The sequence below is a fragment of the Salmo trutta genome, chromosome 13, assembly GCF_901001165.1.
Source record: "Salmo trutta chromosome 13, fSalTru1.1, whole genome shotgun sequence".
NCBI lineage: Eukaryota > Metazoa > Chordata > Actinopteri > Salmoniformes > Salmonidae > Salmo > Salmo trutta.
Window position 1 is genome coordinate 52853793 of NC_042969.1, and position 118335 is coordinate 52972127.

General features: G+C 43.9%; 6 protein-coding genes across 14 annotated transcripts; 2 read left to right on the forward strand and 4 right to left on the reverse strand.

The window, feature by feature from the left end:
* Positions 1-2929: 2929 nt before the first annotated feature.
* On the reverse strand, positions 2930-12420 carry shkbp1 (SH3KBP1 binding protein 1). The gene is made up of 17 exons (XM_029772479.1): positions 12208-12420; positions 11798-11851; positions 11580-11625; positions 11380-11453; positions 11216-11274; positions 11030-11110; positions 10781-10951; positions 7700-7790; positions 7406-7596; positions 7101-7216; positions 6778-6865; positions 6495-6611; positions 5853-6023; positions 5413-5568; positions 5014-5295; positions 4777-4909; positions 2930-3896 (listed from the first exon to the last, which is right to left on the reverse strand). Exons 1-17 carry the CDS (start codon positions 12285-12287, stop codon positions 3242-3244), a joined length of 2565 nt encoding a protein of 854 aa, XP_029628339.1. The 5' UTR covers positions 12288-12420; the 3' UTR covers positions 2930-3241.
* Positions 12421-14323: 1903 nt separating this feature from the next.
* LOC115205993 (spectrin beta chain, non-erythrocytic 4) lies at positions 14324-82558 on the reverse strand. Of its 8 annotated transcripts, none has more exons than XM_029772488.1 (37): positions 82291-82558; positions 72304-72477; positions 71524-71675; positions 70401-70574; positions 66541-66632; positions 66268-66348; positions 66053-66168; positions 65708-65820; positions 64747-64934; positions 63298-63415; positions 62929-63087; positions 62337-62639; positions 61936-62086; positions 60546-61416; positions 60180-60317; positions 57794-58550; positions 54244-54446; positions 51850-51940; positions 48000-48146; positions 29673-29936; positions 27069-27293; positions 26703-26792; positions 26309-26587; positions 25761-25891; positions 24835-25039; positions 24027-24272; positions 23800-23934; positions 23364-23608; positions 22895-23033; positions 22698-22782; positions 22315-22511; positions 20992-22115; positions 20324-20393; positions 19913-20196; positions 18544-18711; positions 18415-18457; positions 14324-18220 (listed from the first exon to the last, which is right to left on the reverse strand). In XM_029772488.1, the coding sequence occupies exons 2-37, from the start codon at positions 72452-72454 to the stop codon at positions 17954-17956; spliced, it is 8202 nt and encodes a 2733-aa protein (XP_029628348.1). In that variant the 5' UTR covers positions 72455-72477; positions 82291-82558; the 3' UTR covers positions 14324-17953. The 8 variants fall into 8 exon arrangements, with proteins under 8 accessions (XP_029628348.1, XP_029628345.1, XP_029628344.1 ...); XM_029772485.1 differs by having other exon boundaries at positions 14324-18226; positions 18544-18714; XM_029772484.1 differs by having other exon boundaries at positions 22895-23081.
* A 2364-nt stretch (positions 82559-84922) lies between these two features.
* On the forward strand, positions 84923-87955 carry LOC115205994 (flavin reductase (NADPH)). The gene is made up of 5 exons (XM_029772489.1): positions 84923-85126; positions 85940-86101; positions 86487-86576; positions 86681-86812; positions 87319-87955. Exons 1-5 carry the CDS (start codon positions 85042-85044, stop codon positions 87471-87473), a joined length of 624 nt encoding a protein of 207 aa, XP_029628349.1. The 5' UTR covers positions 84923-85041; the 3' UTR covers positions 87474-87955.
* A 1095-nt stretch (positions 87956-89050) lies between these two features.
* Positions 89051-90645, forward strand: LOC115205996 (cell division cycle-associated protein 4-like). Its single transcript, XM_029772491.1, has 2 exons — positions 89051-89448; positions 89705-90645. The coding sequence occupies exon 2, from the start codon at positions 89734-89736 to the stop codon at positions 90544-90546; it is 813 nt and encodes a 270-aa protein (XP_029628351.1). The 5' UTR covers positions 89051-89448; positions 89705-89733; the 3' UTR covers positions 90547-90645.
* A 7360-nt stretch (positions 90646-98005) lies between these two features.
* LOC115205998 (potassium channel subfamily K member 6) lies at positions 98006-105638 on the reverse strand. Of its 2 annotated transcripts, none has more exons than XM_029772493.1 (3): positions 105059-105631; positions 100944-101339; positions 98006-99171 (listed from the first exon to the last, which is right to left on the reverse strand). In XM_029772493.1, the coding sequence occupies exons 1-3, from the start codon at positions 105372-105374 to the stop codon at positions 98936-98938; spliced, it is 948 nt and encodes a 315-aa protein (XP_029628353.1). In that variant the 5' UTR covers positions 105375-105631; the 3' UTR covers positions 98006-98935. The 2 variants fall into 2 exon arrangements, with proteins under 2 accessions (XP_029628353.1, XP_029628354.1); XM_029772494.1 differs by having other exon boundaries at positions 99047-99305; positions 105059-105638.
* Positions 105639-108246: 2608 nt separating this feature from the next.
* LOC115205997 (uncharacterized) lies at positions 108247-114670 on the reverse strand. The gene is made up of 6 exons (XM_029772492.1): positions 114309-114670; positions 111221-113664; positions 109960-110111; positions 109672-109796; positions 109097-109211; positions 108247-108764 (listed from the first exon to the last, which is right to left on the reverse strand). The coding sequence occupies exons 2-6, from the start codon at positions 113409-113411 to the stop codon at positions 108639-108641; spliced, it is 2709 nt and encodes a 902-aa protein (XP_029628352.1). The 5' UTR covers positions 113412-113664; positions 114309-114670; the 3' UTR covers positions 108247-108638.
* Positions 114671-118335: the final 3665 nt, after the last annotated feature.

Here is a 118335-nt window from a genome sequence, read left to right on the forward strand (position 1 = left end):
GCACAGTCAATTTAGTGTATGTAAACTTCTGACCCACTGGAATTGTGATACAGTGGATTATAAGTGAAATAATCTGTAAACAATTGTTGGAAAAATGACTTGTGTCATGCACAAAGTAGATGTCCTAACCGACTTGCCAAAACTATAGTTTGTTAACAAGAAATTTGTGGAGTGGTTGAAAAATGAGTTTTAATGACTCCAACCTAAGTGTATGTAATCTTCTGACTTCAACAGTACACACACACACACACACACAGTACCAGTCAAAGGTTGACACACCTACACATTCCATTTTTTACATTGTTGAATAATAGTGAAGACATCAAAACTGTGAAATAACACATAGGGAATCACGTAGTAACCAAAAACATGTTAATCAAATTATATTTTATATTTGAGATTCTTCAAAGTAGCCACCCTTTGCCTTGATGACAGCTTTGCATACTCTTGGCATTCTCTCAAACAGCTTCATGAGGTAGTCACCTGGAATGCAGTTCAATTAACAGGTATGCCTTGTTAAAAGTTCATTTGTGGAACTTCTTTCCTTCTTAAAGTGTGTGTTGGGTCATTGTCCTGTTGAAAAACAAATGATAGTGGGATTAAGTGTCAACCAGATGGGATGGCGTCTCACTGTAGAATGCTGTACTAGCCATGCTAGTTAAGTGTCCCTTGAATTCTATATAAATCACAGACAGCGTCACCAGCAAAGTTCTTTAAATTTTCCCTATTGACTGATCTTCATGTCAAAGTAATGATGGACTGTCATTTCTCTTTGCTTATTTGACCTGTTCTTCACATAATATGGACTTGGTCTTTAACCAAATAGGGCTATCTTCTGTATACCACCCTTACCTTGTAACACAACGCATTAAGAAGGAAAGAAATTAATCAAATGAACGTTTAACAAGGCACACCTATTAATTGAAATGCATTCCAGGTGAATACCTCATGAAGCTGGTTGAGAAAATGCCAAGCGTGATCAAAGCTGTCATCAAGCCAAAGGGTGGCTACTTTGAAAAATCTCACATAAAATATATATTACTTTTTTGGTTACTACATGATTCCAGGTGTTATTTCATAGTTTTAATGTCTTCACTATTATTCTACAATGTAGAAAATAGTAAAAATAAAGAAAAACCCTTGAATGAGTTGGTGTGTCCAAACTTTTGACTCTGTGTGTGTGTGTGTGTGTGTGTGTGTGTGTGTGTGTGTGTATGTATGTATGTATATATATATATATATATATATAAAAAAAAAGTAAATGGCATTTAAAACAACATAGGATAATGGGTTAAAAGCCTACCTTTGGGTTTCTTACAATTCCTCAAAACATTCAAGGTGGTGCCAGTTTAACCAATGACACAAACATACACATAAATGGAAGAGTTTGATTAATAGTATGACTTTCTGCTTCATTTATGTGACAACATGGAATTGCAGAGGAAAAACAAATGCTACCAAAGTGAAAGACAAAAAAAAAAGTGTGACAAGTATTAGACAAGACAGTAAACAGAGACAAATTTGAACACGCCTCTTCATCTGAGCTATTGGTGCAACAGAAAATACTGCTGAACTACGTTGTTGTCAGTGACATATCAATTAACCCAGTTAACATTGCAACAGAAACTAAACACTAAACACACAAACATGTGAAAACAGGTTAATATTTACAAAATATAAAACATAAGTAATCAAATGGTTCAGAAAAAGCACAAAAGAGATAGACCTCTACCTACATTTGGTAGAATCCCTCCACAATCAAGTTGCTTGTCCTTGCAACAAAGTTTGGGTAAAATGGTCATAACCCATTAAGAAAAAGATAAAACACAGGTACGTGAGGCACTGGGTTGTGATCTGGAGGAAGACTTGAAAAAGAATGATCCAAAATGGCAGTAAGTTAGTCAGATGTAACTAAACATATGAATGATAAAATGTCTATCATTTATCTACAGATTGGCCATCGGATTCTTCTTCAACAATCATCACTTCATTTGATACTGCGTGTGCAGTAGGCTTATTGATTCATTTAAGGTACAGAAAGCCAACCGTAGTGCAAAGCAGGAAGACTGAAAGAGAAATCTGTAGAGGATATCAGAAACGTTTCGAGGCCAGCCACCTGGACAGCTGATGAAACTGTGGTTTTGCACAACCAAATAATACAATTTCTGCAGAAACTAATCGGAAAATGTCTCAGGGAAGCTCATCTGCGTGCTCATCCTAACCAGGGTGAACGACAATGGAGGCTGGTGGGAGTAGCTATAGGAGGACAGACTCATTGGAATGGCTGGAATGGAAGACATGGAACTGAGTCAAACATGTGGTTTTCATATATTTGATTTGTTATATACAGTTCCATTTATTCCATTCCAGCCATTACAATGAGTCCACCAGCCTCCACGGATGCACAGAGATACCGTGATGAGATCCTGAGGCCCATTGTCGTGCCATTCATCCGCCGCCATCACCTCATGTTTCAGTATGATAACGCACAGCCCCATGTCGCAAGGATCTGTACACAAAATGTCCCAGTTCTTCCATGGCTTCCATTCTCAGACATGTCACTCATTGAGCATGTATCGGATGCTCTGGATCGATTTTGTACAACAGCGTGTTCCAGTTCCTGCCAATATCCAGCGACTTCGCACAGCCATTGAAGCGGAGCGGGACAACATTCCACAGGCCACAATCAACAGCCTGATCAACTCTACGCGAAGGAGATGTGTCGTGCTGCATAAGGCAAATGGTGGTCACACCAGATACACACTGGTTTTCTGACCACACTACAAACGTTAAGGTATCTGTGACCAACAGATGCATATCTGTATTCCCAGCCATGTGAAATACATAGGCCCTAATCTAATAATTTTGTCTCAATTGACTGATTTCCTTATATGAACTGTAACGCAGTAAAATCTTTGAAATGGTTGCATTTATATTTTTGTTCGGTGTAATTTAATGAAATGGACTGCTCTACCAAATGCAACCGAAAACCTGTATACATGGTTAGATTTACAACGTGTATCGTCAACACATTGACAGTTTGGATATGTTGTATATGAATCTTGCCTACGTCACAGCTGGCCCTTTTGAAAACAGAGGAATGACATTTGATATGTATCCCTGATGCTAAACAAGAAAATGTCCATAAATGTGACAATAGGTGCCGTCACTAAACCACACATGCTCAGAAACACCAAAAGCGTCCATTGTTAGTCCACTCACTCATACGTCACCGAGCCAGTCAGAAACTGGTCTCATTCATAGGGGGTTTAGGACTGGTGGGGGGCACAGGGGAGGAGCTCTCTGGAGTGGCTGCTGCAGCCTCAGGGGGCGGGACTTCTGTAGTAGGGGAGGTGTCAGCTCGACGAGGCGACACGGGGGTCTGGGAGCAGGTTGGACTGACGATTGTAGCAGGGGCAGGGCTGGGTGAGGTGGGCTGCGGCCGGCGCAGCGATGAAGATGGGGAGGCTGCAGGGGGGCTGGAGAAAGAAGCGGGGGTCCGTAGGCCCAGTCTAGCCTCCAACTCCGAGCATACGGCCAGGCTGCGCCGCGCACCCCCCTCCGCCCCTCCTGCAGAGTCCGAGACCTTGGCAAGCTCCTGACAACGCTCAACAAAACTACCCCTGCGCAGAGACCCCATGCCACCGTCCCGGTCTCTGTCCTGGGGGACGGTGCGGCCAGGCCGGGGGCTGCCACTGCTGCTGAGGGAGGCCTGGCTCAGACCCAGGTGGTGGGGCTGGATGCCCAACCCCGCCATGGAGAGAGCCATGTCCCGGGGCTTGGTGAGGGGCACCGGAGGGGCCTGGCGGGGCAGGCTACCAGAGAAGGGACCCGAGCTGCTCACACCTCCTCTGGTCCCACGCTCTCTGGAGCTCTCACTCAGCTGGGACTGCAAACTGCAGAGACAAGAAACAGAGAAAATATGATCAGGGCCTAAAATGAACTTTTTGTTCCACCAGCCACTGTGGCAGGTAGATTTTTTTTTTAAATGTACCAGTGACTCAGATTTTTTTTACCAGCCCAAAAACGTTTGCCATAATTACATGCTCTGGAATTTTTCTAAAACAAAAAATGTATTAGTAAGAAGTAATGTGGTATATTGCTTAATTACATTTTTTCTTTTAACCAAAATATCAGATGAGACAATGTTCAGCTGCCCCTTTAAGGGCGGAAGGTTACCGTGGTAACGAGGCTACTCGAGTCATGTCATGTGTCTGTAAGATTTGGGATGTGACTAGTAGTAGACATCGTCTACAGCGTCTCTTCACTATCAATTGAAGCAGCAGATTCAAACAAAGATTGAAAAACATCCGCGCTTGCGAACAAAAACAATGTAAATAGCCAATGAGGACAAAGTCTCACTTTGCTGACTTGAGTAAATTAGACCAACTTTTATGCCTGTGCCAGCGCCTCCAAAAAAGGTGCTTTTACATTGCGCAAAGCTGTTGCTGCGTGAGGTGGGATTTGTATTCCTTTGTGCAATTAGAAACAATATACTTTGAAGACACCTCTACTTCAGCATTTTTTGCACATATTCTCATACTTTACTTTTGATTCTATTTTTATACACATGCGAATGCAATGCTCACACTGTAGAGCCCTGCAAATTGACCACACCCCAAACTAAAGCTACCCGCATTTTGTGGGTGTTAATTTTATGCCCTGAATATGTACACTTGCAAAAAGGATAGCATCAGTGTGTTAATATACGCAGCTGTATGGGTCATGTAGCAGGTGCTTGATTGCATGGACAGTTGGGATTGGTGGATGGTGTACCTGGAGGTAGAGGCTCGGGGGGTGGAGGAGTGGGTGACGGAGGCAGCGGGACTCATGTCAGGTGTACGGGTCAGAGCCAGGTCACACTGGTCTAACAGCTCCAGGAGCTCCTCTTCTGTAGGGCCACCCAGCGCTGAGGGACAACCAGACAGAGACCCAACTCAATGTCTAGGACACATCACTTAAGAAAACCAGTCGACACAAAAAGCCACGTGTGTAGAGCGGAGGTTGTCTTACCCCTGATGTCCACTTTCCCTGCGATCTCCATGGCCGTGGTCAGGTCCCACATCTGGATGCTACCGTTGGCGTGGCCACCGAAGAGGTAGCGGCGGGGACGTGAGCCGATGCGGCTGGACCCCTCGCACTCGTGCACCATGAAGGAGGTGATGGAGGTGCCGTCCACAGAGCGCACCTCGCACACCCTCTTCCCGTTGGACGAGAGGCGCACGTAGAGTTTGTCTGTGTCAGGGACGACCCTCTGGATAAATACCTGCTGGTCGTCTCGCTCACCATAGGGACCTGTTAGAGGGGAACACGTACCCTTACAGTACGTACCCTTACAGTCCTTTCCCATTGCATCTCTAAAATGTTAACAAACTAGTGTCCACTTTTGACCCCTGACCTCTGTCTGCTTACCTATCTCAGTGCCGGCAGCACAGCCCCCGTGGCCGTCGATGTCCTCCAAAGAGAGGATCTTGAAGGAGGTGAGGGGGGTGGAGCCTGGCTGGGTAGAGATCATGCCCCTGAAGCGAGTCACCGTCCAGGTCCGCACGTGGTTGTTGTCTGCACACACTGACGACACAACAGGGTTAGCTCAAAGACATCTGCATGATGGGCCCAGTCTTCTGCACTAAACTTGGAGGACCAACGATTCTCTGTCAGCAACATCAATGTTTAACGTATCGCTGTGTCAGCTGACATCCGAAAAGACAAAAATCAAATCAACCCCAATGAGAAATGTAGCTAAATTAATTCATTAGCATAATATCCAAAAGCTTACAAGCGGAGACGGTAGAATACACAGCGAAGTAACGATCATCCCTAAAACGTGGAGGCTCCTGGCCAACCCTTCTCACCTGATATGAGGTGCTTCTCAGAGAGCATGATCTTGGTGACGGGGCTGCGGTGGACTGAGAAGGTCTGGAAGAGCTGGGGCCCAGAGCCCACGGTCTCCGGGTGCTGCACTATGACCCGCACCGTGCCCGAGCTGGTCCCGTAGGCGATCTCGATCCAGTTGCCGCTGTCGCCTGACGACACATTGGGGACTTTTATCCCATACACTATTTTAGCCACAACGCATGCTGTGTTATGTACCGTTGCATATCAAGAAATGGAAGTGGATAGTCAGCCGGTAGACCCAAAAAGGTTAAGGTTGAGGTATTAGGATCGAAATTGGTTCAAGTTAAATGTTCATGTTAGGGACGTGAGGTTAGGGTAAAGGTCAAGATTAGTTTAAAGGTTAACGTTAGGTAAAGAGTTAGTGAAACACCACCGGGAACCATTCAAAATCTGCCAGCTGCCCAGAAAATCACCATTGCTGACCATAAATAAAGTAATACGGCAAACAAGTTTTTCAGAAAATTATTGTTTTGCACCATGTATTTATTAAGTTTGTATTTCCAATAACCACGATTGACCAATTGATACTAATCCTTAAAAACATGCAGAAAAAAGCAATTCATTTTAGTGAAGGTAAAAATCTAAACGGGCAGACATACTTGTTTTGGGCGTGAGGTAAACACTGAGAGCAGTGACGGCATCCTCCGTGGGGTCGCGGTACAACTCTGTCACTAGGAGGTCATTGTCCTTCATCCTCAATGGAAACTTCTGAACATCTGTTGACAAGAACACATCCATGAGAGGTCTATATTTTGCAAGTGTATTCATATACTGAATGATGTAATACAAAAACACCTTGTGACTGCATTCTTCCAAACAGAAACAAATATTTCAATAGTTTTCCATTATTGCGTCATAGGTAGGAAAGATGACTTCCCTTACCTATATAATATATGGACCCATTGTTACAGCCTAGAATGAGGAAGGAACCGGCAGTATCATAGCTATTAATGGGAACCACATCTTGATTCTGAGAAGGGAAAGACAAAAGGAAAACATGAAGTGGTGTACAACACATATAATATATGCCATTTAGCCAACACAACTTACAGTCCTGTGTGCATACATTTTACATATGGGTGACCCCGGGAATCGAACCCACAATCCTGGCGTTGCAACTGAGCCACACAGGACCACATATATTATTAATACACATATGTTCTTTTGACGTGACATTCTTACAGAATGTACGGACACAACTTTACCTGCCAATGTTTGGTCACTGCATTCCATACTCCCACTTTCCCTGTGTGGCTGGTGGCAATAAGCTGGTTCCCCACAAAGAAGAGAGCCTCCACGGGGACATTCAGACTGAACACACCTGGAGGGAAGCAGGGACAATGGAGACCTATTAGCACAGCCTTTACAATAAGCACCCACAACTACCTATGAAGTGGTCTCTTAAAATGCTAAACGACAAGTCAACAAATAAACATTTTCAGTGATAAAAACTATATCGTAGCCGTAATATTTGTTTTAACACTGTGCGTTCATTCGTTTGCAGACTGACCTATCTCATTGCCGTTGCCGTCGGGACAGATAGTCCAGAGGATGATCTCTGTGCCCGAGGCCACGGCCACCATTTTGTCGTTGTCTCCCAGGGAGCCGCCCATCACCTTGGCGTTGAGCGCCACCCTGTCAATCACCCAGTCCAGACGGGGACTGGTGAACACCTGCTGCCAGCCGGTAGACTCTTTCACTCTGATGGAAGAGGACAGCACAGTTAACACCCCTCTATGGTCCTTACCAAAAGACTGATTCATATGACACTGTAATATCGTACATGGAAGTCCTGTGTTCTTACCTGTAACAAACAACAAACTGGGCATAAGCCACAGCGATCCAGTTGTGGTGGCCACAGATGATGCGGACCATGCCTGGGTCTGCAAGCTGAGCTGTGTAGGAAGGGAAAGATAAACAGGTGGGGGTGAAGGTGAACCCTCAGGTTGATAATATTCCCTTAACAAATAAAAATGGCTCCAGGTTAGAGCTTTTACTTTCAATACATTGCAACCAGACAAGACATATTGATTGAAGCTAAATATAATAAATATATTGAAGCTAAATATAATGTAAAAATACTGTCCCGAAAGATCGTCAAGGTCTCGAATCACACGAGCCACAGACGGTTCATTCTAACCCTAGCGGTCTCCTTACACAGACCTGCACCTTGAGAATATCTGCACCTTAGAGACTGTTTGCACCGACTCCCCACACATCCAACCCCTTACACATAGACACAGTCCCGCACGGGTCAGTTTTTTGGAGGCACACTCACCCCGCGCCAGCCATATCAATTCTGAGCCCCACCCAATATCCAACAACAGGACAGATTTTTCTCTGTAACCCCACCCACATATAATTATTACGAGAGCTGATCCGTGACCCGCCAAATAACATCAATTTAGTTCATTGTTTTTATGACTCCAGAGTAGTAGGCTATTAGGCCATTCCCCTTCCCTGCATTAATGAATTTGACTGCATCTCTATTCAACAATAGGATAAAAGGAAACCATGCCATGAATTAAGAACGATAGGCCTATCTTCTTAGTTACACAATGCAACACATTGACAACACAAATTGCTTTGAAAAAGAGCCTTCTAATGACCTAATGAAAGCCTATTGCCAACATAACAAAATACCCTTATATTAAATATTGTTTAGATAACCAAATAGTTTAATTGAAACTTAGATAAACAATTCCCAAAATCTAAATGAATACAGGCTATTGTCTACTCAAACTTTTACCAGCCGCACAGGTTTAAACTTTATATAGCCTGCATACGGTCGAAATGAATGAAAGCCTGAATTAATTTAGCCTAATTCTGAATGTTAGGAGTAGATTCCTAGAGGAAGAAGTATTTTCTATCTACTAAATGTCTTGTAAGTCACGGTATTTAAAAAACACTTTAAAGTACTTTTTTAGGAGAGTGGTCTGTGCGATTATTTGATTGACAGTTCTGGTCGCCTAGCGATGGACGTTAGTCCTGCTTCAAGAAGCGGCATTCCTTTACAGACCAGTAAAATGCCCATTCATTGGCGCTTCGAAACTATTTCCATGTAAACATTCACAGTGCAGGGTGGAAAAAAGTATGTGAACCCTTGGATTCAATAACTGGTTGACCCTTCTTTGGCAGCAATAACCTCAACCAAATGTTTTCTGTAGTTGCGGATCAGATCTGCAAAACGGTCAGGAGGAATTTTGGACCATTTCTCTTTACAAAACTGTTTCAGCTCAGCAATATTCTTGGGATGTCTGGTGTGAACCGCTCTCGAGGTCATGCCACATCATCTCAAATCGGGTTTAGGTCAGGACTGACTGGGCCACTCCAGAAGGCTTATTTTCTTCTGTTGAAGCTATTCTGTTGTTGATTTACTGCTGTGTTTTGGGTCGTTGTCCTGTTACATCACCTAACTTCTATTGAGCTTCAATTGACAGACAGATAGCCTTACATTCTCCTGCAAAATGTCTTGATAAACTTGGGAATTCATTTTTCTGTTGATAAAAGCAAGCTGTCCAGGCCCTGAAGCAGGAAAACAGCTCCAAACCATGGTGCTCCCTCCACCATACTTTACAGTTGGGATGAGGTTTTGATGTTGGTGTGATGTGCCTTTTTTCCTCCACACGTAATGTTGTGTGTTCCTTCCAAACAACTCAACTGTAGTTTCATCTGTCCACAGAATATTTAGCCAGTAGCGCTGTGGAACATCCAGGTGTACTTTTACAAACTTCAGACTTGCAGCAATGTTTTTTTTGGACATCAGTGGCTTCTTGTTCAGTGTCTTACATATCGTAGACTTGTCAACAGAGATGTTAGCATGTTCCAGACATTTCTGTAAGTCTTTAACTGACACTAAAGGATTCTTCTTAAACCTCATTGAGCATTCTGTGCCTAGCTCTTGCAGTCATCTTTGCAGGATGACCACTCCGAGGGAAAGTAGCAACAGTGCTGAACTTTCTCAATTTATAGACATTTTGTCTTACTGTGGACTGATGAACATCAAGGCTTTTAGAGATACTTTTGTAACCCTTTTCAACTTTAAGTCAATAATTCTAAATCTTAGGTCTTCTGAGATCTCTTTGTTCGAGGCATGGCTCACATAAGGCAATGCTTCTTGTGAACAGCAAACACAAATGTTGTGGGTGTTTTCTATAGGGCAGGGCAGCTCTAACCAACATCTCCAATCTCGTCTCATTGATTAGACTCCAGCTTAGCTGACTCCTGACTGCAATTAGCTTTTGGAGAAGTCATTAACCTAGGGGTTCACATACTTTTTCCAACCTACACTGAATGTTTAAATGATGTATTCAATACAGACAAGAAAAATACAATAATTTCTGTGTTATTAGTTTAAGCACACTATGTTTGTCTATTGTTGTGACTTAGATGAAGATCAGATCAAATTTGATGACCAATTTATGCAGAAATCCAGGTAATTTCAAAGGGTTCACCTAATTTTCTTGCCACTGTATATGACTGCGGGAGATGAAACTTCATTGACCAGCCCTAGCGGTCATACATACATAATAGGAACATTATTTTGCACTGTAAATTGACGTGGAATTTTGTGATTTAAAAAAAATAAAATAATCAACAGTAACCCCCCCCCCCCCACCAAAAGGCATGTTGAAAAGTTTGTCACATCCCTAATGCATACTACCTCTTCAATTAGTTATTTTTTTACTTGACTCTTTCATTGTTATTACTGATGTTGATTGTACTGCACTATTGAAGAATACCACATAAGCATTTTGCTGCACCTTTTCAAATGACATTTTATTGGTCACATACACATATTTAGCAGATAATATTGCAGGTGTAGCGAAATGCTTGTAAAATGTGTATGCGTATGTTAAATGTGTATGTGATTCTGAGGCCTTACCACCACTTATCCTCTCCTCAATTGTTGCTTTACCCAGTATGCCCGCGTTGCCCAGGTTGGGTGGCATGGTGTTGCTGCGTCTCACTGGAGCCCTCTCCATGGGCAAGGCACAGCCACCCATATACTGAGGCCCCGCCACACTGTGACGGTTTCTCCGCTTCGCCGGGTACACTGGTGAACAAGAGAAGACGATCAGGAAATACAACTTAACACACACTTTGCCTGTCCTTGAAGTGAAGTCAAATCTACCTGGAGGTGGCAGATAGCCATTGAAGAGCACGTTTCCACAGGAGGATCGGTCCAGTTCGTCACAAAGCTGCAGCTTGCGCACTGAGGAAGAGAAAAAAGTAACCATGGTGCAGACACTAATACATAGAAAGAAAGACAGCCTCTCATTCACAGCTGTATTTGACTAGCTACTGGTTACTTTCTTACCCAACGGAGTGATTCCATAGAACTCCGCTTCATGCATGAGCAGGTGCACATTTATAGACCTAAAAAGAAAGGTTAAGAAATCTAATTTGGAAGACAACCTGCCATCAAGGCTGAATAGATATATATATATTTTACTCTTTAATTGTAAACAAAGGAATCAGCACCTGGGAAACAACTCTTTGGTACGCAGGAAGTTCAGTATGGGAGTAAAGAGAGATGGGTCCCGATCTATGAAGATCTGTGGGAGATTAAGGTCAGCAGCACATTACAAATATGTTATAAGTAGGCCTAAGTGGTTGCCAATATCAAATAGGCTTATACACACACATAGCCTAAGTTTTTCCATCGATTTCAGACAACTTACCGCTCCAGTTTCATCCTTCAAGGTTGAGATCCTCCCACTTAGAAGACTGGCAGAGACAACACAACTCACTCGTTAGCATCACTAAGTAAGGTCTACAGCAAATGACCATATGCCATCACTATGGTCGGGTAATTAATGAGTCGGAGTGAGTCATTATGAAGACACTTGTGAATTTAATAAAGGCATTGGCCTAGGTCGCAAAATAAAAAGTTACCTACCTTGAAAAAAAGGAGTCTGGGACCCATGTCAATGTCTGTCTGGAGGTGCTGAACCTGAAACAACATGATCACTCAAATGAGTGTACACACTGACTCAAGTTTGATCGAGTTCAAAACCATTGAAAAGCTAGCAAGCTAACATTACCTAGCTAGCTAGCACCTTCCGGCTGCACTGTGAAATCAGTAGTTGCTAACGTTACTGTCAGAGACATATAGTTTAGCTGGAAAAAATCTAACTTACAGTAGTTAGTTTGCTAACTTAAGACAATGTTACTAATGTTATTTGATTACTAAAAATAGCTGGTATCTAGTTAGCTAGCCAGCCAGCAACTTTTACATAGCTAGCTAGCATCCACCCAACAACAATAGCTAGCAGCTGGTAGCTTATTCAAAGTAATGCCAGTCCTCACCTTTTTCCTCCAACGTTTAAATGGATAATGTCTCCGGTCCTTGCTATATTAGCCATACTGTAAGCTGTGTGAATGTTCATGCATTGCCCACAAAGTAAACGTTTGAATTAATCATCACAAAAAGTATTTAGACAACGTTAGCCACATAATTATTCCTGTTACAACTTCCTGAAACAGAGCCTTCTTCTTCTTCTTCTTCTTCTTCTTCTTCTTCTTCTGTGGTGTCTGACAGTCAACAACAACCACATTTTCATCGTCGCGGCGCCACAAGGTGTTCTGGAGTGCGGAGTACAGGCGCGGTTTACCCAATTATTGTTTTTACTGTAGGCTACAAGCAACGTCTGACATAATGCATATGATCTGGCAAGTAAACACACTAAATGACCAAAGGTATGTGGACACCTGCTCGTTGAACATCCCATTCCAAAATTATAGATTAATATGGAGTTGCTATAACAGCCTACACTCTCTGGGAAGGCTTTCCACTAGATGTTGGAACATTGCTGCAGGGACTTGCTTCCAGTCAGCCACAAGAGCATTAGTGAGGTCGGGCACTGATGTTGGGCGATTAGGCCTGGATCCCAGTCGGCGTTCCAATTCATCCCAAAGGAGTTCGATTGGTTTGAGGTCAGGTCTCTGTGCAGGCCAGTCAAGTTCTTCCACACCGATCTCGACAAACCATTTCTGTATGGATCTCGCTTTGTGCACGGGGGCATTGTCATGCTGAAACAGGAAAGGGCCTTCCCCAAACTGTTGCCACAAAAGTTTGAAGCACAGAATCATCTAGAATGTCATTGTATGCTGTGGCGTTAAGATTTCCCTTCACTGGAACTGAGGGGCCTTGCCAGAACCATGAAAAACAACCCCAGACCATTATTCCTCCTCCAGAAAACTTTACAGTTGGCACTATGCATTGGGGCAGGTAGCGTTATCCTGGCATCCACCAAACCCAGATTTGTCCGTCGGACTGCCAGATGGTGGAGCGTAAAACATCACTCCAGAGAACGCGTTTCCACTGCTCCAGAGTCCAATTGCAGAGAGCTTTACATCACTCCAGCCGACGCTTGGCATTGCAAATAGTGATCTTAGGCTTGTGTGCAGCTGCACGGCCATAGAAACTTGTTTCCTGAAGCTCCCGACGAACAGTTATTGTGCTGACATTGCTTCCAGAGGCAGTTTGGAACTTGGTCGTGAGTGTTGCAACCGAGGACAGACCATTTTTACACGCTACACACTTCAGCATGCGGTGGTCCCGTTCTGTGAGCTTGTGTGGCCTACCACTTTGCGGCTAAGCCATTGTTGCTCCTAGATGGTGCACTTCACAATAACAGCACTTACAGTTGGCAGGGGCAGCTCTAGCAGGGCAGCAATTTGACAACCTGACTTGTTGGAAAGGTGGTATCCTATGACGGTGCCACGTTGAAAGTCACTGAGCTCTTAGGTAAGGCCATTCTACTGCCAATGTTTGTCTATGGAGATTGCATGGCTGTGTGCTCATTTTATACACCTGTCAGCAACGGGTGTGGCTGAAATTGCCGAATACACTAATTTGAAGGGGTGTCCACATATTTTTGTATATATATAGTGTATCTACTCAGGGTGTAGATGACAGTGACATAACAGACAGAAAGTAGAAACAGAAAGTTGGGGCTCCAAGTTGCTAGGTACATTGTTCAGCATGTCTGTAAACCATTATCACAATTAATCAAAGCACTATTCATTCAATACATGTAAAACTGTGTGAACAGATAAGATGTTTGAAGGTCTGTAGTTGTTAGCTTCAATAATGTTATGAGAACTTGCTGCTATTTTGTCCCTAACTGTAGTAGCAGGGATACATTCATGTATGGTTTTATGCATGAGCAGTGTTAATACTAAAACATGTTGTATCAAATACAGTAAATACTTTACATCTTTTTCTAATTTTGCAAAGAAGAGTGAATGTAACTAGAATTATTATTGGTCCAACATGGCCCTTTGGCCTGCAAATATTTGAAGAGCCAACTGACATGACATTGGCATTGAACTTCACATGCAATCAAAATGAACAACACAGTGTTTTTTTCAATATCACAATTTGTATTTATCAATTCAAAGAAACGACTGTACAGAGTCAATGATTTTAAGTTGGATCTGTTTTATACATTATTATTCATTCATTCATCTTTTCCATGTAAGCAAGTGTGTCACCCCATTATTGTACAGTGATTGGCGGAATGAGACTTCAAAACATGCAGAGCAGTATCATAATAGGGACTATGTAATTCATGCAACTTCTTTGTCCTGATATTGTGATGTTTTCTGTTGATGTTGTACCAATGAACCATTTTCACCATGAATATTTAAATTTATTGAACAACCCCGCCCCCCCCCCAAAAAAATCTTCCTTTCACAGCAGAACAGAAAAAACGTAATTCTTTCTTTACAGAAAATACTTTAAGCAATTACATTTTGTACAGGTCATCAAGCTGTTGAACTTTGTAATAACATCCATTCAGTAGTTCCCTAAAAACAGTGGTGCTCTAGGGTCAAAGGTGAGGAAATGAATGGTAGGTGTTGAGCATTGACTTGTCAACAAATAGCAGTGGAACATCTTGGATGAAAACGGCAATGTAATTATTATTCCCTGAAATGAAACGTATTCTAGAAAATATGGATTTGAGTTTATAATGGCGTTAGACTATTGATTTGTAACGGTTGAGGTGTGAATGCTTTCATGAAGGAAGCACTCCAGGACTTAACGCACATCGCACACACCTGAAAAATCATGACTGCACGGCTAATACAGAGGCATTGTATCAACAATGGGATTCCTCTCACAAGTCTCCCTATGACAACTTAATGATTGTGTGTATATCAACTGTAGGTTATAAAATTGTGCTTTCTAGGTATTGACAACATTCCGCTGGTTTGTAACTTGAAAGTCTAAAAACTCAAATGACCCTCTGTGAGACAGAAACCATAACATGGATCGGGCCTTGGCCATGACAACAGACTTGCTGGCCTACATTTGGGAAATGACTACTGGTCATTTATACAGATAGCTACTGAATGAAACCTAAGCATGACTAAATGGATGAAATAGGCATGTTTGGTTTTAGGATGTGATAGATTTGTGAAACTCGTACTTCATGCACTGTAGCTGGAATACCGGCTGTTTGTAATGTGTGACAAGCAAGACAAGCATGAAAAACGGCAATGTGAAATATCTCATATCATGGTTGAACATGATACTCTCATACTTTTCAGGCTTGTGTACTTAATGTTCATTCGTGAAGATAATTCAAACCTCATTCTCCAGTAAGCAAATAAACACATTTCCCTCTCGGACCCTTAAGCTCCACTGCTCCTCAATAGCACTGCGCAATGGGGGAATGTTTAAGTGCAAAGGATAAGTTGCATAAATTCTCTATTCGCATTCCTGTCAACCTCCCTAAGCCACCATAATACTTTGACTGCATACAATCTGTTTAGAGTGAGACTATGGCATACAAATATAGGATATCTGTGACATCTGTACACAGAGAGAGTACAATGGTAAGCAGCATTTCCAAACAAAGTTACCATTCAGAGACATCCAAATTAGTGTTAAATCAGAACTAACACAATTACGTACATCAATTTGAAACCAACTCGTTTTTATTGAGCATATTGTTTTTGGAATGAGGCATCCTCCATATGAGCAGCCGAGGAAAGATAAGTCTACTCAAAACAATAGATAGTAGTGAATGCACAGTGAAACTCCTGAATGCAAGAATTCAGCAAACTAGCACTTTATTGCTAGTATCCTCCAACTACACTATGATCATTTTACTGTATGCCACTCGGTAAAGTGTGTCATATGAATCTAAGAATTCACCATAGATGTCCACAGTGCCCTATCTGGCTTTGTCCTGTGTCATATATTGTACTGTATTTCACATTCCATGTGATAGTTATGTTCATTCAAAAATAAGTTCTGCTGATCCTTGCCTTGTTGTGTCCAACATGCATTATTGGTTGCATTGTTTTGGCATTCACGCCTATATAGATGCATAAAATGTGCTTAAAAAACAATGTAGAAAAAGCTACTCAGGAAAGATTTCATGATATTTGCACTGCGCTAGCTCGTCGTCGTCGCTCCTCACTTCTGTACAAATCTCTGATGTAATGAACAGGCAAAGGATTTGTCCACTAGCTTCCATAATGTAAGACTTCCTGTTACCAGATATGGCTTTGCAGTGCTAAGACAAACAGATCATTTTATTGTATGATGCATGGAGAGGAACAAACGTGGACATCGTCGCTGATAGCTACATACTGTGAGAGGAACATATGATCAGACTGCTATGCAAAGCCTATCAACAAGAGATTTATCTCAAGCAAGACATGCATGTGTTTCATTCATCCAGAAGCTAGGAAGCTTTTGTTTACATCCATCTGACATCGACTTGCACTCCTGAGGCCTTGGAGTGACCAATCGGCACCGTGTCAATTCTGTGTGGCCCCTGATTCTTGCTGTGTCCTCATCAACTCCTGTGGTTAGTTGAGCTGTTAAGAAGCCTGGCCTGTGGAATGGCAGTGCCTGGAAGACTGAGGGAGAACTGAGGACGCAGATGTGAACAAAAAAACCTGAGCTATGAAAACCCTGGGAGTGGTGAGAAGCTGAACAGACACACACATCCACACACACATGCTCAGACACACACACAACTTAATTTCTCTTTTTTGACAGTCTATAAAAAGCATTGTGATATTTCCTGAATGGACAAAAATAATGTTGACTGGATATGTGGAGTGCGGTTACCACCATCTGATGGTCTTTGAGAAGGAAGGAGGCTTGAGGTCTTGCTAGATGGCTTCCAGTCCTGTCCCTCTGATGCTGGGTGGCTATGGCTGCTGGGTCCCTGGGGGCCTCTCGGGGGCCCCAGATGAAGGCATAGATGAGTATGGCCGTGGGGGCCAGCCTCCGGGTAAAGGTTCCAGCTCATCCATCCAAAAGCCAGAACAAGCTCTGTGAAGGCTGATGTTCTCTGCCTCTTCTTTTTGTCCTCTGGCTCAATGTTGAATTGTACAAATTCAGTTTGGATGAGTTTGATGACATTACAGTTTTGTACTGAAGAAAATCCAAAAAGTGAGAAAAGCGAGCCCAGAAAAGAATGAAGGCAAAGTGAATGAGCAGAAATACAAAAAGGAAACAACATAAAATAATTGTTCTCCAAAAAGAGGCCAGTTCTGAAAAACATTTAGGCATATTTCATTCTCTTTTGTTTGGGAGTATAAGATTGGATGTTCTAGACATACAATACATAAATAGACAGACAAGAGTTACATACAGATACAGCTCATCTCTTACAAAAAAATAAACTTAAAACGTTATGAGCTACTTTTTCATACCACCAGTGATAACAACCCTCTTGTTACATGTGTCCATCTCTCTCACACTGCTGCCCTGACTAGGAGCATCTGCTTTCTGCAGTGCACCAATGCCACCACCAGAGGGCAGAGGTGGAACAAGCCGGGCAATAAGTGTTAGTGCTCAGGTCTGACACCCTCAGAGCAACAGAGATAAAGAGAGAGGGCAACGATGAGGGGCACACTGATATTCGAGCTTCAAATCCCTCATGTCAGTTCACCAGGGTGATTTTCCTGTCTTTTTCGACACTAAACAGAACTGAAGCAGGTGGATGAGGTGAAAAGGATGGGTCTTGACTGGGAGTCTTTTAAACCTCTCTCCCTTTCCCCCACCCAGAGCACAACATCAAACTCATTTCTTCTTGCTGGACTTTTCTGAACGCTTGGTGTCCGATTTGGTCTCACCCTTATCCGACCTCTCAGAGCGCTCGACCCTCTCCGGCCTTTCCCCCCGGTCTGACTTTTCTCCCCGCTCTGACTTGTTATCGGCCTTGCTGCCGTCGCGGCGCGTGCCCTCGTCCGTGGATGAGGTAGTAGGCTGGGGCTGACCCCATTTGGCAATCTCCACATGCTCTGCGATGCTCTTGTTGATGTTGGTGGTCCAGCCCTTTAGATCATCCTGTGACTCGGAGAGAGAAAGGGAGATGAGAGAGAGCATGGGACAGGACGAATGATAAAGAACGAGAAAGGGAAAGAGAGAGGGCGAGAGACAGAAAGAAAGTTATTTGGCACATGGACAAACATTGCAGAATCACATCGCTATTATACGACTGTATTTCCATGAAAGAGCAGTCAACTTCGAACGCCTTTTACCTCATCCTTTGCATGGAACAGAAATTCACTTCCGTCTTTCGTTCTGAAACAGAAGAACAGAGAAGTTGAGGGTAACACACAAAATGGTAATCTATACAACATGTCCCCGATTGAAGGCAGAGTACTAACTTAAGTGTAAAGACGTTTTTCTTCTTCTTGTATCCAAGGGTGACGTCGCAGTGGCAGTGGCCGAGGTTGAGCATGGGCTCATTGTTGTAAGGTGTGGTGGTGTTCTTAGCGTCCTTATAGAAGCCTATCTCTCCTTTGTTCAGCACACAGTACAGGTTGACCCAGGATCTGCTGTAGTGGGGGGGAAACGGGGAGCGTTCAGCCAAAACCAACCACAGGCTTAATGCCACCTAACCTCACTCACCTGGGGCGTTCAAGATGACTGGCCGCAGTGGGCCGAGGGAGAACACACTGCCGAACAAACAAATGAACCGCCGACCGTAGCGTGCATAGGTGCATTCACGTAGCTTACCTTTGTGGAGAGGTAGGAAGAACAGCCAGCAGCAAGGAGCAACAGGAGAGAGAAAAAAAACAGAGACTTTGGTTAAATGACAGTATTGGTATTCGTGAACTTTCATCTATCCTCTTAAGACGATTGAGTGTAACACATAAAAAGCTAGGCTTTACCTTGGCATGTACATAGCATTACATGTACATCAGAAACATTCATCCAATTGGTGAGTGAGCAGTGGGACTCATTTGTGGGATAAGTCTGTTGCGTTGCGTGTCAGCCATGGCCTCCAGGGGGCAGTGCAGCAGCGAGAGGCGGACGGTTCAGTCTCCGGGGCCAAAGACCCATGGTAGGCCACCAAGCATGGCCGACTGAACGAAACGTCTCTCGGGAGGAAGCGGAGTGATGTGTGGCCACTGCAGGGACCTGTGCGGGTAGCCTGGCTATGGCTGCATATCGTACTGGCTATGGGCCAGGCCAGAACCAGCACCAGGTTCGACCTAAGGCTCAGCAACAACATCCATCAACCAGACTGCTCTCCGTCAGGGCCAGTGTTGGTTAGGCACCATGCATGTTGCAAGCAGTGGAATGGCTGGTGGCTATCTCTTGGTTGAACTCTCATTCTGACACACTTCTGATCAGAGGCTAAATAGAGATCTGAAGTTTCAATAAAATGCTAGAAGAGCATATGTTAAAGCAAATAGCTATTTTCAAATAGGATGCTAGAACATATGTCAACTCAGAATTCTATTTTCAATAGGTTACAAGAACATATGTCAACTCAGGTCGTAAGCTCCAATAGGAATGTCTGAACATACAGTGTCAGACCAGCGCTAAAGCTCCAATAGGATGCTGGAGTATATGTCGACCGAGACCTATGGCACCAATCAGATGCTGGAACATATGTTAATGTCAGTGACATGCACCAATTGAACATTTCGTAGGTAAAGTCAGTTGTTCTGTTAGCTTAGCATGCTCATAAGATCATGCCTGTTTGTAATATCATCATACTCCTCCGTTAGGAACCTGGATGCCCACCTGTTAGAGCTCTTCCTCATGGTCTCGATGTCCAGCTTGCGGAAGAGGAAGCCCTCGTGGTGGGCTGTATGGCTGGGCGGCTGGGGGACTGAGGGGCTCACGCTCTGGGCCATCCCTGGCTCTGGCGCCGAGCGTGACCGCCGGGTGGTGGCCTCTCCTGCAGATGGGTCCTTGGGCCTGGGTCTCCGCCGGGGCTTGGGGCGGTCCCGTGCTCGCGGCCGATCTGGACGTCCGGAAGACTTCTCTGGCACGCCGTTTGGCACTTTAGGAACCTCCCCTCGGGCCTGAGGAGAGAGAGGGCAGAGCTTAGACTGTAAATACAAGCCGTTAAACACCCTCATTAATAGCATTTATGTATAGATAACTCTATCGTGTAATAAAGGCGGCATAACTGGTGAACGGAAGACTCACCGTTGCTGCCTCTCTCTCTTTTAGCTGCTCCACTATGTCAAACAGGGTCTGGCCGCCTGACCTTTTCTCCCTGTAATCAACCAAGATAAAAAGTGATACACCTTTCTGCAAACAGTGTCGTGGAAATTCTAGCCAAAAGTAGAGAGACTGTAGATTCTTCAAACAACTTTATTATAAGATTTGCAAATCTGGAGCAGTTAGCAATCCTCTCAACAGTGCAGAGTTAATAGCCCAACGAACAGAGTTGGCTCTCCGCTTTTATAGAAAGTACAACCTCTGTCTTCGTGGCAGTTTAGCAGGTGTGTGAGATCTTGGTGGGACATAGTTTACAAACACGTGATAATGCCAGTTTTGTTACTATCTAGCTGCTGCTGCTCAAGCTAGCTTTTGTTCTCTTCATATCTCCACACAGCTGTGCCCTTGAAAGATACCAAAAGAACAGGATGGACTCAAACTGTGGTCACTCTCATATGGCCCTTTGTCTTCGGCCGCATGACCAAGTTACACAAAGACAAGAATGGAAGAACACCAACTTCTTCTTAAAAGAGAGAAATAGACCGTGTAAAAATACAGGTTTAAGACGTATTCAGCACATATGCATAACAGAGTTTGTTATTTTCCCACCATAACAGCACTTAACGACTCCAAAGGCACAATGTAGTACTCACGTAGAACGTCTGTCTGACTGCTCCTTGGCTGTGTCGTGTTCACTGGACTCTTGTCTCTCCGTCCGGTGGCGGTCTTTCCTCCGGCCTTCGTGTCCGTGGCCCTCCTGCTCGCTGGACGTCTGCCTCTCCAGCTTCTTCTCTTTGCGCTCGGCCCGTTCCCGCCACACCTCCTGGGGCAGCTCATCCCGCCGCGCCTGGATCATCAGCACCTCACTAGAGTGCTGGCGCTCCAGCCTGGCTTCCCTGTGACTGTCCCTACTGTCCCTACTGTCTCTGTCCCTGTCTCTCTGCTGGGGCTCTGACCGGCTGCTCCCCGCCCGGTGGTCTCTGCTGCTGGGCTCGCTATTCAGCCTCTCCCTGCCCATCCCCTCCCTCCCCATCTCCTGGAGTACCACCTCGGCCATCACCGGCATCACCGGCGCTGGCTCCATTAACACAATATCTCTCTCCCTCTCTCTCTGCTCCCTCTCTCTCGCCTCCTTCTCCCTCACCTCCTTCTCTCTCACCTTCTCCAGCCTACAGGCCACCAGCATGGGCGTCACCATGTCGTCCATGTGTTTGATCTTAGGCTGCCGGAGGTACTGTGAGGCTTTCACCTCCACTGCCGTGGCTGCACCAGTCACCAAGCTTGCAGCTATCCCTTTGGCCTCGACCGCGGGGGTGACCAATCCTACTGCCAACCCTCTGGCTTCTGAGGCGGCAGTCCCCAACCCTGCTGCCACCCCTCGGACCTCCATGGCGGTTGTGGTCCCTAAATTTGTTGCTACCCCTCTGGCCTCCATGGCGGTTGTTCCCAGGCCGGCTGCCACCCCCACTACACCTCCAGCCACTCCCCCCATCACGGGGATGGCCCAGGCCTCCAGGCTGCTGCGGTAGCCACTGGAGCCGTTCATGATGGGGGTGTAGTTGGCCACGGTGGATCCCAAGCGGCGGGCCACAGAGGAGGGCAAGGGTTCCTGGGAGGGCCTTTCAGCTCTGTGCTCGGTCTGCTCGTAAATGATCCGTCTCATCAGGGGGGAGCCCTGGCTCCGGGCAGGGGACGTCTCCTGGGGGTCCAGGAACACCTTTCGACCCAGCAGGGGGGTGGGAGGGAGCTTACTCTGCTCTGCTTTCATCTTCTCCACCTGGAACGAAATCGAGGTTAACTAAACATCAGCACTTCATAATTGAATCTCCTCCACAACAAAATTAAGCATACCGTAAACATGAAGCCAATTGACAAGTCACTTCAAACAAGCTGTGCTCTACAACCTCTTGTAAGCAACCAGAAGAAAGACAGCATCAGCTAAGGGGAGTGTTAGTTAGCTAGGGATAGTGACGGACCGTGGTGAGGCGTCGTAGTGAGCTGAAGCGCTCCTCCCAGGTGGCGGCAGCCTTGCGGAAGGCCTCGTGGCGGCGAATGAGCTGCTCCACCTCGTCCACACTGGCACCCAGCTCCTTGCTGTTGATGAAGGGCTCCTGGGCCGTGAGCCATGCCTCGGCCACCACCGCTTCCTGGGCAAACTGGTGCACCTCCAGCACTGAGGCAGAGGAGAAAGAGGAACTCAGTGTCTGAGAACAATTGGAATCACATCCCTCACACTGTTGCTCAGTTGTAGCTTACTGTGGTTCCAAATTATGGAATGGCTTGGGATAATATCAAACAGAGACTTGAGGTGCCAGGTACTAGAGTAAGTTACATTCAGGTAAAGTCAGGGGGGACTCACTGTGCTGCAGGACCTCCCAGTGTTTGTCCCATTTCTCAGACAGCTCGTACTGCTTGGCCACCACTTTATCCAGCTTCTCCTTGATCTAAAAATACATTTCCATTGAGTTTAATCTAAACTAGTGACTGTAAATGTAATCTAAACTACAGTACCATCCTCTATGTTCTATGGCAGAACCCTGTCAACAGTGCTGTTACCTCCTCAGCAGCAGGGTTGCGAGCGGCCAGCAGCGTCTTGCCCATCTCGATGCACTGCAGCACACTCTTACTGCGTGCCTCCACCTCGCTCTTCAAGCTCTGGTGGTAGTTCATCAGTACCTCCACTGAGGACACATCCCTGAAAGGACCAGAGAGTCCAGAGCCCGTTATATCGCTGTGGGGAATGCTGACAGTGAGGGAGAAGAGCACAGGGTTACACACCCCGGAAGACAAGGGCCAGATCAGCACCATATACACCACCAGGCAGCCATTTTGAAAATAACACTGTTTATTGCTATTTTAAAACATGTTTACAGTGCATTGCTTGAAATGTTTTCATTATAATTGTTGCTAGGCCTATAGTATTTTAACAAAAAATATAACCTTTTTCTCTTGCTCACCTCACTTTCATTGAAGGTGTATGGCCTAAACCATAAAAATACAATTGTAACCATGTCCACTCATATACCTTGGATTGTCCCCTGTGCCGATCTGAGAGATGATGCTGTCCATCCACATGATCTGGTCTCGCACCACCCCGAAGAACCGCAGCTTGTCTGTTGCCGTGGTGATCTGCACTCGGCACTCCTCACAGGACGTCAAGAGCTCCTTCCAGCAATGCATCACTTCCTGTTCCCGGCCGGCGATGGCCTCAGCCTTCTGCCCGGCGTAGATGGTCCGGAGCTGACCCGCACTCTCCTGGAGCTGCCTCACCTGGACACAGATAGACAGCGACGGGTGGTAAATTACATAGGAATAACTAAAAGTACTGTGGAAAAGTACTTACTGAACAAGTATGAGAGAATCTTCACGTGAAGTGTTATCACATTGACCTCTTGTTTTGTTCTGTCTTCCTTTTTAGTCTCGTGCTAATAAAATAAAGTGATAGTGGGGGGGGGCCTCACCTGAGTGACGAGCAGCTGGATGTCGTGTTCGAAGCTGTGCATGAGCCTCTGCAGGGTACTGGTGTTGGCAGTGCCACCCTGGCGTGCCCGCACCTCGGGCAGCCTCCGCTGCTTATCATCAATTTGGGCCAAGATCTGCAACACAAGGCGATAACAGACAATCAGAGACACATCAAAACACGACACAGACCTATATCCCGTAGCACTTCTTATGGTAGAAACGCTACCTCGCGGCAGTCGGTGAAAAACTTGTGGAGTTGGTGCGAGGCGGCCAGCATCTGTGCCCGGGTCTCCATGAGCTCCAGGAGGTCGGCCCAGGCCTCGTTCACGCCGTCCTTCCACTCGGCGATGGTGGAGGCCTCGGCGTGGCCGTAGTCGATCAGCTCATCCACCATCTGGTTAACCGCCGTCACACGCTCCTGACCCAGACTGCCCGTCTCCGACGCAAACTCTGTGAACTTCTCCTGCAGGATCTGAAGGGAGGAGAGAGGAGGAGAGAAATGAAGGGATGATCAATATCTATTTAGCCAAGCTAAGCACTGTTGCTAAAGCAGTAATAGGCTACTTATCAAAACAAATTGCGTTGAAATACATACTACTTCCTTACTAAGCAATAATACACAGTACTGTATGCCCTTCTTTGAGCCATACATGTAGACATATTAACCCCTTCCCAACAGGTTTCAGACAAACACTATATGCCATTTAACAGACGCTTTTATCCAAAGCGAAGTGCTACGAGATATAGGTCTGTGTCGTGTTTTGATGTGTCTCTGATTGTCTGTTATCGCCTTGTGTTGCAGATCTTGGCCCAAATCGATGATAAGCAGCGGAGGCTGCCCGAGATGCGGGCACGCCAGGGTGGCACAGGGTGGCATGATCAAATACATTTACGTATGGGTGGTCCCAGGAATCGAACCCACTATCCTGGCATCGTAAGCGCCATGCTCTGCCAACTGAGCTAAAGAGGACCACCAGCCCTATCATATTGTTGAAGCCTTTGTCCATTCAGGCTCTGAGAGGGGTCCCACTGACCGTGACGTGTTCAAAGTCCTGTCCCAGTTCTGGCGAGCTGGCCACCACCTCCCTCTCAGCGATCCACTGCTCCAGTTCGTCCACCTCATGGTTGAGCTGGTAGAGCCAGTACTGCTGCTCCAGACGAGACTTCCTCTCCTCCACCAGGTCCTTCAGTGACACGTACAGCCGGTCCATCTGAGACTGACACTTACTGATCTGCTCACTGATACACATACACACACGCAGGCAGGTAGGCACGCAGACACACATACACATAAGCACACACACACACACACACACACCAGAGACAGGGTGAAATTGAGGGGGAATGTGTGGGAGCTGAGTGAAACACATTTTGACATGAAAAACCATGAGCTGGTTTTACAGGGTTGAGTTCGCAGGAGGAGTAAATGTGAGGAGAGGGCTTACAAAGCAAACTTAACAACATGAGACAAACATGGGCAACCCATAAAAACATCCATACCCTACTAGTGCAGAGACGCCGGCATTGGCTAACAGCTAAGATGATAGAGTCGTTAGCGTTAGCTCTGACACCAGAGACAGAGTAGTATTACGGACCCACTGCTGACCCTGCTGTCACCATGATTCACTCTGCTGCCATAACAGAGCAACAGGAGTCCATGACTGGCCAACTTTACTGGACTACCTTCTCTACAGGGATAATGTCGTTCAAGCCGTTTACTACCGGAATACTAACTCAGCACCTGGTAGACAAAGACTGTAGAGGCCCTTGATCCTCTTCAATCAAGTCACAAACTGAGATCCTTGGTTCTCATATAGGGGATTTGTTTTGAGCTTTTAAGGCAGTATATTAAATGGGTATTTCATGGCACACTCACTTTAGAGCTGCTATAACCAACTTTCGATCCCACGAAAGCCTTGGTAATAGTGTGGTGACAGGTTTGTGGGGCACCAACACTGACCTGTCTGGATGTCCCATCTCCAGTAGCTGTCTGCACTGCTGGGAGAGAAGGCCTATCGTCTCAGCGTAGTCCTCTATCGTCTGCTCCAGTACCAGGTGCTTCTTCAGTAGCTGCAGGGTGCTGGGCTCATCCTGAGGGGGAGGCCACAACACACTTACAGTCCATTCTCACAAACCTTGACATGCTAACGATTCAAGTGCGTGCAGTGTTCCTCACAGGACGTTGGTGGCACCTTAATTGGGGAGGACGGGCTCGTGGTAATGGCTGGAGCGGAATCGGTGGAATGGTATCAAACACATGGTTTCCATGTCTTTGATGCCATTCCATTTGCAGTGTTCCGGCCATTATTATGAGCCGTCCTCCCCTCACCAGCCTCCACTTGTGTTCATATACAGTTGCTGATGTCTGGAGGGACACAATCACATTGCATTACACCTATGCAGATACAACTTTTTCCTCTTCCAAAAAGCCAATCGTCTCTTACTGTAAAATGGTAACTGGGCAGATTAAGTACATCAGCGCCTGGTGATTGGCTCCTAGCCTCCTACCTTGCCCTTTTCCTCGTTCATCATGTGCAGCTCCTGTTCGCTGAGCCAGGCCTCCACCTCGGCCGTGTCAAAGTAGTACTGCTGGGCCTGGTACATGGAATCCAGCACCAGCTGTCTTCTCTCTGTCTCGGCCCACAGCAGATTCCACAGCCCGCTGAGCTGCTCCAGGCCCGCCCGCACACAGTCAGCCTCGGGGCTGCGGATGGAGGCGATGACATTAGCTCGTTCCAGGACATCCTCCACCCTCGCCCGATGGCCCTGCAGCTCCCTCTGCAGAGTCTGGGGGGGGGGGGGGGGGGGGGGGGGGCAGAAAGACGATGTCCAGTTAGATATGTTACAGTATGATAGACATGTACTGTAATGATGTGGTTAGCCTCAGCTAGCTGCCACTCACCTGGTTTTTCTTCATGAGGTGCTGCACAGCCTGTAGACTGGAGCCGTGCTCCTGAGACGCGGCGGCAGGCAGCCGCTCCTGCACCCACAGCTGCAAACACATCACAAGTGAAACTAGCAAAGGAGCACTTGGGAACACTGGTAACTTTTCGATGGTTATCACCAGCATGGTATTGCATCAGCTTAGTGTTACATACATCTTTTATCAAGATAACGTCTTTCACAAACAAAAAAGGGGGTTAGTCGCCAACTTAAGCAACACTTTTACCCTTGCCGATGACACTTGTAAGTCACATGTCTCTAAGTGTCTGTAGGTGTGCGTGGTGTGTGTGGGTATAATCGGAGGAGGATCAGGACGGCCACTCACTATCTCGTCCTCCAGGTCCCGGCCCACTTGGTGAACCTCCTTGGAGGCCAGAAGGATGCGCCGGCGCTCCTTGAGCGGCTCGATGAGGCGGACGATGCGCGTCTCCACGGCGGCCTGGCGCTCGCCGACCGTGTCCATGACCTGGCCCTGCTGGGGGATGGAGGCCGCCGCCACCTGCAGCTCCCCCACCTCCGCATACCACTCCTCCATCTGACGCTCCATCGTCTGGAGAGAGGGAGCGGGGGAATGGACAGGGAGTGACAGATGAGATAGAATGGAAGCAAAGGGGATGGAATCGAAGCGTTTGAGGAGGGGCGAGTGAAGGAAGGAGGGAAGACGGACGGTTAGGAACTAAAGAGAGGGAGGAAGTCCATGGGACAGCGAGAGGCCTGGTGAGTATGGAGAGGATACATTGGTCCCTGTATCAATCACCTCTCACCAAAATATCCTGGCAACATCCAACTCAGGAGAAAGCCATGGCTTTCCTAGGTGTACATGATAAGTTGCTCTATCTGTCAGTCTGTCATAACAATGTATGAGAAGTGTTTGGATGATAGCTGTTAGATCTACTGCAATTGACTACAAGGCAATTACTCCTCCAGAGTGGCCATATAGCTGTCAGGTAGTAATTCAGAGGGGGATGGTGATTCTCACTAAGGCAGTGACACTCATTTTAAGACAGAAACATCAGGTTAAGATCACCAGGGAGGTGGAGTAGTGTCACTGAGGCTAACTAGTTTAAAAAGTGGGCCAGATGCAAAGAGCTGTTGTATGAGTGCCATGGTAAAGTGAATTAGAGTAGGGGGCAGAATGAGGCCGATCAATCCCTTACGAATTCACATGATGATTTGACTTTGGGAATTCTAAGGAATTGTGAGGAAAAGAGCCTTCGGGATGGCTGCCTCAGTACCTCCATCTGGTTTAATGAATCCCCTGACATTCTCAGAGACGCATATCAGAGACTAGCACGAGAATAAGCACACTCTCTATTGGCTTATACACAAATGTTACCCCTAAGCATATGCATTGAATCACCACTTTAGAGAAATAAAATAAAACATGGGAATTGAACATTATTTCTAACTTTGACAGAAATGGTCCTTGAATTAATAGACAGGACAATTTCTTAGCCTCACACAGACAAAGACACGCACAGTCGAGTGGAGATTTTCATACATTTCCATATGAAGCGAAAGGTTAGAGTTTCAAGGATGAGACAGTGATTCTGCTCACACCATAGATCACAGAATGATCAGCAGGACAGGATGAGGTAGTGGATGGAAGGAAGCGGAAAGAAAGAAAAAAAGATCAAAACTGGAGTACGAAAGGGATAAAGAAAGAAATTAAGAGAGAAAGAAGGAAAGGACAGGTAGGTTAAAGAAAGGAAAGAAAGGACATTAAAAGAAAGAAAAGATAGGAAAGGAAAATAAATCAAAGGAAATTAAAGGAAATTAAAGGAAAGGAACAAAGGAAAGGAAAGGAGAAGATCAGAGTACCCATGAGAGAATGAACTTAAGTGAAAAGGTTACTGTACCCATGAATGGAGGTTGGGTGATGGAGCGTACTGTACACAAAGCACAATGGCAGGCTGAAAAGGAACTGTAAGCAGCCCTTAGCGGCAGCATGCTGTTGGAGAGGAGAATGAGAGATGTATGATGAAATGATAAGCTGTGGGTTGGACCCAGTAGTGGTGACAGAACAGGGGTAGAGCATCCTGGACAGGAAAAAACATGAACCTCCTCCTACTGTATCGGTTGTTGGCTAGCATTAACATTAGTGTTTATTAACATAGGCTACATTTTGTCTAAAAGTAATTGTCCAGTGAAAATCTCACTTTTAACAGTTCATACTCTGTTAACTCATACCCGGATAATGTTGTTGACTCATCCTATACTCATATTTGTGGCCAAAGAATAAAATAACATTTTTAAAATACATTAAAAAAAGAAACACTTCAAACTTGTATCTCAAAAAGACCGTTTATAAAATGCTTGCTATTTCCTGAGGAGGATGAGCTGGCCAATCAGCGGTCTACTAGCATGAATATTTTTTAGGACCGGTATACACCCACACACTTCTGTTGTTGGGGTACACCCACACTATTCCAACACAGAAAATCTGCTTTTTAACATACACAATTATTTAACTCATATTGTAATTAATTATAGGTCATATTTCATAGAAGTCTGGTAACACTGGACAGTTACTTTAACCCAATATGTATTGTAGAGCCATGCTTTGGGTGGAATGGTCTGACTCTCCAATGACAGCCCATTGGAGTGCAGGCCAAGCTTACTGGTGACGCGTTGAGTGCCAATTGCTCTTGTTAAACAAAAGCCTATGGCAGCCTGGCTCATTTAAGGCACGTAAATGAAGAGAAAACAGCAAGGCATTCAGAGAAAATGGATGATAAAGGATTAGTAATTCACACAGCACAACCCTAGGTTTTTATATATAGAGATAGACTGCGATATTCAACAGCTTTAACCTAACTAAGATACCATAGCAACACCATACCCAACGATATTCCCAACTATTCTAAACTGATCACAAAAAAACAAAAACTGTAACAGTAGTTGGACCATATAACAAAGAGGAAGAGACCTGGAGCTTCTTGAGCTGCTTGTTGACGCTAGTCAGGTCCTGACCCTGGTCCACGTAGCCCAGTTGTCCCTCCAGCTGGTGCAGCCGATGGTCCAGGCTGGTGTAGCTCTGCACCAGCAGGTCGGCCCGGTTGGCTTCAAACAGCTGGCGGGCCTTGGCCTGGGTGGTGCTCTCTAGGTCCTGCCAACACTCCCGGATCTCCCCCAGCTTCCTCCGCACCACCGGGCTCAGCTCGGGCTTCTCCTGGATCAACTGCTGGCCCTCCTGGAGGATGGAGAGGGAGGGTGGTGGGGGGTGGAGGGGGCAGGTGGAGGATAGGAAGAAGACGTTGAGAGAGAGAGAGATGTAGGATGGGGGGTTGAAGGTTAGGGTAAGGTTGAGGGAACATGAGGAGGGGAGCATGAGGAGGGGAGCAGAGAGATAAAGGGAGAGGGTGATTAGACATTGATGAGTGGAAATTATAATAACATGAATAAAGTCATATTTATATCACTTATGGAACATGGGGTCATAAACAATCTACTGCCACAAATATTGGATTTTTTCCATTGAAATTATTCTGTAAATAGTTCATAGACAGCAACAATTTGTGATTACCACATTGGCAGTTTACCATATCGGAACATACATTTAAGCACTTTGGGACACCTGCTGATGTAAATTTGATTGATATGGAGTTGGCTATGGTTTCCATATATCCTTAATCTGGCAGGTAAATAAAATGGATTCTAAGCAACCACATTAAATGACAAAGAAAATGTTATATTTGCTAGCTTGTAAGCATGAGCTGTGTTTCAGTGGTACACCTTTAAGAGTGCTACAGCCTGGGCTCCAGATCAGCTGCTCCTGACTCTGGCCTATCAGTGCACATCAAATTGGGTTAAAGGGCTGGCTCGGCCCTGGCAGCCCAGAAAACCACTTCAACTTTAGAGGTCAGGGCTCACAGATAAAATACGCTTCTTTTATCATCATTTTACATCCTGATAGAATAATCTGCTACGGATCTCTCCTTTGTCTGTCTTCATCGGTTTGGTTTGGAGGATTTCAGGTTTGACTCTTCTATTGTTGATTTCATTCATTACACTCTCAGGTGTTTTCAGAATAGATACAGATTCTGTCCAGTAAGCCCAACGTAATCGCATAACAACCGCAACCCCAGAGACTAAGCCAGCAAATGAGAGGAGAGCACACTGAGTTGCTGCCTGCCGTGACACACCATCACAGACTCAGAGAGGGGAGAGGCAGACAGACATACACTTGCTCACTTTCTCTGCAGCACTCTGTCCCCCCCTACACTCTCTCTCTCTTTCTCTTTCCGAACATATGTGCTTTATTCCCTCCTCTATCTTCCCATCCCTCCACCTCTTTCCAGCTCTGTCTTGTGCGCCTGAGTGCACGCAAGTCTTCCCGAGCACTGGGGGTTGTAAACTACGCAATCATATTCGCCGCCATGGAGACACATCAGCCAATGACGACCGAAGAGGAGATTTAACCTACCCATGATCAACCCCCCCCCCCCACCCACCCACCCACATTGTAATTCACTCTCTGTCACCGTTTCCCCAAGGCACCATAAAGAGTCTATAGAACCGGTCAAAAAAAACAAATCTATTTGCATTTTAAGCCCCTTTAATGTAATTCACTGATATTAGATAAGTGTGCATTTCATGTGGAATGAAACGCTAGTTAGTTAATTCACCTTGTGCTCAGTTAAAAACATCAGCGTCTCATTCCTCTGAAACACATAACTGTTTCTGCTTACGGCTCAGAACAAGAAAGCATTGAAATATCTCTATTCCATATTCCAGTTGGGAGGACATTTGCTTTGCTACTGTGCTTAACGGCCGCACCATCCGTGGAGCATCCTCTTCCCTCTGATCCCTCTCTGTCGCCCTTCTCATGATCTGCCCACACAAAGGATGTCCTCATTTGGAGACCACACTACAGCTGCACTGTGAAGGGACACACTCCCAACAGTGCCAAAATAGCTCAGCATGCATATGTTGCTTTTTTGATCTCCAGATGAGTGAGGCAGCAAGGGTACTCTACCCAACTCGTAGATGTTGGCAGTATAATGTTCAAAACAAGTTATTTGTAACCAAAGGACAGGGGAAAAGGAGAATTGCCATAATGACCACCAAAATATCAGATGGCAACGAAAAAAAGAATCCTCACTCCGAGATCACGTTCGCAATACCAATCTGTTATTGAATGATAATTACATAAAGTGTGGCCATTGCATTTGGCTGGTTGTGTCCATGGAAGCTATTGTGTCAATATTACTCCATGTGTGAAGGCCTGGAGGCATAATTCTGCCTGGGAGGGCCAGACACAGTCACGTGATTCGGCTGGGGGGTGCAATGGCCAGCAGGCACCAAGAGGAGCCAACATGTATCAATGAGTGTTTTGAAGGAAACGTCAAGCTTTGTGAAGATTGTCCTACGTCCTTCATCACTTGATCTAAAGCCATGCCTTGTAATGAAGCCAGACATTGTCTATGAAACTGATTCTGGGAAGCACATTTATTCATGGAATATTTATGTGTGGATAGTGATGTCCTTTTGATGGTTGATCACCTGGGGAAGTAAAGAAACATGTTAGAGATTGTGGTCGCTCGCCGACAATTGGTTGAGCGTGCAAACCTGTCGTTGTGCGTCGCCCAGGCCAGCATATAACTCTTTGGGCTCGATATTCGGGTGGCGTTAAGGGTGTCACTAGTGTCAAGCGCACGCTCTTTGGCAATATCGACTTGTAAAAGCCTGCGCTCTTCTATTTTCCAACCCTGGCGGCAGAGTTGGTCATTTACCTGTCTTATATCAGCTTGCTTGCGCTGAGGTGGGAGGGGTGGAAATATTTCAGGCGTGACCCTAAAAACGTGTGCCAATGTACCAATTTCAAGCAGCGCTCCTGGTGATACTTAAGACTCACCAAAAGCTGGTCTGAGCAGTACCGCAATTGGTTTTGACATCGATTTTGCCAGCGGAGGCGCACAGTAGCGTAATCAGTAGCCTATAACCAATGTATTATGAATATATAAAGAGCAGCAAAACAGTGCTAGCATCCTTCTGCCTAAGAGCCCTTAGGCCTACTGTACGTGTGCACATATTGCCTTATGCTCACGGAACGAGAGATGCGATTCATGATGTCTTCACCGTCCATGGGTTAATGGTGAGAACGTACATGGCTCAAATGCAATGCAATTTTGTCTGCTATTTCTGGAGATGTGCAAAAACGATCTGTAAGATAGTTCCATGATGTTTATAAAACATGACATTTGCGAGCAATATAACGGTGTGTGGATATTCCACCTTTTCTCTTTATATTGGATCTTTATCCAGCTCCTGTCAAACGTTTGGGTGTCTGTAAAACCCTCCATAGTCTAAGTTGGCTTGTCTGTATTATACAACCGCGGGGAGAAATTATAGTGACTGTAACTATATTTAGAGATAGCCTATTTAAAATAAGTTGTTTCATTTAATTAGAATTTGATAAGAATTATACACTGTCTTTTTAGGCCTAGTGAATTTAATCTTACTTACTGCCTACGTAGCCCCTATATCAGTGCAAATGCTATAGCCTATTAAAAAACAAAAAATATGTTTTATGTGAGAAGTAGGCATTGGTCTGACGCCGAACAATAAATTAAATTCACATGAGCACCACGATGCTATAACAAGGTTTTCCAGCACACAGCTTTAACCTACTACAGAAACTACAGTGCATTCAGAAAGTATTCATACCGTTTGACCTAGTACACATTTTGTTGTGTTACAGCCAGAATTCAAAACTGTTTCATTTGAGTATTTTGGGGGGAATTTCTTTGCAAATGTATTGAAAATGAAATACAGAAATATCGAAATTACAGTGCATTCGGAAAGTATTCAGACGCCTTGACTTTTTGCACATTTTGTTACAGCCTAACTGAAAAATGTATTAAATAGTTTTTTTCCCTCATCAATCAACACACAATACCCCATAATGACAAACTAAATACAGGTTTTTATACATTTTTGCAAATGTATAAAAAAAACAACAACTGAAATATCACATTTATATAAGTATTCAGACTCTTTACTCAGTACTTTGTTGAAGCACCATTGGCAGCAATTACAGCCTGAAGTCTTCTTGGGTATGACGCTACCAGCTTGGCACACCTGTATTTGGGGAGTTTATCCCATTCTTCTCTGCAGATCCTCTTAAGCTCTGTCAGGTTGGATAGGGAGCGTCGCTGCACAGCTATTTTGAGGTCTCACCAGAGATGTTTATCGGGTTCAAGTTTGGAATCTGTCTGGGCCACTGAAGGACATTCAGAGACTTGTCCCGAAACCATTCCTGCATTGTCTTGGCAGCGTGCTTAGGGTCATTGTCCTGTTGGAAGGTGAACCTTGGCCCCAGTCTGAGGTCTTGAGCGCTCCGGAGCAGGTTTTCATCAAGGATCTCTGTACTTTTCTCCATTCATCTTTCCCTCGATTCTGACTAGTCTCCCAGTCCCTGCCGCTGAAAAACATCCCCACAGCTGCCACCACCATGCTTCACCGTAGGGATGGTGCCAGGTTTCATCCAGACCTGACGCTTAGCATTCAGGCCAAAGAGTTCAACCTTGGTTTCATCAGACCAGAGAATCTTGTTTCTCATGGTCTGAGAGTCCTTTAGGTGCCTTTTGGCAAACTCCAAAAGGGCTGTAGTGTATTTTACTGAGGAGTGGCTTCCGTCTGGCCACTCTACCATAAGGTCTTGAATGGTGGAGTGCTGCAGAGAAGGTTGTCCTTCTGGATGGCTCTCCCATCTCCGCAGAGGAACTCTGGAGCTCTGTCAGCGTGACAATCGAGTTCTTGGTCACCTCCCTGACCAAGGCCCTTCTCCCCCAATTGCTCAGTTTGGCCGAGCGGCCAGCTCTAGGAAGAGTCTTGGTGGTTCCAAGCTTCTCCATTTAAGAATGATGGAAGCCACTGTGTTCTTAGGGACTTTCAATGCTGCAGAATGTTTTTAGTACCCCCCTCAACACAATCCTGTCTCAGAGCTCTACGGGCAATTCCTTCAACCTCATGGCTTGGTTTTTTTCTCTGACATGCACTGTCAACTGTGGGACCTTATATTGACAGGTGTGTGCCTTTCCAAATCATGTCCAATCAATTGAATTTACCACAAGTGGACTCCAATCAAGTTGTAGAAACATCGCAAGGATGATCAATGGAAACAAGATGCACCTGAGCTCAATTTCGAGTCTCATAGCAAAGGGTCTGAATACTTATGTAAATAAGGTATTTCTGTTTTTTATTTTTAATACATTGCAGAAAATTATAAAACAATTGTTTGCTTTGACATTATGGGGTATTGTGTGTAGATTGATGAGGGGGAAATTTAAAAAAACAAAATTGCAGAAAAGGATATAACGTAACAGAATTTGGAAAAAGGGAAGGGGTCTGAATACTTTCTGAATGAACTGTACTGTACATACAGTAAGTATTCACACCCCTGAGTCAATACATATTAGAATCACCTTTGGCAACAATTACAGATGTGAGTCTTTGTGGGTAAGTCTTTGCACACCTAGATTTCGCAATATTTGCACATTATTCTTTTTAATATTCTTCAAGTTCTGTCAAGTTGGTTGTTAATCATTTCTAGACAGCAAGTCTTGTCTTAGATTTCTATTCCGATTTAAGTCAAAACTGTAACTATAGGTCACTCAATGTCATCTTGGTAAGCAACTCCAGTGTATATTTGGCCTTGGGTTTTAGGTTATTGTCCTGCTAAAAGGTGAATTTGTCTCCCAGTGTCTGATGGAAAACAGACTGAACAAGGTTTTCCTCTAGGATTTTACCTGTGCTTAGCTATTCTATTCTGTTTATTTTAAAGATCTCCCTAGTCCTAGCCGATGACAAGAATACCCATAACACGATGCAGCCACCACCATACTTGAAAATATGAAGAGTGGTACTCAGTGATGGATTGTGTTGGATTTGTCTCAAACATAACACTTTGCATTCAGAACGTAAAGTTCATTCCTTTGCCACATTTTTGGCAGTTGTACTTTTTTTTATTGCAAACAGGATGCATGTTTTGGAATATTCCTTCCTCTTCGGCAACTGAGTTAGGAAGGAAGCCTGTATCTTTGTAGTGATTGGGTGTATTGATACACCATCCAAAGTATAATTAATAACTTCACCATGCTCAAAGAGATATTCCGGTGCCCCCGCACATTGACTCTGTACCGGTGTCCCCTGTATATAGCCTCATTACTGTTATTTTACTGCTGCACTTTAACAATTTGTTATTTTATAATTTACATAATACTAATTTTTCTTAAAACGGCATTGTTCGTTAAAGGCTTGTAAGTAAGCATTTCACTGTTGTATTTGGCACATGTGACAAATAACATTTGATTTGATTTGATATTCAATGCCTGCTTCTTTTTACCTAATCAATCCAATAGGTGCCTTCCTTTCCTAGACAGTGGAAAAGCTCCCTTGTCTTTGTGGTTGAATCTCTTTTGAAATGCATTGCTTCACTGAGGGACCTTACAGATAATTGTACAGTATGTGGGGGGTAAAGAGATGAGGTAGTCATTTAAAAATCATGTTAACGTAACGGTCGTCGTATGGAGTAGACCAAGGCGCAGCGGGTTGAGTGCTCTTATTTACTTTTATTAGAACACTTAACAAAACAAGAAAACGAACGAACGAACGAACGAACGAACGAACGAACGAACGACAAACAGTCTTGCAGGCTACACAAAGCAATGCAAAAACAACTTCCCACAAACGACAGGTGGAAAAAGGGCTACCTAAGTATGACTCCTAATCAGCAACAACGAAGTACAGCTGTTCCTGATTGAGAGCCATACCAGGCCAACACAAAGAAATATACAACATTGAAAAACCATAGAAATACAAAACATAGAACAATACCCCAAAACCCCGACAACACAAAACAAACACACCCCTCCCACGCCCTGACCAAACTACAATGACAAATAACCCATTATACTGCTCAGGACGTGACAGTTAAACATGATCATTGCAAGCATAGAGTCCATGCAACTTAGTATGAGACTTGTTAAGCGCATTTTTACTCCTGAACTTATTTAGACTTGTCATAAAAAAAGGGGTTGAACACTTATTGACCCAAGACATTTTAGCTTTTCATTTTTAATTCATGTTTAAAAATGTCTTAAAACATAATTCCACTTTGACATTATGGGGTATTGTGTCTAGAGCCAGCGACACAAAATTTCCATTTAATCCATTTTAAATTCAGGCTGTAACACAACAAAATTTGGAAAAAGTCAAGGGGTGTGAATACTTTCTGAATACACTGTATGTTGGTCTGTTGTACTTCCAACAATGTGTAGGCAGGTTGTTCCAACCTTCTCAAGCAGCCTAATTCATACTATTAGAGGAGGTGCTCCCACAATAATGTGATTGTTTTTGTTCATTCACTCAGTACCGTGTGAATGTTAATTTCTCTTGCTTGTAAAAAAAAAAAAAAAAACCTGTCTATAACAGTTCCATTTAATCACATAGCTAACTAAGTTAGCAAGCATGGCGTTTTCTTTTGACTACGCACAGGTCGCGCAAGCAAGCAATGATCATCATGATTACCTGGATGCTTCATGTGCAACCCCTGCTACTTTTTACTTGTGGATGGCAACTTCAGGTTTTCGGGAACACATTGAAATGTAACTTGACACTGTGTTTATCAGCCAGTGCAAATGTGGATCATAATGACAAAAAGAAAATTGCATTGACATTAATGCATAAGGTCGAATTTGCTCTGGGTCTTCAAACAACGACACGTCTGTTCTGGCGTGCGCATGTACTATGAATTAGCAGCGTGGCAGATTTCCCAAAGTTCCCAAAGTCTGGTGTGTCTAACTGGCTACAATAGCAGCTAAGGACATTCGCTAGCTTATTTGTTGATGTCCGGGTCAGCAGTTTAAACATTTTTCTACACCCACAATAACATCTGCTAAATATGTGTATGTGAACATTTTATTTGATTTTATTTGGATTTCAGCCATATGAAAAATCTCCCATAGCACAATATACCTTGCTTGCTAACTATCTTCCTTTTGCTTCTCATCTAACCGGTGTTAGATAGCTAGCTACAGCTGCTAGCCTTATACCAGCTAGCTGCTACTGTTTCGCAGCAACCAAGTTGCACCCGGTTTTAGAACTCTGAGATTCAGCTGAAAAGATAGTCAGAAATGCTACAAAAAGGTAGCACATCATTGGTTTATATTGGGCAGAAATGTGCACGTGAGAGCGGTAAATTGTGAATTGAATCAAAACTGTTACACCTAAAAACGTATTCAGTCAAATGGATCTAAGTCTAATGGTCATCTTATGGACGATGTATTGGCGTACACATGATGGTTGGGAGATTTGAATTTAACCTTGAGATTCAAAAATGTTAGCGCAACTATAATGTTTTACAATGTATTTCCATATTGAAGCAATGCAATTAGAATAATGTAGACTGCAAACATGTTAAAAATATTTAGCAAATATGGGGCAGGGTATTTAACGGAATAGGCTATAACGGACTAATATTCAAATTGGAGATGATGACAACGCTCTGATTGGCCAGTGAAGGGCCAAGCTTCGACAAACCCACAACTTGATTATTCATTAAAACCCAACCCTTTCGCGCCACCGCCAGCTACTGCGCCCATAATTCTGGTTGTGAAAATGGCACAAATATTTCTGACACACCCCCGAACCTATAACGCTACCGCCAGCGCTAAGATTTACCATTGCTTTAGGTTTGTCAAAATAGAGCCCTTTATGTTCACATATTTATCGATCATAAAGCAGAACTACAATGTGAGCATGTTTGACAAATTAAACGTTAAGGTTAATCTAAATGTAAATGATGACCTTGATTTTTCTTGTTGATTGAAGAGGGTTCTGTTCATTTCCTCTGAGAATTGATGGGCAAATGGGCGTGTTCCAGCGCATGGTTAAAGGTACGGTTAATGCAGTAGTAGCTTATTCCGGGGGGACGTACATGTTTACATCCCAGATTGTGTTTCTGCTCTAAAGCATGGAATAGTACATGTATTGAAGTGTGTGCTAGGAAAATACTTACACGTTTGTTAACTGAACATGTTTGGTATTTCATGCCAACCGGTAATTGATCATGATATCAATTGGGTTGTTCTCATTAGTCAAATGCATTATGGGTAGTGTTATTTAAAGCCTTTCATTTCCTTGTTAGAGAGAGAGAAAGGGTAAAGTCGGCATACTTCTGGGTTTGCAGGTATTATTGAAATCTGGGTTATTCATTTGTGCTCTATTTGATTTAGTTCATGTTCCATGTGTTGCAACATCCAGTTTATTATTTTTGTATGTGTTGTACAGTCGCTGGCTAAGTCTTGCAAATAAAAAGCCTAAATCTGGCAAGAAAAATCTAATCTGTATTACTGTCTCCTTACTGTTAAAATCCTACCACTTGTTCAACTTCACAAGCCTACATATTGTAACACAGTATCCTGTATTAAGAAAAGCAAAAATGTAGCCAATATATTGTGAATTGGTGCTACAGCGTTACAGCAATGTTCCACTAACCGTTATGAGAACACTGTGATAGCTGGGTATTAGCAATGTCCTGACAGTGCTGGAACATGGAACTGTATGACATAATTGTATGCCACCCTCTACCTCACTGCTATGTGCTGTAGTCGAGGAGGCTCTGACTGTTCTCCCTCTCTGCCTGCTCTCTTCTCACTCTCCATCTCGGCTCACACGCCCCTTATATTGCAGCGCCGGCAAAAACACATGGGTCAAACTCTACTCCCAAAGGGGTTAAGAAAAGAGGGTGTGTGTGTGTAGGATGCTAGTTGTGGGATGCCAGGGACCTAAACAGATGGAGTTGCAATTATAAAATGCAGTGCTTATGTTGTTGTTATGGCATCACTAATGATGTGGTGTCAGGGTAGCTACTGGTAATGATGACTGCTTTCCATCATACATAATCCCGAACACACACAAGCATTGCACGCATGCTCAATGCACACACCACACACGCACCAAAACAAAAGAGAGAGAGTCACTTTTGCAACTTGTCCCGGAGGTCCCTTGTAAAATAGTAAGGGGCCAATGAATTAACTGAGAAACGAGGGGAAAGGGGGGAAAGGGAAGAGGATATTGTTAGAATAATTTGTATGTGTTAAAATAATGACTAAATTGTTCCACTCTGTTATTATAGAATATGGAGATAGGTTTAAGAATAATGGGATGATAAAATTAGGATATGGGGAGATCGGTTAGGATTGTAACATTTTGAGATTATATTCCTTAGTGGGGATGTAAACTGAGTGAAGTTGTAGATTAGGTAAAAGAAAAACATTGGATAGGTGTCAAACCAAGAGGGTCATAAAGGGGGAGGGAAGGTGAAAGCCTTGAAGAATGTGGCCAGTTTTTATGGTTCTTTGTGGTGAGTGGAAAAGTACTGGTTGTTGGAGAAGACTGGTCTAAAGATAAGAATGTGTTTGTATTATAAAAGGACTGAGTCTTGATTTTTGACTTGAGAACGTTCTCTGAATAAACTGTACAGACCTTCTGCAGAAAGCTGAGTCCTTGCCTAATTATTCTTAACCAAGTGTCTTACAAACCTTGGGGATTAGTCAAGGGTTATTGATTGTTAATTTTTATCATTGGGATTTGAAAATTCCCTTAACAATTGGTCCTTCGAGCCGGATTTGAACCAGCGACCTAAGGATAAAGGAGTACTATGAAAACGTAATATAGAAGGCGACATATTAATAACGATTGAAAATATGAGGGTAACCTAAAAATAGAGCGTGTGAAATGAGATATTAACTGAGTCAAAAGTCATAAGAAATGTTAAATCGTATGTGTGTAAGACCGAATACTCTATTGTCTATAAGTAGTGATATAAATATTAATCAGCCAGACACATAAACGTTAATTCGCTCACGTGTGAGACTAATATTCGAAAAAGATCACCTCTATAGATAGGTTTAAACTAGGTCAGAGACGTAATGGTATGAATATAGATCGCCTATCGAAATACGTTACAGAGGGATAGTCTGACTATTCCGAGAGGGAGGAATTAATGGTTAATGATTTGAGTAGGTCAGAGAGGTAAGACCTAATATTCTATCAAAAAGTCATAAAAATAATTCATCTGAATTCCTAGAAGGGTAACAACGGGAAGAGTTAACTAATAATAGGTAGTAAAACCTCCAAAGAGGTCCCGGAATTAAGCGGGGAGGAGAGATATGAAAGGAAGGGAAAGAAAGTAGCCAAGAGTATCGAATGGCCACTCTAGGAGAGATAGCCGAGAAGGGTGGAGATGAGAAAAGACAAAGGACCCGTAAGAGAGATATAGTAAGTGCGGTAGGGGGAATAGTACACCCAAAGACAGAAATAGAGGGGTTTAGGGAGGACATGGAAGGATTGACCGAAAGTTTTAAACTAAATACTGGGGAGCTGGAATGAGCAGTTAGACAGATAGTGGGAAAAGATTGGGCAGCCGTGAGGGGAGACTGGACCCCAGGACAGGGGGACAGATTTGTTCTGCAGTGGACTGCAGAGGGAAATTATCAGGATAAACTCAATCAGTTGTGTAATAATCTTAGGGATCATTATCACAGGCATGCAGATTTTTCAAAAATTCAGGAATGTAGACAGGGAGACAGTGAGACAGTTAGTCAATATTTGGAAAGATTGAGGGACGTGTTTAATACAAATAGTGGACTGATCCAACCTGGCCCTGGGAGAGGAGGAGATGGGCCATATCACCAACAGCTAAAAATAGCTTTCTTGAGTGGTATGAGACCTGAAATTTGCCAAGCAATAAAAAAGGCTCTGGTTGGGTGGGGAACAGCTACATTGGCCAAAGTAAAGAGGTATGCGATTCACCATGAACAGAATGAAAGGGAGAAGAAAAGTAAGAGAGACCTGAAAGGAGCAGAATACCTAATAGATACTCTTGGGGAAGTTATAGGTCAGAATAAGGGAGGCTTTAAGGGAAGTGGACTAGACAGAGAAGATCAAAAATGGACATGGTCTGATAATAGGAAATGTTATAATTGCGATTAAACAGGACATTTTGCGAGGGAGTGTAAGGGGCCGTGTTCAAGATGTAATAAAAAGGGACATATCTCACGGGACTGTAAGGCACCTCCGAGAGAAGGAAGGCAAGAACAGAAAGAAGGAGAGCATCTGATAGTAACTCTCAAGATAATTGTAGATAAACATAAAGGAGGCTTCAAGGAAAAGAAAAGTATGAAAGAACAGACAGGAGCGAAATATTTGATCGCCACTCTTGGGGAAATTGCAGGAAAGATTTTAAAGAGAAAGGGGGAAACAGGGAGAGTAGAAAATGGATAGAACCAGATGATAGAAAGTGTTTCAATTGCAATAAGACAGGACATTTCGCCCGGGAGTGTAAGGCACCCTATAAACATTGTGACCGAGTAGGAAAAAAAATTGCAACTCTAAACATTAGCATTGGTGGTTCAGAGGTAGAATCTTTACCTGCCATGCGGGAGGCCCAGGTTCGTTTCCCAGCCTATGCACCAGTGGATTAAAATTTGAGTTACTAACTATCATTCAATTATTGGTATGTTTTGCCTGGAAAGATAAGGTTGTTATAGTGTTTGTTTAAGATATAAACCGAACATTTTGATAGCTTGTTTAGTTTAAATTGAAAGACGAATGCATTCAAAATAATAGCGAGGCGAATTCGATAAAGTACGTTGACTGTTGTCTAAATAGCCTGCTGAGAGGACATATAGAGAATGGGAGTTGTATTTAAATAACTGAATCAAGGAAGAGACAGTTACCTAAATTTAATGAATTATAATGAACATATGTTTTAAGCTTACGATAGAGGTAAGGTAGAATGTTGTTTGAGTAGAGGTTATATTTTTGTCAACTGGAAAGAATAGGTGAGCTAGTTGCGCTCGCTGGGATATATATTGGCTGTAAAGCGATTCAGGTCTGGATAGTTGAATCGTAAAAGTTGTGTGATAGTTTCTGGTTAATGATTCTTGGTTTGATTGTTTAGTTAACACCAGTGAATTTAGACAGGAAGTTAATGAATTCTAACATTATAAATCTGTTTCCACTACATGGAACAATGTTAGGTCAGTGAAGTGAATTGCAGGTTGAGTTAATTTTATTTTACAGGGACAGTGCACATTAATCACAGTAGTGTGTGTCTAATGGCAGGGTATTCCTATCAAACACTTTGAGAGCCTGTTTGAAGACAGACTGAAGGGGTTTTAAGGTTGTAAAGCAAGCTTGGGCTAAACTAGTCAAGGAGTAGGTTAAGTAGGGAAATTTCATAGATTTGAAGTAAAATATTGTAGTAGGGATGTAAACTGAGTGAAGTTGTAGATTAGGTAAAAGAAAAACATTGGATAGGTGTCAAACCAAGAGGGTCATAAAGGGGGAGGGGAGGTGAAAGCCTTGAAGAATGTGGCCAGTTTTTATGGTTCTTTGTGGTGAGTGGAAAAGTACTGGTTGTTGGAAAGGGGAGTGGTCTAAAGATAAGAAAGTGTTTGTATTATAAAAGGACTGAGTCTTGATTTTTGACTTTAGAACGTTCTCTGAATAAACTGTACAGACCTTTTGCAGAAAGCTGAGTCCTTGCCTAATTATTCTTAACCCAGTGTCTTACAAACCTTGGGGATTAGTCAAGGGTTATTGATTGTTAATTTTTATCATTGGGATTCGAAAATTCCCTTAACAGATATAAGAGCCCATTGGGCTTTGGGTAGCAATAGCTTTGAGAGAAACAGCAGCAGGCCCCATTTATAAAACGTTCTACACTGCAGGGACAAGCACTAGATCCAATGATTACAATCCCCCCCCCCCTTTAAGCATCTTCAATTCTGCACTTCCAAAATTAGGTTAGACACCCACAGACACCGGTAGTTCTCACACCCAGTCTTCTCACCTGCATCAGATCCGTGTAATTAACACCTCTATTTATATTACATTTTCTCACATTTTAGTCATTTAGCAGATGATCTTTCCAGAACATTTTCATACTTTATCTGTACAGTCATACATTTTCTGATACTCTTCATGGCAGCCCTTTAATATGTCACTTCCTGCTGGTTTCACTTCCTGGTTTCAGAGATATGGGAGAGAAGCAGGACAAATGACCTTCAAACATGAGGCACGCTGGGAGGGGACAGGCCTGGCAACCACTGCAAGCGCGGGCACATGTCCGTCCACTTGGCAAAGTTGCACCTTCCAACAGCTGCCAGGCATGTGACGTCGGAGAGAAAATCCACCACGTAAAAATGTAAATCACCTGACAGTTACAGGGTAAGAGGGTAACCTGCATCAAAAGGCTGGGGCGTTCAGTAACACCAGAGATTCTCCCTGCTCTAAAGACCTATACTTTAGCTACTCAAAACCTTGGAGACAGTCCTAGACCCTTTCATACAGTTGAAGTCAGAAGTTTACATACACTTAGGTGGGAGTCATTAAAACTTGTTTTCAACCACTCCACACATTTCTTCTTAACAAACTATAGTTTTGGCAAGTCGGTTAGGACATCTACTTTGTGCATGACACAAGTAATTTTTCAAGCAATTGTTTACAGACAGATTATTTCACTTATTATTTCACTGTATCACAATTCCAGTGGGTCAGAAGTTTACATACACTAAGTTGACTGTGCCTTTAAACAGCTTGGAAAATTCCAGAAAATGATGTCATGGCTTTAGAAGCTTCTGATAGGCTAATTGACATCATTTCAGTCAATTGGAGGTGTACCTGTGGATGCATTTCAAGGCCTACCTTCACACTCAGTGCCTCTTAGCTTGACATCATAGGAAAATCAAAAGAAATCAGCCAAGACCTCAGAAAAAAATTGTAGACCACCATAAGTCTGGTTCATCCTTGGGAGCAATTTCCAAATGCCTGAAGGTATCACGTTCATCTGTACAAACAATAGTACGCAAGCATAAACACCATGGGACCACACAGCCGTCATACTGCTCAGGAAGGAGACGCGTTCTGTCACCTAGAGATGAACATACTTTGGTGCGAAAAGTGCAAATCAATCCCAGAACTACAGCAAAGTACCTTGTGAAGATGCTGGAGGAAGCAGGCGCAAAAGTATCTATATCCACAGTAAAACGAGCCCTATATCGACATAATCTGAAAGGTCGCTCAGCAAGGAAGAAGCCACTGCTCCAAAACCGCCATAAAAAAAGCCAGACTGCTATTTGCAACTGCACATGGGGACAAAGATCATACTTTTGTAGAAATGTCCTCTGGTCTGATGAAGGAAAAATAGAACTGTTTGGCCATAATGACCATCGTTATGTTTGGAGGAAAAAGGGGGAGGCTTGCAAGCCGAAGAACACCATCCCAACCGTGAAACACGGGGGTGGCAGCATCATGTTGTGGGGGTGCTTTGCTGCAGGAGGGACTGGTGCACTTAACAAAATAGATGGATATATTTTAGCAACATCTCAAGACATCGGTCAGGAAGTTAAAGCTTGGTCGCAAATGGGTCTTCCAAATGGACAATGACCCCAAGCATACTTCCAAACATGTGGTAAAATGACTTAAGGACAACAAAGTCAAGGTATTGGAGTGGCCATCACAAAGCCCTGACCTCAATCCTATGGAAAATGTATGGGCAGAACTGAAAAAGCGTGTGTGAGCAAGGAGGCCTACAAACCTGACTCAGTTACACCAGCTCTGTCAGGAGGAATGGGCCAACATTCACCCAACTTATTGTGGGAAGCTTGTGGAAGGCTACCCAAAACGTTTGCCCGAAGTTAAACAATTTAAAGGCAATGCTACCAAATACTAATTGAGTGTATGTAAACCTCTGACCCACTGGGAATGTGATGAAAGAAATAAAAGCTGAAATAAATAATTCTCTCTACTATTATTCTGACATTTCACATTCTTAAAATAAAGTGGTGTTCCTAACTGACCTAAAACAGGGAATTTTTACTAGGATTAAATGTCAAGAATTGTGAAAAACTGAGTTTAAATGTATTTGGCTAAGGTGTATGTAAACTTCCGACTTCAACTGTATTTAACCGATTTGCTTTGGGTAAATTGTTCGATAGAGAACACAGCTCTTAAAAATCCAGGAGGGGGAAAATAATGTTTCTTAGGACCACCCTAACTCAAACCAATATGGTTCTAACACTAGTGCCGACCAACAGATTTATCACAGCTACAGCCTGCTAGGGCTGTCCCCTCAGGAAATTCTTGGATAGTCTTATCTATACATTGGCTCTATGATATAGTCTTGAACTCACATAAGAACACCAACTTTCCCTTTACAGAGGGCTATGTTCGCCTACGGCGATCTCAGAGTGTTGCCGTTACTGAGAGAAATCTATAGGCAGGTCAGAGTGTACCAACACAGATGAGAAAATATATGAGACAGAATACCGGCGAAAACAGCCAGTATTACAAACTATTCTGATTTCATAGAAAAATGTAAGCTGTTTATGTACAATAGATCGTTTTCATCCATGAAAAAATCATGAATGCCAAATGCGAAACCTCTCCACTGTTATTCAATATTATTGTATAGCCTACAGTATTAATATAAGTCATGCAGTGTAGATTTAAATATTCAGAACAAAGGCTACTCCGATATTAATTTCTCAATCTGAGAACAAAACCATGGTCATTATCCTGAATCGTTGGTCTGAGTTTGAAATTGTCAAGTAAAGATAGTGTATATTCATGAACCACTATGGTTCAAAACATGAATGGATTCCGACCTAGATTCATCTCTAATATAATATTAGATTTTTAATTAGATTTTTCAGATATCAGGCATTTCCAACCCCCAGACTCTCTCACACACAGAGCAGGTCACCAGTTGGCATGGCTTCAAATGAGACACACACACACACACACACACACACACACACACACACACACACACACACAGTGCAGCTGTGTTACGGTGCATTTAGGGTGCCTGTCGCTCCGCGTTTCATTTGTTTTCCCACCAACGCTATGACGGAGCCCCGGGGGAGCACACTGTGTTTCTGTTTGGGTACACAGCATCGCTGGGAGACGTGGCTAATCATACTGTACCTAGAAATACTTTACTGTAAGAGGAGCTATATACAGATAACATGCTTCCAATTATTCTACTGAGATCATAGGCATGCCAATGGGTGTGCCTCCAAGCGATCGTTCCCTTGTACAGCAGCTGCAGTAAGCACCTTCCAATAACACTCCAGTATCGATCTATGCAGATGACCTGAATTTTAATCCAAAATGGATCGTACCACTTAGACTCAGCCTCGATGACGTCACTGCATTACAGCGGAGGCTGCTGAGGGGCTTATAATAACGGCTGGAATGGAGTCAATGGAATGACATCAAACACAATGATGTGGTTTCCATGTGGTTGATACCATTCCATTGACTTCCTTCCAGCCATTATTATGAGCCGTCCTCCCCTCAGCAGCCTCCACTGCTACATTACACTTCTGGATATACTTAGGCCTAATGGCAACCATGTTCCCAAATCCATTTGCACAGTGTACAAATGCACAGTGTACGAACAGTCGGTGAAAACGTTCGCTTTTCCACGTCATGTGCCTCTAGTGCAGCCCTGTCCCGATTAGGGGGAATAGGATTGACATCACAGGGTATAATGAGCCACGTCCGAGCCAGTGGGTGTACTTGTACTACATGCCTAAAGCAATTATCCCACTGATGTTACAGTTTGTATCAGTCTGATGGGGCGGGCAGGGCCCACAGATATGATGTGGTGATGTGACCAGTGGAGATTTCAGGCAAAACTGTTCATGCTCATAGGCACATCAGGGCATCTCTGGGTTCATCAGAGCTCTTAGAGACTATTCCCTGACATTCAACCATCAACTCTCTGTGATTGTCCGTTAATTCAACTAATGGTGAACCAAATGGCAATTCTCGTCAAGTTTATGCTCGTTTGCTGTGTCACTCTCGAAACAGGCTTAGAAATAATCGTTTAAGCAAAATAAATCATTTAAGAGCATATCAAATCATTACGAACCACAAATATTGCAGATAATATTGTTATTTGATTATATACAGTATAAACGCTGGTCTGATCACATTGTAACTAGGAACTTTGTACTTTTTCATCCTACAAACAAAACAAATGACATAGCAACAATTAGTTGACACTAACTTGCCCCCCCCCCATTCCCAACCAGCACACACCCAAAACTCTGCCACCACCAACAGAGCAGCCAGCTCAGTCTCCCCTTCCCCATTCCTGAGCATCAGCCCATGGTAGATACCCACCCCCACCTCTGTGTAGAGCCACAGCAGTACTGTACTCTAATCTACTCACCCTCTCGATCTTCTCCAGCCACTCTTTGTTCTGGACCAGCTCGGCCATGAAGGCCTGGTGCTTCAGCCACTTCTTGTGCAGCTTCTGCGTCTCATCGCGGGACGTGTCACGAGCCATGAGCATCTTCTCTGCCACCCAGTCTCCAAGCTGAGGGACAAGGGAGCTGTCAGTACAGGATGGTCATGCCACTCAATGCATTTGTACTGTCATCTAGGTGGACAATATAGGCTACTAACAGATGCATGCAGAGTAGCATAGATGCCCACATACATAGAGACACACACACACACACATGCAGGCACGTGTCTGTACACACGCACACACACAATACCTGTACAAGCACACACAGAGATGTATTCAGGCTGAACATATGACCATAGTCATGTGAAAAACTAAAAGATCAATGCAAACAATGGGTCAAAAATAAACACACAGAGAAAGAATAGAAAAGCAATCATCCAAACACATGAACACAGAGACATACACAAGGTCAAGCACATGCATGTTAAACACATACAGCAGACACATGTATGCAGACACGTGTGTAGTACCACACAAGCATACACATGGTAACAGGAATTCCTTCACATGTACACAGAACACGCAAAAGCACACTACACAAGCACATAATCCATTGGCACATTTTGGTACAAAAGCAAGCTGACCATTACATTCAAGACCAAACATACAAAATAACTTGAAAATATCCCTGCCCATTCAACATCATCAGTACAAGCAATATAAAAATAACAATATCTCTCTATCTCCTGCCTGCCTCCCACATATTTCCACCCCCATCTTCTGGACTAGGCTCTCCCGTCCTTGACTGCTACTCCCCTGACATCTAACGGGAAATCTGTTTAATTTACCGGCAGGCAGCGTTTAACAGGAACGGCCCCTAGGGTTGTGACGGGTGGGCGTACGTATCCACATCCTCGACCTGCCCGTCCAGGTAGGAATAAAGCACAAATCCTCCACAGTCAGAGAGGGAGATGCTGGAGGAATCAAAACAATCAAGCAGCAAAGTAAAGCTGCTCCTAAAAAAAAAAACGGAGATAGGATGATGCAGAGGCTACACTAGCCTCTCTGCTGCTGCGTTGCCGTGTTGCCGTGGCACGTTGCCGTGTTGCCGTGGCTGGCATGTTTAATCCAGAGAAAGGGATAAAGACGAGGAGGAGGCGGACCAGCGACGAGAGCGAGAGAATGAGAAATGGAGAAATGAAAAATCTCCCCAAAACAATAAAATGGCAGGCTCCAGAAGCAGGTTTGCCCCTCCCCATGAACCCTCTCCTCTCCTCCTCATTCAGCCCCCACCTACAGCGAGCAGGCTGGTGGAGGACGGGCTGGGATTCGGAAGCATCAGCGATGGCCTGGAGGCTCAGTGGTTGTGGTTAGTGATGCTGTGAGGAGAGGGAGGGAGGGATGGGATATGGGAGGAGGGGGCTGGCGTTTGATAGTGTCGAGGAGGGAGGATGGTGGAGAGATTCTGCTCCTCTGGCTCCAAATAAATCCAGACATGCTCATCGCTCTTCAGAGCACCTCACGACTCCTCTATCACATTCGTATTGTCTTTCTTCTCCACCCCCAATCCCAACCCCTTTTCCCTTTGCCTGCCTGCCTCTCTCTCTCTCTCTTGGTTTGTCCCTCTGCTGCAGTCCTTGCCTCTTCCAGCTGCACAGGGCTGTATTCCGGGCTGTAACAAGCCCCAGTTTCCCCGACCCTGCTGCTGCTGCAGTGGCTGAGCACAGTGAGGTGATAGCGAGGTGATAGAAAGCTTGCACTGGATCGAGCCAGCGAGCGAGAGCCAGCGAGCGAGAGCCAGCGAGCGAGAGCCAGCGAGCGAGAGCCAGAGAGGGAGAGCCAGAGAGGGAGAGCCAGAGAGGGAGAGCCAGCAAGGGAGAGAGGAGGGGCGAAAGGAAGGGAGGGGGAGTGGGTGACCAGCATAGAGAGAGTGAGAAAGATCGAGAGAGAGAGAGAGAGAGAGAGAGAAAGAGAGAGAAAGAGAGAGAGAGATCCTACACTGCTGTGAGGCATCACCAGGGGGGGGGGATAAGGGGGGGGGGGGTAAGGGGACAGAGAATTACATGGGGGGGGGGGGGGGGGGGGTAAGGGGACAGAGAAAGATGGAGGTATGGATGATATATTTGTGGTTTGATAGATTTACTGCTCTGCTTTCATGTAAAGGGTCCATGGCATATTCCTCTCCAACGCCCCCCGACTTTTCTCCTCAACCTCTCACCCCTGGGTGCTGCCCTCCTGACCAGAGGAGCTCAGTGAGGATCACAGGCAGAAAGCCCCTCTGAGACTCCAAATGAATTGGGCCCATGTGCAGACTGGAAGGCAGCAGCTTAAGGAAATATAGGAATGGCGCTCATCAAATGGACTCCAGTGGTACCACTGCTATTAGAGATGATGAGCCTCTGCCTCCAGTCCACAGTCAGGTCAACGTGATGTCCCTACATGGGGGTCATCACCAGGGTGACCAGGCCTCCTCCTACTCCTACTCCTCCTCCTCATGGCTCCATCTTACCATCTCACTCAAAGAACAGGACAGATAGAGCTAAACAGGGCCATCTCATATCTATAGGGAAACTATTCCCTTTAAAGTGTATATTGCACTACGTTTTTGGGACACTACCAATAGACAAGTGAACTAGCAAAGTCTAGAATTCTGCTAGAATTGTGGTTCAGAATGGAGCATGGTAAAAACCAGCCGCTGGACGTGCATCAACCCTTTCTTCTCAAGCCAGTACAGCCGTATAGAAAGAGTGAAAGTTAAGAACACACTACTGACTTGGTTCTGCACGTTCTTACAAACTGTCGCAGTGTGTGTCCCTCTCATACAGTAGGCCACACACGGGCAGGGAAGCCTTCTCACACAGATACACTCCCTTTCCCCTGAACAAATGATGAAGAGAGGTGGTGGTGAATTATTCAATGCAGGGCAGGCAGAGAGAAAGTTGCAGAAACGGAATAAAGCTCTGGGTTAGGTAGGGTAGCTCTGGGGCACACTGTGAGACCCTTTCATTTAACATTTTTTATTAAACTAAGCAAGTCAGTTAAGAACAAATTCTTATTAACTACCCCGGCCAAACCCTAACCCGGACGACGCTGTGCGCCGCCCTATGGGATTCCAAATCACGGCCGCTTGCGATACAGCCTGGAATTGAACCAGGGTCTGTAGCGACGGTGCGCCACTCGGGAACCCCTGATACAGCTGATGCATCCAGGTTGGGCACTGGACACTGAATATGGCTGTCCTGACTCACAGACACACAGCACAGCTTAAACATGGCAGTCAAAGTCATGTCACAGCAAAGCATCATCTTCCTTTGCAACCAAATGACAACCGTATGACAAGTACCCACCGACTATCAACTAGGTCAGCCTCTCTCAAGGGGTTCGCCAGAAGTTGACTGTCCTGTCAGAAAGATCCAGCAACATCCAATCACGTCTAAGCTTCAGATGAGTCAAGTTTGTCTGTCACTCACATCCCCAAGTTAAGCATCTAACACAGCAGCCGGCTGGCTCAAATCCTTCAACTTACAATGAAAAAAATTTACCTTTTTGTCACCCCTGATATAAAGATTGAGGAAGGACAAGAACCCACCCCAGGTCTTTCCGATTTCATTCAATTTCAGCTAAGCAGAGTTTCAGTATTTCACTGAAGGATCCCGCAATATGATATTCACCTGGAGGTTTAAGTCTTACCCCTGTGGTCCCAGGCAGAGACATGAACAGTACAGTATAGCTCTGAACCCAAGCCCTTTTTTGAACCCCTACTACCTCCCATTGGTTATTCCATTGATATGCCAGTGTTGGTTATGACACTATTCGTGTTTTGTCCTACCTCGTGGCAGTCCTGTAGTAACCTCTGGAGCCCCCACTGGCCGTTGAGCCTCTCCAGCCACTGTTGGGCCAATTCCCGGTTCTGGTTTCCTCTGTGGAGGAGAGAAACATAAAGCCACTCATTCACACACTGCTCGATTCATTCACACACTGCATCAATCACTCTACTGGTATCTGCAACTGTAACTCTATGATGTAGATGGCTTTGGTGCAGCACACCGAGCAACAATGAACAACAGTCCATTGTAAAGACATGAGTCGGCCAACGGGCTCATCTAAATATCTCCCTAACATGTGGTCGCACCATGCTATTGTTGGGGTGGAGAATTGAATACGGGGTAACTAGGCCCCTCCTTGCCTCACCCATCAGTATGAATGTCATGCTCTGCTGTTAAAGAAAGTATCAACAAGGGGGGGGTTTCTTTTCGGTCGCTTATGTTTTGTCTCCTCTGTGTACCATTGTGTTTGTGAAGCCCACCTGCTACTAAGACTACTTCGTTATCACTATAGTTTAACTAACTCATATTTGAACAGCATTTTATATTTCAATATCCATAGTGCATTCATATAATGTACCAGTCAAAAGTTTGGACACACCCACTCATTCAAGGGTTTTTCTTTATTTTCACTATTTTCTACATTGTAGAATAATAGTGAAGACATCAAAACTATTAAACTATGAATCATGTAGTAACCAACAAAAAGTGTTTAACAAATCAAAATATGTTTTCTAATTTAGATTCTTCAAAGTAGACAACCTTTGCCTTGATGACAGCTTTGCATACTCTTGGCGTTCTCTCAACCAGCTTCATCAGGAATGCTTTCCCAAAAGTCTTGAAGGAGTTCTCGCATATGCTGGGCACTTGTTGGCTGCTTTTCCTTCACTCTGCAGTCCAACTCATCTCAATTGGGTTGAGGTCGGGTGATTGTGGAGGCCAGGTCATCCGATGCAACACTCCATCACTCTCCTTGGTCAAATAGCCCTTACACAACCTGGAGGTGTGTTTTGGGTCATTGTCCTGTTGAAATCAAATTATAGTCCCACTAAGCACAAACCAGATGGGATGGCGTATCGCTGCAGAATGCTGCGGTAGCCATGCTGGTTAAGTGTGCCTTGAATTCTAAATAAATCACTGACAGTGTCACTAGCAAAGCACCCCCACACCATCACAACACCTCCGCCGTGCCTCACAGTGGGAACCACATATGCGGAGATCATTCGTTCCACTGCGCTGCGTCTCACAACGACACGGCGGTTAGAACCAAAAATCTCAAATTTGGACTCATCAGACCAAAGGACAGATTTCCACCAGTCTAATGTCCATTGCTCGTGTATCTTGGCCCAAGCAAGTCTCTTCTTATTATTGGTGTCCTTTAGTACTGGTTTCTTTGCAGCAATTCAACCATGAAGGCCTGATTCACACAGTCTCCTCTGAACAGTTGATGTTGAGATGTGTCTGTTACTTGAACTCTGTGAAGCATTTATTTGGGCTGCAATCTGAGGTGCAGTTAACTCTAATGAATTTATTTGCAGCAGCAGAGGTAACTCTGGGTCTTCCTTTCCTGTGGTGGTCCTCATGAGAGCCAGTTTCATCACAGAGCTTGATGGTTTTTGCGACTACACTTAAAGAAACTTTAAAAGTTCTTGAAATGTTCTGTATTGACTGACCTTCATGTCTTAAAGTAATGATGGACTGTCATTTCTCTTTTCTTATTTGAGCTGTTCTTGCCATAATATGGACTTGGTAATTTACCAAATAGGGCTATCTTCTGTATACCACCCCTACCTTGTCACAACACAACTGATTGGCTCAAACGCATTAAGGAAAGAAATTCCACAAATTAACTTTTAACAAGGCACACCTGTTAATTGAAAGGAATTTCAGGTGACTTCCTCATGAAGCTGGTTGAGAGAACAGCAGAGCTGTCATCAAGGCAAAGGGTGGCTACTTTGAAGAATCTAAAATATAAAAAATATTTCAATTTTTTTAAACACTTTTTTGGTTACTACATACTACAGTTATGTCATAGTTTTGATGTCTTCATTATTATTCTACAATGTAGAAAATAGTCAAAAATAAGGAAAAACCCTGGAAAGAGAAGGTGAGTCCAAACTTTCAACTGGTACTGTATGGTATTGTGCCTCTGCTAAGTGACAAGTGATACATCTACCTTTACCTCATGCATTTCAGACTTTACCACAGCACCCTCCCCTGTATAAATAAGGACAGGTGAATATTCAGTCATGCTGCTATATGGGTCGGACTAAGCTCACATTTCAGTTTCATGCCTCCGTGCTCTTCTATGTACAGTCAAAGATGTTTAAGAAAGATTGTACATGGCTTTGACATACAATAGCATGGTCAGACAAGAACAATCCTACGTCGCCACCCACCTGTTAGCGAGGGTGTCTACACGTTCCTTGATGCGGTCCGAGTAGATGTTGCTCTGGCTAATGAGGCTCTCTCCGGCCTCGATGACAGCCTTGATGCGATGAAGGTTGAGCTCCATGGTGGTGGTAAAGTCCTTGTGTTTCTTGATGGCAGCCTCCACCGTCTCCACAGTGGTGGGGAGCTCAACATGGGCCAAGGCTGACTCCTGGGGGGGGACAGGGAGAATGGACAGAGTCAGAAACCCCACGTCAGTGAAGAGTTTATAAATGTACAAGAGAGTAGAGGGAATAGAAGTAAAACTGAGAGAGAAAATGGGAATATTACTGTAGTAAGCTCTTATGTAGTATGTGGGGGAAAACCTTGCTCATAGACATGGGTATCATCTCATGGCATTTTATCAATAACTACATTAGCATGTTTAGTACATGCAAAAGGTGCAGATTCTATTTTGCTGAATGACAAATAAACTGATCTCTAAGGACTATAATGAGGTCAGGTTTCAGTCATTATTGGCAAGGAACCCGACAATGTTTTCCTGATCAATGAATGGCATGAAAATAGCAACCCTCTCAGGCTCTGTTTCATACTACAAATCTCTGCCAAGATGTCTGAATTGTGAATGCTGAATTGTTGTGTTCAACACAATTGGTAAAACTAAATGCATGCTATTCAATCGATCACTGCCCGCACCTGCTCGCCCGTCCAGCATCACTACTCTGTACGGCTCTGACTTAGAATACGTGGACAACTAAAAATACCTGGGTGTCTGGTTAGACTGTAAACTCTCCTTCCAGACTCACATTAAGCATCTCCAATCCAAAATGAAATCTAGAATCGGCTTCCTATATCGCAACAAAGCATCCTTCCCTCATGCTGCCAAACATACCCTCGTAAAACTGACCATCCTACCGATCCTCGACTTCGGTGATGTCATCTATAAAATAGCCTCCAACACTCTACTCAACAAACTGGATGCAGTCTATCACAGTGCCATCTGTTTTGTCACCAAAGCCCCATACACTACCCACCATTGCGACCTGTACGCTCTCGTTGGTTGGCCCTCGCATCATACTCGTCGCCAAACCCACTGGCTACAGGTCATCTACAAGTCTCTGCTAGGTAAAGCCCCGCCTTATCTCAGCTCACTGGTCACCATAGCAGCACACACCTGTAGCACGCGCTCCAGCAGGTATATCTCACTGGTCACCCCCAAAGCCAACACCTCTTTGGCCACCTTTCCTTCCAGTTCTCTGCTGCCAATGACTGGAACGAACTGCAAAAATCACTGAAGCTGGAGACTCATATCTCCCTCCCCAGCTTTAAGCACCAGCTGTCAGAGCAGCTCACAGATCACTGCACCTGTACATAGCCCATCTGTAAACAGCCCATCTATCTACCTATCTCATCCCCATACTGTATTTATTTATTTATCTTGCTCCTTTGCACCCCAGTATCTCTACTTGCACATTCATCTTCTGCACATCTACCATTCCAGTGTTTAATTGCTATATTGTAATTACTTCGCCACCATGGCCTATTTATTGCCTTAACTTACCTCATTTGCACTCACTGTATATAGACTTTTTGTTTTCTTTTGTTCTACCGTATTATTGACTGTATGTTTTGTTTATTCCATGTGTAACTCTGTGTTGTTGTATGTGTCGAATTGCTACGCTTTATCTTGGCCAGGTCGCAGTTGCAAATGAGAACTTGTTCTCAACTAGCCTACCTGGTTAAATAAAGGTGAAATATTTTTTATTTTTTTTATTACATGTAAAGTAAAGCGATAGCGTAAGGACATTCCTACATGTACGGTACACAGGTTGAGATAAACATGGGCGAAAGACCAAAAACAAGTCCACGGCACCCTGTTTGACCATTTTTCAAAAAGAAATCCGTTGGCCTGTAGTTCTGTGCCTGTGGGGTCTAAAGGGAGAACTGGGTCTGTGGTAAAGGTCTGTTAGCAAACCAGAACAGACATGCTCTGACACACGGACAGAGGAGTCAGGGGAAATGCATGCCTTTTGACATTTCAACTGGAATCTTCTGCATGCAAAGACCCTGCAATGGAGTGCACTGTATAAAGTATGTATATAGTCCAGCATGCAGATCATAGCCTATAGATTATACTGTGCATAGTCGCACACATGACACAATAAAGGAAGAGATACTGTGCATGAATATAAATGCAAAACAATGTACCAAAAATGTTAAATTAACATTTACATTTTAACATGATCAATTGTACTGTATAAACACCCACATACAGACACTCAAGCCTGTGAACCCTTAATAGGCACAGTGAAGACCAAATTGCTAAAGCTTTCCCTCACAATAGTGTGCAAGAAGATAGTTAGTAGTTTTGCTGCAGGTCTGCAATGTTGCAGGTCTACGACTGGTCGTTGGTTGTGCTGTCATATCCAATAGCACATCTTGCTGTGATTTCCTGCTATAGAGCCACCTATGAATTCTACATCTAGGCAGGGATCACAGGCATACTGTATACTGTGCTGTGTGTAACTGTAAAAATATCCCTCTGATCATTTCAACAATGCCCTTTCCACACCCTTTTTGGTTCCAGTTAGAACTCTGTTGTGTTCCATGTAGAACCCTCTGTGTAAAGGGTTCTAAATGGAACTCAAAAGGGATCTACTTGAAACAAAAAATAATTATTCAAAGGGTTCTCCTATGGGGACAGCCGAAGAACTCATTTAGGTTCTAGATAGCACCTTGTTTTCTAAGATTGCATTCATGGGGTTTTCCCTGCCAGCATAACATCTATAGAACGCTGGCCACTCACTGTAATAGCACTGACCCTCACTGCAATAGCACTGACCCTCACTGCAATAGCACTGACCCTCACTGCAATAGCACTGACCCTCACTGTAATAGCACTGACCCTCAGTGTAATAGCACTGACCCTCAGTGCAATAGCACTGACCCTCACTGCAATAGCACTGACCCTCACTGCAATAGCACTGACCCTCACTGCAATAGCACTGACCCTCACTGCAATAGCACTGACCCTCACTGCAATAGCACTGACCCTCACTGTAATAGCACTGACCCTCACTGTAATAGCACTGACCCTCACTGTAATAGCACTGACCCTCACTGCAATAGCACTGACCCTCACTGCAATAGCACTGACCCTCACTGCAATAGCACTGACCCTCACTGCAATAGCACTGACCCTCACTGTAATAGCACTGACCCTCACTGTAATAGCACTGACCCTCACTGTAATAGCACTGACCCTCACTGTAATAGCACTGACCCTCACTGCAATAGCACTGACCCTCACTGCAATAGCACTGACCCTCACTGCAATAGCACTGCGCTTCCATAGCATCCATATCTAGTACAGTCAGAAGTCATATTGTTCCGTTTTAGCTATTCATGTTTAATATGAATTACTGACTAATAACACAGATTAGCTAAAGATGATTTGGGATGAATTGACTCTGTGTTTTCTCAGCACATAAGGCCTAACTACTAGATATTGCTGATAGATATATTGGTGTTGGGATGTCCAACAAGAGGTTAACTGACCTGGTTGTTGAGGAAGGCCTCGGCCTGCTTGACGTCCCTCAGGAAGAGGTGGAAGATGTGCGCCTGCACCAGCACCTCCCTCCGGCTCTCCCACATCTCCAGCAGCTTGTTCCAGCCCACATCCAGCTTCTGGAGCCATTGCTGCAGCGCCGCATATGGCAGCGGAGCCTCCTCGGTCTCCAGCAGCTCGTTGACCGCCTGCAGACGCTCATAGTCCTCCTCGTACCTCCCGATCTCCTCCTTCAGCGCCGCGTGGCGGTTGATCAGCCTCTCGGCCTCCTCCAGCGCGTTGGGCAGCTCGTCGCTAGCTGCCGCCGTCTGCGTCTGCACCAGCCACGTCAGGAAGGAGTCCAGGTCCTGGATGAACTGCTGCAGCCGCCCCGCCACCATCAGAGAGTCCTCGCAGCCCTGCAGCGTGCGCTTCAGCTCCTCCCACTCCACACTGATGCCCTCGAAGTGCTCCAGGACCTCCATGGCCTTGGCCGGGTGCGAGATGGCCAGCTCCTCTGCCTCCTGCTGCAGGTGAAGCAGCTTGGGCTCCAGCACAGCCAGGGCCCCCTCCATGGTGGAGAGTCGGCGCTGCAGGGCCAGCACCCCGCCCAGGTCACTGCCCACGTACTGAGTGGCGTCGATGGCCTTGCGCTTCTCCTGGATCTGGGACTTGATCTCAGCACACTCCAGCAGGTAGTTCTGGAGACGGAGGACAGAGTCCAGGTGATCCTTTTTCTGCTCCACCATCTCCACGATGCGGTTCCATCTAGAGGGGACAGACAGGGGGCACAGGGGTGGGGAGGTCAGACAGGGGCACAGGGGTGGGGAGGTCAGACAGGGGCACAGGGGTGGGGAGGTCAGACAGGGGCACATGGGTGGGGGGGGGGGGAAGACAAGTCCACAGGGGTGGGGGACGTAACAGACAGGGGCACAGTGGTGGGGAGTGGGCAGACAGGGGCCCATGGGTGGGGGTGGGGGGTTAATAGGAAGGGGCACAGTGGTGGGGAAGGGGGCTGGGTCAGTCTGCATCTGTTTTAAGCTTTTAATTCACATATAATTCAGTCAGTATACTAAAACATACACTAAGTATTAACTATTGTTACATTTATCACAATTCATGTTTGAAAAATATATAGACTATTAAAATCTATATTATTTTAATTTACCAACAGAGCCCAAGAGGAGGGAATCAATAGCGCAATTGATCGAATGCATTAATAAGGGACATTGGTTTCGTTTGTTAGTTGTCATTTGCATCTCAAAGGGTTTTGTCTTTGTCTTGACACAGTCTGTGTCTAGCTTGTTTCCACGCCAATTAATATGGTCCCTATGCAAAAGAACAGGCATGAATTATACTCATTCAGCGAAGCATATCCAACATGACGTAAAGCCAGAACCCCCAAGCCAGAGGCTTCAAAAGGTAGCAATATTATATAGGACCATTGACCAAATATGGTCAAAACATGAAGCAAACCTGAACAAGAGAGGACAAAGTCTACCGAAACTATGTCAGAGATGTACAATATCCATGAGTGCTATACTTAGTCATAACTAAAACCATAACAGTTTGAGACTGAGGGAGAATATAGTAAAGCCAAAGAGAACACATTTTGGGCATGTTGGTCTTGCACCCGGTGTGGTAGGCAGTCGACACAGATGGTCACCCTGAGATAGGCTCTGTATGCCAAGGTCAGGAGGAACTGGGCCACTGTAGCATTTCACCAAAACCATCATCCACTACCCTGGCCCTGGCCTTAGACCTGTCTGTGTCACCATGGTGTCACTACGGTCTCTGGTCCCCTTCCAGTTCTATCAGCAGGAAGCATGTGATCATCATGGCTTCTGTTGCTCCCGATCTGTACTCCCCCCCCCCCCCCCTTATTTGGCAGGAAATTAGCTAAGAATGAGGTAACTGAGACACTTTGAAAAAAAAATCATCAATGCACTACTCACCATGTGCTGTACATGGATTGGCAGATGTGTTTCTATGGCTGCGTTTACACAGGCATCCCAATTCTGATCTTGAATTTTTTTTTTACTAATTGGTCTTTTGACCAATCAGTTCAGCTATTTTCAGAATTGGGCTGCCTGTATAAACACAGCCTATGTAGTGTTTAGTTTTGTAATAAATTACCTGTGTTGATGAATCTCTATCCAACTAAACATAATTCCCATGTTATTTCGAAACGCAGATAAGTCACATTTTCATCACATATTGTCTTGTTGTGGAGTAGACCTGGGGTGCATTCATTGCTGCACACCATAGCAAACTGTAACAAAACATTCTTGTTGGTAAAGTTCAGGTTAGTCCTTCCCCGTTTTGACCTTTTGCTTCTGTTTCGTTCCAAGTGAATACACCCCAGAGTTGGTCAGTCAGAGAACAGTGGTGGGTTACCTGCTGTTGAGGTGGTCCTGACAGCCTCTGACCTCTGTAGAGCTGGGGTGGTCACTATCCAGGAGTTGCTGCACTATCTGGTTAACGTCCAGGATCCTTCCCATCAGGCTGTTCATCTCCTGGTCCAGGCTCTCAAACCTACAGAGAGTGTTACATGAGAGGAGGGAGAATGTGTGTTTTAAATGCAATAGAGCCATCAGCTAGTTATGACTGATTATGACATTGCTATGACAGTGTTATGTCGCCCTTATGAGGGGAGGGTTCAAGCAACGGATTCCCGAAAAACGCATGACTAACTTTAGAACTAAAAGCATGACTTAAATCTAACATTCTCCCTATGATCTCCACCCCAGACGGGAGCTGTACCTGTGGGCTATGACCTCCACATCCTCCAGCCTCTCTGGAACCTCCATCTTGTTGAGCCACTGCTCCTTCTCGTCGATCCACACCTCGCAGGCGTTGACCTCACTGAACATGAGGTAGACGGCCAGCGCATCGTGCAGCCACTGCTGTCTCAGGACGGCCACCTCGGCCACCTCGGCGTACAGCTGCTCCGCCTCGCCCATCCTCGACTGCACCTCGTCCAGCTCCCGGTAGTGCAGTGGCAACGCCACCATGTGTTTGCGCAGAGTTACCACGTGCATCCGGTGCTTGTCCACAGCCTCGCACACACCCCGGTGCTTCTTGAGCAGTGACTGGGTGGAGTACTCATCGTGGCCAAAGTCCTCGCTGGAAACCAGGCGGTAGGCGTCCTGCAGCCAGGCCAGCAGATCGTCCGTCTCTGTGCTGAACTGGAAGAAATTGAGTGCCTCCTGCAGGTGGCCCAGTCTCTGCGCCGCCTGGTCCTCCAGCCTCTTCCACTCCCCTTTCACCTCCATGATGCGCTCCTGGATGCCCCCTGTGCCAAAACTCTTCTCCATCAGGATCTGCTTGCCCTTCTTCATGGTCTGCTGGAGGAGGGAGCGGTGGGCCAGCAGCTCCCCAGCCAGGGTCTTGTGTTTCTGGAGCAGCCGCAGCACGCTGCTCAGGTCCTTGCCGCAGGTCTGGGTGACCAGGATGGAGCTCTTCTCGCGGATCCAGGCCTCAGACTCCTCCACCTCCTGGAAGAAGGCCCAGAGGTGCTGAGACTCCTCCAGCTCCGAGCGCCGCTTAGCCGCCAGCTGCTTGAGCTCCTCCAGGCAGGTGCTGACATGGTTGACCCGGTTGCAGATCACCTGGGGGTCACAGGGCTGGTAGCCTGGGAAGGAGAGAGAATAGGGGACAGGGGACAGGGGACAGCACTCAATATACATGTCTGTATTAGAGATGTATATGGGGGACTGTATCTAAACACTCAATGAACTTTGCATGTAAACAAAACCCTATTACTGATATAAAATGAGCATTACGTTTTCCAAAATAACTATGTAATATCCACAAAATTGAAATAACCTTCACTTTTGTATTGTAAATGGATCTTCAGAAAATATGTTGTGGAAAGTCATGCTTGCCCTCTTGTGGGTCTCTCTGGAAGTGCCATGGCCAACTTCACCACTCAACATACAGTAAACTATACTCCTACACACTCTTAATACAAAACATTCTTTTTTTTTAACTGTGCATTTTTCCAGGACCAAGGGAGACATAACAGCACAGTCAGTATTTCTAATCCTATTAAATCCAAATATTTCATCCCTCAAAATCACCAAGTTGTTATCAAAGCACATTCCACTTCTCACTAAAGCTGATCTGTGAACATAGCCATCTGATGTCTTACCTTCGATGGTGGTGAATATGAGAGCGGCTGAGTTAAGGGTCTGCACCCTATCTGCCTGCGCTGTGATGTCAGCTTCCTGGAGGCTGTGTTTCTGCAGCAGGTCGTCCACCTGCAGCAGATGCTTGCCGAAGTCTTTGGACAGGAGCTGGACCTGTGGTGAGAGGGACCTTGGTCACCTTCCTGACACTCAGCAGTGCTTCCACTGACCAGCCTGCCTGTACTAAAACTTAAAAGTCAATGTCTCAAGGATTTCTCACTGTTTTTTCATGTACTGTATCTCCACATTATAATTTCATGTGCACACAAATGTCAACCCACAGTCTATGCTGTTGAGTCGACACAATTTAGAGACAGTATAGTGTTCATATAACGTAAAATGCATGACAAAATACTTGTCTCACCTGCATGTCCTCCATCCAGTCGATCATATAGACCATGTCCTGGAAGGTCTTCTGCAGAGCCAGGTTCTTCTCCAACCGGGCCTTCCTCCCCACCACCAGCTCCTTCAGCAGGCTCCACTGGCCCAGGATGTTCTCCTTGCGGGCCGAGATGCGCCGGATGTCGTAGTAGCCCTCCGTCTCCATCTCCCCAGCCAGCTCCACCACCACCCCGATGCGCTCCTCGTACGACGAGATGTCCGCCTCAATGGCCTCGTGCTTCTTCATGGCGGCCTCCACCGCTGGCAGGTCATAGCCAAAGTTATCCTGGTGGGACGGGACATTCAGTCAGGCAGAGGATCACTTAACTACAGGCAGGTGATTGTGGAAGGGTTTACTCAGTCAGGGCAATGCAGTCATATGAAAAATCTTAATATACCATTTAAAAGTCATTCATGTTATACAATACTTTGCCATTGGTTCTTAAAACACATTCTAAAGACATTTCATTCTCAATCCACAGCTACATTATAAGACTATTGCTATAAGACTGTTAGGATATGGCCCCTTTCTGATATGTTAGAGACACTAGTCACTGTGGCCCTGTGGTCCCTACCTGAGACACGAGGCGCTGGTTCTCGTTGAGCCACGCCTGTCTCATGGTGGTTTTGTGGTCAAACCGCTGGGCCAGCAGCTCCAGCTTCTCCTGGCGAATCAGCTCCTGACGTAGGGCCACGCCTCTCTCATGCTCCGCCTTCTCCAGCCTCTCCCACGCCTAGCCAAATGAAAAACAGAGGAAAATGTACCCATAATGCTGCATGATAACAAACATAAAGAGGAGTAATTTGCACTGATTTGCTACATTTTAAAGAACCTGATACTGATAAAGAAGGATTTTATATTTGCCAAGACATGTCCAGCTATTGCATTATCTGTTCAGGCATTTGAGACACTCCTTATTCCCACTTATACCAGTATTCATTACCTTATTGATATCAGAGATGAGTTTCCCTTCATGAGGCACGTATGGTTTCTGGTTGTTAGCTCTGAGCTTGCTTTGGATAGTAAAGAGGAGCACCTCCAGGTTCCCCTTCTCCTGGAACCTAGCACAAGACAGAAAGTATGTTTCACAAATATCCTGATATACAGTACTTTGCTCAAGGTGGGATCCGTTTGAAATGTAAAATCGCAGGTGTCATATCCTAGATCCTGTACCTTAAAATAACCATCTGCTCAAAAATGGATAATTATTATTACGTTACTAGGGTTGTGACGGTCATGGAATTTTGGATGACGGTTATTGGTCAGCCAAATGACCGCGGTCACTGTTATAATCGTTTGAATAGCAAAAACGTTCTCCTTTCCTCCTGTCCTGACTGTGTGCTGCTGCAGGGAGGGGCCGTTCCCTAGGCAACCAAAGACTTGTTTGCTACAACACTTTGCTTGTTTCAGCAAGGAGCACCAAAGTTACATCACGTTGTAAAGAGTCCACGTTACCGTGGAAACAGACACAACTGCACGAATGCCCGGCCGCCCCGTCTTCGGTCAGCTGTTCGTTCCACACCAAAAAAACGGTTATGACGGTTATTTCCTTTTCATGACGGTCTTCATCCATAATCGTCGGTTACACAATCATACAGTCATTGTGCCAGCCCTGTAAGTTACCCTACTCATCAATATATTCTCTGTGACACTGCCTGCAGGCTTGATCTTCACCGCAAAGGCATTCATTATTACATGTGGCCTAGCTCCACACACTGTATAATTGTAACCTAATTCTAAATAATAAGTGTCATCACTGAGCAGATTTCAGAGTCATATGATGACCACCTCTGGCCATCGAGGGCTGCCAGGGCAACTAGGCTGGGTGAGAAGCCAGGTAAGGCCTCAGAGTTACTAGTCACCAGAGGAGATGTCTATCCTCTAGCCACAGAGAGAAAGGGTCTGGTGACACATTGGGGTGTCACATCACTTAGATCCAGTCCCTTTTGGTCAAATAGGGCATGAGTCACATGGCACGGCTAACTGGGTGCTTAATTACGCCAGACATGCCAACTTGGGGCCTCATGATGGGCCTCATGCTAGTACTACTGTGCCCACACCTATCAAGGTGTAGGTTTTAGTTGAATACTGCAACAGTTATGGTATATACCACACATCAAATGGGAATCAGACAAATCAAAAGCATTTGTCTGGGGGCATTCTCTGAGAAAATAACATCAAACTATAAGCTATAAGAACTATAAAATGATGAAACTATTGATTCAAGCTAAATCCTGTCCTAAAACTAAAGCAATCAAAATTATTTAGTGATAATTTGTATAAAATAAAAGTTTAAAACCCTCTGGTGTATGAATAGGACCACTATAGATTGAAAAAGAATTGATGCAATATAATTAATGCTTTTATGTTTCATTGCACAGCGTTGACTTACTTGATGGGCTTCTCGATGGTGCAGTAGGTGGTGAAGGCTTGAAGCTGTTGCTGGACACCCGTTAAGGAGTTGGCAAACTTCTGGTTGCTGATGATGCCTATGGTCTTCTCGATCCACTCCAGGAGCTCTGAGGCCAGAGCCTCATATCGATCGATCATCTTCTGACCATCAATGGCATTGTCCAACACCTGTATAACACGTAAACATTTAGCATTGATGGATATTACATAGGAGTGACTTAATTCATAACTTTTGTTTATTAGCATTTGATAATGGATTGAATCGTTATCGGTTTGTTTTCACCTACACAACTATACTCATGTGTGCAAAACATACAGTATGATATACACTACCGTTCAAAGGTTTGGGGTCACTTAGAAATGTCCTTGTTTTTGAAAGAAAACCACATTTTTTTGTCCTTCAAAATAACATCAAATTGATCAGAAATGCAGTGTAGACATTCTTAATGTTGTAAATGGCTATTGTAGCTGGAAACAGCTGATTTTTTATGGAATATCTACATAGGCGTACAGAGGTCCATTATCAGCAACCATCACTCCTGTGTTCCAACGGCACGTTGTGTTAGCTAATCCAAGTTTATCATTTTAAAAGGCTGTTGTCCTGATTAAAGAAGCAATAAAACCTTCTTTTGACTAGTTGAGTATCTGGAGCATCAGCATTTGTGGGTCCGATTACAGGCTCAAAATGGCCAGAAACAAATAACTTTCTTCTGAAACTCGTCAGTCTATTCTTGTTCTGAGAAATGAAGGCTATTCCATGCGAAAAATTACCAAGAAACTGAAGATCTCGTACAACGCTGTGTACTACTCCCTTCACAGAACAGCGTAAACTGGCCCTAACCAGAATAGAAAGAGGAGTGGGAGGCCCCGGTGCACAACTGAGCAAGAGGACAAGCACATTAGAGTGTCTAGTTTGTGAAAGTGTGTCAGCATTCTCCTACCTTTCCCACTCTCTTGCCCTCTACTCGAAGGGCTTTCATCTTGGAGAAGTAATGGTAGTAGGACACAACATAGGTTATTATCGACTTCTCATCTGGGTTCTCCGTATTCACGTCTGCAGAGTCACACAGGAAGGACAACAATCCACAAACACTTACAGCACACATATACAATATAACATAATCACACCTTGACATGAAATCCTTTCAGTAGTGTAAAATATAAACTATGGTCACTGTCGTTGAAAGTCTGTGAAGGTTTGCAAGTTTGAGATATATGTTACCAAATGTCCATGAACTGTTGAGGAGGTTGTCTAGTCGCTATTTCAATTCTCTGTGCGGTCTTACCTTCAGGGTCCAGGAGTTTGGTGAGCCCCAGGTTCTGCTCAGCAATGTTGAAGGCTTGCTGGAGGTTGTGTGTGGCATTTGACCGGATCAGCTTATGGAATTCAATCAAATCAGGCCTGTAGTAATGCAACGTAGGTCATTTAGTTCACTTTCTATATGGTCACATAAATACATGTTTTAAAACGTAAAGACTTGATTGTTTAGCCAATGCTGACCTGTGTCGGTGAATGAGAGCGTTGAAGGCGAGACCATCTCTCCAGCAGGTGGTGAAGTTCTGGATGTGGACCTCAGAGTACCTGTGGGACAGTTGACACAGAACACACTCACAACTATTGGTCCAACACATATATGCTAACCAACTAAAGACAGTGCATGTAATAACAGTAGTAAAACAACTGTCAACATCCTTAAAGACATGTATGGAAAGTGGAAACTGTTCACAAAGGTTGACGTTCAATTTTGGCTTTTGGTTAAATGAAGACATTCACCCAGCAGTTTTCATCTGGCACCAGAGTAGCAGGGCATCCTTTGCCGACCGCGTCTCCCTGTTGTCGTCACACTCAATCTTAATCACCTGGATCTGTATGCACAGGGAGTGAGACCAGGCGACAAACAACCACGGTCAAGGAAACCAGCCTCAAAACTGTCCTCAGTTCAGTAAGATCACCAGATTACTATGAGGTTGAGAAGAAAACAGTTAGGAAACACACCCATGTTGCTGATCAGTTTCAAACACACTGAACACAAAACCCGGTTCCTTTCAACAGCCACACCAGGAGTGTATTCATTACACCGATTCTGTTGCAAACAGTTTGGGCTGTTTCAAAATGCTTTGCAACAGAAGCCTTTACTCTAAACGGAAAACGTTTTGCAACGAAAACAAGAGTTTCTAATGGACATATTCAAGTAGGTTCCTCCCTCCCCATTTCGTTCCATTTGCTCTGTTTGGTTCTTAAATAGTAAACGGTTTCTGTTGCAAGACGTAATGAATACACCCAAATAGTCACACAACTGCATTGCATGTCTCGTCACTAACTCGCACACAGACATGTGCCTGTCATGTTGGGAGAAAGGCCACAGAATCATGACAACATCACAGTGCGCACACATCTATGACAGCCATTGGCCCAATCATGTCACGGTGACATGATACATATTAATGGGAGGGTTGACACCCTAGTATCTGCTAGACCACCCATGTCAACAAATCGCACCTCATCCACACACATACACGCTCACTCACACTGGAATGCAACTGGAGGCTTATAGGATTCTACTGCATGTATACACGGTTTAGTCTCCACCTACAGCGAACGGTTATTTGTGATTTAATTATGGTAGGATAAACACTACTAATTACAAGGAGAACGACTAGTCATTGTCTAACTGAACAACTACAGTTCAAATGAACTGCTGCCTAAAACCAAACAGACTTTTCACAAGAGCCAATGAGGACATTCCATCTCTAAAAATGTACCTTATCTGCTCATACTTCAGATCAGTCAGATTTGAAATAGCCTTGATCGCAGTGCATATCATCCAACAGTAAACAAGATGCTTGAGAGAAACAAACCGTCTGGCAGTGACATAGAGGCATACATCACGCAGGTCACAATTAGGTAGCATGAACACAACGACACTGAGCGAAGCAACTAGAAAGGATAGTGAAGTTACTAACTGTAATGGAGGTGTCAAGTGTTTATTAGAGTCTTAAAATCGGCTCCTGGAGATCATATACCTCCTGGAGGCCTCTATTCCTCCTTTCCTTTCCTCTCTTTCCCCCCTTTCTCTCGCTGTGTCTGCTGCCTGCTGCAGTGGCTAGGCCTTACCTGCTGACTGGGCAAAGTCACCTGAAACAGTCCAAGGGTAGGGGATGGGTGGAAGAGAAGGAGAGAGAAATGAATAGAGAGAAAGAAAGAGAGAGGGAAACAGAAAGGGAGGAGAGATGTAGTAAACTAAAAGAGTGTGAGGAGAGAGGGATGAGACAACCACAAACGGTTGACAGAGAAGGAAGGAGGAGTGGCAGAGAGAGAAGGGGGGGAGGTGGGGGAGGAGAATAGGTGCTGACTGCATCTTGCCCTGCCCGGAGCCCCACCCCTTGCTCCCTAAAGCACAAATCAGTTTCCAATAACGCGCTCCTCCTCTTTCACTGCATGCAAAATTTAAGAGGCCATCGACTCACTGGCTCCACAGTCGGTGCAGTAGAATGGGATGCCGGCCAAAAGCGCCCCAGCCAACCTGTAATCACTGTTAGAAGGCACAGCGATAAGCTATGCCATGCTAACCTCTCCTCCTGACTCCATAGGCACCACTAGCCTACGTCCCTGAATCATATTTACAGAGTGACGCTGATTTGAATAATGCAAGACATGCGTTAATGCTGAGACCACCACTGTCCTGAAGCGACAACAAAAGCCAAACGATTTTGTGCTACTTACATGCCTGTCACTTGTCTGTGGTATCGCGTCCTGTAAGGCCTTCTCTGAGGCGGATGTCAGACAGTATGTCCCTGTTTGAGATCCAACTACGATCAGGACCAGAGTGACATTCAAGCTTTGCTAGTAACGTCACACAGTGATGATGCGGCATGTTTCAGGGCTTCTCCATACAGTCTTTTGGCCAGTCTATAATTCAGTCTGATTTCTGCCCTTTCTCTCCTAAATTAAGACAGTGCTGAAACCAGCATGCCTGTCAAAATCATGACAATAATATACACCGAATGTTGGCCTAATTCTGTTTACCGCTGGGACACAAGAAGTGGATACCTTTATCCAACAGTGCTAAATCTGTCTTAGCTCAAAGACTGATGAAAAAGAGTGACAAAAAGTAGGATATGACTTTGTTTTTGTGTTTCAAGGTGTATTACAACCTCATATCAACGATTCAAAGTTGGCGTTAGTGCAGCGTTTCCCAAATTAGGGGTCGCACCTGATTTTAAAATGGGTTCGCGAGAGAAACTCTTGTTTTTTTATGCGCTTGGTTCATAGAACCGGGGTTACGTCAGTAACCTCTGATAGCTGATAGCTGCTAGATGCGGTTGTAGTAAACAAAGCGGTTTCTGTTATCTTCGTACAAATGTGGCTCTATGTTTTGAACCGTTTAAGGCCACAAGTCAAGCAGGACTTATTAGAACAGAGTGGACAAGACCAGGCACTAATTCAATGATGATGTTCTTCTCTACACAGAAAATCATACACAATTATTGCCTGATGATCTTCTGAACTTCCCAATACCTTTCTGAGGGTTTTCAGTCACTTTAAACCATACTTCCTTCAGAAATACTATCAAAAGTACTGTCAGACTGATTTGTAATAGACTGTCATAGCCCCAATTAAAAAAGTAAACATTGGCCTTGATTACATAAAAAAAAATAAAAAATGATTTAACCTTTATTTAACTAGGCAAGTCAGTTAAGAACAAATTCTTATTTACAATGACGGCCTACCCCGGCCAAACCCAGAGGACGCTGGGCCAATTGTGTGCCGTCCTAAAGGGACTCCCAATCACGGCCAGATGTGATGCAGCCTGGATTCGATCCAGGGACTGCAGTGACGCCTCTTGCACTGAGATGCAGTGCCTTAGAGAGCTGCCCCACTTGGAGCCCCCACATGGTGGGGTCGCACATTTTTTTTTAAATATCAAAATGGGGTCACGGGCCAAATCAAGTTTGGGGACCACTGCCTTAGTAGGAGTGTCCATAGAATTCTATGGGCGTGACCTACTGAGTAAAGTACTTGTCGTCATTGAATTTTTGCGAATCACACGACTGAGAGGCATGGGGAGGGTTAGGGGGAAGGTGTTGTAGGAGACTAAGCTAATCCCTATGCGCCGGGAGTTTCTCCCGGTCATTCTGTAATGACTAAAGAAGGCTAAGTTTGATGCGTTGATCCACCAGACTCTTCCTGACTATTTGGGCGGAAGTGACTGGAGACGAAATTAGATGTATTAGAACTGCAGCAGATTGGCTATGATGTCATGCGCCAGACAGAAACAGGAGTTTGTAGAAACAACGATGCACACCCCCATAAGCTTCATCATCCACATGCTGACTGAGTTCAAAAGTACCCCACAGGGACAAAGACGGAATAGAGCTACACAGCACTAGAACATACCATCCCCAACATGAGACACACCCTGGCCTGCAGGAACTGGAAGCCAAAAATACCTCAGAAAAGGTTAAGCTAGCAGCAGGTCTTAAGTACAATCCCAACAGGGGACAGGAACGTCCCCACAGGAGTTGGCTGCATGACAAAAAATTAAAAAAAAATGTAAATCCAAAATACAACCACAACAGAAGCCACAGAGACAGACAACACCATGCACCAGGACGAGAGGGCGAGGTCACTACCTGGAAGCGAAGGATGATGGTCCAGATGAGGCCAAGGGTGAGGCGGTGGTTGCCGTCGACGATGTCGTGAGAGCCGACGTTCTCCAGGTGGACCCTCTGCTCCTTGAGGAACTGCAGGGCCTTGTCCACGTTTTCCAGGCAGTGGATACGCATGCGACCCCGCGTGGGCCTCGGCTAGGGGAGGGAGGGATGGGGGAGGGAATGGGGGAGGGAGGGAAGGGTGAGAGAACAGCGAGATAAGGAGTTAGAGGGAATGAGAGAGGGAACAAGAGTGGAATGGTGAGAGGAGTTGTCACGTCCTGACCAGTATAAGGGGCTATTTGTTATTGTAGTTTGGTCAGGACGTGGCAGGGGTGTGTTTGTTTAGAGTGTTTCGGGGTTTGTTGGGCTATGTTCTTATTTAAGAGGGGTGTTTGTTTAGAGTGTTTCGGGGTTTGTTGGGTTATGTTCTTGTTAGTCTATTTCTATGTTAGTTCTAGTATGTCTATTTCGATGTGGTGTTTGTTGGGTTGACCTTCAATTGGAAGCAGCTGCTCCTAGTTGCTTCTAATTGAAGGTCCTATTTAAGAGGGGTGTTTTTCTATGGGATTTTGTGGGTAGTTGTTTCGTGTATAGCTGTATGCCTTACAGGACTGTTTGTCGTCGTCGTTGTTTTTGTATATGTGTGTTTTGTTTTGGTTTTCCTTCTTTCTGCCAAATAAAAATAATATGAGTATACACATTCCCGCTGCATTTTGGTCCACTTTATACGACGGCCGTGACAGGAGTAATGGTTGATTGGTCAAAGCAATCTGCAGGGGAAATACTGGCTTTGATCTCAATGCCTTTATATTAAGACAATATTACTCTCACTAAAAACACAATGGCAAAGAAAGTGTGCAAATGCTGTTCCCATCCAATTGTCAAACCCCATTATGCTGACTACTATTCTCATACGATTACACATGACATATAGCTGCAGTGCTGACAACATTCATGAAACATTTAGACATGAATGAATAATATTTGGAACAAAAATAACTACAATGCAGAGCTCTTTGTTGAATAGTTTGCGCCTGTTCTCCTAGCATCTACTGACTGAAAGGTAGACTGAGGTTGGGAACCAGAGAATGTGTTGACCAACCAGCATCTCCCCAGACAGGACCTCCAGCAGCCTGGTGAGCATGTAGCCGTCCCGGAGGTCGTTGTAGAGGTCAGCGATTCGACAGGACACTCTTGCCAAGTGGGAGTTCACCCACTTAGTGAAGGTCTTCTTCTGGACAGCATCTCTCTCTTCTGCAGGAGAGATGAGATAAACACAGGGCTTACAGATGTAGGATCTTAATTTGAGCCAGTTTGCTACAGCAGGAAATATTAACCTGCAGCAACAGGAAATGTGAATTATTATGTGGAATTTAATGGACCTTTTTGTTGGGGTCTGACTTTTTAAAGTTGAAATTACAAACTTTTTAAACCTGGAATACACTACAAGTTTGCATTTCCTGCTTTGCAGGAAAATTCTCAGCAACGAAAGAGTGATCAAATGAAGATCCTACATTTGTAGTTCATCAGGATAGAGCTCTGATCAGTGATGCAGTTACTAAACCTCACATCTGAGTTATTTCCTCAGTCACTACTGGTCCACTCAGAGTCTGAGTCACCGCCAAGTCTGAGTCACCGCTGGTCCAGTCCGAGTCCTGGACTCAAGTACTATAGCACTGGCTCTGATATATCAACCATACCACCTTGTCAGTAGCCCCTGTATGATAGATCATGAATCAAGTCCTTCTACAAATTTGAACCTCCATCAGGTATATAGGGAGGTCTATAAAGCTTGTGTCTTTTGTGAGTGATGGAGCTGTGACTGAGACAGGTGAAGGTGCTCTTGTTCCTCTAGTCCAGTATAGTCTCTCTATCCACCCACCTGCCAAGGCCTTGATGCGGGAACACTCAAACAGCTTGGAGCTGGTGACCTCAGTTTCCCAGTGTCCCGAGCTGCTGGCCAGGCGGGTGTTGTTGTTGTTGAGCTGGCGTTGGGCCTCCGCGTTGTCCAGGTCTGTGGAGGCATTGGCCATTGCGCCTGTTTCCCTGAGCGACCCTACAGACACACAGTGGGAGAGTTAGGTAGAGTACAGTACATTTAGGATGTGGATCACATGCACTCTTTATCACCCCCATAGAAACAAATTATACTATACAAAGGTAAATACATCATCTCGAACACCATGCAGGAAATCTGAATCACAACAACTGTGTATAAGGGAAAAGCGCATGCATGTTTTGATAGAGCTCCAGTCCACACCATATAGTGAGTAATCCAGGGAGGGCTATGAACAGTCATAGTTATCTACGATTTCTGAAGCACAAATCACGCATTGAATCAAACCCATTTGCTAATGTTAATGATAATTCCTCATTCACGACTCATCCGTTTACTTATCAAAAACATTTGTGATTCTTATTAATAATTTGTCAACCATGACTAATCTGCATAACATACATAAATAGACGGAGTTTGGCACAATCTTCTTCCCTGATCATGTCTTATAAAAATAACTTTATTGAAACAACTGGCTCATATTGTGTCTCTTTCACATCAAGTGAGATGAGATCAGAGCAGTGCCGTCAGTAAACAGTACAATACATCAACCAGAGAGCTGCTGCACTTTTCCCCCATCCCTCTGGCTCTTTGTCATGTTACACTCATGTAAGTATGAATATGGACATGTAAAAGTGTAAGTGTGCAGGGAATCTGTGAGGGGAAAAATGGACTTTCTTTGCAATGGGAGACTGCAAAGAAAGTCAAGACGTGAAAGGCAGGAGTAAACACTAAATGACATGCTCAGCACTCTAAAAGGTTGAAATATTCTAGTCTTGTTGGAAATCACATTTCCAGAGGATTATGGAATTAAGATCATCATTCAATATGAAGCTGGGAGGGGTCTGTGTTACTGAAACTGTAAGGCTTGGGATCACGGCCGAGTGTGAATTATACCGTAACATTCGGGGGTCTCTATTTATTTCACAGGACTTCCTATTTTATGGGCCTAATATGACCTATAGCCGGGCACATTTTGGACTTCTAATCCCTAATAAACATTGTGGTTTTGAAAAGTCTGTGTGATTAAAAGGTCTGTGTGATTAACGGGGGCTGAGCTAGACTGGCCTTTTATGTAAAAGAAAATGTCTGTAGAGTCCGAATATTTTGCGCTATCTATGAAACGCTATCTATGAAAAGTTGAGACTCTCACGAACATGGACATGTAACATGTTGTGCTCTATGGCGCTCACAAGCGACACAAAAGTCGTTAGAAGGCAAGAGGTTCTTCTACATAGAAGATCATTAGAAATCCCAGGACATGGTGTCTATAATACTGTAATAAGCTCACATAGTTGCTGTCACAAACTCCACACATTTGTCACTGACTAGTTGGATACTTATTTCCCAGTCAGCAAACCATTTCTGTACGTACAGCATTCATATAAATTCCTTTTATCAGGTTTTTGCTTTGGCAGACCTTTTTTTATGACATTCAGTAAAACTCATGAATGCAACTGTTTATTTCAAATAGTTTTGTGTTCTATTTGTAGCCCTGGTTGTCTTGAAAATAATATGGTAAAACACTTCATTGTGAGGATGAACATAAGGGCTCGACATGCAGATAAATAAAACAGACAAATGAAAAGCCAATGTCTCCTGGAATCTCGGGACTGATAGGGTTACGGTGAATATGGTAAACATGTATTACCTTTTAAGGGGGCATGAACACAACCAGTAATGTTTTCATCTGGTTGTCAAACAAATCACTTCAGAAAGTAAGCTACCTGCGCATGTTTGTCCACTGCAAAGTAATTCCAGCATCCAAACAGCGTACTGTGTACTCACCATTTAATGAATGGAAAGAGACATCTGTTACAAAACACTTGGTGATTGTCATTATTAGGCCTACACTCTTCTAGCCTGAATTAAAGACCCAATGCAGTCTTTTAATTGTATTTTTCAATCCTCACAATATTGTTCATTATTTATTTCCCTGAGCCTCCATGGGCCCACTGAAATGCTCAGTCTGACTGTGTAGGTGTGGGCATACAAATGTGAATGTATCTACATACTGCCCTGATTGGCTGATAGAATCATCTGGAGCCCACCCCTTACCCATTCAAAAAGAACAACAAAAAAGGGACATGGTATTAAACCTGTCAGTTGGAGCTGGAGTTGGACCCTGAAAGTGACAAAGTTCCACAGGTGTGTTAGGCTACTTTGTTTTGTCATGAAAACAAAAGGCATACATCACACATGTTCATTTGCCATATCATTGTTGTACTGTTTTCAATAGGTCACCAAAAGATGCAGAAGATGCAGAACCAGAACATCCTGTTTGCATGGTGGGCTCTGGTACAGTAATTCACAACACCTAACACCCCAATCTCTACACCAGAGAAGAATTCCCAGGCAACAAGCCAGGTGCTCCAGTAGCGCTCTGTCTGTGACCTTCTCACTTCCTTCTTCCTGTCAGAGAGAAGCAGAGGTCCTTTGAGGAGCTATAGAACTGCCCTTTATTTAAGATGTATGGAAAGGCAGAATTATTTCAGGGATCTTTTGCTAAATATTCCAAGTGAACATATTTCTCTTCCTGAAAATCCCCCTCAAGCTTAAGTACACGATCAAATGAACACATCTTGACAATCATCAAAGTGAAGCAGTTTGGTTTTGTTGTCAATAATTTCAGCTCCAGGAATAGATACGAGAGTGACACCCTGACCCCAAGCTCTCATCCCTGTGTGAGGAGTTAGTGGCCAATACCCTATCGGCCATGCCATGATTATCTACAGGGCAGACTATAGACCTCAGCGTCTCAGAGGCAGAACACCGTAAGTGACACTTAGTATACAGTTGAAAAATGTGTGCAAGTTCGCTAGTGGGCTGGACCTAGTTGATTATGCTGCAAGTTCGTTAGCGAGAGCTCAAGACAGACAGAGGGAACAACCTTTAATTTTCATATTTACCACTGTAGCAGGACAAAACTGCAGTTTTGTCATGATCCATTGGAGTGTAATTCTCTCTCTCTCTCTCTCTCTCTCTCTCTCTCTCTCTCTCTCTCTCTCTCTCTCTCTCTCTCTCTCTCTCTCTCTCTCTCTCTCTCTCTCTCTCTCTCTCTCTCTCTCTCTCTCTCTCTCTCTCTCTCTCTCTCTCTCTCTCTCTCTCTCTCTCTCTCTCTCTCTCTCTCTCTCTCTCTCTCTCTCTCTCTCTCTCTCTCTCTCTCTCTCTCTCTCTCTCTCTCTCTCTCTCTCTCTCTCTCTCTCTCTCTCTCTCTCTATATATATATATATATATATATATACTGCTCAAAAAAATAAAGGGAACACTTAAACAACACATCCTAGATCTGAATGAAAGAAATAATCTTATTAAATACTTTTATCTTTACATAGTTGAATGTGCTGACAACAAAATCACAGAAAAATAATCAATGGAAATCCAATTTATCAACCCATGGAGGTCTGGATTTGGAGTCACACTCAAAATTAAAGTGGAAAACCACACTACAGGCTGATCCAACGTTGATGTAATGTCATTAAAACAAGTCAAAATGAGGCTCAGTAGTGTGTGTGGCCTTCACGTCCCTGTATGACCTCCCTACAACGCCTGGGCATGCTCCTGATGAGGTGGCGGATGGTCTCCTGAGGGATCTCCTCCCAGACCTGGACTAAAGCATTCGCCAACTCCTGGACAGTCTGTGGTGCAACGTGGCGTTGGTGGATGGAGCGAGACATGATGTCCCAGATGTGCTCAATTGGATTAAGGTCTGGGGAACGGGTGGGCCAGTCCATAGCATCAATGCCTTCCTCTTGCAGGAACTGCTGACACACTCCAGCCACATGAGGTCTAGCATTGTCTTGCATTAGGAGGAACCCAGGGCCAACCGCACCAGCATATGGTCTCACAAGGGGTCTGAGGATCTCATCTTGGTACCTAATGGCAGTCAGGCTACCTCTGGCGAGCACATGGAGGGCTGTGTGGCCCCCCAAAGAAATGCCACCCCACACCATGACTGACCCACCGCCAAACCGGTCATGCTGGAGGATGTTGCAGGCAGCAGAACGTTCTCCACGGCGTCTCCAGACTCTGTCACGTCTGTCACATGCTCAGTGTGAACCTGCTTTCATCTGTGAAGAGCACAGGGCACCAGTGGCGAATTTGCCAATCTTGGTGTTCTCTGGCAAATGCCAAACGTCCTGCACGGTGTTGGGCTGTAAGCACAACCCCCACCTGTGGACATCGGGCCCTCATACCACCCTCATGGAGTCTGTTTCTGACCGTTTGAGCAGACACATGCACATTTGTGGCCTGCTGGAGGTCATTTTGCAGGGCTCTGGCAGTGCTTCTCCTGCTCCTCCTTGCACAAAGGTGGAGGTAGCGGTCCTGCTGCTGGGTTGTTGCCCTCCTACAGCCTCCTCCACGTCTCCTGATGTACTGGCCTGTCTCCTGGTAGCGCCTCCATGCTCTGGACACTACGCTGACAGACACAGCAAACCTTCTTGCCACAGCTCGCATTGATGTGCCATCCTGGATGAGCTGCACTACCTGAGCCACTTGTGTGGGTTGTAGACTCCGTCTCATGCTACCACTAGAGTGAAAGCACCGCCAGGATTCAAAAGTGACCAAAACATCAGCCAGGAAGCATAGGAACTGAGAAGTGGTCTGTGGTCCCCACCCGCAGAACCACTCCTTTATTGGGGGTGTCTTGCTAATTGCCTATAATTTCCACCTGTTGTCTATTCCATTTGCACAACAGCATGTGCAATTTATTGTCAATCAGTGTTGCTTCCTAAGTGGACAGTTTGATTTCACAGAAGTGTGATTGACTTGGAGTTACATTGTGTTGTTTAAGTGTTCCCTTTATTTTTTTGAGCAGTGTATATATATATATCGCAAGTGTTGTTGTACACAGCCATTCACAACCATCTAATATATCAATAAATAAAGGTTAAGTCAGAAAGAAATTGCAACAAATATTGGACAACTAAGCAGCCATATGAGACATACAAAAGAAAATGTCAAAAAAGCCTCACAGACATTTATATGTCACCAGAGGGACCTCCACTATCAGCTTCTATAGAAGTATGAGCCCAACATACAGACATTCTGAAAAATATGAACGCAACACACCAATCAGGAGAGTATTCTCAATTCCACAAACGAGGTCATCAATAAATAGAAAATCTAATATTTCAGGAAACAATTGGAAATGTACAGAAAATACATATCATACTGAGCTCATACTGTGGTAGGCAGGTAGCCTAGTGGTTAGAGTGTTGGCCTAGTAACCGAAAGGTTGCAAGATCAAATCCCTGAGCTGACAAGGTAAAAATCTGTTGTTCTGCCCCTGAACAAGGCAGTTAACCCACTGTTCCTAGGCTGTCATTGAAAATAAGAATTTGTTCTTAACTGACTTGCCTAGTTAAATAAAGGTAAAATACTGAGCTCATACTTACACATCTTAATCTGTATCAGATTGGGTCAAAGGATTGATGCAATGCTCAGTGAAATTCATATTTAGAGAAATCTTCTGTAACAATCACACCACAGATATGTGTGTGTGTGTGTGTGTGTGTGTGTGTGTGTGTGTGTGTGTGTGTGTGTGTGTGTGTGTGTGTGTGTGTGTGTGTGTGTGTGTGTGTGTGTGTGTGTGTGTGTGTGTGTGTGTGTGTGTGTGTGTGTGCACGCGTCTATGAGTCTGATGTGTCACAGCTCAATGTGTTCCAGTTGGTTGTCTCATTCCCCAGCAGAATGCCTCCTACAGCAGCTCCAGAGACTGCACCCGGAGGCATCAGCAGTACAGCTCAAGAAGCTGGTGTGTCCTACAATCAGATACTACCAGATACTACTTGAGCCACGAAACGGGTGGTACTGTTTGTCACATACTTACCGAACAACATCAGCTTTATACAGAAAGACCCCACATGTCACAAAAATTAACACACTACCCACTTCCTTTTCAAAGGACCGCACACACATTATAATTCCATGGTCATGTACTGTATAGTGAAGGATGTCACACTGACAGAAGGCCACCATACAGCCACAATGGTCGTCAATGCATTAAGGCTCCATCCAAACTGTCACACTGTCATATATGTCAAACGTATTGGTCTGTGCTGTTGCTAGCCCTAGGTCGCCCCGACAGGCCTTTCCTAGACCCACCACCTGGGGTCCCTCTAATAAGACAGTCTTTTAGCTTAAGGATCCCACTAACTGATGTGATGTGGTTCTTCCTGGTAAACAAACACAGCTGTCAGTGTCTCAGCGTGCCAGAGGCCCCTCTCGCATATCCAAGACGCTCCGCATGGAAACAACGACACTATTGCTCTCCAGCAATAATCCAGCCCACATACGCTTCTGCTGCTACGGGGACAATTCACTGACAATTCACTGACGAGTCTCATCTATCCGGGGTGCCTGACTGTTTCTGCCGTCAACAACAGCAGTCTACATAGCCTACATCTAGCTGGGTAACAGCTAGCGTGGTGATCAGGCTAGCCCTCAACAGATAATCCAATGACGATCAGACTAAAATGAAGCAATAACAGATTCTGGCAAACAAGGGACGACACAGGGTCCCATACATGTCCATGACACCTCCACAAGAGACACGACAAGGCAACATGCCTAAGCCCTTTGATCCCTCTGGTGCTGGCAGAAGGTCAGAGACAGTCGACTGCACCTTTGACAACACAATCACCATGGTGTAACCATTGAACTTTAGTAAACACTGAGTCCTTACACCTTGTGCATAGTACAGGGCGGGAGAAGCCATGCTGTGGCCACAATTCAGACCACAAGAGTCTGAACATACATTCAGGATTGTCTTTATGGGTTAGTCTGGCCCTGATAATTTTCTGTGTCGCTGTGTTCTGCTGCTTCTGTTCTTTACAGACCACCTCATCCCTTTATAGCTCAAACCAATTGGAGATACTGCAATACTCTATAGTGACATAGGCACAATTCAGATCGGCCATCTTTGTTTTCGCCAGTTTGTTTGTGGCTCTTGTTCAGCATTCTCCTCCAAAGCACTCAACATTAGTATTGCTCTTTAGCTACACTGTGTCACCCGGCTACAATTATAAATCTCCAGCCTGCTGACATGGAGTAAGACTCAGGCTGTATTCCCCAACCCATCCCCTTTTCCCACTGCCCCAAACCTGCTTCTGGAAAGGAGGGCTCTGGTACAGTAATTCACAACACCTAACACCTCCTCAATCTCCTCACCAGAGAATTCCCAGGCAACAAGCCAGGTGCTCCAGTAGCGCTATGTCTGTGACCTTCTCACTTCCTACTTCCTGTCAGAGAGAAGCAGAGGTCCTTTGAGGAGCTATGAAAACCATTGCAGAAATGTCACGAACTGCCCTTTATTTAAGATGTATGTAAATGCAGAATTATTTTAGGGATCTCTTTCTGCTGCATTAAATCTGATTGGGTTTATTCTATCCTGAGTAGCCCCTCTTTGCAAAAATATGTCATTGGTCTTGATTACATTTGTGTCCCCTTTGCAAACATTGATACTGTAAAAGATACAGAACATTTTAAAACCTAAATGTATCATAGTAGTGTTGCTTAATATTGTGAACATATTTCTCTTCCTGAAAATCCCCTTCCAGTACACGATCAAATGAACACATCTTGACAGTCATCAAAGTGAAGCAGTTTGGTTTTGTTGTCAATAATTTTAGCTCCAGAAATAGATACGAGAGTGACACCCTGACCCCAAGCTCTCTTCACTGTGTGAGCTCTGTGACCCCAGGCTCTCTTCTCTGTGTGAGCTCTGTGACCCCAAGCTCTCTTCACTGTGTGAGGAGTTAATGTGCTAAAGAAACTAAGCCACTATGGGAAGGAGAGGATAGAAGAGGAGAAGAGAGGGAGAAGTTCCTGTGAGGATAAACAGATGCCACACCACATTACACACCACAGAAGTGAGGACCTTTAATTCTGTCCCCCTCAGGCTGGGGACTGGTCTTACTGGTTCCCCCTGCTTTTTCATTCATCTTGTCATCAATCTTTTACACAGATTTGTGTATCAGAGGACATTTTTTTACTTTGACCTTTACTTTCCACATGATATTGCGGTCAATTGTCGTACAATGGAGAACACTGGGAGTATTGGCTCTATGGCTAGGTCATTTTCTGAAGGCACACTTCTGTAGTATCAGTAGAGACCCAGGCCTTTTATTGTGTTTAAATGTAAAGACAATAGGTTATCTACTGTGTTCAAGGGACAGAAGACCCAGAACACACAAAAAACAAAACACCAGTTCCCGTAAGCCCTTTATCTGAAACAACTTCACTTTAGCCTATCAGATGTTATACTGCATCACATTTCCAGAAGTAGGCCAATTGCCTATATCAATGGCGTGTATCACTGTCTCACTACAGGGAAATGTAGCCTTCCAGTAGTGTCCGTTTGGATGGCTAGCATAGGCCTACTCAGTAAGCCTTGTTAAACGATTATTTTCAAAGTCATGCAACATTGGCCTATAAGATTGGATGTCAAAATATGCTAATGTTAAACCATAATTTCTCATTTGCATTCAGAATAAATTAGTTCTTGACATCCCTTTTGCCTTTGCACACAAACTTTGCTGAAGTGTCTGAATTTGACATTTTTGTGTCCCATGACAGATCCGTACAATGGACAGCCGGTAGTAGCGTGACGTCACAGCACGCCACTGACCGTGTTGCAACTGATCGCTCTAGTCATGTCACAATTTCAACAGCTGTGTGTGACCAACTGACACAACACTGACATCCGTAGAACAGGCTACGCCCAGCCCTACGGTCGACCAAAAAACATATAGTTCAGTGAACAGAATTTAGGCATGATCCACACAAACGCTCTGCACATTAGATAAATATTTATAATTTCAAAGCTGCATGATTAGGCTATCATTAATAATAGTGCCTGGTGGTGCCTATCCATGGTGATGATGAGGTGGGCTACTACAGTGTCGACGCAATTGTCTGTGCATGCCTATGTTTAAGAAGGCAGGGCAAAAGAGAATATCATTGACAGATATTTTGTTATGGAATATGCGTGGAAAAGTAAACATGTTGTCGGGCTGCTTAACTCCCTATTGTGCAATCGCTTTCAACCTTAAAATGATACATACGACGCGCATCCCTACCACCGCCGTCTCGTTGGTCCATTCCGCACGTAGGCTACGATCACCGTCCCCTGCACCATCCCATATCAAGTGCATGGTGCGTTTCTTTGGATGAACACTTTTTTAAGCAAGAAAGTGGCTACATTAAGATGACATCGTCTATGGAATAATTGTCATATGGCTAATCTGCTGCTGGATCCAATAGCTTTTACATGTGAACTACTTTTAATGTAGTTGCGGTCCAATAACGTAGTGTAGGCTCCATATGGCTATAGACTACTATATGTACAAGCATGTTATTCAGTGCTCCCTTAGGCTACTTCTTTCAAGAATAAGGCTTCATTGTGAGATTCAATGAATTCTCTAAAAGTGTCATGCAAATGTAATACACTTATGTGCGTTTAATGATCAGGAACATGCGCGGACCAATACTAAATAATTCAACATTGTATAAGGCCTATCCTAACCGGTCCATAATTGCTATTCAAAGCCTATGCACAAATAGTAGCCTAACTAGTATGTATGGCAAACTGCGTTCTAAACAAAAGCATATGCCTAATATCCAGCAAAATAAAATGAAACAGCATAAAATACGGCCCTATAGAATCACTGCAGTAGCCTTAGCCAATGCAGGCCGGTGTTGCTGCATCTCCCACGAAAACAGGCACCTCGAATTGTTCATGCTCAATTATATTGGAAATGTTATTTTTATATATATATAGACATGCAGCATATGCTACAACGACCTTACCTTAACCCCAATTCCAAGTATGGGTTTGTTTTTCACCGAAATAGACGTAAAATCAGTCGATGAGGTGCCTGTATCAGTGAGCAAATTATGAACAGATCCTCGCGACGCCGTGTTTCTTCGCTGGCATAGCAGTCAAGTAGCCTATACAAATATATATACAACGGACTGTGGGATCAGTATAAAGATCTGGCTAATAAAGCCATTTAATGCGGTAATACATGTAAATTCCCTGCTGTGGCTAGTGGGACCACGAGACTGCCATGAAAAGTGTCTTGCAACCAGGCAAAGATGCTTGATCAAATAATCCAAGCCGGTGGGCTCCGATATCCTGTCCACTTGATAGCCAAAGCGCTCGCACTCCCTCTCCAGCCTCTCGTGATACTGCTAGAGAGAATTCGGCATTGGTGCGGCGACGGAACTCACCGTTCAAGCGAGAGAGAAAGAGAGAGAGAAGTATTATCTAATTCACTTGCTACAGCGATGTTAACACATGTTTCCCATGCCAATCATGTTTTAAATTTTAATTGACGAGAGAGAGACAGAGAGGGGAGAGAGACTACCCGTTATAAATGGTGTTTAGGGTTTACAGATAGAAATAGAGATGCCCTAGGATACCTAGGATTATTTTCCTTAGAAATAGAGATGCGCTAGAATTATTTTCCTAACTCTATGAAATTGTTTGAATGTGTTTGATGCCCCCTTCCATTCCACGTGGACATATTTCATTTGAGAACATGTCGTTTGCAAGTATTGGAAGGTAGTTTATGTCATACCGGGATTTTTTGTTGTTGTAATAGTTTTATTATATTTTTTATTTAACCTTTATTTAACTAGGCAAGTCAGTTAAGAACAAATTATTATTTACAATGCGCTAGTGTGCAGGGCTATGGGACTCCCAATCACTGCTGGATGTGATACAACCTGGATTCGAACCAGGGACTGTAATGACGCCTCTTGCACAAGATGCAGTGCCCTAGACCATTGCGCCACTCGGGAAGAGGAATTATTGGAAAGTAGGCATATTATTAAAAGTGCATTCACATAAACTCATTGTATTACTGGTATGTAAACAGATAATAAACAGTTAACTACATAGCTGCAGGAAGTAGGAGGGCTAAGGGTGCTGCAGCACCTCATGAAAATCAGAATTAAAAAACAATTTTTAAAAAGCACACCCACCTATGGATACATCTATGGATAACTAAATAAAAGATTTGTACCTGAAGTGACATCAAATGTAATCTACTTCAACCTACAGTAATTGTTCTCTCCTCCTCTATAAATTACATGAATGTCACCTAATGAAGAGCCTTTCATACAGGGAGCATCTTATGGAATGCATCTATTAAGGAAGAGTGGGCCTATGTTATGTAACAGAGGTGGTTCTCTGAACCGTCTCTTCCCCCAGCAACTGTATCGCCATGAGTCTGACGAGGGAAGACTATGTGAACCACATTCACAACCTTGCCAGAGACCTGAAGATGTGTGATAGTGAAAAGGACATCAGTGTGCTGCTAACAGTTTAGCTTTCTCCACTGTCCCTGTCCCCATATCAGACTCCAACCAGTGATCCTCTGCTTCACAACACACATGAGCTAAACAAAAGGTACCAATTGGATAGCTTCATCGGCGACATCTCAAGCTAGATGTGGAGTGAGTTTACGGCACGTTCTTAACTCTGTTACAATAGCACCTCCCCAAACTAATTCCTGCAGGATTTAGGTCAGTGGGCTACCACATTCTTGTAGCTCACAATGTGGAACACAGGAGGCAGTTCGAATCCCTGTCAGTCACATTGGTGCCTTAACCGGATGGATGTCGCGAGGTGGGGTTGGTTGAAGTGCAATGAAGGTGATTTGGCAAGAAGTTACTAGGACTAGGCCTGCAATTTGATCTCCTTATCATGACACAAGGCGAGACCCAAATACAGACACAGGAGGCAGATGGTTGGAGTCTTACAATGTTTATTAATCCAAAAGGAGTAGGCAAGAGAATGGTCATGGACAGGTAAAAGGTCAAAACCAGATCAGAGTCCAGGAGGTACAGAGTGGCAGACAGGCTCATGGTCAAGTCAGGCAGAATGGTCAGGCAGGCAGGTACAAAGTCCAGAAACAGACAAGGGTCAAAACCAGGAGGACTACAAAAAGGAGAAATGCAAAAAGCAGGAGAACGGAAACCCGCTGGTTGTCTTGGAAACATCCAAAACAAACTGGCACAGAGAGACAGGAAACACAGGGATAAATATACTGGGGAAAATAAGCGACACCTGGAGGGAATGGAGACAGGTGAAACAGGTGAAACAGGGACAGGTGAAACAGATCAGGGCGTGGCACTCGACATATTTTTGGGAAATGCCAACCTTTCAGAACTTTGGATCTCCAGACAGAGAACGAAAACAGAATACATGACTTGAAATTCTCTAAAAGGAATATATCTTGCCATGAAAATCAACCCTGCGCTATGGTTGATCTGGATAGATCAACTGACAATAAAGTTTTGAAATTCACAAAAAAAGCAGGACTCCTGCACAATGTAGCCCTGTTGTGACAGTGTGCGTTTTCCTTTAATTGATGGGAATGGGAGGATCTGTTGCGGAAGTGAGCCTTTTTTGTTTATCTAAAAGGGGCGTTTCCCAAAGTGTCAAAGAGGTTCATTTTGCATGTGTGTTTTCGGATATTGTTGCACACGATCAACGAAGCAAGAAATTGTAACATTCTTCTGTGACCAGTGATATTTTCTCAATCTGTTATTATGTCAGAATCGATCAAGAATGTTGCAATATTTGGGGCCACGGGAATGACGGGACTGGTGACCTTACCACTGGCTGTTGCAGCGGGTAGGCAACGTTTCTAAATGACATAATTTACAAATGATTGTAGGAGATGATAGGTTAATGATATGTTATTTACACAATCCCTCATATAGCATTTGCTGTGTAGACTAGTCCAAAGGTGATCAGAGTGTTTTGCCATGTTTCTAAACTATGCTGAACGTTTTCTATGCAATGCTATAGGACAGCAGACATCTGTAATTAACATATGCTATGCTAGTTTAATTGGAAGTATCAATGGTCATCTGGGCTATTTGTCACAGCCTTCATCTGGGAAAAAACAGGTATTCTATATTGTGCTTTATTTTATATTCCATTCCAATCTGATCTATGCTATTAATTACATCGTTTTAAATTAATAGCCTAATAATGTAACCCAGTTGTCAATGATATTTATGAAATGCACACTCAATCACATGTAGCAAACGTGCTAAAAGAAGCAGATATAATTTGGCTTATTTGATTCCCAAGCGTTTTCGTTTCCTTGCTCTGAGATCACGAGACAAAAGTGTTGAGTCATGCAAGTCGTTATAGGGTTCTGCTGACTCATGATTGTGGTGAGTGCATTGGAGTGCACGGCAGATACGTGATAAAGTCCGCTGTCTGCTTATCGTGCTTATCCATAACACTGGGATGGCCTCATCAATTCGATCCATGGCCGTGCTCTAGAATTGAGATCGATTCATCAAAAATGAACTAGTTGCCTGCATTACATATTCCACTCATATTCCCATCAGACTCAAATTTCTCTGAATCAGTGGTAAGTGATAAGATGAGTCAATAAATTCACAATGCTTCTTTGTTCATCATTGTCCACAGGTTACAATGTGACAGTGCTGGTGAGGGATCCTGCCAGGCTGCCTGCAGAACACAAAGCCTGCAGGGTGGTGGTGGGAGATGTCCTCAATAAGGAGGATGTGAAGAAGACCATGCAGGGTCAGGATGCTGTTATCATCATTCTAGGCACCAGGAGTGACCTCAGTAAGTTTAGGCAATCTTTCATTAGTAAGTTATAGGAATGTTAAGTTAGTAAAAACATATGTGCAGTCGTGTGAATAAAACCAAGTTATAACAGATATGTTATAGGGGTTGGGTTAAATGCAGAAGACACATTTCAGTTGAAGGCATTCAGTTGTACAACTGACTAGGTATCCCCCCTTTCCCTTTATACAAACTGAAATCAATCTTGAAGTGAAAATCTAAATGGAAGTGTTCAGGAGTCTCATTAAAACATATTGTTTTCTACTCTAAGGTAAAATATGTTTTGAAAATAATATTCAGGGTGTGTTGCAGTAACTAACTGCACTAGGGGTTGCTTAGGCCAGGATATTGGTCAGTATGTTCATGTTTCAGTTGTAACCCACAGGTCCCACAACAGTGATGTCAGAAGGAACCAGAAACATCCTAGACGCCATGAAAGCTCGGGGGATCCGCAAAGTAGTTGGCTGCATGTCAGGTACATAGGAATCTTGGACAGTCAGGGTTACAGCATCTTTCCAACGTCCAATAAGCCACCATAAAGAAACCATATCCTTATATCGTCCCCCCTCTGCTTCACAGCCTTCCTCCTATGGGACCGGTCTAAAGTGCCAGCCAGGCTCCTGCCGGTCACGGAGGACCATGATAGGATGTACATGGTGCTGAAGGAGTCAGGGCTGAATTTTGTGGCTGTCATGCCCCCTCACATCGACGGTTAGTCATCGCCCTTCCTCATTTCCTGAATCAGTAGAAATGTAATACTGTACTACCATAGACGCATACTGTAAGTGATTCCAGTAATGACATGATAGGCCTAACATCCTTCCTCACACTCTAACCCACTGGGCACAGATGTAAATTCAACGTCTAGTCCACATTGGTTCAATGTAATTATATTGAAATTATGTGGGGAAAACGTTGATTCAAAGTGTGTGCCCAGTGGGTATGTACTGGATGGATTAGTGTTATTCAACTGATATCAAAATAAATGGAGTCGCACACGCAATTTTTTATTTATTTTTTATATAGTTTACAGTTTATTCGCCGTTGGTCAGCACCTGTATATTAAATAATGTTCTCTGGGGGTGCTCCAGCTCATGCTTTTTATTCAAATAATATTAAACATTATAACATATTGAGTAAACATTTTCTGAATATCTAATAATATTAGGTGCCTTATATTAAACTGCTAAATATAAATGCACTGCTATTCCCAACAGATAACTTCCCTTTGACTGAGAAGTACACAGTGACAGAGAACATGCTGAAAGGGCGCGTCATTTCCAAATATGACCTGGGACACTTCTTCATCAAGTGCTTGTCCATCTCTGACTGGGACAGGAAGACCGTTGGGGTTTGCGGGGAGTACAGTTAACCCTAACAAGACAGAGCTCTCCTCCTTCTGTTTCCATGAAGCAGTTACCACAGCTGGCCTATCAGACACCGCAACTTAGATCCTATTTCTACAGGCCAATCGTTCTTGCTTGAAAGAAATGGCAGCTTTGGCTTTTCCTAATGTTTTGTAATTATTTTCATTATCTTGACAATGGATATTATAATGTAGGAAAAACGTAATATGTTGATCATCTTTGTAGTTGTGTGTGGGTCTCAGACTTTGTGCAGACCTATATCGTTCAAATATTTATTTTCTTCCTAATAGCAATTTAATGTTGACTGTACAGTATGAGTGCAAAGTGAGTCAGCAATTAGGCCTATGTGTTATTGATAGCCTAGGCCTACTTGTAGCCTGATCATGTGCTCTGCCAACAAATGTAGACTACAAATGTATATATTCCTAAGAATCATATCATATGTCATCATTTTATAGCTTGCTTTTGAAATAAAGGGTTGCCAGTCTTTGTGTCACTCTCTCTAGAAAAACATGTCAACAATGTTTATCAGAGGTATTTGCTGGAACTATGTTGCTATTGAGGGTGAACAGCTGAAATGGAGCTTGAAACAATAACTGTGGTTATGGGTTAACTGGCACCTGACCTGTGCCATGAAGGTCTCAAAGTCTTCTTGGCAGAGGCAGTAGTACACTCACATACAGTGTCACTATTTCCGATATCTAGAAGTGTCACGTACACAAACCCCTCTGTGAACACTTCAAACAAAAGCTTAGAGACTGCTGGGACTATCCCACCACTGTCAACACCATAGACGACATTTCCGTTATCTACTGCAATTCTGACAAGTTTGAATTTCTAATTTGGTGATTGAGACAACATTTTTAGAAGCTTTCTGCTTGAATATAGAGACAAACAGGTAGGCATGCAATGACTTGTGTAGCCTAATATCACAGTATCATGGGTATGCAAAGCATTCAGTAACTTGTTGAGCAATGTAGCTCGTGACAGTCCATAGCTGGCTTTGTCAAAATAGGCCAGCCTACTGTAAACCCAAAGAAAGTTGCTTGCTTATCATAAACTCATGTTTTTTTTAAACTTCAAATACAGGACTTATTTTAATTTAGTATTATTTGAGAAATGTTATCCGATTCACATGCATTAGTAATTTGCCTTAAATATGTATTTTTTACTCTTATGTAGGCCCTAGTGATTGATGTAATGCACTCATGTAACTCGCCGCTTGTCACTATTTCCAGCACGCAGGGGAAAGAATACGGTATGAAGAGAAGCTAAAACTGCTCCTCCAATAGAAATCGATGATCAAACTTGGGGTGCGTTCGTAAATTAATTTTGGCTATCTACTCCGATTTCAGAGCACGCTTGTCTGAATTCATCAGTTATTCTGCGCTCTGGCACACTCAGACGAGAGTGCACTGATCGCCAAAGTGAATTTACGAAAGAACCCAAAGATTGACAACGCTCTGAATTTACGAACGACCTGAGCACACTCTGCAACACTGGAGGCAATTTACGAACGCACCATTGTAGATGAACGTATGACGACGTTGGCTAGCTAAACTCATGCGTAGAAACACGTTATCGGGTCTAACGGTCGTCTCGCGACAAATCACAGGCAAAAGTTGTTTGACGAAAATAAAAACGTTTCAGTTTGTCACGAGATTGGAGTAATAATATGTTCAACTACTTAAGATATTGGCTCGAATCTAGGGAGTGCTTTTAGATTTCGAGAAAATTAAGAACTAATGAAGAATTGTTCACTTCTTTCCTTGACTTGATTTTGGCGAGAGTCAAACCTCTCGCCTTTTCCTCTGGTGAAACTTAAATCTCGGGCGGGAACAAGTTCACGTTTTAGTTTGCCGGTGGATTTTGTACCGAGTTGGCGAGCTAGGCAAACAAATATATTTGGAGCTAACAGCATTCTTTACATTTCTATATTGAAAAGATACCTGGAGCCAGAAGAACAGTTGCGCACGACAGGTTTGTTGTTTTGTCAAATTTCGACAAAGTAACGTTAGGAAGTGGAGAGAAAGCTATTAGCTAGCTAAGTTACCTAGCTAACCAACGTTAGCTACTGTACTAACGTTAGCTATCTAGTCATTTATTTACTAGTCAATTATCACCGGGACATAGCAATATTACTAGCTAATTATTATCCCACAAACTGCAGTCAACTCACCATGTAACGTGATGTGATCTTTAAAGATTCTTATCAAGTTTTGTGTTCTCCCTCAAGCTAACAGTAACTACCTTTGGTCGAGGAGGATGATGATATCCAAGGGACAGAAGCGCAAACTCCACGATGATGTCGTGGGGGGCATGCGTAGCGCCAATTGGGAGAGCCAGCGGCAGTCGGTGCTGGGCATCTCCCTCGACAAGTACCACCGCGGGAAGGCACTGGTGGAGCCTAGTTTGCGCCGCTCTGTGTTGATAGCCAACACCCTGCGGCAGATACACATAGAAAACAAGCCTCCATCTGGGTTAGTTAACCTGGCAGGACCTGTGCCACCCATGGTCCCATCTAACCCCTGCATCCACTGGGAGTCAGGTCTGGGTGTGGTAAACAGTGTCGAGGACATGGAGGAGGTCTGGATGTCCTCAGAGAGTGACTTCTCCCTGTCAGCTGCTGTCTTCTCCATCCTGAAAGAACTAGACTTGGCTGTTGATGGAGGGGCAGGGCCTCAGGCACCTCAGAGGACACCTTTCATGTCCATTGAGAACCTACCTGGAGACCTGGGGTTCAAACAGGCCCCCACATGGCACTGGAGTTCTGAGTGGCGCCCTGAGGGTTCTAGAACCTCAGAGGGGGTGGCTTTTGGTAGTGTGGAGGAGGTCATGCATTCCAGCTACCTGCAGGATGTGAAACTGGATGAACTTTTCCATGACATTGACACGTCTGTGTTTGACAGGGAGATGGGGGTCCGTGCACTCTCTGCTGCAGCCAGTGACGAGCTGCTTAAGTACTTACCCTCTCTGTCCTCCGTTCCGTCCACTTCGCCCTCTCCCTTCTCCCTCAACCAGAGCTTCAGGGACCTGAATGAGCTGGAGCACATCATGGAAATACTGGTAGAGTCTTGATCACCAGAACTTTGAGGAAAATATTACATTATTAACCTCTCTGGCGCATGTGGGATGAACTCGTCCCACCTACGTAACAGCCACTGAAATCCAGTGGCGCGATTTTTTAATCGTTAGAAATACTATTACTTCAATTTCTCAAACATATGACTATTTTACAGCTATTTAAAGACAAGAATCTCGTTAATCTAACCCCACTGTCCGATTTCAAAAAGGCTTTACAACGAAAGCAAAACATTAGATTATGTCAGCAGAGTGCCCAGCCAGAAATAATCAGACACCCATTTTTCAAGCTAGCATATCATGTCACATAAACCCAAACCACAGCTAAATGCAGCACTAACCTTTTATGATCTTCATCAGATGACACACCTAGGACATTGTGTTATACAATACATGCATGTCTTTTCAATCAAGTTCATATTTATATCAAAAAACAGCTTTTTACATTAGCATGTGACGTTCAGAAAAAGCATAACCCCCGCAAACTTCCGGGGAATTTACTAACAGTTTGCTAAATTACTCACGATAAACGTTCACAAAAAGCATAACAATTATTTTAAGAATTATAGATACATTACTCCTCTATGCACTCGATATGTCCGATTTTAAAATAGCTTTTCGGATGAAGCACATTTTGCAATAATCTAAGTACATAGCCCGGCATCACAGGGCTAGCTATTTAGACACCCACCCAGGTCAGCCTCCACCAAAATCACATTTCCTATAAGAAAATTGTTCTTACCTTGCTTGTTCTTCGTCAGAATACACTGCCAGGACTTCTACTTCAATAACAAATGTTGGTTTGGTCCCAAATAATCCATCGTTATATCCAAACAGCGACGTTTTGTTCGTGAGTTCTAGACACTATCAGAATGCTACATCACGGTCTCGCGCATGGCGCATTGGCGTGACAAAAAATTTCTAAATATTCCATTACCGTACTTCGAAGCATGTCAACCGCTGTTTAAAACCAATTTTTATGCCATTTATCTCGTAGAAAAGCGATAATATTCCGACCGGGAATATGCATTGAGCCTAAACAGCCGAATTAAATTTCTCCTCAGGAGCGAATCGTGCACGCGCCTCATTCAAAGGTCCTCTGATCCGCCACTTACCAAAGGCGATCCTCGTCAACCTTCAGGTATTTCCCGGGTTCTGAGAGCCTATCGGAGCCCTGGGAATTGTCACGTTACAGCTAAGATCCTTACTTTTCAATAAACAGATGCAAGACGCACGACTCCTTGTCAGACAGGGTACTTCCTGCATGAAACCTTGTCAGGTTTTTGCCTGCCATAGGAGTTCTGTTATACTCACAGACACCATTCAAACAGTTTTAGAAAATTCAGAGTGTTTTCTATCCAAACCTGAACAATAATATGCATATTCTAGCTTCTGAGTTGGTGTAGGAGGCAGTTAAAAATGGGCACATATTTTTTCCAAAATTCTCAATACTGCCCCCTATCCCAAACAGGTTTTAAGAGAACAAGACGTTGAAATGTAGTGTTTACTCTGTCCAGTTGATCACATGGTTTAATGACTGAAATGCGCTGTTTCTATACAAAAGAAGAAAAGGCTGAATGAGAGACCAGCCTACTTTTTCTATTAGTGGTGTTTTTAAATGTTAAATGTAATATCCCTTATGACTAGCTATATCAAGAGATTATATTGTAAGATGTTCCTAATAGCAAAGCAGTTCAGATTGATGTCCAATAAATTAATTAGTGGGTAGGATTGACTCAGTTGGAATTTTGGAATACCATTATATGCCTCTGGCATCTATTGAAGGGAAGATAGATGACAGTTTTTAAATATGAAAAAAAAAACTAACCTGGGGGGGAAATGTCTTCTGTGAAGAAATCCCTTTCATTGGTCTTACTCTAGTAAGTCGCGGGTTAATGTTGAACACATTCTCACATCCTTCAATATCACAAAAGTACATCTGAACTACAATAATACTGCATTGTATTTGTCAGTATGTTCTTTAGTAGTAGTCTACTTTGCCTAACCAGTATGCATAATTAGGCTACATATTGAGCTGTGCTTCAGCCATTAGGAAATACAAATATTACTTTAACCTGAGTTACTGGCTGTGAAATGTCATGGTGCTTACCAGTAGTTCAATATCCAGTTATAACAGCTGGAGGTAATATAGAGGAATTCCTCGATTTGGTTCTGTTGTGTGTGTGCAATGATGTCTAAGGGGGAAAATAGTGTTTGCTTGCAGTAACTTGGTTGTTGTAATATCCCAAACAGATGTGTTAGTTTCATCATTAAGGATTGCATTATGAAAGAAAATGTCTAACCAGTGTCAGAAATGGTTCAAAGGAGTTATTTATAGAAACATCATAGTTAAATGTTCAGCTAAATATGTAATCTTTATGTTCCACAATTGGATTGTTTTATATTCTTGTTTATATAATGTATTTTGGCTTAATGCCCTGAAAAAGCAAATTATGCTGACATTTTACAATAAAAGACATGTAAGTGCACTGTCTAATTTATGCCTGTTGACGTAGCATAAATTCTGAAAATCAGAACAATGCAAGTGCAGCTGGATCATGTGCTGTTGAATTGTTAAAGTGCATGTGAAAAGTTTAATAAGTTTGTAGCAACTGATAATGTATTAACTGCCAATAATGTAATCGCTGCTAATGTAATAACTTTTGTATTTATAATGTAATAAATGGCCAATAAATATACTGAACGCATAACGTGATAGCGTTTTTGCGCGTAATGTAATCATTATTACATTATGCATTGATTGCAGACATTAAAACCAATAGATAGGGATAGCGCTGACGACATCTAAGTATTCCTATGGAAAACTCCTGATTGCTCATAAAGCCGAAATAATTTGAATTTCAAGCGTGCCATATTGGTGAATGGGCCCAGAGAAAGAAGGAGATGGAATCTCATTGGGTAATGAATTGGACGTTTAACGCCCCACCCAGCAGACTGTCAACCAATCTCGTTCACGTTGTTATGCAGCGTCACACAATCTCTTCTCAATGTCAGGTATGAGTCGAGAAACGGCTATCTTCCTCGACAGTACTTAATGTCACGATTCCAAAGCTATACAGTATTACATATAGCAAGTTAAATAGCTCATATCATGGAAAATATTAGTAATATTGTACATCTTGTTGACGAAATTCATGCTAATGTTGACTTTTTGAGCTAGCACCCAATTGACTCCCATTCACCCCTTGAAGGAGAGCGCTTCTTGTCCCATAATAATAGCCCAGCATGCACCGCGTGGACCATTGCCTTATTATTCCCATCTCCTCAAAAGTATATCTGCCGTTGCGAATGTCAGACTCCACTCTGTGAGGCTCATCGATCTGCAGGTTGAACATGGTGAGACTGTAGACTCCTAAATTGATAGTGCAGTTTGTTTAGGCGATTTTACAGCTAAGTAGCTACTGTACATGGTGATATTGTCTTTGGTATTATTGTGTGTAGCCAGCCCATAGAGCAAGCATTGCATTGTGAACTTTGTAGTCGACTTGAGCTGCAACAGATTTCCACAACGATTTTCCATGTTGCTACCAACCTTATTATGATGCCAAAATGAAACATTTGTTCACACTTTTTTCTCTCACATATGTGTTATTTAACTGTAAATTAAAGGAATGAGTGGTTTTGGGTGACATTTTTCTTTAATGTTTATGGTATGAGGGTGCAAACTTCCTCATAGCCTGCCGGCCAGTGATTGAACTGTGTTAGCACGTGGTCTTGTGTGACGGAAAACGTATACTGAACAAAAACAAACGCAACATGCAACAATTTCAAATATTTGACTAAGTTACAGTTCATATAAGGAAATCAGTCAATTTAAATCAATTCCTTATATTAAGCAAAGCAGACCGCACCAATTTCTTGTTTTTGAAATGTACGGACATTATTTACAAAATATGCATTTGTGTTTAGTGAGTCCGCCAGGCCAGAGGCAGTACGGATGAACATGTGTTTAACCATTTTCCTGCCTGCTAAGCATTCAAAATGTAACGAATACTTTTGGTTGTCAGGGAAAATGTATGGAGTAAAAAGTACAGTATTTTCTTTAGGAATGTAGTGAAGTAAAAGTAGTCAAAATATAATAAGTAAAGTACAGTTACCCCAAAAGTATTTGGATTTAAGTACTTTACACCACTGCAGATACCTTTAAAAAAGTAGGTGCGTGGATCAGAAAACCAGTGAGTATCTGGTGTGACCACCATTTGCTTTATGCAGCACGAAACATTTCCTTCGCATAGAGTTGAGGCTGTTGATTGTGACCTGTGGAATGTTGTCCCACTCTAAAAATGGCTGTGTGAAGTCTCTGGATATTGGCGAGAACTGGAACACGCTGTTGTACACGTCAATCCTCTCAAACATGCTCAATGTGTGACATGTCTGGTGAGTATGCAGGCCGTGGAAGTACTGGGACATTTTCAGCTTTCAGGAATTGTGTATCGATCCTTGCGACAATGGGGCTGTCTATTATCATGCTAAAACATGACGGGATGGTAGTGGATGAATGGCTCGACAATGGTGCTCAGGATCTCGTCACAGTATCTCTGTGCATTCAAATGTCCATTGTTAAAATGCAATTGTGTTAGTTTTTCATAGATTATACCTGCCCATACCATAATCTCACCACCACCATGGGGTATTCTGTTCACAACGTTGACATGCCGGTTGGACCCAAATTCTCTAAAATTACATTGGAAGCGGCTTATGTTAGAGAAATGAACATTAAATTATCTGGCAACAGCTCTGGTGTACATTCCTGCAATCAGCATGCCAATTGCATGCTCCTTCAAAACTTGAGACATCTGTAGCATTGTGTTGTGTGATAAAACTAAACATTTTAGTGTCTTTTTATTGTCCCCATCACAGGGTGCACCTGTGTAATGATCATGCTGTTTAATCAGCCTCTTGTTATGCCACACCTGTCAGGTTGATGGATTATTTTGACAAAGGAGACATGCACACTAACATGTATGGCTGTTGCTGCTTCGTGTGATGTATTGTTGTCTCTACCTTTTTGCTGTTGTCTGTGCCCAACAATGATTGTATTATGTTTGTGCTGTATCATGTTGTGCTGCTACCGTGTTGTTGTCATGTTTCTGCCATGCTGTTGTTGCCTTAGGTCTCTTTTAATGTAGTGTTGTGGTGTCTCTTGTCGTGATGTGTGTTTTGACCTACATTTTTATTTTGAATTCCTGCCCCCGTCCCCACAGGAGGCCTTTTTGCCTCTTGGTAGGCCGTCATTGTAAATAAAAATGTGTTCTTAACTGACTTGCCTAGTTAAATAAAGGTTATATATTTTAAAAGCAAACATTTGTTCACAAAATTTGAGAGAAATACACTTTGTGCATATGGAACATTTCTGGGATCTTTTATTTCAACACGTTACATATTACATTTATATTTTTGTTCAGTGTAGTAGTCAGAATGGATCACTGTTTTATTAAATATCTCAATTTGTAGCAAACTTTAAAATAATTCACCGTGGGGATCGAAGTTGATCATAGTAAACTAATTTGACGCCAAAACGTACAAAATGTGGTTTGGCCGTTCTGGCAATCGTAATTTAATATAGGCTTTCGGCACCGCTAGGTTGCTATGCAGTAACCGGCCAGCAGAGTTTGTGACACTGGGTGCCTGGTTGATTATTACATTACAAAGTGGGTAAATGTTTTTCATCAATAATGTAATAACCTAAAATCACTTATTTTCTACAAATTTTCTCCCCAATTTCATGATATCCAATTGGTACTTACAGTCTTGTCTCATCGCTGCAACTCCCGTACGGACTCGGGAGAGGCGAAGGTCGAGAGCCGTGCATCCTCCTAAACACGACCCAACCAAGCCGCACTGCTTTTTGACAATGCCCACTTAACCCGGAAGCCAGCCACACAAATGTGTTGGAGGAAACACCGTACACCTGGCGACCGTGTCAGCATGCACTGCGCCTGGCCCGCCACAGGAGTCGCTAGTGCGTGATGGGACAAGGATAACCCTGCCGGCCAAACCCTCCCTCAACCCGGACAACGCGGGGCCAATTGTGCACCGCCCCACGGGTCTCCCGGTCAACTTCGACAGAGCAGCTAGTGCGTTAGACCACTGCGCCACTCAGGAGGCCCAAAATCACTTTTTTTTAATGGCATGCATATTTAAGAAACACTGCATTTGCATCCATTGCCACAACAGACTCGCACTTCCATTCTGACCTTGCAAACATCCAGTGTCGTCAGTTAGGAAAAAAACAACTGCTCAATTTGAAGACACACCTTTCAGTCATGCGATAAGACAAATTGTAATTATCACAAAAATATTTATATGTATTCAGACCCCTTGACTACTCCCACATTTTCTTACGTTACAGCCTTATTCTAAAATTGATTAAATATTTTTTTCCCCCGTCAATCTACATACCTGCCTTTTTGCAAACTCCAAGCGGGCTGTCATGTGCCTTTTTCTGTTAGGTGGCTTCTATCTGGCCACTCTACCGTAAAGGCCTGATTGGTGGGGTGCTGCAGAGATGTTTGTCCTTCTGGAAGGTTCTCCCATCGCCACCAAGGAAGTCTGGAGCTCTGTCAGTGACCATCTGGTTCCTCCCTGACCAAGGCCCTTCTCCACCGATTGCTGTTTGGCCAGGCGGCCAGCTCTAGGAAGAGTTTTGGTGGTTTCAAACTTATTCCATTTTAGAATAATGGAGGCCACTGTGTTCTCGGGGACCTTCAAAGCTGCAGAAGTTTTTTGGTACCCTTCCCCAGATCTGTGCCGACACGAGCCTGTCTCAGAGCTCTACGGACAATTCCTTCGATCTCATGGCTTGGTTTTTGCTTTGACATGCACTGTCAACTGTGGGACCTTATATAGACAGGTGTGTGCCTTTCCAAATCATGTCCAATCAATTGAATTCACCACAGGTGGACTCCAATCAAGTTGTAGAAACATCTCAAGGATGATCAATGGAAACAGGATGCACCTGAGCGAAATAAGGTATGTTTTTTTTATTTGAATAAATTTGCACAAATTTCGAAACCTGTTTTCACTTTGTCATTGTGGGGTATTGTGTGTAGATTCATGAGGAAAAGGGAAGGGGTCTGAATACTTTCTGAATGGCCTGCATGTTCAGGTCATATGTAGATATTACAGATAACAGTCCCAAACTGTAATTAAAATGCCACAATCTCCCCATTTATGTCTGTTGGGAAACATGGGTTTGGGCCCTCCAACATTAGTTCACTGGTTTAATGAACTGGACAATTACGTTCCCTTAGTAATATCAAATGAGGATTCAGGAATGTGGTGTGTTGTCCACTATTACTGAAGCATGACACTTGATATGCATGAACAAGAGTGAATTTAGTTTAGTAATTGTGTTATTACATTGGTTAAAATTATTACATTAATTTAAAAAAGTTACCCACTTCCTTATGTAATAATCAACACAATGTAATAATTACATTATACAAACTTTTAGCAATTTATTACATTATCAGCATTTATAACAAATGCAAAAGTTATTACATTAGCAGCCATTACGTTGTTGGTAGTTATTACATTGTCATTTGCTACTACGTACATTGACAAACTTCATACATGCTAATCCTGAACAATCTGTCACACAGCTTTCACAATGACACTTCCTAACGTTGAACAAATGACAACTACACATCACAACACAGATACTTGGTTTTTATTTTCAATCCTTTTGTTCCCTAAATTTGTTATCCTTATCTTTTTTTAAACACATGACCATGTGACAAAGCCGGGAAGGCCCACGCTAGTCCTGGGAATGTGCTCCATCATATGACTCAAGACAAAGTCTCAAGCAATGGCTTTTCCCACATAGTTACTAGGGAGGGGCAACAAACTCTTTCAAAAGATGGCCACTATAATGAGTTTGTTTAGTTTTGAAATATCAGATATTTCTGTATGACCTTCCTTGATCAACCCTGACCTAAAACCACAAAAAGGGTACATGAAAATACATCCACAAGAAAATATCAGTATATAATACTTAAATATTTTTTGGTATGAAAAAAAAAAAAAAGGTGATAAATAATTAGAATCAGTCCCAACCAGAAGTGTTCTCTGCAGGTTATGGAATAACAACCTTTTGCCTCCTTGACGAACAACCCTCGTCAAGTGTCAACTGGGTGCACTGGTGCAGCTGTAGAGTTTTTGTTTCTCTTTGGTTTAGTTGAGCTGTCGTAGCAGGAAGGTCTGACCTGAGCCATGAGTTCCCTCACAGTGGTAAAGATAGTCTTTGGTGCCTATATAGTGTCAGGTTTTAAACTCATCCCTGTGTTGCTGTAAAACAGTGACTGTTGTTTAGCTGTTTAACCTGACTGATGTAAAGGAGAACGGGCCAGAGTGGAGTGAGTCCTTATCGTTTGATGGTGTTATAGGTCTGGGAGGCCGGATCCAGGGGCTTGGCTGAGGCCTCCGCCTCATGCTCATGCTGGTCCTCATGGCCAGCCTCGATGATGGGCTCCTTGTCCTCCTCTATATCCTCGTCACAGTGGGGGAGCTGGAAGAAAGAAGTCAGGCCATGCAGGTCGGCCATCCTGTGGAAGGCACGCAGGACCAGGTACATCATCATCAGCCCTACAAACAGGTACACTGCAGAGGACAGAGACCACAACATTAATTCAACATCAGCAAGTACACACTGTGGGAAGAAGCATTATACATGGACACAGTCACTTGTCTCACAAAGCGTAAACTCACCACACTGGTGTGCTCGAGGTGTATTCCTGCTGGACAAGAAGACCAGCTATTCAACAGGCTTCCTCACGATACAGGTATGCTTATATGCCATATCATGGTTCATTTGTTGTTTCAACAGTTGTTTCAGTGCAGCTCAGTAAGCAGAGTAGACTTACACCTCCCTTGTGACTTAAATTCTGTCATGCCATGTTGTGGGGTATTTATTTGACAGGAAAAGTATATTCCGATATGAGCAAAACAACCTATTTTCTCAGTAGTTTAAACTAATGAGAATTACACCCAAAATTGTAGCAATTGTCTGAGAATGGTGCTGGACCATACGACATAAAAATTTTAAAAAAGGGTAAAGTGTGATGAACAAGCTTTAAATAAAAGTTAAAATCCAGGTCATGTGACATGATCAACCAAAACACAGGGCCCTAAAACAAGGTTGAGACAATACCAGAGTACAACAAACACCACTAGGCTCTAAACAATGAGGTTATTTTGAGAGAGAATAAAAAAAGGGTAATTCCAGTAATTCAATTATACCATAACTCTGACAAATGTCATGTGACAATATGAAATGCCTCCAAGTACAAGTTGGGTAGATGGTGTGGTATCCTTGACTCCTTACTGCAACATGCCCTTAAGATGAGAGCAATTTCACCACACATTCCACTCTTCCCAAAACAAGAAGCCCAATTCAAATTCACCAATCCAGTATACCAACCAAATCACAGACATTGTGAAATACATGGAGGGGGCAGTGGAGCGACACTTTAGTTTCCTCCTGAAAACCACAAGCGGGCCTCCTCAGACTTCGACAAATGTACAGTACAAATATACTCAAACGATAAACCGTACTGCATATTTGCAGTATCAGAATTACATGTCTAGGGTCAATACAGGGATAAGGAATGCATCCATTTTCTTTCATCGGCTGAACCATGTTAAATCGGGAGACTCACGCAGTCTCAGCATTCTGACTAATATCTCCTGTCATTTGGCCCACAAATGTTGGCTCAGGACATTGAGCACAATGAAGGGCACAGGTGTCCTGTCCTCTCATCTTCAAATTATGAGTATTTCAAATATATATCTTACATAAGCACATTTAAAAACTAAAACAAAAGAGCATTTACTAGTTCTTAAAATGGCTTCCTTGGACGTTATAGATCCTTTTGACCGGAGTGCACTACTTGAGAGGAGGAGCACTCAGGAAGTGCCAGTTCTCACATCCGAGGTGTGAAAGTTCCTGTGGTTCCACAGAGACACAACACCATATTCCACCAGAGGGCCTAGCTATCTCACTGCTGGACAAGATGTCACATTCTGGCTTCTCTAATGTGAGGTGGTGTTGGGGCCGAGCGTCTCCCACTTCACTCAAGTGTCTGCACACGGTCAAAATTGTCAAGTCCACTTATTCCTATGCACATCCCTCTGTTTAAAATATTGATGCAAACTCCACACAATCGTTCAGTCACTGTTCACACTATTATTTCCTTGTTTTCTATTCAAAAGGGGAAAAACATTTCTAACTTGAAATCATGAACACCAATATTTCAGTTGAATGGGTAATGAGTATCACCAAATGTATATGACATTAGTCTGAGCTGTGTCATGAGTCATGTCGGTGTGCCACACCCTGTTATCAAACACACTCAGACTAGTTCATGACTCACCCATCACAGAGATCTTATACAGCGACCTGAAATTCTGTCCGGGCTTCTCGCCGGGCACGTAGTCGCCCAGGCCGATGGTACACAGCGTGATGAAGCAGAAGTATATGGCGTCCAGGAAAGACCAGGTGTCCTCGATGTAGCTGAACACCACGGCGGGTACCACAAAGAAGCCCAGCACCACAAGCAGCAGCAGGATGGCGAAGTGGACGGCGGTGGCGGCGAGAGGGTCCAGGCCGATCTTCTGGCGGCACATGCTGATGGGTCCGTAGGTCACCAGGTGCATGAGCCTCTGGACACAGGCGGTGAGCACCAGCATGGTGAAGGGCACTCCCAGCAGGGCATAGAAGATGGAGAAGGCTTTGCCCGTGTCCGACAGGGGCGTAGTGTGCCCATATCCTGGGTAGGGTGGAGAGAAAGTATGAGAGAGAAAGAGAGACAGAGCAAGTTTATAGAGCTAAGAAATGATTAGAATCCCATACAAGCAAACACAGTACAATAACAGATAACATGCTGTTGCCAGAGAGGTTAGTGATCTCGCCATCTAGAAAATGAAAGCTATGATGGGAACAAGTCGGTTATCATTGAACAAAATGAAAGTCAAAACAATCCACTGTAACTAGGCCACTCAGGAACATTCAATGTCGTCTTGGTAAGCAACTCCAGTCTATATTTTGACTTGTGTTTTAGATTATTGTCCTGCTGAAAGGTGACTGAACCAGGTTTTCCTCTAAGATTTTGCCTGTGCTTAGCTATTCCGTTTCTTTTTATTACAAAAAAAAACTCCCTCGTTCTTGCAGATGACAAGCATACCCATAACATGATGTAGCCACCACCATGTTTGAATGTATGAAGAGTACTATAAGTGATGTGTTGGATTTGCCACAAACATAACGCTTTGTATTCAGGGCAATAAGTTCATTACTTTGCCACATTTTTTGCAGTATTACTTTAGTGCATGCATGTTTTACCATATTTAAAATTCTGTAAAGGCTTCCTTCTTTCACTCTTAATTAGGTTAGTATTGTAGAGTAACTACAATGTTGTTGATCCATCCTCAGTTCTCCTATTAGTCATTAAACCATTGGCCTCATGGTGAAATCCCTGAGCGGTTTCCTTCTTCTCCGGCAACTGAGTTAGGTAGGGTGCCCTTATCTTTGTAGTGACTGGGTGTATTGATACACCATCCAAAGTGCAATTCATAACTGCACCATGCTCAAAAGGATATTCAATGTCTGTTTTGTTTTTTTACCCATCTACCATTAGGTGTCTTTATTAGTTTTCCTGGAATCTGCCAAACCCAGATTTGTCCGTCAGACTGCCAGATTGTGAAGAGTTATTCATCACTCCAGAGAATGCATTTCCACTGCTCCAGAGTCCAATGGCGGCGAGCTTTACACCACTCCAGCCGAGGCTTGATATTGCGCATGATGATCTTAGGCTTGCGTGCGGCTGCTCGGCCATGGAAACCCATTACATGAAGCTCCCGACCAACAGTTCTTGTACTGATGTTGCTTCCAGAGGCAGTTTGGAACTCAGCAGTGAGTGTTGCAAACAAGAACATACAGTGCATTCGGAAAGTATTCAAACCCCTTTACTTTTCCACATTTTGTTACATTACAATAACCCTAAGCACACAACCTCACCTCGACATCACGTGTCCGAATCCGTATCACCAACCAACATAGATACAGGCTCTTATACAGTGAAAAGTCGTGGATGCATTGGCACCGTCATTTTGAGTAATTAAGTGATTTGTTTTCTGTTAAAAGTCAAAATGACAGCATAACCTGTTTCCGGTTGATGACAACAGCCACGCAAATAAGACAACAGGTTGTTAGGATGTTAATTCTGCGATATTGATGCAGATATTGTTAGAAAAACAAGGCCGTTTGCAGACGCTATAGTAAAAAAGAAAGTTAAGGCAGTTGACCGCTATGGGTTCTAAAGGGTTAACCAACTAACCGAGGATTTAAACTTAACCTTGCATAATCCCCTAGACGCAGTTGCACCGTTAAAAACAAACTAAATTGTCACAAGAAACTAGCTCCCTGGTATACAGAAAATACCCGAGCCGTAAACCAAGTTTCCAAAAATTGGAAAGGAAATGGCGCTCCACCAAATTGGAAGTCTTCCAACTAGCTAGGAAAGTACCGTGCAATATCGAAAATCCCTCACTGCAGCTCGATCACCCTATTTTTGATACTGTTGAAAAGCTAACTAAAAAGCAGCATTCCTTCCCCGTTGAAAAGCTAACTAAAAAGCAGCATTCCTTCCCCAAGTGAGGACTGCCTTCACTTCAGCAGTGATGAATTCATGAACTTCTTAGAGGAAAGCACCCTGATCATTAGAAAACAAGACTCCTCTTTGTATTTGCGTATTTCTCCAAACTCAGTTGTCCCAAGTCCGCACAGAACAGCCAGGACCTCGGATCAATTTAATCCTGTGTCATTTTGACACATTCACAAAAATAGTCATGGCCTCTAAACCTTATTCCAACTAAACTACTGAAAGAGCTACTTCCTGTGCTTGGCCCTCCTATGTTGAACATAATAAACGGCTCCCTAGCCTCCAGATGTATACCAAGCTCACTAAAAGTGGCAGTAATAAAGCCTCTCCTGAAAAAGCCAAACCTTTAACCCCAAAAATATATTTTAAAAAATATATAAAGAAATCTGACTATATCAACTCTCATTCCTCTAAAAATGTTTTGAAATATCTGTTACTCAGCAACTAACTGCCTTCCTGAAGACATAATTCATACGAAACCATCCAGTCTGGTTTTAGACACCATTATACTACTGAAACTGCCCTTGTGAAGGTGGTAAATTACCTAACGGCATCAGACCATTAGAAGGCTCTGCGTCTGTCCTTGTGTACCTAGACCTTAATGCCGCTTTCGACACCATCGATCACCACATTCTTTTGGAAAGATTTGAAACACTAATTGGTCTACATGGACAGGTTCTTGCCTGGTTTAGATCTTATCTGTTGGATTGATATCAGTTTGTCTCTGGATGGTTTGTCCACTGGCAAATCAATGGTAAGTTTTGGTGTTCCTCAAGGTTCTGTTCTGTGACCACTACTGTTTTCACTATATACACACACAGAGTATATCAAGCATTAGGCACACCTTCCTAATATTGAGTTGCACCTCACCCCCCCTTTCCCTCAGAACAGCCTCAATCTGTCAGGAATGGACTCTACAAGGTGTCAAAAGTGTTTCACAGGGATGCTGGCCCATGTTGACTCCAATGCTTCCCACAGTTGTGTCAAATTGGCTGGATGTCCTTTGGGTGGTGGTCTATTCCATTCTTGATACACAGGAAACTTGTGTGAAAAACCCAGCAGCGTTGCAGTTCTTGACACAAACCAGTGCGCCTAGCACCTACTACCATACCCAGTTCAAAGGCACTTAAATCTGAACTCATGAGAGGCTGCAGTTGCTCTGGGTCTGCTTACCCACATTCTTTTATTTTAGAGTTAATTTCCTGCAATTATACACATTTAGTCATAGCATGATGCGAAATGTTTGCAGTTTTTAATGCTATCTGAGTGAGACTAACTTAGAAAATCAATGGGGGTCCTCGGCAGATGATAACAATATTAGATAGCTGGCCGCTAAACTAATTTAGTCATCTAAAAAATGTTAGCTGACATGGGCTAATTGACTGACTATCAGTGATTGACATAACAAGAGTAAAACTCCTGATTTCGAAATTGCACCTTGTGTAGTCATGTCTACTAATCTAGATTGCAACGGTAAATTGAGACCCTGACTGAGTCAGTGGAAATGGATCTGAGGGCTTTCAAAAGGAGAACCGCCAGTTGCCCATCCCTGCTTTAACGACTTTAAAGCACTGATACTGAGGCAAAGTTACCTGAAAAATCACATGGGCCCATTGGTTTTGGTCACGGAGTACAAAAAATGCCCAGCTACAACTGTAATTGTAATCTGTAACCAATCAGTGTTTCCGTGAGTATATCTTGCAATATTAGAACTTACATTGTTTAGAAATGTCTATGGATTTGTCTTACACGGACCAGCCGAAACAAAACGAAATCGATGTAGGCCTAACAAAGACAAGTGACGTTAACGTTATAGGCTATTTACTTACCGACTGTCGTTACTAAAGTGTTGGCGAAGAACAAAGAGGAAGCCAAGTCCCAATTAGAACTCGCAGAAGAATTCGGAAGGATAGAAATCCCATACTTATTGGCTTGTAAAACTCTCTCCAAGAAGTTTTCAAGTGATGTTGCATTGACGCAACTTTGGTTGAGAAACTCTTCTTTCAGGACTTGTATGTCTCTTTTTAGTTTGTCCTCCACCGGCCGTTCGATGATGGAGAAAACGAACGCTCCAAACAACAGATACGCAACATAGAACAGTATAAAACCTGTAAGCAGTATCCAAGATTTGTAACACGAAGACATTTCCCCTATTTTTCTGCTTTCAATGTCATCCGCCAAACTGTGACTGTGTAGCCTACTTCCCTGCCTCCGTCCACTCAAGTTTTACGTGTCGGCAGTCCTCCAACCCACTGTTACAATTTTGACAAGGATGTGTAAACGCCTAGAACTCTGCAAATAAACATGTTGAGAAATACACTGCTCCCTACTGTTCCTCATGATAACAGCATGTTCTTAGTCTTTTACGTTCTATTTATATCTGCAATAATGTGAACGTTTCAATCACCTGAATAAACCCCAGAAAATAATCCAAGAGCTGAAGCAGAAACAGTTAGGTGAGCTACAACACATTTCCTTTTCTGCCCCCCCTTCATTACCCTTTTCTCTTTGGTGTTTACAAGACTGGATAAGGAAAATATAGGGAAAAGGCTCAAACAGGTGAAACTATAGACCAAATGATCCAGTTAGTCTCACAGATCTGTGAACACTAAAGTGAAGACCTATGGGGCGGGCCAAAAAGGAAGTAGAGTATACTGCCTCACTCTCCTAGTTTCATATGTCCATAATGGCTTCATATAGTTATTGCAGACAGAGATGGCTTTGCCTTGAGCTTTTATGTAAAACTAATACATGTGATTAGGGGAGCCATCGTATCACATGCTGCAGCTGAAGAAAATAGCAACACCAGGAAATGTTTTTCTTCTTGCCAACCATGCACTGAACTATACCAGGGCAATGTGAACAGTGCGCATTAGGCAAACAAACTTGACTTTATTTGATAGCTTGCCAAAAGGTAATCTAAGGCCACTTGCATATTTTCACTTTAACACAATCAATGCCACAATATCTGGTGAAAATAGATCCTCTGACTCAGCAACTTCCTATTAACCAATTCAGCACTACTGACAGCCCCAGATTACCGCATTTGGGGCCCTGGGGAACCTACCTTTTTTTAGGAAAACAGCTAACTTACTGCATTTCAACACATTTTGCCATGGTGCAGAGAAGAAAATTAGCTGTTTTATAATGCTATTCTACATTTTATCATGAGGCTGAGGTAATTTTGCAGTTTTAAAGCTAATTTCCTGTTTTTCTACATATTGTGCCATGGGAAAAAGAGAAGAATGTGCTGTTTTACAGCTCATCTCATGCTATTCTTCACATTTTGCCATGAAGCTGAGAGAAAATTGTGCAGTTTTAAAGCAGATTTCCTGGAGGTCATGGGCCCCAGGTCACCTGTCCTGCGTGACTGATCGGTAATCTGGCCCTGGCCACAGACCAAAATCTTGTACATGACCTCCTTTTGGGCCCCTTACCCGTCATCATCATACATGGGAGACATCACAAATTTGCCATTCTGATAGGGGGCATTCTTGGCCACAAGGTTAGAGTGGGTAATGAACTGAGAATAGCATTGCTCTGTCAGTTTTTCTCATTAGCAGTCTAGGTAATGACTTGAAGGCTTTGCACAGTCTTGCCAGTGGTTACAGCTAATTGTGTGCTAATTCAAAGTATGTCATTAGCTGTAACCACTGGCAAGACTGTGCAAAGCCTTCAAGTCATTTGCCAGTGTGGTTGCCTTTTGACCCATTCAACTTTTTTGTAGCGTCGTAGACCATTCTAATTGACTGACGTGTGTATGTAAGAGTGTAGGTTCCGTCCCTCTCTTTGCCCCAACCTGGTCTCGAACCAGGGACCCTTGCACACATCAATAACTGACACCCCACGAAGCATCGTTACCCATCGCGCCACAAAAGCCGCAACGCAAGGGGAAACCCTACTTCAGGTCTCAGAGCGAGCGACGTCACTGATTGAAATGCTATTAGCGCGCACCACCGCTAACTAACTAGCCATTTCACATCGGTTACACTCACCCCCCCTTTTGACCTCCTCCTTTTCCGCAGCAACCAATCATCCGGGTCACGGCACCAATGTAACAGTGTAGGTTCCGTCCCTCTCTTTGCCCCAACCTGGGCTCGAACCAGGGACCCTTGCACACATCAACAACTGACACCCCACGAAGCATCGATACCCATCGCGCCACAAAAGCAGCGGCCCTTGCAACGCAAGGGGAACAACCACTTCAGGTCTCAGAGCGAGTGACATCACTGATTGAAACGCTATTAGCGCGCACCACCGCTAACTAACTAGCCATTTCACATCGGTTACATGTAGCTTGTAGAGTACTATTTTTCTCCCCTTTCTTTTGTTGTTTGCTGTTTTGGTTTATAGTGAGTATTGCGTCAAACACCCAAATAAGATGACTGTTTAGGTACTTAAAAAACTATACAGTATATCATAACATTAGCAAAAGCTTTGAGGATGGAAAACAGCAATCAACGTATCATTTTATTACATCAATTAACAAGTTGACTATCTATTTTTATCAATTTGAACAACTCAGAAAATCTGTATTTTTCTTGAGGAATACATATTATGTACAAATGACAAACATTCACTACATTTTCTGTAGGCCTAGTGAGTTGCCCTGGGTTACCCACAAACAACAATCAATAGAGAAACAAATAGAATCTAAACATGACTGCTTTTTGTGATCTAAAACAAACGTGTACGGGTAAAATAACACGTTTTCTCTTTGCCAGCACAAAACAACTGTATTCTGACAGCCAGAAACACCCCAATTTAATGTAATCATTTCAGTAAACATGGTAATTATTTACTATGATAATAAGAAAAGGAGCTGTGATCCATGTGAGCTCCAATGTTTGCTAAATCTACAGTATATTCTGCTCCAGAGTTGTCACCGGCACGTTTGAGCCAGATCACGTGACGGGAGAGGATAGTATGTGTTTGTTGTTTGTGTCCATGTCAGTGTGTGTGTGAGAAAGAGGGTGGGAGTGAACAAAGGGGGGGGGGGGGGGTAGGGGTATAGACATCCACTTCTCCGGACAAACACTAATTACTTTAACATTTCCTATAGTCCATAAGAATAAGATTTATAAGAATGTTAACATTTGCATGTATTTTAAAAATATCTGTGAGACAAAAATTACAATTAGTGCTTAATTTTATCAAATTTGTCACAGGTATGCATCGGTGATCTAACTCCAGAGAAGGTAAAGCAAAACAGGGCATTATTAAGGGTCACCATATAGTCAGGTGGTCCAGTCGGCCCAAGGAGAGCATCCTCTGAGTTCTGAATCTTGTGAAATGTTTAGTTATTTCTCCCCATGAAGATGAAGACCGTGTCCCATTAGTGGTTTGGCATGGACAGGCATAAAAAAGGCTAAATGTGTTGTTGAAGGTCAGGGAAAGTGGACATTTTGGTTATTCCATGATGTTCTTGTTGACATACGATAAACGTCTCTTCCCACAGGCCTGTGCATGCTGACTGGACGAGGGGAGGCCAAGACAGGGACTGTAGTTGGCTGTTCGGTGCCCAGTCATATTTTCCTGCAGAGGTGAATAAATGATAACTCTTCTAAATTGACATAAACTTTACATCAATTTACATGAACTGTAGTCAGTTGTTATCTGAGTGCCAGTGCAGAGAACAGTCAAATGACTATGCCATACTATGATGCATGACCCATTATACATTCTCTGATTATAGGCACTTCAGTTTGGTTTAACATGCTGTAGCATTTGTCATGGTGAGCCTTATGTTAAAAAGCTATACTAACATAAGATTAGGCTGTATCATTTCAGCCTCATAATATGAAACTGTGTAGGCCTGTTATTACTTTTAACAGCCCATTACACTGATTACAGATGATAATTCTCACCGTGTTACACTGGTCCAAATGTAGCGACTGTAGAAGACGTTCACGGGAAACAGCATTTGCCCTCTTATATTTCAAGCCAAACATCTTGTTCAAGTCATGGAACCCATCGAGTAAGCTACAAGACAAACACAGATATGTAAAGTAAATGAATGGCAGATGTAAGCACCACAGTTATGAATAACACCACAGCCTATTAAATAATTGTGAATCTATCACTAAACCAATACTGATTCAGTGCGTGAAATATTGTCTAATATGCAGCTTATCTCTGGTCATGGGTTCAAACAGTAAGGTAATTGTTCGGTGGTGGTGACATTTGATGCTATCTCTGGCGCTATCTTGAAGGTCATAATTTCTTCCACTAGATGGCAATATATAACAACTATGTCAGAATGTTCCTTATCGTTCCAATTTCATGAATTATAAAACTGTCTAGATTATGCTTCTAACTGATTTAAAATCCGAGCTGAAAGGAAATATAAGTAGGATTTTCTGCTAATACAGGATCAAACTTCGAAATCATTCCTTGAGCTGGATTTTAATAAAATATCATTATGGTTTCTTGACCCACTTACCCATGATCCTCTGCAGAGCTTTCATGATCCAAGGCACCTCTGAGGAGCTGGCTGAGTGTGGGAACAGCATTACGATCATACGGGGGAGAAGACAGTGATGGGAAGGCCTCCACAAACACTTTGTTCTGAAAGATGGAAATAATGAAAAATGAAGAAACAATGTGTGTCTATCATTTCCAGTCAGTCCCATGGACCATGTACTCCTGGAGATGTAAGAATATGCAATAAATTGACTCCTTGTCTTTTGTAGTCACTTCTGAGGAAAGATGGAAAGATTTAAAGGCCTACCACATTTTGCGTGGCAGAGAATCTGCCCCTTGTCTCCTCCACTGCATTTGTGGGCCACCACTGTTCTCTTGTGTCTTGCCCTTCTCCCGCTGTATCCTTTGGGAAGGCTGTCCAGGCATCCTCTGATTGTTGGAATGAGCTGTCTGTCCAACCTGAGGTCCAATGGGTAGACTCATTGGTGATATAATGGTTTTCAAGTGCAGCATGGAAACATTAAGAAGGCATCTGAAATGAATCATTAGACACTAGCTAGATTCTATTGATTCTATATGATCTGTATTCCATGCACTGAGTCGACCTTAAAGTGCAGGGACCTGGTGTATGCTCCAAATAGACAGATATTTTGCATGCTGTCCTCATTCAAATGGCAACAAATAAAGTCATTTTTTTGGTAGTTGACCTGTTTTTTTCCCCTTCTATAATCTGACAACTATTTTTGAAACTTTGATTTATACACCTTGGTTAAAAGTCACTGCAAGTGCCATTGCTTTAACTGACATATGACATAATCATGACAACAACAATGATTAGACCTTTGTTATTACCATTAGACACTAATGATTGGGAGTTTTGTCTTTGCATGATGTTTGAGGTTAAATGGGGATGGAACAATGGGATGGATGGGCTGTCACCCTGCATGGTCTCTCCCAATCACGGAGGAGCTGCCTGCCCGGGTCTCTGTCTCTTTAAACCTGGAACCCCATGTCCTGAGGCTAACACGCCTTACATCCCAAAGCAGAGAGCACTAGCACTACCTTCACATGAGTTTGGGAGAGGAGAGGGCCCTCAAGAATCCAGGTCAGACCAGACTAACTGATTATTTATTTTATTTAACCTTTATTTAAACTAGGCAAGTCAGTTAAGAACAAATTCTTATTTACAATGACGGCCTACCCCAGCCAAACCCGGACAAAGCTGGGCCAATTATGTGCCGCCCTATGTGACTCCCAATCACAGCCAGTTGTGACACAGCCTGGAATCAAACCAGGGTCTGTAGTGACGCCTTTAGCACTGAGATGCACTCGGGCATTGGGAGCAACGTGTCTACATGAGTTACCGCTACTGTTCACATCAGAGCTCTTTGTGGTTTTCAAAAACCTTTTCATGTTCTGCTGTTACTGCTGCCTCTGTCACATTTGCATAATCTAACTGGAGCATGTGATAGTCATTAGACGTTTCTGTTGTGTGTGTGTGTAGTGTCTGGATGTCTTTAAAAAGAGCTCCTGTCACATTTCTGAGGTGCCATAGGCTGGGGACTTACCAACACTCTCACTTTTCCCAGAAGGCACTAGGGATGATGCAGTGAAGCTGTCGTCCCAGGGCGGCTGCTCCTCTGCCTGCATGAAAAGCCCAAAGTCATCCTCCCCCTCTGGCCCCCCATTCAGGAACCCCCTGTTGGAGGCCACCTTGCTCTCGTCCAGGCCCCTCTTCCACTCCTGCTCCCCTGGGCTCCGTAGCAGAGGCACCAGAGCCCCACCTCCAGCATCTGTTTGCCCCTCATTCGGAGCAGGGAGGCCTGTTGCCATGGCTCTTGAGGAGGCCGGATTAGGCAGCGAGTGTGTGACAGAGGTAGCAGAGCCAGCAACAGCAGAGCCTTGTAAAAGGGAATTAAATTGCCTAGTCCCTGCCTTCCTCCACCCTACTACGGCCTCTTCAGTTAGGTTAGCTGGTAAATCTGAAAAGCACCTCTCTTCCATCCTACATGTCTCCTCGGACTCATGTTCCTCCGTTGCCCAGTGAGGCCCTCGCTCAGTTCTCTGGGATATGATGTCTCCCCTTACCAGCCTGGCCTCATCGTCTGTGCTCCTGACCTCAGGCAGTATCTCTCCATGCTCCCCACAGAGCTCCCTAATTTCTGGTGCTGTTGACTGGATCCCCTCTATCTCCTCTTCCTCACAGACGCCATTTACAGATTCCTGTAACCCTTCTATATCCACTGCCACAGGATCTTTTTCTTCTGGCTGACATTTCTCACAAAGCTTATTGTATTGACTATCTGATTTAGTTTCCTGATTTATCTGACCATAGCCAGTCTCATCAGAAGCAGTAGAAATGCTGCCCTCTACTGGTGTGGGTGGTTGAGTGGTGCAGTCTTTGAGGCAGCTTCTCTCAGAGCAGCAGTGGCTCTCTGAGGTTCGAACATCGATCCACCTGTTGGGCAGGTTCCCCTCAGCTATCTCCCCGGTCCCCCTTAGCCTCTCTGAATCACACTCTGCAGACTTGATATGATCCACAAACCCAATCACAGCACCCATCACGCCATCAAAGTCTTCCACATGTCTTATGATACCACTGGCCACATCGTTGCCTCCAGTATGTATGTCTTTATCCCATAGTTTGTCCTGGAAGTGCTCCTTGTTGAGAGAAGTTTCAGGATGCAGCCCCTCCTGTGCGTGTGCGCTGTCTGGCTTTCCCCGGTCCCCAACGTCACTGCTGCAGTTTTCTGGGTCAGCATTGTCTGGAGGCAGGCAGGAGTCACAGGGCTTTGACCGGGTGAGACCAGTGCCATCCTGCACTTTCCCCTCCTCCTTAATCCCCTCCACACCGCAGCTGAACTGGTCCTGCTCACATACAGAGGCAGCTTCCCTCTGACCCCTGCTGCTCCCCTGCCCTCCTCTCCGCCCGTGACACTGGGTGCAGGTCTTGGTCTGAGCGTGACTGCATTTGGAGCTTCTAGTACTCCCTCGGTCTTGTTTTCCACTCGGAGTGTCCTGACCAGCTGTGGGAAACTCCCCTTTGTCCCTGCTTTCCTGGCTCCCTTCCATGGTATGCTCGCCAGCATTCTCCCTGTTCCGCAATGTTCTCCCCTGGATGGAAACCACAGGCTTGCAGGATGTCCTCCACCTCTGGGCTGACCTCGATTTGACCTGGTACGACCCCAAGGCCCCTCCCATATCCCGCACCCCCATTTTCCCCACCGTGGAGGAGTCCCTGACCCCTCCCACTTTATCCCTCAGCCAGCTGCCCACCAGCGTGGAGGGGGACTGAGGGACCAGACCTTGAGTGCAGGGCCTTGGGCTGCCTGTGGAGTAGAGGCACCTTCCACCCTCCGTCTTGAGGAACAGACAGCTTGTCTGAGTCTGACCACCTCCCTCAGAGGCCTTCAACGTGGCCACAGTCACCAGTGCCCCCAGGCCTGTCTGTCTGGGGTTGGAGGCATAGTTGGAGTCCAGCGGTAGCCCCAGACCATAACCCAGCCTGCCCCACTGTCCCACTGGGTAGACATCTGCAGGCCTGGGGCACGTTCCTTGGGACCTGGGGGGAGGTGCTGCCCTCCTGCGGTTCTTGGAGCACGCAGCCCAGGCCCGAAGGCCCTTTACTAAGGGCATGTCCCCAAGCTCCAAGCGTCTGGTGAAGGGAAGATTGCTTTTTTGGCACTTCTGCAGCACCTCCCTGGGGGAGCCAGACATCTCCAGGCATGGGTAGTTGTTGTTATTGTTCTGCTGGATCATTGTTGCAGCCTTCAGATGATTAAGATAGTATCAAAAAAATATTAGCTAATGTGCAATCTTCAAACTTCTATGTACCTTGACAATGAGGCTTCAACGCATGAAGAATAGACACAAAGTAATGACGCGCAGTGTATTTCTGAGTAATATTCAGTGACAGTGCTGTCAACAGCGTTCTCCATCCAGATACGCAGCTTCAGAGTATTTCTATCAACGGGTGTCAGGCATGTAAACCAATTCAGTTTACCTAAACAACCTAGAGGAGAAACAAACATTTGATCAGATATATCATTGAAAACATGATACAATACCTAATTTCATTTTGGAAAGGACGTTACTGTACAAAGACTCTCATAATCAAATAAAGCTACAAATCAATATCCGCTAGAGCCCACAAGAGAGATTGAATGGCTGGCATTGTGTGAGAACCATGTAGCGATCCTCTCACACAATCTTTACTACCCACTTTGATTGGTGTTTCGGGGCCTCAATCAAATGTTTATTTGTTCATATTGTATGTGCTCATGTTCATGTAAAATGTATAGTTCTAGTGGACATTATCATGATATATTATGAAGTGGAGGTTCTTGACCAAACCAAAAAATGTAATTCATATAGGCCATGGTAAATAGTGTACAGTAGGCTATATGGGTGATGCATGTATGATTAGCCCAGAAACAGTTGTAATAGACTATGCTGCGCAAACGGTCATTCCATATGCATCAATTGTTTCAAAGCCTACCAGTATGAATATTTAATAAGGAAGGTGCCTACTCAGACAATAAAATCATCATCGGGGTACCCAAAACAGTCACAATATTTTTCGATTTTAAAAGGACGCTGTTTAAATCGCAACCACAGTTCAATATTGTCATCATCGTCCTTGCTTGCTTCTCTTACCATTTCATACTCAGATTCTCCGAGCTTGACGTTGCCAGACATCTAATTGCTGTTGGATGTAGTCTGCTTGACGTTAACCTTCATTTCATAATTGTCGTATTTGACTCGCGTCTGTCTATAGGATCATTTTATGCATCTCCCACGAACACGACTCCATGAGCATCGACCGACGAGGGTTTATTTAGGCTACAATACATACATTTAAAGGTGGAAAAGGTCCCCTATACCTGCATCGAAGTCAAAAGGCTGTTTTAAAAATAAAATCATATTTTTCTGTGAGTCTCTTTGCTCATCTTATTCGAGCCAGTCAGCAGACGCATCCTTACCGCAGTAACCTACCGTGCGTGCACCCAGCAACTAGAATGTCGGCGGAGAGCTACTTGCATCCCACTCACACGTAGCCTACGCAGCATCGCATCATCGCTGTAGCCCACTCTTGAGGTATGCCGCGTTCACGTTCCAGTCGGAACTAATGCAGTATCATGCATAACTACAACCAGTTAGAGCAAGTCGCAAACTCGGAAATGTTCGACCGTGTAGTTATTCACGTGCTGCGTTCAAGCAGTTAGCAAGTCGAAATGTCCGAGTTTCCTTGTTACGACTAGCAGTTGAACGCGGCATAAAATCGAGTAGACACAATAGCGACACGTGATGATGGTTACAATTCCACCTATTGCCTAGACGAGACTAGAATAGAATTGTACATAAGCACATGATACTGCATTAGGATGTATGCCTATGCACTATTAACTAATGGAAGTGTTGGAAATAGTGTGATTGTGGAGCATGCATGTTATGGCACATAATATTCAGTAGTGTAAAATTTTTTTGAGTGTATTTGTACTTTACTATTTATATTTTTGACAACTTTTACTTCTACTTCACAACATTCCTAAAGAAAATAATGTACTTTTTACTCCATACATTTTCCCTGACACCCAAAAATACTTGTTACATTTTGAATGCTTAGCAGGACAGAAAAATTGTCAAATTCACGCACATATCAAGAGACCATCTCTGGTCTACCCTACTGCCTCTGATCTGGCGGACTCACGAAACACAAATGCTTCATTTGTAAATTATGTCTGAGTGTTGGAGTGTGCCCCTGGCTATCCGTAAATAAAATAAAAACAAGGAAAGTGTGCTGTCTGGTTTGCTTAATATAAGCATTTTGAAATTATTTATACTTTTACTTTTGATAGTAATGTATATTTTTGAAATGACATTTACTTTTGATACTTAAGTAAATTTAAAACCAAATACTTAGACTTTTACTCAAGTAGTATTTTACTGGGTGAATTTTGCTTTTGCTTGAGTCATTTTCTACTAAGGTATCTTAACTTTACTCAAGGATGACAATTGGGTACTTTTTCCACCACTGATGATATTCATTTAGGCCTAATATACCACACAAAACAGGGATTTGAAAACAATGTTTTGGGATAAGTAGGACACTGAGTGTATAAAACAGTCTACTAAGGTATCTTAACTTTACTCAAGTATGACTATTGGGTACTTTTTCCACCACTGATGATATTCATTTAGGCCTAATATACCACACAAAACAGGGATTTGAAAACAAGCTTTTGGGATAAGTAGGCCACTGAGTGTATAAAACATTATGACATAGACTAACCAGATGAAACCAGGTGAAGGCTATGATCCCTTATTGATGTCACTTGTTAAATCAACTTAAATCAGTATAGCTGAAGGGCAGGAGACAGGTTAAAGAAGGATTTTTGAGACATGGATTGTGTATGTGTGCCATTCAGAGGATGAATGGGCAAGTAGGTCCCCATTGAATGGTAGTAGGTGCCAGGCGCACCGGGTTGTGTCAAAAACTGCAGTGCTGCTGGGTTTTTCATGCTCAACAGTTTCCCATGTGTATCAAGAATGGTCTACCATCCAAAGGACATCCAGCCAACTTGGCACAACTGTGGGAAGCATTGGAGTCAACATGGGCCAGCATTCCTGTGGAACGCTTTCGACACCTTAGACTCCATACTCCGATGAATTCAGGCTGTTCTGAGGGCAAAAGTGGGGGTGCAACTCAGTATTAGGAAGGTGTTCCTAATGGTTTGTACACTCAGTATAAGCAGACAAGCCACATGTTGCCAGCAAAATAATCTAAAAATAATATGATATAACTCAATCTGCAGTGCCTTAGGAAAGAATTCAAACCCTATGACTTTTTCCACGTTTTGCTAGGGTAGAGCCTTATTCTAAAATGTATTAAATTGTTTTCCCCCTCATCAATCTACACACATTAACCCACAATGACAAAGCAAAACCAGTTTTTAGAAATGTTTGCTAATTTATAAAAATAAATAAATAAAACTGAAATATCATGTCTATATAAGTATTCAGACCCTTTACTCAGTACTTTGGGTGACTGGAGTCTGACAATTTTTGGGGCCTTCCTCTGACACTGCCTACAGTATATAGGTCGTGGATGGCAGGAAGCTTGGCCCCAGTGATGTACTGTACTGGGCTGTACGCACTACACTCTGTAGCTCCTTACAGTGAGATGCCGAGCAGTTGCCGTACCAGGTAGTGATGAAACCGGTCAGGATGTTCTCGATGGTGCAGCTGTAGGGCTTTTTGAGGATCTGGGGACCCATGCCAAATCTTTTCAGTCTCCTAAGGGGGAAAAGGCATTGTAGTGCCCTCTTCACAACTTTCTTGTTGTGTTTGGACCATGATAGTTTGTTGGTGATGTGGACACCAAGGAACTTGAAACTCTCGACCCGCTCCACTACAGCCCTGTCGATGTGAATGGGGGCGTGTTCGGCCCCCCTTTTCCTGTAGTCCATGATCATCTCCTTTGTCTTGCTCACGTTGAGGGAGAGATTGTTGTCCTGGCACCGCACTGCCAGTTCTCTGACCTCCTCCCTATAGGCTGTCTCATCGTTGTCGGTGTTCAGGCCTACCACCGTTGTATCATCAGTAAACCTAATGATGGTGTTGGAGTCGTGCTTGGCCACCCAGTTGTGTGTGCACGGGGAGTACAGGAGGGGACTAAGCATACACCCCTGAGGGGCCCCCATGTTGAGGATCAGCGTGGCAGATGTGTTGTTGTCTACCCTTACTAATTGGGGGCGGCCTGTCAGGAAGTCCAGGATCCAGTTGCAGAGGGAGGTGTTTCGTCCCAGGGTCCTTAGCTTAGTGATGAGCTTTGTGGGCACGATGGCGTTGAACACAGAACTGTAGTCAATGAACATCATTCTCACATCGGTGCTCCTTTTGTCCAGCTGGGAAAGGCCAGTGTGGAGTGTCATCCAAGCTCACAACGTTCAATACACCATTTGGACGCTAGCGGTGTCGTCGCCTGCCTTTCGGGATTATCTCAGCCCAAGACGAGTTTCAGCGAAAGATTGATTGTGGACGATTGTGGACATCCTCGTCTATGGTCGAACCAAAAAGGGACACAACAGAAATCTCTGCACGATGCTGCAAAGGTCCTGCGAGAGAGGAGTATAGCTCAACCCTGTGAAGAGCACAGTCGGCGCCACCAAGGTCAGCTACTTCAGACATTGTCTCACAGTGGATGAGATCAAACCAGATCCACAGAAGATCTCAGCCGTAAAGGAGATGGAGCTACCAAAGAACCGCGTCGAGCTGAAAACAGTGCTTGGCATGGTCAACTACTTAGTTCGCCCCCAGCCTCTCCGATGACAACGCACACCTGTGTCAGCTGCTAAAGCAGTCCAGTGAGTTCCTCTGGGACAAACAACATGATATTTCTTTCCAGAAAGTAAAAGACTTGATCACGAGAGAACCAGGACCAATCCTTGCCTACTATGACACCAACAAAGAGCTCAGACTCCAAGTGGACGCATCAAAGTATGGACTAGGTGCAGTGCTACTGCAAGAAGTAAAGCCCAACGGCTATGTTTCCAAATCTCTCACAGACAGTGAAATCAACTACGTGGAAATCGAAAATAACTGTATGCCATTCTGTTCGGATGCAAGTAGGCTTGGGCGGTATCCAGATTGTCATACCTTCATACATCATTGTGCCATACCA

What these genes read in the sequence shown, in the direction of transcription:
- shkbp1 (XM_029772479.1), bottom strand. Translation starts at nt 12,287, where the DNA reads ATGAACATTCACACAGCTTACAGTATGGCTAATATAGCAAGGACCGGA. An exon ending in TTAAACGTTGGAGGAAAAAG is followed by an intron (nt 11,852 to 12,207) that starts GTGAGGACTGGC and finishes ATGTTGTTTCAG; the next exon opens with GTTCAGCACCTCCAGACAGA. An exon ending in CGGCAACGGCAATGAGATAG is followed by an intron (nt 7,217 to 7,405) that starts GTCAGTCTGCAA and finishes GCTTCCCTCCAG; the next exon opens with GTGTGTTCAGTCTGAATGTC.
- LOC115205996 (XM_029772491.1), top strand. Translation starts at nt 89,734, where the DNA reads ATGATGATATCCAAGGGACAGAAGCGCAAACTCCACGATGATGTCGTG.
- LOC115205994 (XM_029772489.1), top strand. Translation starts at nt 85,042, where the DNA reads ATGTCAGAATCGATCAAGAATGTTGCAATATTTGGGGCCACGGGAATG. An exon ending in AGGCACCAGGAGTGACCTCA is followed by an intron (nt 86,102 to 86,486) that starts GTAAGTTTAGGC and finishes TGTAACCCACAG; the next exon opens with GTCCCACAACAGTGATGTCA. An exon ending in CATGCCCCCTCACATCGACG is followed by an intron (nt 86,813 to 87,318) that starts GTTAGTCATCGC and finishes TATTCCCAACAG; the next exon opens with ATAACTTCCCTTTGACTGAG.
- LOC115205993 (XM_029772481.1), bottom strand. Translation starts at nt 72,454, where the DNA reads ATGGCCAATGCCTCCACAGACCTGGACAACGCGGAGGCCCAACGCCAG. An exon ending in AGCAGCTCAAGAAGCTCCAG is followed by an intron (nt 27,294 to 29,672) that starts GTCTCTTCCTCT and finishes CCCTCTCTCCAG; the next exon opens with ACGATGGAGCGTCAGATGGA. An exon ending in GCAACCCTGCTGCTGAGGAG is followed by an intron (nt 22,783 to 22,894) that starts GTAACAGCACTG and finishes ATGTATTTTTAG; the next exon opens with ATCAAGGAGAAGCTGGATAA.
- LOC115205998 (XM_029772493.1), bottom strand. Translation starts at nt 105,374, where the DNA reads ATGTCTTCGTGTTACAAATCTTGGATACTGCTTACAGGTTTTATACTG. An exon ending in CACTTTAGTAACGACAGTCG is followed by an intron (nt 101,340 to 105,058) that starts GTAAGTAAATAG and finishes CACCCTACCCAG; the next exon opens with GATATGGGCACACTACGCCC. An exon ending in GTATAAGATCTCTGTGATGG is followed by an intron (nt 99,172 to 100,943) that starts GTGAGTCATGAA and finishes TGTCCTCTGCAG; the next exon opens with TGTACCTGTTTGTAGGGCTG.
- LOC115205997 (XM_029772492.1), bottom strand. Translation starts at nt 113,411, where the DNA reads ATGATCCAGCAGAACAATAACAACAACTACCCATGCCTGGAGATGTCT. An exon ending in AGCTCTGCAGAGGATCATGG is followed by an intron (nt 109,212 to 109,671) that starts GTAAGTGGGTCA and finishes TTTGTCTTGTAG; the next exon opens with CTTACTCGATGGGTTCCATG. An exon ending in ATTTGGACCAGTGTAACACG is followed by an intron (nt 108,765 to 109,096) that starts GTGAGAATTATC and finishes TCACCTCTGCAG; the next exon opens with GAAAATATGACTGGGCACCG.